Source organism: Capricornis sumatraensis, chromosome 1 (assembly GCF_032405125.1).
Source record: "Capricornis sumatraensis isolate serow.1 chromosome 1, serow.2, whole genome shotgun sequence".
Taxonomy (NCBI): Eukaryota; Metazoa; Chordata; class Mammalia; order Artiodactyla; family Bovidae; genus Capricornis; species Capricornis sumatraensis.
This window is the reverse complement of record NC_091069.1, coordinates 99,285,673-99,429,851: the sequence shown is the minus strand read 5'-3', so window position 1 is coordinate 99,429,851 and position 144,179 is coordinate 99,285,673. Positions and strand designations below refer to the sequence as shown.

Below are 144,179 nucleotides of genomic sequence, written 5' to 3'. Positions count from 1 at the left end.
CAATGTCACTGCTGTTAAATTACTTCCAGTTATCTTAAATTACTTCATGGATAGTATAAGGACCTTATAACACTGTCATTTCTATACCTGCCCACCTTTGTTCAATTAATTTTAGCATCACATGTTTTTTTTTTCCCCTACTTGTTATGAGCCTCACAATATATTATTATTCTGGCTTCAAGCAATTATCTTTTAAAGAGATTTAAATAATAAAAAGCAACCTTGGGTAAATACTCATGGAGTTGCCATTTCTTCTGCTTTGCAGTCCTTCGCATAGTTCCAGGATTTTATGCGGCATAATTTTCCTTTTGCCTGGGGCACTTCTTTTAACATTTCATGTTCTGTAGGTCAGCTGGTAATGAATTCTTTCAGTTCCTTTATGTCTGAAAACAACCATTGCTTCTTCATTTTTGAGGATATCTTTGCTGAGTAAAGAATTTTAGGTTGACAGTTACTTTTTTTTAGTGCTTTAAAGATACTGATTTAATGTCTTTTACCTTGCTTGTCTCTGAAATTCGACACCCTTATATTTGTTTCTCTGTTCTCTACTGGCTTTTGAATTTTCCACTTTATCACAGATTTTAAGCAATTTAATTATGAGATGCCTTGGTTTCATCTTTTTCATATTTCTTGTGCTAGGGGTTTGTTGCAGTTCTGATCTGTGAATTTACTGTTTTTATTATATTTGGGAAATTTGGGGCCATTATTTCTTCAAATATTTTTTCTATCACCACCCTACCACCTCTTCCCCCTGCCCTCCCACTATGGGGACTACAAATACAGGTGTATTTGGTGCTTTAAGTTGTTCCACAATTCATCAGTGCTCTGTTCATTTTGCAAAATTCATTTTTAACTGGAGGATAATCACTTTACAATATTGTGTTGGCTTCTGCCGTACACCAATGAGAATCAGCTACAAGTAGACATCTGTCACCCCCTCTTGAGCCTCCCACCTCCCCCAGCCCGCCCCTCCAGGTCAGCACGGAGCCCCAGGTTGAGCTCCCTGTTATACAGCAACTTCCTGTTAGCTATCTGTTTTACATCTGGTAACGTACATGTTTCAGCACTACTCTCTCTTTAAAAAAAAAATTATTTATTTTAATTAGAGGCTAATTGCTTTACAATATTGTAGTGGTTTTGCCATATACTGACATGAATCAGCCATGGGTGTACATGTGTTCCCTATCCTGACCCTCCCTCCCACCTCCCTCCCTATCCCATCCCTCAGGGTCATCCCAGTGCACTGGCCCTGAGCACCCTGTCTCATGCATCGAACCTGGACTGGTGATCTGTTTCACATATGATAATATACATGTTTCAATGCTATTCTCTCAGATCATCCCACCCTCGCCTTCTCCCACAGAGTCCAAAAGACTGTTCTATACATCTGTGTCTCTTTTGCTGTCTCGCACACAGGGTTATCATTACCATCTTTCTAAATTCCATATATGTGTGTCAGTATACTGTATTGGTGTTCTTCTCTCTGACTTACTTCACTCTGTATAATAGTTCTACTCTCTCAATTCATCCTACTCTTTCCTTCCCAAAAGAAAAGATTAATAAACTTTAAGACACAGCAATAAAAACTATCCAAAATAAAACAGGGACAAAAAGATGGATTAGAATAGCACATGCTCTCATTTTAATCCATCTTTTTGTCCCTGTTTCATTTTGAATAGTTTCTATTGCTGTGTCTTAGAGTTTGTTAGTCTTTTCTTTTGTAATGTTGAATCTGTCCTTAATCGCATCCATTAGAAAAAAATCTAAACAAACAGTAGTTTTAAATCTCATTAAGTATAATTTGAATCTTTTAAAAAATGTTTTTTATGTCTCTGCTCAAGATGTTTGCTCTGTATCATCTTGAACATACCCAGTACTACAGTCATATTAACTTTTAATGTTCTTGGTTTTTAATTCTGTAATTTGTGTTATTTTGTGGTCGGTTTTGATTGATTTTTTTTTTTTCTTATCATGAGTTATATTCTCTGCTTCTTGGCATGTCTGGTCATTTTTCATTGGATGGTAGACATTGTGAGTTTTACATTGGCAATTAGGCCTAATAGACACATACAGAATACTGTACCAAACAACAGCAAAATATACATTCTTCTCAACAGCACATGAAACTTTTTCCAGATTAGACCACATGTTTTGCTTGGTCGCTCACCTGGGTCTGACTCTTTGCAACCCCATGGACTGTAGCCCACCAGGCTCCTCTGTCCATGGGATTTCCCAGGCAAGAATACAAGAGTGGGTTGCCATTTCATTCTCCAGGGGATCTTCCCAACCAAGGGATCAAACCCACATCTCTTGCATTGGCAGGTGTGGTCTTTACTGCTAGTGCCACCTGGGAAGAAAAGTAGTTAATATACCAATCATTTAATGAACTTTTCATAAAAGGAACACTTGACAATTCATTCTGTGAAGCCAATATTACCCTGATACTAAAACTAGAAAAAAGCTTGATAAGAAAAGTAAAATAAAAGCCAGTATCCCTTATAAGAAATACCAGAAAATACCAGAAAGATATAGAAATGGCTAATAAGCACATACAAATATGCTCAACATTATTAGTCATTCAGTTTCAGTTCAGTCGCTCTGTCGTGTCCGACTCTTTGCGACCCCATGAATTGCAGCACGCCAGGCCTCCCTGTCCGTCACCAACTCCCAGAGTTCACTCAAACTCACGTCCATCGAGTCGGTGATGCCATCCAGCCATCTCATCCTCGGTCGTCCCCTTCTTCTCCTGCCCCCAATCCCTCCCAGCATCAGAGTCTTTTCCAATGAGTCAGCTCTTTGCATGAGGTGGCCAAAGTACTGGAGTTTCAGCTTTAGCATCATTCCTTCCAAAGAAATCCCAGGCCTGATCTCCTTCAGAATGGACTGGTTGGATCTCCTTGCAGTCCAAGGGACTCTCAAGAGTCTTCTCCAACACCACAGTTCAAAAGCATCAATTCTTCGGCGCTCAGCTTTCTTCACAGTCCAACTCTCACATCCATACATGACCACTGGAAAAACCAGAGCCTTGACTAGATGGACCTTTGTTGGCAAAGTAATGTCTCTGCTTTTGAATATGCTATCTAGGTTGGTCATAACTTTCCTTCCAAGGAGTAAGCGTCTTTTAATTTCATGGCTGCAGTCACCATCTGCAGTGATTTTGGAGCCCCAAAATATAAAGTCTGACAGTGTTTCCACTGTTTACCCATTACGGAATATAAATAAAAATGTGGTAAGATATCACCTCACATCCTCTAGGATCACTGAAATAAAAAAACACAGGTAATAATAAATGCTGATGAGGATGTGGAGAAACTGGAAAAGTCATTCATTGTTAGCAGAAATCTAAAATGGTGCAGCCACTTTGTAAAATAGGTTTGCAGTTCTTCAAAATGTTCAGCCTACAATTACCATATTACTCAGCAATTCCACTCTCAGATATATACCCAGTAAAATGAACAACACAAAAATCTGTATACCAGTGTTTGAGCAACATTATTCATGATAGAAAAGAAGAGGAAACAACCCAATATCTATGAACTGATGAATGGACAGACAAGGTATATATCCACACTATGGAGTACTGTTTGAGCACTAACAGAAATGGAGTGCCATCAACACATACTATAGTATGGATGAACTTTGAAATCCTTAGGCTAAGTAGAAGAAGTTGGCCACAAAAGGCTGTATATTGCATGAAATTTATGTGGAATTTCTGCATAAGCAAATCCATAAAAACAGAAAGTAGTTTAGTGTTTGCCAGGGCTAGGGGAAGGAGGGAAGCAGTGTGATGATTAATGTGCATTAGGTTTCTTTTTGGGGTGATGAAAATGATCTGAAATTAGCAATGATGGATAGCCAACTATATGCATACACTAAAACTCACCAAATTGTACATTTTTAAAAGGAAAAATTTGATGTTGTGTGAGTTATTTATATCTCATGGCCACTTACCAGCCCTGGAGTGACTGTGAGGAGATACCCCACGTCCAAGAGCAAAGGAGAAGCCCCAGCAAGATGGTAGAAGGGGTGAAGTCATGTTTAGAATCAAAACCCACACCCGCCAGAGATGGTCAGAAGGCTTAAACAAACCTTGTATGCACCAGGATCCAGAGATCCCACAGAGACTGAGATAGAACTGTGTTTGAGTGTTTCCTGTGGAGGTACGGGTCAGCAGTGGACTGCCGCAGGGGTGGGGACTCAGTGCAGCAGACTTGGGTATGGCATAAGCCCTCTTGGGGGAGCTCAACATTAACCTCACCATAGAGCCGCCAGAACTTACACAGGACTTGAATACAGACTCTTAGCGGGCACAAACAGAACCCTGAGTGCAACAGGACCCAGGAGAAAGGAGCAGCGACCCCACAGGAGACAGACCCAGACTTGCCCGGGACTGTCCAGGAGTCTCTGGTGGAGGCATGGGTCAGTGGTGGCCTGCTACGGGGGTGGGGGCACTGAGTGTAGCAGTACATGCATGGGACCTTTTGAAGGAGGTCACCATTATCCTCATTACCTCCACCATTGTTTGGCACCAGGAAAATAGCAGGAAGGGAACAGTTCAGTTCAGTTGCTTAGTTGTGTCCGACTCTTTGCGACCCCATGAATCACAGCATACCAGGCCTCCCTGTCCATCACCAACTCCTGGTGTTCACTCAAACTCACGTCCATCGAGTCGGTGATGCCATCCAGCCATCTCACCCTCGGTCGTCCCCTTCTCCTCCTGCCCCCAATCCCTCCCAGCATCAGAGTCTTTTCCAAGAATCAGATCTTCTCATGAGGTGGCTAAAGTACTGGAGTTTCAGCTTTAGCATCATTCCTTCCAAAGAACATCCAGGGCGGATCTCCTTCAGAAAGGACTGGTTGGATCTCCTTGCAGTCCATGGGACTCTCAAGAATCTTCTCCAACACCACGGTTCAAAAGCATCAATTCATCGGCACTCCGCTTTCTTCACAGTCCAACTCTCACATTCATACATGACTACTGGAAAAACCATAGCCTTGACTAGACAGAACTTTGTTGGCAAAGTAATGTCTCTGCTTTTGAATATGCTATCTAGATTGATCATAACTTTCCTTCCAAGAAATAAGTGTCTTTTAATTTCATGGCTGCAATCACCATTTGCAGTGATTTTGGAGCCCCAAAAAATCAAGTCTGACACTGTTTCCACTGTTTCCCCATCTATTTCCCATGAAGTGATGGAACCAGATGCTATGATCTTCGTTTTCTGAACGTTGAGCTTTAAGCCAAATTTTTCACTCTCCTCTTTCACTTTCATCAGGAGGCTTTTTAGTTCCTCTTCACTTTCTGCCATAAGGGTGGTGTCATCTGCATATCTGAGGTTATTGATATTTCTCCCGGCAATCTTGATTCCAGCTTGTGCTTCTTCCAGCCCAGCATTTCTCATGATGTACTCTGCATAGAAGTTAAATAAGCAGGGTGACAATATACAGCCTTGACGTACTCCTTTTCCTATTTGGAACCAGTCTGTTGTTCCATGTCCAGTTTGAACTGTTGCTTCCTGACCTGCATATAGGTTTCTCAAGAGGCGGGTCAGGTGGTCTGTATTCCTATCTCTTTCAGAATTTTCCACAGTTTATTGTGATCCACACAGTCAAAGGCTTTGGCATAGTCAATAAAGCAGAAATAGATGTTTTTCTGGAACTCTCTTGCTTTTTCCATGATCCAGCAGATGTTGGCAGTTTGATCTCTGGTTCCTCTGCCTTTTCTAAAACCAGCTTGAACATCAGGAAGATCACTGTTCACGTATTGCTAAAGCCTGGCTTGGAGAATTTTGAGCATTACTTTACTAGCGTGTGAGATGAATGCAATTGTGCGGTAGTTTGAGCATTCTTTGGCATTGCCTTTCTTTGGGATTGGAATGAAAACTGACCTTTTCCAGTCCTGTGGCCACTGCTGAGTTTTCCAAATTTGCTGGCATATTGAGTGCAGCACTTTCACAGCATCATCTTTCAGGATTTGAAATTGCTCAACTGGAATTCCGTCACCTCCACTAGCTTTGTTCGTAGAGATGCTTTCTAAGGCACACTTGACTTCACATGCCAGGATGTCTGGCTCTAGATGAGTGATTATGCCATCGTGATTATCTTGGTCGTGAAGATCATTTTTATACGGTTCTTCTGTGTATTCTTGCCACCTCTTAATATCTTCTGCTTCTGTTAAGTCCATACCATTTCTGTCCTTTATTGTGCCCATCTTTGCATGAAATGTTCCCTTGGTATCTCTAATTTTCTGGAAGACATCTTTAGTCTTTCCCATTCTGTTGTTTTCCTCTATTTCTTTGCATTGATTGCTGAGGAAGGCTTTCTTATCTCTTCTTGCTATTCTTTGGAACTCTGCATTCAGATGCTTATATCTTTCCTTTTCTCCTTTGCTTTTCCCTTCTCTTCTTTTCACAGCTGTTTGTAAGGCCTCCTCAGACAGCCATTTTGCTTTTTTGCATGTCTTTTCCATGGGGATGGTCTTGATCCCTGTCTCCTCTACAATGTCACAAACCTCCATCCATAGTTCATCAGGCACTCTATCTATCAGATCTAGTCCCTTAAATCTATTTCTCACTTCCACTGTATAGTCATAAGGGATTTGATTTAGGTCATACCTGAATGGTGTAGTGATTTTCCTTACTTTCTTCAATTTCAGTCTGAATTTGGAAATAAGGAGTTCATAATCCAAGCCATAGTCAGCTCCCAGTCTTGTTTTTGCTGATTGTAGAGAGCTTCTTAATCTTTGGCTGCAAAGAATATAATCAATCTGATTTTGGTGTTGACCATCTGGTGATGTCCATGTGTAGAGTCTTCTCTTGTGTTCTTGGAAGAGGGTGTTTGCTATGACTGGTGCATTCTCTTAGCAGAACTCTATTAGCCTTTGCTCTGCTTCATTCCATATTCCAAGGCCAAATTTGCCTGTTACTCCAGGTGTTTCTTGACTTCCTACTTTTGCATTCCAGTCCCCTATAATGAAAAGGACATCTTTTTTGGGTGTTAGTTCTAAAAGGTCTTGTAGGTCTTAATAGAACCATTCAGCTTCAGCATCTTCAGCCTTACTGGTTGGGGCATAGACTTGGATAACTGTGATATTGAATGTTTTGCCTTGGAAAGGAACAGAGATCATTCTGTCGTTTTTGACATTGCATCCAAGTACTGCATTTCAGACTCTTTTGTTGACCATGATGGCTACTCCATTTCTTCTGAGGGATTCCTGCCCACAGTAGTAGATATAATGGTCATCTGAGTTAAATTCACCCATTCCAGTCCATTTTAATTCGCTGATTCCTAGAATGTTGACATTCATTCTTGCCGTCTCCTGTTTGACCACTTCCAATTTGCCTTGATTCATGGACCTAACATTCCAGGTTCCTGTGCAATAATGCTCTTTAAAACATTGGACCTTGCTTCTATCACCAGTCACATCCACAGCTGGGTATTGTTTTTGTCTTGGCTCCATCCCTTCATTCTTTCTGGAGTTATTTATGCACTGATCTCCAGTAGCATATTGGGCACCTACCGACCTGAGGAGTTCCTCTTTCAGTATCCTCTCATTTTGCCTTTTCATACTGTTCATGATGTTTTCAAGGCAAGAATACTGAAGTGGTTTGCCATTCCCTTCTCCAGTGGACCACATTCTGTCAAACCTCTCCACCATGATCTGCCCATCTTGGGTGTCCCCGCAGGGCATGGCCTAGTTTCATTGAGTTAGACAAGGCTGTGGTACGTGTGACTAGATTGACTAGTTTTCTGTGAGTATGGTTTCAGTGTGTCTGCCCTCTGATGCCCTCTTGCAACACCTACCATCTTACTTGGGTTTCTCTTACCTGGACCAGGGGTATCTCCTCACCGCTGCCCCTCCTGACCTTGAATGTGGAGTAGCTCCTCTCAGCCATCCTATGCCTGTGCAGCCACTGCTCCTTGGACATGGGGTTGCTCCTCTCGGCTGCTGCCCCTGACCTCGGGTGTGGGGTAGCTCCTCTCAGCCTCGCTTCTGTGAGGTCCATCGCAGCCAGTGACTGAAAAGCAAAAGTAGAAATTCAAGAAACACCTGGAGTAACAGGCAAATTTGGCCTTGGAGTACAGAATGAAGCAGAACAAAGGCTAATAGAGTTCTGCTAAGGGAATGCACCAGTCATAGCAAGCACCCTCTTCCAATAACACAAGAGAAAACTCTACACATGGACATCACCAGATGGTCAATACTGAAATCAGGTTGGTTATATTCTTTGCAGCCAAAGATTAAGAAGCTCTCTACAATCAGCATAAACAAGACCAGGAGCTGACTATGGCTCAGATTATGAACTCCTTATTGTCAAATTCAGACTGAAATTGAAGAAAGTGGAGAAAACCACTAGACCATTCAGGTATGACCTAAATCAAATCTCTTATGACTATACAGTGGAAGCGAGAAATTGATTTAAAGGACTAGATCTGATAGACAAAGTGCCTGATGAACTATGGATGAAGGTTCATGACATTGTACAGAAGACAGGGATCAAGACCATCCCCATGGAACAGAAATGCAAAAAAGCAAAATGGCTTTCTGGGGAGGACTTACAAATCGCTGTGAAAAGAAGAGAAGCAAAAAGCAAAGGAGAAAAGGGAAGAATGCAGAGTTCCAAAGAATAGCAAGGAGAGATAAGAAGGCCTTCCTCAGTGATCAATGCAAAGAAAAAGAGGAAAACAATAAAATGGGAAAGACTAGATATCTCTTCAGGAAAATTAGAGATACCAAGGGAACATTTCATGCAAAGAGGGGCTCGATAAAGGACAGAAATGGTATGGGCCTAACAGAAGCAAAAGATATTAAGAAGAGGAGGCAAGAATACACAGAAAAACTGTACAAGAAAGATCTTCATGACCCAGATAATCATGATGGTGTGATCACTCACCTAGAGCCAGACCTCCTGGAATATGAAGTCAAGTGGGCCTTAGAAAGTATCACTACAAACAAGGCTAGTGGAGGTGATAGAATTCCAGTTGAGCTATTTCAAATCCTGGAAGATGATGCTGTGAAATGCTGCACTCAATATGCCAGCAAATTTGGAAAACTCAGCAGTGGCCACAGGACTGGAAAAGGTCAGTTTTCATTCCAATCCCAAAGAAAGGCAAAGAATCCACAAACTACCGCACAATTGCATTCATCTCACACGCTAGTAAAGTAATGCTCAAAGTTCTCCAAGCCAGGCTTCAGCAATATGTGAACCATGAACTTCCAGATGTTCAAGCTGGTTTTAGAAAAGGCAAAGGAACTGGAGATCAAATTGCCAGCATCTATTGGGCCATCGATAAAGCAAGAGAGTTCCAGAAAAGCATCTATTTCCGCTTTATTGACTATGCCAAAGCCTTTGACTGTGTGGATCACAATAAACTGTGGAAAATTCTGAAGGAGATGGGAATACCAAACCACCTGACCTGCCTCTTGAGAAACCTATATGCAGGTCAGGAAGCAACAGTTAGAACTGGACATGGAACAACAGACAGGTTCCACATAGGAAAAGGAGTATGTCAAGGCTGTATATTGTCACCCTATTTATTTAACTTCTATGCAGAGTACGTCATGAGAAACGCTGGGCTGGATGAAACACAAGCTGGAATCAAGATTGATGGAAGAAATATCAATAACCTCAGATATGCAGATGACACCAACTTTATGGCAGAAAGTGAAGAAATAAAGATTCTCTTGATGAGAGTGAAAGAGGAGAGTGAAAATGTTGGCTTAAAGCTCACCATTCAGAAAACTGAGATCATAGCATCTGGTCCCATCACTTCATTGCAAATAGAAGGGGAAACAGTGAAAACAGTGGCTGACTTTATTTTTTTGAGCTCCAAAATCACTGCAGATGGTGATTGCAGCCATGAAATGAAAAGGCGCTTGCTCCTTGTAAGAAAAGTTAGTACCACCTAGACAGCATATTAAAAAGCAGAGACATTACTTTGTCAACAAAGGTCCATCTAGTCAAAGCTATGGTTTTTCCAGTAGTCATGTAGGATGTGAGAGTTAGACCATAAAGAAAACTGAGCACTGAAGAATTGATGCTTTTGAACTATAGTGTTGGGGAAGACTCTTGAGAGTCTCTTGGACAGCAAGGAGATCCAAACAGTTCATCCTAAAGGAAGTCAGTCCTGAATATTCATTGGAAGGACTGATGCTGAAGCTGAAATGCCAATATTTTGGCCACCTGATGGGAAGAACTGACTCATTTGATAAGACCCTGATGCTGGGAAGGATTGAAGGTGGGACAAGAAGCAGATGACAGAGGACGAGATGGTTGGATGGCATATCTGACTCACTGGACGTGAGTTTGTATAAACTCCGGGAGTTGGTGATGGCCAGGGAGGCCTGCATGCTGCAGTCCAAGGGGTTGCAAAGAGCTGGACATGACTAAGGGACTGAATTGAACTGAATTATATCTCAAAGCTTTCTTTTAAAGAAAATCTTTTTTATTGGAATATAGCTGATTTACAATGCTGTGATAGTTTCAGGTGAACAGCAGTGGGACTCAGCCATACATATACATGTATCCATTCTTACCCAGAGCTTCCCTGGTGGCTCAGTGGTAAAGAATCCGCCTGCCAATGCAGGAGACCTGGGTTTGATACCTGGTTCAGGAAGATTCCTTGGAGAAGGAAGTAGCCACTCATCCAAGTATTCTTGCCTGGAGAGTCCTATCGACAAAGGAGCCCAGAGAACTGCAATCCATGGAGTCACAAAAGAGCTGGACATGACTTAGGGACTAGACAAGTTCTTCCCCAGATTCCCGTCCCATCCAGGTTGCCATGTAACCCTGAGCAGAGTTCTATGCGCTCTACAGTAGGTCCTTGTTGGTTTCCCATTTTACGTATAGCAATGCATATAGGCAACTGTAAATTCCTTCTCTAGGTCTGTGAGTCTCTTTCTGTTCTGTAAGTTCATTTGTATCATTTCTTTTTAGATTCGACATCAAAGGGCTGTCATATCATATTTCTTCTCTGACTTACTTCTCTCAGTATGACAAACTCTAGGTCCATCCATTTGACTTTCTTAAGAATATATGAGAGTACCTATTTTTAAAAGCAGAGGTTTAAAACAGTCATATAGAAATATGCTGAATTAGTTGAAATTGACTGAGGCTGGGAAAATTGGAGCCACACCCAGTGGGCTATCTGGCGCTCTGTCAAGAACTGAAGATAACTCCTTTGAACCTGCAACACACCAGAGCATCTATCCGTCTGATTCCACAATGCCTTCAGCCATTTCCCTGCAGATGATCAAGTGATAATAGAATAAAGATGAGGACTGAGTTAGACTAATTGTACCCAGAGACAGGAAATAACAGCTCCTGCCCATTCTTGGATCAGGGGTTTGGGAAGCACCTCTGCTGCCAGTGAGTAACCCAGTTTCCTGCCCAGGAAGAAAGCCAGAGATCCTGTTGCTGCTGATTAGAAGCCAGGGGATAATTAGATGTATGTGATAACCCCGAGGTTGCCGTGGCCTCAAGTGCTCATGCAATTGGCCTCACTGGTCAGGGTGGCCCAGAGGCTCCTTCCTCTCTTGGTGTTCCCAGTGGCTATAACATGTCTGCCCATTATTAATTATTCATTATTGACTATTCATTATAAAGCAGAGACATCACTTTGCTGACAAAGGTCTGTATAGTCAAAGCTATGGTTTTTCCAGTAGATACATACAATGTGAGAATTGGACCACAATGAAAGCTGAGCACTGAAGAATTGATGCTTTTGAATTGTGGTGCTAGAGAAGACTCTTGAGAGTCTCTTGGACTGCAAGGAGATCAAACCACTCAATTCAAAAGGAAATCAGCCATGAATATTCATTGGAAGGACTGAAACTGAAGCTCTGATACTTTGGCCACCTGATGTGAGTCATTGGTAAAGACCTTGATGTTGGGAAAGATTGAGAGAAGGAGGAGAAGAGGGTGGCAGAGGATGAGATGGTTAGATAGCACCACTGTCTCAGTGAACATGAATGTGAGTAAATTCTGGAGATGTTGAAGTGTAAAGGAGTCTGGTGCACTGCAATTCATGGGGTCGCGAAGAGTTGGACATGACTTAGCACCTGAACGACAACAAAGCTGACTGTCCATTATTAATGGCCCATTTTCCTGTGATGCTTGGGTGTCTTCCAAACAGAGAAAATGCAGTACCATCTTTCCAGAAGCTAAGATAAGGGTCACAGGGTGCTCCAATTCTGTGTTTGTCAGACTCAGCCTCAGAGTGACTGACGGGCACAGATTGCTAGGGTGCCACCTCCGGAGTTTGTGAATCAGTGGATGTGGGCCAGACACCCTGCTGCCTTGCCAGCCCCCACACACTTTCTTCTTTCACCTCTCCTTCCTTTTCTTCTTTAAATTTTCTTCCATTTCTTTTTGGCTTTACTATGGCCTTTGTCTCTGTTTCCCCATCCTGCACATTGTCTTCACGACATTTTAAATCTAATTCTTTTATTTAAAAGTGTAAACCAGGACATGGAACCAACCTAGATGTCCATCAGCAGATGAATGGATAAGAAAGCTGTGGTACATATACACAATGGAGTATTACTCAGCCGTTAAAAAGAATACATTTGAATCAGTTCTGATGAGATGGATGAAACTGGAGCCGATTATACAGAGTGAAGTAAGCCAGAAAGAAAAACACCAATACAGTATACTAACACATATATATGGAATTTAGAAAGATGGCAATGATGACCCTGTATGCAAGACAGCAAAAAAGACACAGATGTGTATAGCGGACTTTTGGACTCAGAGGGAGAGGGAGAGGGTGGGATGATTTGGGAGAATGGCATTGAAACATGTATACTATCATGTAAGAATCGAATCGCCAGTCTATGTCTGATGCAGGATGCAGCATGCTTGGGGCTGGTGCACGGGGATGACCCAGAGAGATGTTATGGGGAGGGAGGTGGGAGGGGGGGGTTCACGTTTGGGAATGCATGTACACCCATAGTGGATTCATGTCAATGTATGGCAAAACCAATACAGTATTGTAAAGTAAAATAAAGCAAAAATAAAAATTAAAAAAAAAAAAGACTTGGAGGAAAGAAAAAAATAGAATAAAATAAAATACATCAGGAAAAAAAATTGAATCCTTTCATTTAAATGCCTTCATGACATTTTAAATCTAATCGTTTCATTTAAACATTCTGGAAAATGTTCTTTTATGTGGCACCCTTTGCCCACAAGAGAGGAAGATATTAATCGTGTCTTCTCAAAAATGATGGTCTTGTTTGTCCCGAAGCTAAGGATGTGTCATGCAGCTCGTACATTTTGGATCAAAGGATGTTCTTCCTCCAGATATCATGTATTTACCTGATATGAAAACTTTGGAACGAGAGTAAAGTCAAAGTTATTTCTTGGAAATGACGCCCTGAGTATTCTGCTAACTTAGCTAAAGTTAGGTGATAACAGAGGTGTTGGTTTCCTGCTTTTTCCTGTTGGAACTGCTCTGACAAAAAGAGGCTCTGGGGACTGAGTCCTAGCTTTCCTTGTAAAGTTGTACAGTGCATTTCCTTTAAAAATTTTTTATTTATCTATTTTTTAAAAATTGAGCTATAATTGCTTTACAGTGTCATATTCGCTTCTGCTGTACAATCATTCATAGCATGAATCAGCTGTAGGTACACGTGTATATACCCCCTCCCACCCTTCTAGGTCATTGCAGAGCACTGAGCTGAGCTCCCCATGCTGTAGCGCAGCTGCCCACTAGCTAGCTACTGGATACGCGTTAGTGTGTGTATGTCAGTGTTACGCTTCCAATTCATCCCAGCCTATTTACAACAGCAGGAACAGGGAAGCAGCCTAAATGCCCATCAACAGATGGATGAGTAAAGACGTGGGACATGTATTTGTTTAGTTGTTATTGTTGCTCAGTTGCTCATTCATGTCTGACTCTTTGCGGCCTCACGGACTGCAGCATGCCAGGCTCCTCTGTCTTCTACTACCTTCCGGAGGTTGCTCAAATTCATGTTCAGGTACACGCATATATAATGGAATGTTATTCAGCCATGAAAAGAAACGAAATTGAGTCATTTGTAGTGGTGTGGATAAATCTAGAATTTATAATACAGAGTGTAGTAAGTTAGAAAGTAAAAACAAATATGGTATATTAACGCGTGTATATGGAATCTAGATAATGGTACTGGTGAACCTACTTGCAGGGCAGGAATAGAGATGTAGACAGAGAGAATGAACCTGTGCGTTGCCTTCTCTCTTTCTCTCTCTTTAATTCCTTCAACTCAGTGTGCCATCCATGGGGCTGTCTTTGTAGCGACCTTTAGTGCTGGGGGATATTGAAAATAGCTGCCTGGTCAGTGCAAGTGAGAGCTGAGTCCAGGCTGTGAGGTGGTCTGGGTACCTTCAGAGATGGCGAGAGTTTGTCAGTGTTTTCTGAAAACTCAGCCCATGATGAAAGCGGGGCTTTGCCTGTGAAGACTGACTTCCTCCCAGGAACTGAGGCTGAGGTTGGGGTTTGGGCCTGGGCCAGTTTTGTGACAGCACAGGAGTGCTGGCGGAGCAGCAGAAGGCTGGCTGGGGCCCTCTCCTGGGACTGTGGGCTTCCGCAGGGCCGGCACATGACAGCCCTGGGTGACGATCGCCAGCTGGCTGCTGGGGGCATCTCACCCCGCTCTAGACTCCACGAAGCTCGGCTGCCACACCAGGAGAGCAAGGTTTGTACGCTGAGTTGTTTCCACACTCTCGAGAACACTTTCTTTGGGTGGGCATTCAGAAAGAAAATGCACATAGATGTAAGTTTCCCATCTATCAGGTGCTGTTGACTGGTACTGACTATACCTAGCTTAGAATCTTTATTTTAATGTTTTGGGGAGCCACCTTCCCCTCAGATAGATGCTGTGTTCCCCAAGCACACCTGGGGGCACACCCAGACAGGGTGACATCATCACCTTATGTGTCATCCCACTAGTTCCTTTTTTTTTTTTTTAATAAAATAATTGGAAGGTCTGAATGGTCAAGAGTAACCCCTGAGAGAATCTTGACACCTGTAGACATTGGCTTATCCATCCCACTAGACCACTGCTCTGGTCTAGTGTTTGATGCAGGTATGAGAACAGCTTAGTAGATCTCAGCACTGCCGAAGATTCGTTTAAGGCTTTTCCTCAAGCACCAAATACTATGTGTGTGAGTTGCTCAGTCGTGTCCAACTCTGCGACCCCACGGGCTGTAACTTGCCTAGGCTCCTCTGTCCATGGGATTTCCCAGCCAAGAATAGTGGAGTAGGTAGACATTCCCTTCTCCAGGGTATCTTCCTAACCCTAACTATCAGTTCAGTTCAGTTCAGTCGCTCAGTCATGTCCGACTCTTTGTGACCCCATGAACTGCTGCACGCCAGGCCTCCCTGTCCATCACCAACTCCCGGAGTTCACTCAGATTCACGTCCATCGAGTCAGTGATGTCCTAACTATAGGTACCAGTTATCTAAAAACAGCTACAATATAGGCCAATGATTTGTAAAAATGAGAATATGAACCTATACTTTAGCTAAATATTAGTATATTAAATTAATGTAATTAATCTTAATTACATACAGTTTTATATATATGGTGGTGGTCATGTTTTAGTCACTAAGTCGTGTCCGACTCTTGCGACCCCATGGATTGTAGCCCGCCAGGCTCCTCGGTCCATAGGATTCTCCAGGCAAGAATACTGGGGTGGGCTGCCATTTCCTTCTGACATGTACATGTATATTATCTTCCCTTGTAGCTCAGTCGGTAAAGAGTCTGCCTGCAATGCAGGGGACCCAGGTTCAATCTCTGGGTCAGGAAGATCCCCTGGAGGAGAAAATGGCAACCTGCTCCAGTATTCTTGCTTGGAGAATCCCATGGAGAGAGGAGCCTGGTGGGCTACAGTCCATAGGTTCACAAAGAGTTGGACATGACTGAATTGACTATGCACGCATACATATATATATGAATATTTTGTTTTGACCTTGCTACTTAGCTCTGTGGCCTTGGTTAAGGTCTCCTTGAGACTTTAAATCTCAGTTTTCTTATGGGCAAAACTAAGATTTAGCTGTTGTAACATGACGCTCAAATGAGAAAGGCTGTGTAAAAACTTGAGCTAAAAAGCCCAGTTAAGAGAAGCCCAATTAAATTAAATACATTCCTTTGATGTTATAGAAACGTGAACTTACTACTGACAACTCAGCGGATCTTCACAAAATCAAGTTTTGGAAATATGCTATAATTTATTTATCCTATATACTGCAGATGGACCCAGGTAGTTTCTAGGTTTTGGCTGTTATATATAGAACTGCTATGAATATTTTGTCTTTTGATGGACATTTCTACACTTTTCTGTTGGTTGTAAGCCCAGGAATGAAATTCCTGGGTTGGAGGATATGCCTCTGTTTCTGGGTGGTTGTTGCTGTTGTTTAGTTGCTAAGTCTAAAGTTTAGTTTAGTTGAGTTTAGTTTCCAACTCTTTGTGACCCCAAGGACTGCAGCAAGCCAGGCCTCCCTGCCCCTCATTCTCTCTTGGAGTTTGCCCAGGTTCATGTCCATTGAATCAGTGATGCTAGATAATAGTAAATATTGCCTTACAGTTTCTTAAATCTGTTTTACTCATATGTGCTCCCAACAGGAATGTTGGAGAACTCCATTTGTTGAGATTTTTACAATAATTTTCTCTGTTTCCCTTTATTCTGGTATTTTCTTTCATCATTTTGGTAGGTGTGTCCTGGTATCTCATTCTGGCTTAAACTGAGTTTCCCGGATGACTAATAAAGTTGAGCATTAAAGAAAAATATCTATTTGAATATTCTCTTTTGGTAAATATCTCTTCAGTCTTTTGTTCATATTTCTATTTTTTAAAAAATTACTTATTTCTGGCTGTGCCCATATTTGTTGCTGTATGGCCTTTTCTCTGTTGCGTCAAGTGGGGGCACCACTCTCTACTTGCGGTGCCTGGGCTTTCCATCGCGGTGGCTTCTCTTGTGCAGCACAGACTCCAGGGCGTGTGGGCTTCAGGAGTTGTGGTGCACAGGCTCCTCGGCACATGGGATCTTCCCAGACCAGGGGTGGAACCTGTGTCTACTGCACTGGCAGGTGGACTCTTTACCATTGAGCCACCCAGGAAGCCCTCCTATTTCTATTGAGTCATTCGTATTTTTCTAATTGACCTGCAGGAGTTTTTAGTATGTTCTAGATAAGAATACTTTGTCAGATATGTCAATTGCAAATTTCTTCTTCAACTCTGTGGATTGGATTTTTACTCTCCTAATAGTGTCTTTGGATGAGCAGACTTGATTTATCAATACTGCTTCACTTTTGGTTGGAATTATTTTCTGTTCTGTTGAATAAATCTTTGTCTACTCCCAAGTCATGAGGACTTCCTTCTATGTTTTCCTTAAAATCCTTTGCTGTTTTACCTTTCACATTTAGATCAGCAGTTTATCTACTGTTGATTTTTGCATATCGTGTTAGGTGGTGTTTCGAGGTCGGGCTTTAATTTTTCCATTTGATTGTTGAAATGACTCCTTTGTAGAAAAGAACACTGCTCCCCCCACCCCTTGACTATTGTTCCTCTCGCCTCCTCAGTCAGTTTTTGCTGGTTTCGGCTGCCCTGGGTCTTCATTGGGGTGTGCAGGCTTTCTCTGGGTATGGTGCTCAGGGAGGTTCCTCTAGCTGCGGTGCAAGGATTTCTCTAGCTGCGGCACGTGCACCTAGTTGGCTCTTGGCACATGAGAGCTTCCTGGACCACGGATAGACCCCATATCCCCTGAATTGACAGGCAGATTCTTAAGGAAATCCCAGAAAGTTTTACTTTTGCCAGATAATGTGCAAAAGAGGCTCAGATGATGTTATTACGTGTCAAGCGTGTCCCCTGTTAGTCTTCAGGCACATGAGATGTTTAAACTCAGCCCCATCAGATTGGCAGTTTTGAAGACTAGCTGGACCCTGGTGTACCCCTGTGTCATCACTGAGGCTTTTCTGGGCTTTTTGTAGACAGCCTTGTTACTCTCTTTTTTCTCTAGTTCTGAAAAATTGTGAGAGATCCAGGCATGCCTCCCAGAGACTCACAACCCTGCTCTTCAGTGTCCAGTCCCCAGAGATGAAAAATCTGATCTTGAGGGGAAGAAAAGGTTATGGGCATGAGACAGGCCCTGTCTGCTGGGAGGTTTTGACTTGTGATTGCTTCAAGACTTCAGGAGATCTCTTTCTACATTTGAAAAGCTTTTAAGCCTTCTTCACCAGCTATTTACACTACCCAGGCCTCAGCAAATGTCTTATTTTGCAACCTGTCATGTATATGGGCTTCCCTGCTGGCTCAGATGGTAAAGAATCCACCTGCAATGTGGGAGACCTGGGTTCTATCTCTGGGTTGGGAAGATCCCCCTGGAGAAGGGAACAGCACCCCACTCCAGTATTCTGGCCTGGAGAATTCCAGGGACTGTACACTTATGGGGTCGCGAAGAGTTGGACACGACTGCGCGACTTTCACTTTCATGCATTTGGGAGACCTCAAGTTCCTAAGCTGTCAGAGTTGTCCCACATGACTATGAAAAACTTCACTGGTTTCTCTTTTTCCAGCCACATCCTACATTTGAGCCAAGTTCTGTTCTCGGCTTGTAGTCAGGATTGGTTAATATCAGAGAAAAAAATAGCTGACGATTATAAGTTCATAATGTAACTGTTCTCTCTTTTCTAAAAAATGTCTTCCTGCTCCTTATTGCTTCCACAGGTCTCTGATGTTTTTTAAAAAGTAAGCTTCTTAAAATTATTTATATTTATTCAGCAGTCATGGCAAAGACCTAGCTTGTGTTTTTTCTAGTACATCTTCCCCAGAAGAAGCAGTTCTTGCTGGTCTTATCTTGATCTTCATTTCCCAGCTGGTTATATAAGCCCATGTTTCTCAGGGTTCCTTAAACCAGTTTTTTTTTTTTAATCTTCCTTATTCATTTCCTCATTCATGAGATAAATAACACTGTGGCCCATGCCAAAAATTACACTGAAAATTCTACTTTGGACACAACATATGAACTCAGAGAACAGAGCACAGGGAAGCATGTTTGTAATACTAGTTCCCCTAGAAGCAGAGCTCTTGTTCATCAGATGTGGGGCTTATCTGTGCTTCGGGGTAGATGAGAGGGGAGAAGAGCAAATTGAAGTCCAGGTTTTCTTGCCTGGAGAATCCCATGGACAGAGGAGCCTGGCAGGCTGCAGTCCATGGGGTCACAAAGAGTCAGAGACAGCTGAGCACCTGAGCACAGGACGTAGAGGATGAGACAGTTAGGTAGCATCACTGACTCAATGGACATGAATCTGGACAAACTCCAGGACACAATGAAAAGACAGGGGAGCTTGATGTGATGCAGTCCAAGGGGTCACGAAGAGTCAGACACAACTTAGTGACTGAATAACAATGAAAATATATATGCTATATTAATAACTGGACTCTTTGCTGCACACCTGAAACCAGTACAACACTGTACATCAACTTTCCTTTAACACAAAACATAAAATAATTTTTCAAAAAGTGAAAAAGAGAAAGTTCTGTGTTGTCAGATATTGAATTCAGGAAATGACAGTGTGCGTTACTATTTCAGTGTGTGCATGTGTGTGTGCGTGCGTGTGTGCGTGTGTGTGTGCAGGCACTCAATCATGCTTGATTCTTTGCAAGCCCATGGACTGTAGCCCACCAGGTTCCTCTGTCCATGGGATTTTCCAGGCCAGAATACTGGAGTGAGTTGCTATTTCCTATGTCAGAGCTGAGAATATATGACTTGGCCCCTGAATATGGGTCGTTGTGTCTGTGTGTGAGGGGATGCTACATTTATGCTTAGAATGATAAAGATGACACTTTTATACTTGATTGACTTCCTAAAAAATTAATCTATAAGCCCAGCAGTATGTAGAAGTCTATTTCCTAGGATAAATATTTTATCTTGTGAAGTGACAACAGACAGTTCTCTGATGCACACACAGTAACATATGCACTAATACATATACTTTCATCAAGAGGCTGTTTAGTTTGTCTTCGCTTTCTGCCATAAGGGCAGTGTCATCTGCATATCTGAGGTTATTGATATTTCTCCCAGCAATCTTGATTCCAGCTTGTGCTTCATCCAGTCCAGCATTTCTCATGATGTACTCTGCATAGAAGTTAAATAAGCAGTGTGACAATATACAACCTTAGTTCAGAAAACTAAGATCATGGCATCCAGTCCCATCACTTCATGGAAAATAGATGGGGAAACAATGGAAACAGTGAGAGACTTTATTTTGGGGGGCTCCAAAATCACTGCAGATGGTGACTGCAGCCATGAAATTAAAAGACTCTTATTCCTTGGAAGAAAAGTTATGACCAACCTAGACAGCATATTAAAAAGAAGAGACATTACTTTGCTAATAAAGGTCCATCTAGTCAAAGCTATGGTTTTCCCAGTAGTCATGAATGTGAGAGTTGGACCATAAAGAAACCTGAGTACCAAAAAATTGATGCTTTTGAACTGTGGTGTTGAAAAAGACTCTTTAGAGTCCCTTGGACAGCAAGGAGATCCAACCAGTCCATCCTAAAGGAAATCAGTCCTGAATATTCAATGGAAGGACTGATGCTAAAGCTGAAACTCCAATACTTTGGCCACCTGATGGGAGGAACTGATTCATTGGAAAAGACCCTAATGCTGGGAAAGATTGAAGGCAGAAGGAGAAGGAGATAATAGAGGATGAGATGGTTGGATGGCATCAATGGACATGAGTTTGAGTAAACTCCGGGAGTTGGTGATGGACAGGGAGGCCTGGTGTGCTGCAGTCCGTGGGGTCCCAGAGAGTCAGACATGACTGAGCAACTGAAATGAATGCATACATAAATAGGTTAGTGGAACAGAACAGAATATTAAAAATAAAGGTCCGTATGTACAAACAACGTGGGGCTGAATTACAAACGGGTATGTGCAAGTCTTAGAGGTGATGTATATGTTCATCCTCTTGATTGTGGCGATTATCTTATAGGCTTATACATATATGTCAAAACTTAGAGAATTTTCCACTTCGAATATTCTCAAGAGTTTAACCTTTGAACTTTACACTCTCCGTCCACTGCAGTACCCCTTAGTATTGCTGCCTCATGAACCGAGTACTTTTTCTGATAGTCACCTAGGTATGATTCTTGCACAGTGGTAGTGATGATGCCATTTTTTATAGTGATCATGGAGGAAAAGCACCCAACCTGACCTCTGTTGTAAAAAGAGGTTACAGTGATGGTAATGGAAGAGGGAATTTCCTTGTGGTCCAGTGGTTAAGAATCCACCTTGCGATGCATGGGATGTAGGTTTAATCCCTGGTTAGGAAAATAAGACCCTCCATGCCTCGGAGCAACTGAACTCAGGAGCCACAACTGGAGATTCCTTGGGCGGAAACAAAGATCCTACATGCTGTAACTAAGACCCAACAGCCAAATGAATAAATATTTTAAAAGAAGGTTAAAGGAAAGGAAGCCAACTTCTCCATTAGGGAGAACAATTCCATTTTTTAAAAAATAAATTCTGTTTTATCTGATGATGTTTCACTACAACATAGTTTTCTTTTTCTTTGAAAGCAAGAAAATTCCACTGACAGAGGAGTCTGGAAGGCTACAGTCCATGCGGTTGCAAAGAGTCAGACACGACTTAGTAACTGAGCACAAAAGCAAGAAGAAGAGAGGGACCCTGATGAGTTTTCATTTTGAAATTGCAAAATACTTGAAGTTTATAATGGAATAAAGGTACCGTATAAAGGACTTAAGCTAAAAAACCTGCACTCTTCAACAGGTCAGTTGTGCTCACAGCTACTTGTCCAGAGCTAGTTAGTTGGCCCCCACCATACCACAAGGGAGGTCGTGAAATTGGGGAGCATGTACATGTTTAATGAGCCTGAATTGTCTCTGCCTTGTCATCCCAGTGTGGGCCTCCTTTTGAGCCCTTTATTCTCTTCCTGGTTTGTGTACCCTCATACCAATTCTTTAATTACAGGGGCTTTAGAGTAAGTTTTTTTTTTTTCCCTGGAGAAGGAAATGGCAACCCACTCCAGTATTCTTGCCTGGAGAATCCCATGGACAGAGGAGCCTAGTAGGCTACAGTCCACGGGGTTGCAAAGAGTTGGACACGACTGAGCGACTTCACTTCACTTCACTTAGAATAAGTTTAGGTGTCTGCTTTATTCAAGTGCCCCGATTTGATTTTCTTTTTCAATATTCTTTAAAAGTTATTTTGGGGCTTCCCTGGTGGCTCAGATGGTAAAGAATCTGCCTGCAATGCAGGAGACCCAGGTTCGATCTCTGGGTCAAGAAGATCCCCTGAAGAAGGGAATGGCTACACACTCCAGTATTTTTGCCTGGAGAATTCCATGGACAAAGAAACCTGGCAGCTTGAGTTTACTACTTTCAACCTTTTTTCAAATATATAATCTTAAAGTTAAAAATTGCCCCTTTATACTGTTAGTTTTGATATGTAGTTTTTAAAAAGTATGATTTAATTCTTTTACCATATATAATTTATTAGAAAAATCTAATTTAGAATATTCTGAATATGACATTTTTCCTCATTTCCAATTTATTTATTTTTTATTTTAAATTTATTTATTTTAATTGGAGGCTAATTAGTCTAAAATATTGTATTGGTTTTGCCGTACATCAACATGAATCCACCACGGGTGTACACGTGTTCCCCATCCTGAACCCCCTCCCTCTTCCCTCCCCCTACCATCCCTCTGGGTCATCCCAGTGCACCAGCTCCAAGCATCCTATATCCTGCATTGAACCTGGACTGGCGATTCGTTTCATATATGATATTATACATGTTTCAATGCCATTCTCCCAAATCATCCCACCCTCTCCCTCTCCCACAGAGTGCAAAAGACTGTTCTATACATCTGTGTCTCTTTTGCTGTCTTGCATACAGGGTTATCATTACCATCTCTCTAAATTCCATATATTATAATTTCTATTATTACCATAAGTTAGGTAGATGTGTGTGTTTACATTTCCAAATATGTGTGTCTTTGTTATTCTAACTTTAATTGCATTTTAGTAAGAAAATAGGGTCTGTGTCTGATACCAATAGTTTGAAATTTGTTCTAAACTTACAGTCTCATTTCAGAATCACTTTTATTAAATAGTACATGTGTCTTCTTTTAGTCTGCCTATTTTTTATATTCTTTTGCCCCTTACTATGTTTTGATTCTCTTTCAGTTTTTAAAACACACACACACATATATATGAAAGTGAAAGTGTTAGCTGCTCAGTCATGTCTGACTCTTTGTGACCCCATGGACTGTAGCCCACCAGGCTGCTCTGTCCATGGGACTCTCCAGGCAAGAATACTGGAGTGAGTTGCCATTTCTTCCTCCAGAGGATCTTTTCAACCTGGGGATTGAACCTGCATCTCCTTCATTGCAGGCAAATTCCTTACCATCTGAACCACCAGGAAAGGCCATATATAAATATATTTGTTTTATATTCCATGTCTGATCATTCAGTAGTTGAAGGTTTTTTTTTTTTTTTCTTTTGTCAGCCTGGTTCTTTTTCTTCTGTCAATGCTTAATAGCTTATGTACTTTGATATTTAGATTTTCGGTTGTGAAGTCATGTTTGTTAGACATCTATCAGTGAAAGTTTTTTGAGGCTCGTTTCTAGTGTCTTCCTCCAGAGATTATTTAATTTCCTCAGCCAAGAGACTTAGGACTACCAAAATTACCTTCTGCCTTTTCAAAGCATATAAAAGTGTGTAAAATCAGGCTCTAACTCACTACCAAGGTGTGTCAGAGGGTACGTATTTTCATGGGAGATGCCAATTCTTTGTCAGCCATCACCTAGAGACAAGACTGAGACAACCAGTTTTCTCTGCTCTTTGCCTCTAGGGTTATGTTTCATGAGTTCATACGTTTAGAGAGTTTTAATCCTTTGTGAGTTCTACCTTTTTGTGTGAGATGCTATGCTTTCCATCTTACTCTTCATCCTGTGTGGTTGAAATCTTTGTCCTCAGTCTATTGGCAGAAGGGGTCCTAAGTCAGTGCAGTGGGAATCTCTGGCCATTGGCTTTCCATATAAGCCATGCAATACATCAATATTTGCATGTGTGCCAAGTCACTGCCATTGTGTCTGACGTTATATGTGCATATGAGTTATGTATGATTATATATATATGTGTAGTGTCAACCTTTTGTCATGTAAAATGTTAATGATGACTAATGATGACTTTTCTTCCCACCTCTCTAGAAGAAAGATTTTTAAGGTAAAATCACGCCAATATTTGGGCTTCCCAGGTGGTACTAGTGGTAAAGAACCTGCTTGCCAATGCAGGAGACATAATGAGACGCGGGTTTGATCCCTGGGTTGGGAAGATCCCCTGGAGAAGGAAATGGCAACCCACTCCAGTGTTCTCGCTGGGAAAATCCCATGGACAGAGGAGCCTGGTGGGCTACAGTCCATGGGGTCGCAAAAGAGCCGGATATGACTGAAGAGACTTAGCAGCAAGTCAATATCCACCGGGTATTTAAAGAATCGAACATGAAGAGACAATGACAGTAAAAGAATCATGGTGCCTGTATGGATGGGCCGAGGGCGTGTTGATAACTGCCTCGTGGCGAGAGTTAGGGGGACATGGGTGTGGAGTGAGCCTGCGGGACAGCTGGAAGGGGTGCTCAGATAGCCAAGTTGATTTTGTGCTGATTGCCCCTCACCCCCGCTCACGTTGGATGTGCAGATGACACCACTCTTATGGCAGAAAGTGAAGAAGAACTAAAGAGCCTCTTGATGAAAGTGAAAGAGGAGAGTGAAAAAGTTGGCTTAAAGCTCAACATTCAGAAAACTAAGATCACGGCATCTGGTCCCATCACTTCATGGCAAATAGATGGGGAAACAGTGGCTGACTTTATTTTTCGGGGCTCCAAGATCATTGCAGATGGTGATTCCAGCCATGAAATTAAAAGACGCTTCCTCCTTGGAAGGAAAGTTATGACCAACCTAGACAGCATATTAAAAAGCAGAGACATTACTTTGTCAACAAAGGTCCATCTAGTCAAGGTTATGATTTTCCCAGTAGTCATGTATGGATGTGAGAGTTGGACCATAAAGAAAGCTGAGTGCCGAAGAATTGATGCTTTTGAACTGTGATGTTGGAGAAGACTCTTGAGAGTCCCCTGGACTGCAAGAAGGTCCAACCAGTCCATCCTAAAGGAAATCAGTCCTGAATATTCATTGGAAGGACTGATGCTGAAGCTGAAACTCCAATACTTTGGCCACCTGATGCGAAGAACCGACTCATTTGAAAAGACCCTGATGCTGGGAAAGATTGAGGGCAGGAGGAGAAGGGGATGGTTGGATGGCATCACTGACTCAATGGACGTGAGTTTGGGTAGACTCCGGCAGTTGGTGATGGACAGGGAAGCCTGGTGTGCTGTGGTTCATGGGGTCGCAAAGAGTCATGACTGAGCGACTGAACTGAACATCCTCAGGACAGCCCTCTGGCCCATATTCTACTGTCTTTGACTGTAGGGTTCCTGAAAGTAGAGTTTTCAAATCTGTATTCTCAGGCCAATTCAGCACTTGACACAAGTTTGCGATAGGGAAATGCTGAACAACCACAGGGGAAGTACTCTGTGGGTGGGTAAACTTGTTCAAGCTACGACAGAGCTCAGCTGATCATACAGCCACACTGATCCTCCCAGAGGGGGAGGGTTGAGGCAAAGAGGTGGATGACGAGCCTGACTTGGCTTGGCAGCTGTGATTCCTGGGAGTCTTGGTAGCTAGAAGATAGGAGGAGAATGAGGATGCAGAATACAGAAAGGCTCAGAGAGACAGAAAGAAAACCAGAATAGAGATGGTTCACTGAGTCAGATGCTCCCGAAGGAAAATTTTGTTTTCATTTTATTTCTGTGGCACGTTGTTTTTTAAAGAAAAGAACAAAGAAAGTTACAGATAACTAAATAATTGCATACACCAGCTTACTAGTCTAAGTGCTTTATGTGTATTATCTCACTTTTGGGGATATTTTATTTTTAACACCAAAAACATTTTAATGGGGTATAGCTGATTAACAATATTGTGGTGGTTTCAGGTGAACAGCAAAGGGACTCAGCCATACTTATGCATTTATGAAATTAAAAGATGCTTGCTCCTTGGAACAAAAGCTATGACCAACCTAGACAGCGTATTAAAAAGCAGAGACATCTCTTTGCCAACAAAAGTCTGTCTAGTCAAAGCTATGGTTTTTCCAGTAGTCATGTATGGATGTGAGAGTTGGACCATAAGGAAGGCTGATAATAAAGAAGGATTGATCCTTTTGAACTGTGGTATTGGAGAAGACTCTTGAGATTTCCTTGGACAGCAAGAAGATCAAACCAGTCCACCCTAAAGGAAATCAGTCCTGAAGGACTGATGCTGAAACTGAAACTCCAATACTATGGCCACCTGATGCAAAGAGCTGACTCCTTGGGAAAGACCCTGATGCTGGGAAAAGATTGAAGGCAGGAGGAGAAGGGGATGACAGATGGTTGGATGGTATCACCGACTCGATGGACATGAGTTTGAGCAGGCTCTGGGGATTGGTGACAGACAGGGAAGCCTGGTGTGCTGCAGTCCGTGGGGTCTCAAAGAGTCGGACGTGACTGAGCAACTGAACTGAAGTGATCCTCCCCTAAACCCCCCTCCCATCCAGACTGGTGCATAACATTGAACAGAGTTCCAGGTACGTGTTATGCAGTAGGTCCTTGTTGGCTTTCCATCCTAAATATAGCAGTGTGTACACGGCTTCACTTTAAATGCTCCGTAGTGCAATGAAGAACATACAAATATCATTGCTGTTTTGTAGATGTAAAACCAAGGAACAGAGAGGTTGCAAAACTTGCTCAGGGCCGCACAGCTGGTCAGAGGTAGCGCTGAGCCTCAGCAGTGAGCTCACATCCTAAGCGTGGACTGAGAAGTGAATGAATCATAGTCTCTGAATTTCGCAGAACCTCTTATGGGTCACTTCACCCCGTACTTGCCTTAACACAGGGCAGTAGTTGTGGGGAGAGGAGCCCTGTGGACAGCACATGGCCATTGGTGTCAGACTCAGACCCCAGATTCTTCTCTCCAGTAATGGCTTTCCCCTCCTCTCTTGGTGATACAAAGGGGAGAATACAGTGAGAACAGCTGTGCAGAACCACCCCTGAGACAACAGCACCCGGATTTCTTAGAGGAGCTGATGCAAGGGTGTCCGAAAGAAAAACTGGAAAGGAAGTATCAGTTTCGGGAACATGATTATTAATAGTAAGGATTCCTCAACAGTGAGGGAGCTGGGGATAGTTTGGAGATCGAACTGACTTTCTTTTTCCCAAAAAGGAAAATTTGAATATGCTACATACTGGAAACTATTTATATAGAATTTATATTGTGTTTACAGCTGTTCACATGTCATTCACGTTGTTTAAGGTTTTTTTTTAGTTGTCTTTTTTTAATTGGAGGATAATTGCTTTACAATGTGTTAATTTCTGCTGTACAATAGTAATTATGAATTGATGTAGTAGAACAATATATAACCTTGTTCTGTATTTTCAAAGTCTCCTGTAAATGTTATCATACTTTCATAAAATAAACAATTAAACAAGAAAAAAAGGTAATTATGAACTGACTTCTAAGGAGCACTGCTTCTAGAAGAACAGGGTTTGGCACTGAGTTAAAAACTGAGTAGAATCACAAGCTTTTTGTTAGCTTATAGCTATGTTTAGACCGTTTTACTTTTGTGATTTCTATAATTGAAACCATATTTGCAGTAAGCTGGAAAATTAATGTGTTTTTTGCTCCTGAAATCTTTATCTAGGAGGATACAGGTCTAACAAGCATGGAAAGGGCTTCCCTAGTGGCTCAGTGGTAAAGCATCTGCCTGCAATGCAGGAGACCTGGGTTCTATCCCTGAGTTGGGAAGATCCCTTGGGGTGGGAAATAGCAACCCACTCCAGGATTCTTGCCTGGTGAATTCCACGGACAGAGGAGCCTGGCAGGGTACAGTCCATGGGGTTGCCAAGAGTCAGACACGACTGACAGGCACAGGCAAGCAAGCTTGGGAAGTGATGCTTTCTGGCCTCACACACGCACGCACACCTCCTAATGCATTTGATGAAGATGGCTGTTAACATTTAATGCAGTCCGCATGTTCTGTTGACTTCCTTGCCCTGTATGCAGTGGTGCTTGTGGGCGTTTTCAGGGGCAGCTGCAGAAGCGTTAGGAGTGCGAGAGTGTTCCATTTGTGGTCACTGAGTCTGTAACACCATAGTCTACAGAGTTTTAAAGTTTCTACAAGGAAATATGCAGACTTTTAGTAAAATATCGATAGCACACTGGAAAAACATAAATATGAAATCAAGCCTGTATTATTACAGTTCTTTCCAAACAACCACTGTGAGTGCCATGGAGATGCTACTTGGACTTTTATTTTTGAATTTTCTCTCTTTTTATTGAAGTATAGTTAATTTACAATGTTGGGTTAGTTTCAAATGTATAGCAAAGTGATTCAGTTAATATGTGTATGTATGTATGTGTGTGTGTGTATACATATATACATGTGTATATATATATACTCTTTTTCAGATTATTTTCCCTTATAGACTATTACAAGATATTGAGTCAAGTTCCATGTGATTATACAGTAGGTCCTTGTTTATCTATTTTTTAAATGGATTTTTACTAAACTATAATTTATTTATAATGTTGTGTTAATTTCAAGTGTACAACAAAGTGATGCATTTATACATACATACATATATCTTCCTCTTCAGTCTTTTCCCTTACAGGTTATCATAAAATATTGAGTAGAGCTCCCTTTGTTATATAGTAGGTCCTTTTGATGATGTATTTTATATAGGAGTGTGTATATGTTAATCCCAAATTCCTAATTTATCCCTCCCCCCTTACCCCCTCATCCAGACTTTTAAGACACAATGTGTGGATAAAATCTTCTTTCTTCTTAAATGTAAAATGAAAACCATAGGGACCATCAAGATTGTGGAAAAGGGGCAACATGACATGCAGTATGTGGTACTAAAAATGATAGTTATGAAAGTCAAGTAATAACATAAAAAAACCACTTGTGATATAATATTAAAAGAGATTACAAAGATATATGTGCCTAGAAAAAAAGGGGTAGATGGAAATATTCCAAAATGCTAACTAACAGTGATGAGAATTTGGTAGCAAGATCGGGAAGAATGTTTGAGTCTTCTCTTTTTTCCTTCTTATCTTCTGTATCATGGTTATAGATTTTTTATAACAAAATGTTTTTAAAATGTGTACTAATTGGAATGACTGAACCTTCCTACATACTTATGACACTAGTTAACTTGTGTCAAAGAACAACCAAAGACAGTGTCTTCTCATAAAATTTAATTATACGATTAGCTGGGCACATTTGCTGGGCTGTGACTCATATTTGGAGCTTGACACATGGTAAATATTTCACCTTACCTTGTTAAAAGCAGTGGCTTCCTCATTCACTGGAAGAACTGAAAACTGTGTCCAAAAAACCACAGAAATTATAACCAGGCACTGGGAGAGAGTAACCAGGAAAGGTTTTAGGGTCTCCAGGTGGGAATTCTAGTTTGAGATTTGTCCCTGCTGGCCCTGGTTTCCTATTTCAACATGTGAATGATAAGAAAATGCCCGGCTCAGCACACTGATTTGCCACGAGAGCAAAACAAAACCACAGAGAACAACCCACAAGTGGATGTAAAATCAGACGGCCAAGTAGAGGTGCCAGAGTGGCTCCTGTGAGATGCTCCTGACCACGCAGGTGGCCTCTGCTTGAGCACTTCCGGGATGGGGCAGCACACCCTCTGTGGATTGACTGGTTTCGCTGCGGAGAGTTCCGTTGTTGCAAAGTAGATGGTATGTTGCATCGGGTCTTAGATGGGCCTCCAGAAAGTTCTGTTCCATTGTCTTAGTTCCATCTCTGGGTTGGGGTCTGGGGTACAAAGAGTGACCACCCTTCCTTGTATTAGAAGTTAAGCATCCACCAGGGCAGCTGAGCTGGTTTCTCCCATCACACGAAGGGTTCAAAGAGGTTCTAAGGGTTCAGTCAACCATGGGTTAACTGAGCTTAAAAAAAATAAAGGGTCCACTGAACTAAGGGTTCAGTCAACCAGGACCCCAACACTTGTCTGGTTTTGTCCTGTACTTATGAAATTAGGTTTGGGAAGTAAGAACAGGACTTCAGATTTGTCTCGATTACATTTTATATTGTTAGATCTGGCCTCTGGTTCCATCTTCAAGGGGCTTTTGGGGTCCTGATTCACTCACTCCTGATTCACTCACCCCTGATTCACTCTTAAAATTCAGATTTTAAGCCTGCATCTCCCATCGTGTGGCGAGAGTGCCTTTATGTTGTAAGAACTTGCTCTGCAGCTCCCAGTTCCCTTCCCAACCTCTGGCGTGGGTTTGTGGCTCCCTCTCTCTAATTTTGTTTTCATATGTACTTATTTGGCTGCAGTGGGCCTTAGCTGTGTCATGCGAGATCTTCGTTGTAGAGCACAGACTCTCTAGGTGTGGTACTTGGGCTCAGGAGTTGTGGCACATGGGCTGTAAAGCACGTGGGCTTCCGTAGTTATGACTTGCGGGTTTCGTTGCTGGCAGTCTGTGGGTTCTTAGTTCCCTGACCAGGAATCAAACCCATGTCCCCTACATTGCAAGGCAGGTTCTTAACCACTGAACCACTGGGGAGGTCCCTGCAGCCCTCTCTTGTCTGCATTCAGGACCCCCATGAACGCTATCAGCATCCACTTCCACACTGGTTCTTTTGGCCAATGCTCACTTGGTAATTTTTTTTTCTTTTTTGATTTCAGATTTCAGCTTTGCTTTTTAATCTTGAATTTGCTTTTTGTGTGTGTGTGGAGGAAATGTATTCCTTCCAACCACCTCTGCCTCCTCTGTTCTTGACTTATCACAGCTGGAGGGTGACCACACCCAGCCTGGCAGCCACTTTCATGGGAAGAACAAAACGCAGTGCCTGAGGTTTTCTGTTGGTGACCCCTCTTCCAATTAACCCATATGTCATGGCGTGTGGGTGTTGAGGAAATAATTCAGCTCTGCTAACTGCATTCTTCATCTTGCTTAAAAGAAAGAGGTTTGAAATGCTTTCATGAAGTCCTGCTTCATTAAATTTGCAGTATTCTGCCTAATGGAGCTTCCCTGGTAGCTTAGACATAAAGAATCTGTTTGCAATGCAGGAGACTCAGGTTGGATCCCTGGTTGGGGACCATCCCCTGGTCCAGGAAATTGCAACCCCCTCCACTGTTCTTGCCTGGAGAAACCTATGGACCGAGAAGCCTGGCGGGCTACAGTTCATGGGGTCTCAAAGAGTTGTGCAAGATTGAACGATGAACACACACATTCACACTTTGCCTAATCGCATCATCATAGCCCCATCAAACAGGAGATTTGGTGAGCTTCCCCAGACATGGCTCATTTTTCATCTTAGTGATCATGGCTCCATTAAGTGCTGAAGACAGTCACTGTAATAATCCATCTGGCATTGTTCCTGTTCACTAATCTTTGCTTGCACAATCCCTGAGACCCAGTGATGCCTGTGGGAGCTGTCTCGAGGTAGGAAGTACTAAGGGGTGGCCTTTTCCTAAGAGGCTTGGTAGGAAGCTGGAAGACAGAGTGTGACTTAGTGGTCTGGGACAGTCATGGAGATGACCTGACTTTTTGTGTGTCATTGCCTGGAATAGGAGTGAAGTCAGCCTGCAGGGTTCTGACCAGATCCTCCCAGGGCCTGACCACAAAGGTCATGGGCAGCCATTGGCCTTGGTATGTTAATGCTCTAGCTGAAAGGGACAAAGTTTAAACTAACAAAATGTGGCCCTGGAAGGCACTTCAGAGAATGTTTGGACCAGTGCTGCTCAAACTTTACCGTGCACCCACAAGTCACGTGGGAATCTTATTAAAATGCTAATTCTGAGTCAGTTGTTCTGAGGTGGGGCCTGCGAATCTGCATTTCTAGCATATTTCCTCACAATGCCTGCCCTGGCCGGTGGCAACACTTTGTGTAGCATGGATTTAGATTATGCTGTATTTTTTTCCAGAGGTAGAAACTGAAGTCCAGGGAAGTGAAATTGACTCCTCAAAGCCACCTTCATGAAATTAAAAGTGTCAGTCGCTCAGTTGTGTCTGACTCTTTACATCCCCATGGACTGTAGCTCGCCAGACTCCTCTATCTGTGGAATTCGCCAGGCAAGAATCCTGGAGTGGGTTGCCATTTTCTTCTCCAGGGGATCTTCCCTATCCAGGGACTGAACCTAGGTCTCCTGCACTGTGGGGAGATTCTTTACCATCTGAGTCATCTTAAGTCCCCCATGAAGTTAAAGCAGGCCCTTTTACCCAGGTCTCCTGGGGCCCAGGAAGGTATCTGTTTAATTACCAAATTAACTACAAAATTGCTGAACCTAGTAAAACAGGGTTCCCACCCTTTCTTAAGGGCCTGTAGTACGTGGCAGGAGAGGTGAGGTCAGATTCCAGGTATGGACATGCTTGCACAGGCACACACATGTCTGCACGCACGCACACGCACATTCCCAGGCTTTTTTGCATTCTCCGTTCTCATCCATTTTGATGTGTAGGGAACATGTGGACGACACATGGATTAAGGAAACACAGGAAGCACGTGGATTATAGCCACCTTCAAGGTATTCTTAAATGCAGATTCATTCTGAATGTGTAAACTTTTCCATAAAAGAATTCTGGGGAAAGATATGAGTTATTTCTGACCTATTAAGTAGAAATACAGGCATTCCAGAGTTCTACAAAGGCCATGTTGCTGATAAAATTGTGTCCTAGTGATGTCTTCTGAGAGTTTTCATGGTAAAATTTCCAGGTTTTGCTCAGTGAGTTCTGAGCTTCAGCCTTTATAAAGGACCCTGGAGTTTGAGAATTTTCCATAAACTTCTGGTATTGGATTGTTATTGCCTGGTATGACTATTTTTTCCCTCTGAACTCTGTGGGGTGGGGGGGACTAAGCAACTTACAAAACCCAGTCAGGAGTTTGTATGTGTGTGTGTATGTGTGTGTGCGTGTGTGTGTGTGTGTGTGTGTGTATGTGTGTGTGCATATGTGTGTGTGTCTCCTGGCTGAGAAGTGGGCAGGAAGAAGGGAGATGTTGTCTGGAGTGGAAAAGAGAATCAGAAACATCCTGGAAGCAAAAATCTTTGCTCTCCACTAAGTGTTGAATAAAGACGAACTGATTAGAGAAAAATTGGGAAAACAAACTCCTGTTTTGGGAGGCAAATATCAATACCTACAGTGTGTTAGGCCTGTTAGGGTCTCATCCACGGCCTCCCCATCAGCTGGGTAGTAAGTTTCTTAGGGACGAAAGCTGGGTCTTCCTGATTTTGTTGTTGTTTTACCAAAGAGCATAGGGAGGGTCTTGCCCCTAGTGGGAGCCAGAAACATTTCCTCAATGAAATGTCATTCACCTCCAGCATTTATAGGACCTGGCCAGCAGCTTAGAAGGTACTAGAGCATTTCTGAAGATCTAATGGCTCAGATCAGTGGGGCTGCCTCTGGAGCTGGGGGTGGATTAGGTCCCTGAAACCTCAGCTACTCCACGTTGGAGGAAGGGTGGGGACGTCTCCCTGCCTAGACCTGACTATCACCCTAGACCTTTGAGGGTTGTTGCTGTTCAGTCACTCAGTTGTTTCTGACTCTTTGCCACCCCATAGACTGCAGCACACCAGGCTTGCATTTCCTCCACCGTCTCTCAGAGTTTGCTCAGATTCATGTTCATTGAGTCAATGATGCCATCCAACCATCTCGTCCTCTGCTGTCCGCTTCTCCTCCTGCCCTCAATCTTTCCCAGAGTCAGCTCTTCTCATCAGGGCACCTCAGCTCTTTCAGTGAGGTTATGTCTTAGCAGTCCGTTGATGCACCAGATGTCCAGGGCCTGAATACACACATTAAGATAGGTTAAAAATGTCAGTGAAACTTCTACAGGAGTGGTTCCCAACTTTTTTGGCACCAGGGTAGGGACTGGTTTTGTGGAAGACAATTTTTCCACCAACTGTGGGTTGTAGGGGATGGTTTAGGAAGATTCGAGCATGTTACATTTCTTGTGCACTCTATTTCTATGATTCTTACATCAGCTCCACCTCAGATCATCAGGCATTAGATCCCAGAGGTTAGGGACCCCTGGACTACAATAATGTTGCCGTAACCTCAAGACTATTCTGTTTATTTCCTAATGTTGAAAGCCCAGTCCACAGCAGTTTTCAGGTGGACCATTTGGTCTCTCAATTAAAGCTCATTAGACTACCAATTAATCACAGCTACTTGTAATTACCCAGCCTGGGAAAGCATTCTGGGAAGCCCTTCTGAAACAGCTACCGAGAAGGGTGAGGAAATTGCACCCTCCCTAAGTACATACTCCTTGTTCCCAAATAAACAGCACAGGTGCCTGGAAAGAAAGAGTGAGGCCAGATTGGACTCCACCAGGCTCCACCCTACCTGGCTGAGGGATCTCAGGGAAAGCATTTCCCTTTTCTGTGCCTCAATTGCCTGATCTGTAAAATGGGCTGAAAGAATCAAAAGTTCCTAGAAACGTGCCTGATGAATAGTAAGTGCCCACTCTTGCCGTCTCTGTTATTTTTAGGGAGTGAAGACATGGGTTCAGAGCATGGGGCATCACCCCAAGATGTGGAAGGGGGTACTCCTATATGAGCCTTGGTGAAGACTGGAAATGTGGGGAGAGGGGGTCAAGGAGGAGGGGGAGTGTTGTGTCTGAAAGGGCATCACATTCAAGAGGAGAAGGGGAGTTGAATCAGGAGGGTAGCTGCAGAACCCATGCCATTTGAGTGTTGCCTTTTTTTAAGAGATTTTTTTTTTAATGTGGACGATTTTTACAGTCTTTATTGAATTTGTTACAATATTGCTTCTGTTGTTTACATGTTGGTTTTTTGGCATCAAGGCATGTGGGGTCTTATTTCCCTAACCAGGGATCAAACCCACACTTCTGCATTGGGAGGCAAAGTATTTAACCATTGGACCACCAGGGAAGTCCCTGAGCACTGTCTTCTGGAGTCAGTGGTGGCCCATCCGAGTGGGCACAGAGAATTCTTTTGAAGGGCAGTGGGGACAAGGTGGAGAGGTGTGCAGAGCCTGCTGGGGGTGGGCCTGGGTACCAGGATATAAGCTTTGGCCAGTTTGGTCCTTGTGTTTCAGCCTGTGAGTAGGGCTCTGATAGGTGGGATCTGGGTTGTGTTGAGAACATGAATCCAGGTGTGGGGTGCAGGGGGGCCCCTGAGAGACAGTCAGAAGAGGGGTTCGACAGCCCCCTCTTTCGTGGATGAAATCAGGCTGCTGATAGTGGGAGCCAGAGGCTTGGGCTGGGACCCCATCTTCCCGAATCCCCCTGAGTCCAGGAATGACCAGTGGGTCTCCTCCCCTCTGGGACGCTGCAAGATATCCCTGCAGGGTCCCCCCAGAGCATGTGGCAGGGGCAGTGTGTGCATTAGGAAGAGACCCTGCATCTGAAACATACAAAAGCTTGAAGGAAGGGTCCTTCGGTATCGCTGGGAGCTCACATCTGCAGATGTCATTAGGAGAAGGATCTGGAGGCGGGAGAAGAGGGAGGAGGTGGGGGACACCAGGCCTGGCTTTGACTGGTCCCTGGCTCTGATGACGGGAACTGTGACAGACTGGGTGTCCACGGGCCAGCCCGGCCCGGGTCTATGGCTCTGTCATTTGAGAAGAGAGACAGCCTGTGAACTGTTAGCAGTGAGTGTTCAGTGGAGAGTGTGGTATTTCGAAAGGGCTTGGCACGTTTTCTGAATGTTTCTGGCTGCCTGCCCAGCTCTGAGTTTCCTGTTCATAGCTCCCTCCATGTGTCACAGCTGAGGATTAAAGCCCTAACAGGCATGCTTGGAGCCCACTTTCTCCTTTGGCCCGGCCTCTGCACAGCTGGGTCTTCTGACAAGCTGTGAGGCCTCGCCCTCCTGTGTGCTGAGCAGCCCTGGAGCTCTCTAGAAAAAGAAAACCGCCATCAGCAACCCCATTCAGGGCTGATTTTTGAGATGCACTTTTGGTTTTAATAACCACCGTCAGTTCAGCGGGCTTCACAGGTGGGAAAAGAAACGCCGCGGGCTGAGCCTGAGTTACTGCCTCTGGTGGGGCCAGCCGTTCCCGCAGCCTCCAGTCACGAGGAAAGGAGTGGGTAAGATGATGGGTTTGCACTTTAGCTTTTGTTTCTGCATTTCCCCCCTCCTTTTTCCTTTGTTTACTTATACACTGAAGTATTTAGGAAGGAGGAATGGAGTCTGATAAAACAGACAGTATTGTGCTGTCTTTTAAAACAAGATTTGAAGGATTTCTTAGTGTTATGTGGCTCTGTAGGCATATTTAAAACCCTGAGTGTGCCTGTGAGCCCTGCTAATGGATCACCTGTGATTGTTGCTGTTGTTATAGTCGCTCAGATGTGTCCGACTCTTTGGAACCCCGCAGACTGTAGCCTGCCAGGCTCCTCTGTCCATGGGATTCCCAGGCAAGAATACTGGAGTGGGTTCCTATTTCCTTCTCCAGGCGATCTTGCTGACCTGGGGATCAAGCCTGCGTCTCCTGCATTAGCAGGCAGGTTCTTTACCGCTGAGCCACCTGGGAAGCCCCATCTATGATTACATATGTTTTACTCTATGGAAGATTAACTAAGAAATATGTGGGAGGTATATGACTATATACCTCCTCTTAGCCAGCAAAGGCTTCTCTGGTGGCTCAGATGGTAAAGAGTCTGCTTATAATGCAGGAGACCTGGGTTCCATTCCTGGGTTGGGAAGATCTCCTGGAGAAGGAAATGGCAACCCACTCCAGTATTTTTGCCTGGGGAATTCCACGGACAGAGGAGCCTGGTGGGCTACAGTCCATGGGGTCGCAAAGAGTCGGACATAACTAAGCGACTAACACACAGAGCCATATACATCATCAGGTTTAAGTGAAGGATATTGTAATGTCCTTTTTTTTTTTTAAGTGTTTTTTAAATTTGTTACAATATTGATTCTGTTTAATGCTTTGGTTTGTCACCTGGAAAGCATGCAGGATCCTAGCTCCCTGACCAGGGATCGAACACACACTTCCTGCATGGGAAGGTGAAATCTTAACCACTCAACCTCAAGAGAAGTCCCTGTAAAGTCCTTTTAAAATGCTGTAGCTGATGGCAGAATTAAGACTTACTTTATGACTTTCCTTTATGCTTCTATGATACTAGAGTGGGATCATCTCAGCCTGTGTTTGGCTGAAGGCATTGCATTACTATAAACTGACATCACTGATTGCATTTAAGATTATAATATATTGTATTATCAAACTTGCGCATGCTTCCTTCCATAAAAACTTACAATGGAATCTCAAAAACTTGAATTTGGCTTTTGTTGTTGTTGCTGTTTATTGGTTTTTATTTTTACTGGGCTCTGGAAACTGGATCCCTTTGCGGGGAATCACTCAGATACCAGGACTGGCCATCACCCCCAGAGCAGAGGCCTGTGTAGGTCAGGGAGTCCTGGTCAGACATCACTGTATTGAGTATGTGAGGTGTTGCAAATATTACACCTGAAGTTGTAAGGAGACTGTAGGCTCTCAGGGGATGGTCCGTATTGTCTTACTGAGTGAGTGAGTGAAAGCTGCTCAGTCATGTCCGATTGTTTGCAATCCCATGGACTGTGGATCCATGGAATTCTCTAGGCCAGAATACTGGAGTGGGTAGCCTTTCCCTTCTCCAGATCTTCCCAACCCAGGGATTGAGTCCAGGTTTCCTGCATTACAGGTGGATTCTTTACCAGGTGAGCCACAAGGGAAGTCCAAGAATACTGGAGTGGGTAGCCTATCCTTTCTCCAGGGGATCTTCCCATCCCAGGAATTGAACTGGGGTCTCCTGCATTGCAGGCAGATTATTTGTCAACTGAGCTATGAGGGAAGCCTTCTTGGACACCCTTGACTTCTATATACTCTATAATAGTGTTGTTGGGTCAGTCAGAATTCGAGAAGTTTAAGGAAAGAAGAAAACAAAACAAGGTTAACCATTCAATTCAGTTTGAATCTTGCGCTTGCTCTTACGCCAAATGTGACTTTGCATGGTGGCTGTGAGCACATGAAGGGCTAGATGGTGGAAAGGACAGCTCACTAGGTGCAGCGAGAGACTGGGTGGTCTGCTCAATCACTGTGTCCACCTACGGCCGCCTGGGGGCTGCCCTGTGTGTGCTGGGGGCCGGGGAAGTCTGTGTTCCACTGGAGGTGGGTGGGTCGCTGGGGAAAGGGGAGAAGTGCTGTCTGGAAGGACTGGGGGCATTTCTTGACATTTCTGAATTTGATCTTCCTGATCGCAGTGATGAATTTTCTTTATTTGAAAATGTATTGTTTTAGAGTTTCTGCAATGTTTGTTCTAATTTACTTTATATTATTACACTTTTAATACTTTTCACAGTTTTTTAAACCTAGAAGTTAACTTAGATATTAGTACATTTTCAATTTTTATTAAAAATTTTTTTATTAGTGTATAGCTGATTGACAATGTTGTGTTAATTTCAGGTATACAGTAAAGTGAATCAATTATATATAAAGCCACTCTTTTTCAGATTTTTTTCCCCACATAGGTCATGACAGAGTATTGAGTAGAGTTCTCAGTGCTATACAGTAGGTCCTTGGTGGTTATTTTATTATATTAGTAGTATGTATGTGTTAATCCCAGATTCCCAATTCATCCTTCCCATTTTTCCCTTTGGTTACCATAAGTTTGTTTTCTATGTAAGTGAGTCTGTTTTGTTCCATGAATAAGTTCACTTGTATAATTTTTATATTCCACATCAGCGATATCAAATGGTATTTGTCTTTCTCTGACTTCACTTAGTTTGATCTCTAGATCCAGCCACATTGCTAAAAATGGCATTATTTCATTCTTTTTATGGCTAAGTAGAATTCTAAGTAGAATCTTCTTTATCTGTTCATCTGTTGACAAGCTGTGAGGAATTTTAAAAGAAGCCTATGGACTGTCTCTACTCAACAGTTTTTATTTTTTATTATTCTTTATTATTCAGCTTTTATTCTTTAACATACAAACCTTTTGGGGCACTGTTAAGTTGCTGAAGAATGAAACTCTCAGGCAAGGTCACAGAGTGGCTAAGATCCACTTCTCAAGTATTGTCTTTAAAAACATATACAGACAACACATGCTCATGGTCAAAAAGACAATTGAAAAAGAATATATAGAGATGAATTAAAAAGGTGAAACATAAAAGCCTAACATTGTGAGATAAATACTGTTAGTGTTTGGGTGGGTGTGGTTTTCTCAAAACACATTTACATTTTGGAAAAAGCATGCTTGGACTCTCCATGCTGTTTTATCACCTGCTTTTGCCTTTCAGCAGTATGTTGTGAGGGTCTTGTCCTGCTAAGGAACTTTTTCCTACAAAAGCTTTTTAATCATATGACATAGATGAGTTATTAAATCATGTTGGTATATTTGATTTTTTTCTTTTCTATTATTAACATCCCCCATACTAACATGCTTGTAGGAGAAGGCAATGGCACCCCATTCCAGTACTCTTGCCTGGAAAATCCCCTGGATGGAGGAGCCTGGAAGGCTGCAGTCCATGGGGTCGCTCAGGGTCGGACACGACTGAGCGACTTCACTTTTACTTTTCACTTTCATTCACTGGAGAAGGAAATGACAACCCACTCCAGTGTTCTTGCCTGGAGAATCCCAGGGACTGGGGAGCCTGGTGGGCTGCTGTCTATGGGGTCGCACAGAATTGGACACGACCGAAGTGACTTAGCAGCAGGGGATCCTACGCATCTCTTCCTTAGTCTTTCCTTGGAATAATTGCCAGAGGTCAAGGGCATCAGCGTATTTAAAGTTCTCGATTCTGTTACTCAATTAATCTAGGAAAGTGCTAGTCATGTGCACTCCCTCCAGCACTGTATGAACACCTTTTTCACCTTTTTCTCACACTTTCACCAGCATTGGGTTTTTTTACCTTTTTTTTTTTTTTTTAAGTGTTCTAATCTGATAACTGGAAAGGAGTCTTCTGTTGTCTTAATTTGCTTTAAGGACACTTTTTTTTGTGAAACCTCTGGCTTCCTATTCTGCCCCTTTGGGTTCAGCTTCTTGTCTTCTTTTGGTTAGTCATCATCAAACCAATCCTCTCTCAGAGTAACTTTTGCCAACCTAATTTCTGTGGTCTTTGACCTCATTTGATGTCTCTCAGCAAGCTCACTGAGTGTGTGGGGAGTTGAATGCTTTTGCTGACTTTCTACCATTTGAACAACCCAGAGCAAACTGAATCTTTTTATCTCCTTTTTCTCTATTAAATTTAGAGATAAGGACTGGCTGTCCATCCCACCACGTGATTGAACTGGGGACATAAAGGGAAAGGCTAGAGGAATGTTCTTTAAAAAGAAAAAAAGTAAAAATACCAAATGGTACTATTACTGTTGTTATTAATATGAAGTTCATATATAGCCTCACCTTATAAAGTGTCTAGTTTTCAGAGAGCTGCGTGCTGAAATTTTGATGATGTTGTTGAAATAGTTCTAAACTTGAAAAGAAAACATGGATGTGTTTCAACATATTTCTTTGTTCTTGGATTCAGCGGCACAGGGACATGGTTTGAAGATGGATCTGTCTTATTGCTTGCTTCTCTGCGTGTGGGGTCACATGCTAGCCTTCTCGTATCCCACGGTCACCATCCACTTGCTCTGCTCTGATCCCCAGTCAGAACTTTTCAAAGGCAGAGCCTTGTTTTATGCGTTCCTCTCTGTCCAGGACCTGGTTTGGGGTCTGACACCCTTTGAGGGGGGGCATAAACATTTTTTGAATGAGTCATTGGAAGCGAGCTAGGAACATTTTAACCCAACTCCCCAGGGAAATGAATATCCCAAGAGGAATTATGGAGCATTTTCAAAAATGGAGCTTTTTTCCTGGGGTGCACTGACTGTTTTCTTTGTTAAGTGTGGGTTGGTTTCTGTTTCTACTGAGTACAACTTTAAAGCTCTGAATGGGTGTGAAGCGGATGAATTCCAACCAGGGGTAGATCCAGGAAAATGGAGATGGTGACTTTAGTGAGTGCAAGTCCCATGGACTTGCCAGAAGTATGGAAGGCTTTACAGGGGGTACAGGATTTCACTGACCTCAGTGGTCGGCTGTTCAAATCAGGGTCAAGTACACGTTCAGCAGCAGTTTGAAGCTCATAGTGGATAAGTAATAATGATGGCAAACAACCAGTAGAGCACTTCCTTAATGTGGGACCCCCGGTTCTGAGTGCCTTCTGTATGAGGGAGTCTTTATTACCATCTTACTTTGCAGATTAAGAAATGGAAGCACAGAGATGTGATTTGCCTGAAGTCACATCAGCAGTTAGCGCACGCCTGGGGTTCATGACACAGCCTCACTCTAGAGTTCACGGGCTGCTGGACTCGAGGGATGATGAATGAAAACACGTGGTTCCTGTGCTTTTGAACAGATAGCACACAATTTAAAAGGCTTTAAAAAGGTTATTCAACCAAGTCTTTCCCTCTTTCTCATCAATAGGTGACTGTTACTAGTCTCTTCCACCTCGTTCTCGCTGTATCTGTCAGAGTTCTCTCTTTGGAGAGCCGGTGGGGGATTGATATGTACGTAGATGTATTAATATATAGGTATTGATATAGCTGTTTCAGTCTCCTGTTATATACGTGTCTGTCTATATCTATCTAGGAAGAGTTTTTTTTTTTAACTTTTTATTTTGCATTTGAATATAGGTGATTAATGGGCTTCTCCAGTGGCTCAGTGGTAAGGGATCCTCCTGACAATGCAGGAGATGTGGGTTCCTTCTCTGGGTTGGGAAGATCCCCTGGAGAAGGAAATGGCAACCCATTCCAGTATCTTCGCCTAGGAAAACCCATGGAGCTTGGTGGCATACAGTCCGTGGAGTCGCAAAAGAGTCGGACACGACTTGACTAAACGACTAATAGCTGGCTATTTTGTGATAGTTTCACGTGAACAGCCAAGGGACTCAGCCGTACATATATATGTATCCATTCTCCCCCAAACTTCCCTCCCATCCAGGCTGCCACGTAACACTGAGCAAAGTTCCCTGTGCTGCACAGGAGGTCCATGTTGGTTATCCATTTTAAACAGAGCAGTGTGTACACATCCATCTCATGCTCCCTAACTATCCCTTTCCCCCAGCCAGGAAGATTCTAATAATAAGGTATGGATTGGCTCATGCTATTATGGAGGCTTGAGGAGACCCAGGAAAGCAGATGGTATAGTTAGAAGGCCAGAGAGCAATGGTGTAGACTCCCGTCCAGTCCAAAGGCTTGAGAATCAGAGTTGCCAAGTGCAGAAGATGGACGTCCTTGATCAAGTTTTCAGGCGAAGTTAAATCAGTCTTCCTGTGCCTTTTTGCTCTATTTAGGTCCTCAAGGGATTGGAGGAAGCCCACCCACTCTGGAAAGGGGGCTATTTGCTGTACTCCGTTCACCAATTCAGGTGGTAATCTCTTTCAGAAACACCCTCACAGACACACCAGCTATCTGGAGGTTTCAGTTGACACAGAAAGCTAACCATCACACACTAAGGACATACACTCTTCTGTGCGTTGGTGCACGCTAAGTTGCTTCAGTCATGTCTGACTCTTTTTGATGCTATGGACTATAGCCCACCAGGCTCATTTGTCTATGAGCTTCTCCAGGAAAGAATACCAGAATGGGTTGCCATGCCCTCCTCCAGGGGATCATCCTGACCCAGGTCTCTTGCATTGGCAGGCAGATTCCTTTCCACTGAGCCACCAGGGAGCCCACGCTCTTCTGTACTTGGGTCTATATCTGCATCAAAAAAAGCTTCCTTTTAACCTTTTGCTGACTCAAGTTGTTTGCAGTCTTTTGCTGTTACAACTGATGTTGCAATGAGTAACAAATAGCCATGCCTCTGTCATTTTGCAGAAGTGCTAGCAAGAGTATTCGTTGGCTGCATTTCTAGAAGTGGAACTGCCAGGTCAAAGGCTGAGTGTGTTTGTGATTTGATGTATATGTCAAGATTTCCCACCTGTTACAACAGGTTGTAACAATTAACACCCCTGCCGGGAATGTTTGAGAGAATATTTCCTCATGTGCCTACCAAAATAGGTATGCTAGCAAACTGGTGGGTGTTTTTGTTGTTTTTAAATTTTTCATACCTTATATAACTGAGGATTTTTAGACTTTATTTTTTTAAAGATTTATCTTTCCTTTTTTTTTTTTTTAATGTGGGCCATTTTTTAAGTCTTTATTGAATTTGTTACAATGTTGCTTCTATTTTACCTTTTGGGTTTTTGGCCACAAAGCATATGGGATCTTAACTCCCTGGCCAGGGATCAAACCCATATACCCTGCATTAGAAGGTGAAGTCTTAACCACTAGACTGCCAGGGAAGTCCCTAGACTATTTTTGAAAGCACTTTTAAGTTCACAGCAAAATTGAGGGGAAGGTAAAGAGATTTCCCATATAACCCTTGCCCCACGTGTGTATAACCTGCTTCCTCCCTTCCCAGGGTGGTTCATTCCTTACAACTGATGAACCTACACTAACACACTGTCATCACTGAAAGTCCATAGTCTGCCTTAAGACTCACCCTTGGCATTGTATATTCTATGTGTTTAGACAAACGTAGGATGACACGTACCCGTCATTACAGTGTCACACAGGGCATTTCACTGTGCTTTACCTGTTCATCTCTCCTTCCAGCCCCTGGCAACCACTTAACTTTTTACTGCCTCCATAGGTTTGGGCTTCCATGGTTGCTCAGAAGGTAAAAAACCTGCCTGCAATGCAGGAGCCCCAGGTTTGATTCCTGAGTTGGGCAGATCTCCTGGAGAAGGCCGTGGCAACCCTCTCCAGTTTTCCTGTCTGGTGACTTTCAAGGAGAGAAGAGACTGATGAGTCAAAGCTCACGGGTTGCAAAAAGTCAGACACGACGGAGTGGCCAACAGTGGTTTCACTCTTTTGCCTCTTCAGAATGTAAATGTGATGTAGTCTTTTCAGCCTGACTTCTTCCACTTAGGATTTTGCACTGCAGATTTCTTCATGTCTCTTCATAGCTTGAGAGCTCATTTCTCTTCAGCACTGAATAACATTCCATCGTCTAAATGGACCACACTTAAATTATCCATTCACGCCCTGAATGGTATCTGGGCTGCTAGCAAGTTTTGACAATTATTAATAAAGCATCTATTAACCGTCCACCTGCAGGCGTTTGTGTGGATGTAAGTTTTCAGCCCCTTTGGATAAACATCAAGGAGAGTGACTGTAGGATCCTACAGTAAGAGTGTTTAGTTTTATAAGAAACTGTCAGACTGTCTTCCACAGTGGTGGCACTTTGTGCCTTCTCACCAGCTGTGACTGAGAATTTCTGTTGCTGCATGTCCCTGATGGGATCTGCTGTCAGTGTTGTGGATTTTGGTCGCTTTGCTGTTTAGCTGATAGGTTGCGTCCGACCCTTTTGGGACTCCATGGACTGTAGCCCACCAAGCTCCTCTGTCCATGGGATTTCCCAGGCAAGAGTGCTGGAGCAAGTTGCCACTGGTCATTCTAATATGTGTGCAGTGTCATTGAGGTCGTTTCAAAACCAGCTGTGATCACAGCAGTTGGTTTTTATGCCTTGTGGGTGTCTACCCATGGGGCAGCACGGTAGGGCAGAGCAATCTGGTAGCAGCCTTCGAGGATCACATGGAGGGGCCAGGCAGTAGCCTGAGTTGAGGGTGTGATAAACATGAAAGACACAGACGGCTGCTGAGACAGTGGCGAAGGGCTGGGTGTGAGTCACCTGGTGAGGGGGTGTCCTTGTGAGGAGGGGTGAGGTCTGAGGCAGAGGGGCAGCAGGATTTGAGCCCCTTGGAAGGAAGAGGAAGCTCAGTATGTGGGGGCTGAGTGAGTGGGAGGGAGCTTAGAGACGGAGGCAGGGGCCAGATCACGGTGGTGCAGACAGTGGTGGGGCCATGATGAGGAGCTTGGATTTCATTCTGAACTTGCCAGTCACAGGCTGGGGAGATGGTGCCCGCGTGTGCACAGCCTTACCTCCCAGACCACAAGTGTTCACTTGTGTGGCATTAGGCAGACCCAGTCCCTCTGTGTGAGCGCTGGGGGATGTTGTTTTATTTATGAGACAGTGGCAGGCTGGCACCCAGGATATGGCACTCTCTTGCCCAGCCCTGAATTCCTGGGTGTGTGACAAGCGACAGGTGCTCTGCCTGAACCTGGAGGCACAGACATTCCACAGAAGCACCCTCTACCCTCCCAGGAACGAAACTCGTGCACCAGGGACTTGCTTGGCATCTCAGCTTTTACTAAATTAACCAAGGGTTTTAAGAAATGGTTCTTGAGTGTTCAATCCAGGCTGAGCCTTGTGCTCAGTGCTTCTAGGGATGAGAGGAGGAGGAGGAAGGGGAAACCGAGAGAGGAAGACGGTGAGAAGTGGCTTCCAGTGCAGCTTCAAGACAGAATCGTGTGTCAATGCCAGAAGGCAGGCAGGAGTGGGCGGGGAAGGGGCCCAGCTGCTCTGGCTCCAGATGAGACGGGAGGCCTTGCAGAGCACCGTGGGAGCTGCCTGCAGCAGCTCGAGCTTCTCTTCTGTCCTTCTGTGGAGGAGCAGGTAACGTGTTCCTTCTGTCTTTAGGGGTGAAGAAAGGCCTCTTTCCTCAAGGCCACGGGGTAGGCCAAGGATGGAACTGGGACTGGCCCCTAACACTGAGCTCCCTGGGTGCCCAAACAGATCAAAATCCCTCAGCCTCATCACTGGAGGAGGGCTCTCTTTCTGTAGCCTGCATGCTCTTTCACTCTGGCCTCTTTGGTTCCATTATTATGGAGTTGCTCTGTTTCTGAGTCTGGAGTGTTGGCAGGACCCTGCAGAAGGGCTGGACCACACCCTCAAATGCCTGATGGCAGGGCTCGAAGCTCAGAGATGCTTCCATCTTGTGAAGAAACACAAGGAACTGAGGTCAGGTGTTTTCGGGTGGGCTCTTGGGATCGTCCCTAGGGCACACTGGTCATTTCCAAGTGGGAATTAGTGTGTGTGTGTGTGTGTGTATGTGTGTGTGTAGGTGATGAGTCTGGAATGAAGGCTTTAGGAACTGCTGATCAAGAAGATGTGTTCAGGGATGTGGGTTTCCATGGAGATAGGACCACCTGGGTGGGAAGTCAGACAGCTGGGAGATCAGTTAACATCTCAGGGAGCTTTGCCTCCTGGTCCAGGGAGGGGAGGGCAGGGTTTGTTACTGAGGAGAAGGGACTCTGCAGGTGAATTCCACGTGCTTGACCCAAACAGAGTGGCCTAAATGAACACAATATGGGGCAGAGACTGGGACTGTCTAGTAATAAAGTGTTAAATAGTCACTCAATTTTATCTGACTCTTTGTAACCCATGGACTGTAGCCTGTCAGGTTCCTCTGTCCATGGAATTCGCCAGGCTAGAAGACTGGAGTGGGTTGCCATTTCCTTCTCCAGGGGATCTTTCTGACCCAGGGAGAGAACTCAGGTCTCCCACACTGTAGGCAGATTCTTTACCATCTGAGCCACCAGGTAAAAGATGGTGGCAGTGAAAGGAATGCGTACAAAGGGCAAGTCCAGAAACATGTTTATAAATCTAGAACTGCATCTGTACTAACTGTAATTGAGCTCTCTATTTTAGGGTTCATAGACTTTTAGGCTTTTCTGATATCTGTGTTCAATCTGTCTATGACAATGATATGACCAGCTTTAAAGACTAAAATTTCAGTGAGAATATTAGCAAGCTTGACGTCTGAAGGCTTCAGGCATTTCCAGTATCAGAGAACAAATGAATGATGATACTGCTAGAGAACTAGGTGATGGTGTGATTATGTCTTTTGTGGAAGTTTGCCTTTTTTTTTTTTTAATCATTTGAGGGAAAATGATTGGAAATGGACACACACAGTTGCACATCATCCTCTTTTATCCAGAGATGCTGGATCTCTTGACAACGGTTGAGGTTGGCAGCATTGCTTTCATGACGGTATCCACTCCGTCAGTTATGCCAACAACATATTCCAACGTGGTCACAGAGCCAGCACATTCCACAACCATGAATATGACCCCGAAGATTGTTGTGGTTTCCCTCGTTTCATTCCTGGACTTAGTGAGAGGGCAGACTTGACCGGAAATCTGGGACAACTTTTCTCAGACCTTTTATTACCTGGCTCTCACTCGCTGGCCCTTTGATCTCTTTGCTCTGGGCTGATTTTTCATTGTCCTGTCCTGGAGGGGCCTAAAGAGCCTCCAACTCCTGAATGAGCCAGGATCAGCCACCATCCTGCCCTTCCTGGCAACATCTGGGTGCTTTACAGACCTCTCCTGTGCTCTGTACACAGGCTTTACTATTTTCAATGTGTCCAAAGGGAGATGGGGCTCAGGACTGGCAGGGACAGGCGGCTGCCCCCTCCCGACGATGGCTGCCATCTCCCGACGATGGCGGATGAATGGGAGCATCATCAGTCGGGCTCCCAGTTGAGCTTCACGCTTCATTGTGCTGACATGATAATGAGACTCCAGGAGGCAGAGTGCTAGTCAGTGAGTGGCTCTTTCTGCAATGTATTTGTACTTCTATTTGTAGAAGTGCTGAATCTGTCAGAGTTTGTTCACATGAGAAATATAATTAAGGCTCCTGTCTACCGTTTCTGATGAGAGTTTTAAAAAGGCATTATGTGCAGGGTTTTTTTCTAGCCTCTGAAATGACCTGTTGATAATTTTTAAGCTGAAATCAATACCATATATGCAATAAAGTAAAAATTCAACCATAGTAGGAACTCCATAGATATTTCTCTGGAAGGTTTTAAACATCCCCTGCCTGAAATAGGTGAGAGAAACCTGGTTTCACAGATCGTACCATCTATCTGTTAATGAATAATCTGTACATCGATAAGATAATAGAGGACAAATGTTAATGAATATGTAGAGAAAAGGAAACACTTGGACACTGTTGGCTGGAAGGTAAATGGGTGCAGCCACTTTGGAAAACAATATGGAGCTTTCTCAAAAAGTTAAAAGTTGAACTAGCACATGATCCAGCAATTCCACTTCTGGGTGTATATCCAAAGGAAATGAAATTGGCATCTCAAAGAGAAACCTATGTCCCCATGCCCCTGCAGCATTATTCACGATAGCCGTGACATGGAAGCTATCTGTTTGTCCGTAGATGAATGGATAAAGAAGGTGCGGTATATACTGGACATACAATATTATTCAGCCATGAGAAAGGGAATCCTGTCTTTGGCAAGAACATAGCTTGAGGACATTAAGCTAAATGAGATAAGCCAGACAGAAAGACAAATACTGTATGATATCACATACAGTCCAAAAATGTGAAACTCAGAGAGACAGAGAGTTAGAGTGGTACTGCCAGGGGCTAGGGAGTAAGCGAATTGTGGAGATGTTGGTCAAAAGGTACAAACTTCCAGTTATAAGATGAAGAAGTCTGGGGAATGTCCCTGGTGGCCCAGTGGTTAAGATTCTGCCTTCCAATGCAGGGGGTGTGGGTTTGATCTCCAGTTGGGAAGCTAAGCTCCCACATGCCTTGGGGCCAAAATACCGAAACATGAAACAGAAGTAATATTGTAACAAATGCAGCAAAGACTCTTAAAAAGGGATCCACATTAAAAAAAAAAAAATCTTTAAAAAAGAAACAAATTTGGGGATCCATTATGCAGCATTGGAAAAGACCCTGATGCTGGGAAAGATTGCAGGCAGGAGGGGAAGGGGGCAACAAAGGATAAGATGAGCAAACTCTGGAAAACAGTGCAGTCCATGGGGTTTCAGAGAGTTAGAAACGACTTAGCCACTGACCACCAGCAAATGGACAGCATGCTGATTGTCGCTAATGTATTACATACTTAAAAGTTGCTAAGAGAGTAAACTTTGAAGGTTCCCACCACAGAAAAAAGAAGTGGTAATTATGTGATGAGGTGGAGATATTAGCTGACAGTATGGTGGTTATATTTGTCAGTATTAAAACGTACCGACACACTGTACAGCCGTAAACTTACACCAATGTAATATGTAAATTGTATTTTGATTAAGCTGGAAAACAAGCAACATAATAAACTGTAAAATTATGTTCAAAAAATTACAGCGTTTCTTTCCTGGAGAGAAAATATATGATTCTTGTCAGAGGTGATGGAATGGGTATCTATTTGACTTGTTGATTTAAAAAAATCTTATGTGATACTTGCCATGACAACCTCTTTCGAACACATTTCCCTCAAGGTTTAAGCACTTCTCTAGAGGAACACAGAGGGTTACTGAGCTGACTCATAGGGAGGAGAGGTTACATTTTTGCTATTATTGTGATGATGTGGGAAATCGCACTCCACCTCACTCACCAGGCTTAAATATTTCTCATCAACCTCAAATTCTGAGATTTACTTAACTGCGAGATCAGAGTTCTAAGATTTCCCGCCCCCTCCCCCCCCCCCCCCAACCAGTTATAATACTGAAGAAATTTAGGTAATGGGGACATGGTGGATAGAAACTAGGTTCATAGGAAAGTGAAAAATGCTGGGGTGGGGTGGAGGAGGGGTGGTGGAGACAGAGACTTCCTTTAGTCTGGAACTGATATCTGGATCATAAACTGTTGTTCCAGGGAAAACTTTTGGGTGTGAACAAGCCCCTGGAGCTGGACTCTCTCCCTCTGCCTGGCCCCTGTCTGTCCCGTCAGTGTAGAAATTGGTGTGGCTGCATTAGGGACCCACTCAGCTACAAATAGAGAGAACAAACATCACCCTCTATGACGTAGGTCAGTGATTGTCCCTCTTGATTGCCTGTTGGAATCACCTGGGAGCCTTAAGAAATATCGGTGCCTCAGCCCCAGCCCCGGAGAAGGCAATGGCACCCCACTCCAGTGCTCTTGCCTGGAAAATCCCATGGACGGAGGAGCCTGGTGGGCTGCAGTCCATGGGGTCCCTAAGAGTCGGACACAACTAAGCGACTTCACTTTCACTTTCACGCACTGGAGAAGGAAATGACAACCCACTCCAGTGTTCTTGCCTGGAGAATCCCAGGGACAGCAAAGCCTGGTGGGCTGCCGTCTGTGGGGTTGCATAGAGTCGGACACGACCGAAGCGACTTAGCAGCAGCAGCAGCAGCCCCATCCCGAGAGGTTCTGATGGAATAAGACTGAGACACAGCCTGGGGAGAGTGATTAAAAGAAAAAAAAAACTCTCTGGGAGTAGCTGGTCTAATGCGGGCTGAGAACCACTGACCCGGGAAATAGACAGCTGTAATTTCTGTAAATTGCCCAAGTCAACAAGAAGCTGGCTAGCACAAGAGTTGTCCTGAGTGATTGCTAAATCCCTCTGCTGGGGGAATTTAGGTCCATTTCCCAGAAAGCTTATCCCTGGACATGATTGCGGGCTCTCTGTCCTAACCGTGTGATTTGAATTTTCTAAGGGACTGTGGATATAAGCAGTGTGAATGGGGGTGCTTTCATTCATCGGGCAAAGATGTAAACATCGGCTCTGCTCCAGCTATGGCCCGTCAGGGGATGAGATTACCTTTAGGCATCTGATGAGTATCAGGGAGAGAAGAAGTCAGCCATACAGAATCTGGGGTGTGGTGCTACAAGGAGGCAGAGGGGAAGCCAAGGGCTCAGAGGAGGTGGAGATGGTCACCCTGGCTTCCTCTGGTTGGGGGGCATACCCTAGAATGCCCTCTGAAAGGGGCACACAATGTAGACGATGGATGTGGGAAGAGGAGGAAAAGGAGGAGGAGGAGGGAGTCTTGAGCTGGAGGAGGAAGAAGGATGACATTCTGGGTAGAAAGAATGAGGGAGAAATGGGAAAACTGGCAAGGAGACTGGTATGCGATTTGACCTCAGCCTGGAAGCATCCAGGCAACAGGGCACTTTGTCAGAAAGATGGAGTCGAGGGAGACAGGGCAGGTCTGGAACAAGAGCAAGGGCTCTGGGCTTTATCCAGAGGAGTAGGGCATCCTGCGAGGGTGGGGTTTGACTGCCAAGACCGAGCAACAGGCAAGTCGGGGCTTGCCTAGCATTATTTATCCAGCTAATCTGGATGCTCTAGAAGAGAAGTCTTGGTATAAACATCTCATTTGACAAAATGAGAAAAAAGCCCGTTTAGGTTGTGCACGTCCGTTCTGCAGCCACAAGGTGGGTTTTGCATCAGGGTGGGTCAGACTTCTCCTTGTCACTACCTTATCCATCTCTCCTTTGCTCTACTTTTTTCTTCCCCAGTCCTCCTTCTGAGGGAGAATTTGAAGAGCTTCCCATACAGGTAATCTTGTCTCAAATAGTAACAGTGAAACTGAGAATAAAAAGATTCTCCGGTCATTAAGAGGTTTGATGGTTTGCACAGTATTTATTTCATTTTTGGTCACGTTGACTCTTATGTAAATATGGTAACTGCTTGTTTAAAAGTTCTTTTCACAATACAATAATCACATTGAAAGGTCAGTCAGGTTTTGGCACAAATGGCCAACGTGCTTCTGCCAATGATGGTTCTGGATTAATTTTATTGCCTCTAAAAGCTCATCAATATACTTTGAGAATTTTATTCCTAAGAAAGTGTTCCTAGTGATTCTGTCTAAAAGGGAAGAAAGAGAGGGAGTGATTTCTCTATAATTGAGATAACTTTGTCTAAGTCTGATTTTAAGTCATCTCAGAGGTAGAACGGATTGGTCGTTAGCAGAGGCAGGGGGTGGGGAGGATAAAAATGGGTGAAGGGGTCAAAACGTAGAGTTCCAGTTATAAAATAAACAAGTTCTGGGATGTCACATACAGCATAATGACCGTAGTTAAGAATATTGCATGTTTGAAAATTGCTAAGAGGTTAGATCTTATCACAGGAAAAGAAATTTGTAGCTGTGGGTAGTAATGGTTATCACTAGGCTTGTGATCATTTTGTAATATATACAAATATTCAGTCATTTTGTTGTACATCTGAAACTAACATAGGATGTCAATCATATTTCAGTAAGAATATTAATTTGCATCATGTTCGAGACATTGGAGAATTCCTCCCTTCTTCGCCCCCCCGCCCCCGCCCCACACACAATCATCCTGAAAACTCTTGGGTCCACTTTTTCTCTTAGCAGAAGAAAGGGATGAAATCACATTAGCCGACTTTCTATGCTTGTTCCTAGTGTTTTCTATATTACAAGGCTGACATATTTCTAGATAAATTTGCATATCTATAGTTGATCAGTTTTGCTTCTTACTGTTCTCATGTGTAATCCATATACATATATGTATATAGCATAATTCATAGTCCCATGGCAATAGGTATTTGACCTAGTTTGAAAGAATCTGATCACAAAGGAGGAAAGAAAAAAATTACTTTATAAAGGGAAGGCTTATTTGCATATGAATGATAGCTGTGTAACAAAGTCAGGAGATAAAATATTGTAACGTCTTAGTTTTAAATATTTGGGCAATATTTCCAATATCTTCCTGTTTTCTTATCAAACCACATGTCCAGTTTTGGACTGGAAAGACATCTTTACTCTATGCTTGAAATCATAACACCTTCCCCACTTGTCTTTTGGGACCAAAAATAACTGCACAAAGCACCTACTATGCGCCAGCTGCAGCAGTAAGCACTTTACTTATATGTCCACCATCCGGGCCAGGTGGGCTCTGTTATCCCCATGTGACTGTTGGGAAACTGAGGCTGACATAGCCCTGTTGGAAAGGGCAGAGGTGGAGGCACCTTGAGCCTCCAGTGTGAAGTGTTTATGAATTCACACTGCTCACGGCATCCCCACCACACACATCTGTGGCTTCATTCTCCTGTTGACATTACAACAGGATGCTTGCGTATGTTACTGTTGGTTACCTCCGACATCTCAGATCTCTAAACAGTTGCCACTCTCTTACTTCAGTCACTTCTGCACTCATAGAGCCATCTTCCAGTCTCCATCCTAATCTTCTCGTGTGTTCCTGCTTCCTTACTTCTTTAGGTGAACCTTGCTGTGTTCCACAAAGGACTCGAAGCAGCTTGTTGCTTGTGGAAATATTTGTCCAAGTCTGTATGGCCCCTTGGGGATGTGTGATGTGGGTTTCTCAGAAATACCGCTGTGTGTCGGGGCAGGTGGGCACAGCTGAGCAGGAAACATCCTGAGCACTCAAGTTTCAAGAATTACTCTCATTTAATGAGACCTTGAAAAGGGGCTAAAACTGTTACCTCTTGGGAGTTTTTCATCACAGTCATGGTAAAGGATGTGTTTGGGAAGTATTAATATCATGAAAAGAAATACAGACACAATTCTCTTAAAATTGCTCCAAGTAAGCATACAGCTCAGTACCAAGGAAATGTTTATAAGAAGGTAATGGTAAAAGCTGTAATTTGGTGCTGCAGTTAGAACTTTCTTTCAATAATTCAAGCGTATCTAGTTAAAACATAAGCTCCTTATGGCACTTCAAAGTTATGCCTTTAACCACAGAGGCCTCTCAATCACTTTGTGATGTCATGCCAAGCTGGGATATTCACTGTGGAAACCAAATTGCACTTTCTTTCTTTGTGTGGTGAGTACTTTAAAAAAAAAAAAATTGGGGTATAGTTGCTTTACAATGTTGTGTTGGTTTCTGCCATACAGTGAAATGAGTCAGCTGTATACATATATGCCTTCCCTCTTGGACCTCCCTCCCAAGTGCCCCCACCACCATCCCACCCCTCCAGGTCATCACAGAGCACCAAGCTAAGCTCCCTGTGAAGCACAGCAGCTTCCCACTAGCCATCTACTTTACACATGGTGGTGTGTACTCGTCAGTGCTCCCCTCCCAGTTCATCCCTAGCTGTGGCCATATGTCTGTCCTCTCTGTCTCCATTTCCGCCCTGCAGATAGGTTCATCTGAATTGTTTTTCTAGATTCCACATATATGCATTGATATATGTCATCGAGGTTTCTTTCCAGAAGCTAGTCTGATGTAGAGAAATTTAAAACAATAACCTGGCAATAGCAGAAAAAACATATTTTCTAAGTCTCAGCAGATTAAAGAATAGGCAACATAAGAGAAAGACAAATATCGCGCTTCCTTTGATCTGCTGAAAATCGGAAGATAAATTTCGTGCAGCCGGCGGGTTAATGTTTTAAATCACTGCGTCAGACTAACTTCTGGAAAGGAGGCCCAGTGACACAGTTGCACGATGTGACTGTAACTTTCCCGAAGTGCCAGGCGTTGAGAGCACCCTCTCGGCCTTGGCGTGGACAGAATCTGGGACATCTTGGCAGAAGTCCCATGACGAGAGCAGACCCAGAAATCTTGGCCGTAAACCACTCTCACGGTCATAAACCATTCATAAGCCCTCTGTGGGGGCTCCTGTGGGAACTTGGGACCAGAAGTGTAGTCCTGCGGTGGCTCAGTTGGGACACCCCTGCCCCCAGGTCTCCGGGTTTTCGTTTCATTCACCTTCGCCTGCTTGGTTGGCCTTGTCCGCCTGCATCTCTGGAGGATTTAACGTGAAAACATTTTAGCATGGAGACTTGGATGTATGTGTTGTGTGAGTGTGTATGTTGTGTGTGGGTGGGGGGGAGGGGATGTGTTTGCTGTGTGTATGTTTTGCGTATGCTGTATGAGTGTGTGACTGTGTTGTGTGTGTATTGTAGGTTGTGACTATTTTGTATATGTTGTATAAGTGTGTGTTTTATGTGTGTGTGGTATGTTGTGTGGCTGTTTTCTATGTGTTTTGTGTGAGGGTGTATTGAGTGTGTGTTGTGTTGTATCTTTTGTGTGTGTTATACCTGTGTATACTGTGTGAGTATGTAGGTATTTGTTGCATGATGTTTGGTGTATGTGTTATGAATGTGTGTGTTTGTGTGTGTAATTGCATGTTGTGTGACTGTGTGCTGTGTGACTGTTCTGTATGTTGTGTGCATGTGTATATTTTCTGTGGCTTGTGTGCACTTTGTGAGTGTTTCACATGTGCGTGTGAGCGTGCTGTGTGCATGCCCAGTGCCTGGCTCCGCTTGCCTGAGTGCCAGGTAAACAACTGTGAGATGGAGGAAAAGCCCAGTTCCTGCCCTGTGGAGCCGGTGGTGCCAGTTCCCAGCTGAGCCAGCAGGCTGCCGAGGACGGGGCCTGCGTTGTGCTGACTCTTCTGCCCTCAGTGTCCTTCACAGGGAGGCGGCGCTGGGGGAGACCAGCGCAGGGGTGCAGTGGGGGTGTGTGCTGTGTAACTGGGCGCGGCTTCGCTCTCGGGCCCAGACTCCTCGAGGCAGACACTTGTTTCCCAGCTTCACGTCTCCCAGTCTGTGCAAGTCCCTTCCTTATCGCCTTCGCAGTTCACTGGCTGTCCACACCCTGCAGGATGTGGGCTCCACGGTGGGGGGGTTCTGATTTGTTCCCGGATCCATCCTAGATCCTAGCACACTGCCCGGCAGGGAGCGTGAGCCCCATAAATGTTTACTGAATGGGCACAGGTCAGGATCAGTAAGTTCCAGCATGTGTGTCCAAGGTCAAGGTTTTCAGTTTGGTGCCGGCGGCATTACTATATTTGCCACTGAGCCTATTTTTATTCTCAGTAACTCCTGGGAAATGGCCTTTCAGAGCATCCCCTCAGGCTTCCTCTGGTCCTCTCGGGGGGTGCGCGTCTGCAGGGGTGGTGGAGGAAGGACCTCCGCTCACACACCCCGCAGGGATGTCTCATTCTTCTGGGTCAGGTGGCAGCCTGTCCTTGGCTCCTTGTGGTCTCTGGTGCCCCGTGCGTCTGCTGTGGTGTGACAGGTCTTATCAGGTGCGGGGCAAGAAGCTGCTGGGTGCCAACAGCCATGGGCCTTCCTATTGCCCCCCAGATATGAGGCCCCTGGACTCCAGCCTCCTGGTTCCGGAAATCCTTGGTGGCTTCTCCCTCTCTGCTGGTCATGGCTCCCTGGCTCTGTGACTGCCCGCCCCCCCCCCCCCCCCCAAGTGCCCGGCTAGAAGCCAGGTCTCACTCTGAGCCCACCTCTCTGGGGAACTTCTACCTCCCAGACCACCCCAGGGGAAGAGACCACAGCCCAGTGACCACAGGTTTCTAGCCCCACTTTCAGACTTAACCGTCAGAGCTAAGCTCTTGCTTCCTCCTCTTCCGCTTTCTGCAGGCTCTTCCCATAACCACTGGCCGTGTCCACCCCACCCTAGCCCAGTCCTGCTCACTCTCTGGTGTGTAAGTCCACTCTTCTTCCCTGATTTTTGAGAAGTAAAGACCAGTTTGAAGAGTTGCAAATAATTCCTTTTTGCCTCTTGACAAAGTCTGGAGTCTTTCCCACCACATTTGAAGATACATCTTGCAATAGATGATGTCATAGTTACTTGTCAGCATTTTTTTTTCTTTCCTATTGCACATATCACAGTTAAGGACCTTTTAGCCTAGGCTATAGCCTGGCCATGACCTTAAACTCTACTGTGGAGTTCAAAGACGAGCAATGCCTTCTTTATTCCAGCCTTTGTCTTCCTTTCCTTAAGGTAATGGGTGCCTCTCATTCAAAGGTAGGAAGCTGCCAGGCAACCAGAAACAATGAGAGAGTGACCTAGAAAGAATATAGTTGTTTAATACAACCCTACCTCAGATACGGCCCCCACTACTGAGGCAGGGGAAGGTTAGCTGAGGACGCAGAGGAACATGGCGGAGTGGCCATCCTCATAGCTTTGGAGGATGACGACTGGGAGCATCCCCTGGAGGCTTGCTCTTAGCTCCTCCCCAACTATCTGGAAGGATCAGTGCATGTTATTTAGCAGGTGCTATCTTCTGTCTGCCAAACAACTTGGTAGGAAAACCATACTAGAGCATTTTCTCTTACAACTTCTGTATCATCTCCGCATGAAGGATAATTCTTTTTTTTTTTGATGTGGACCATTTTAAAAATCTTAAAAAATTTTTTTTATTTTTATCTTTTTTTAACACTAAAAGCATTTTGTATTGGATATAGCTGATTAACAATATTGTTGTAGTTTCAGGTGAACAGTGAAGGGACTCAGCCATGCATATACATGTGTCCATTCTCCCCCAAGCCCTCCTCCTATCCAGGCTGGAGCATAACATTGAGCAGAGTTCCATGTGCTATACAACAGGTTTTTGTTGGTTATCCATTTTAAATATAGCAGTGTGTACATGCCCTTCCCAAAGTCCTGAATTATCCCTTCTCCCTGGCAACCATGAGTTCATTTTCTATCTGTGAGTCTCTTTGTTTTGTAAGTAAGTTCATTTATATCATTTCGTTTTAGATTCCACATATAAGGGATGTCATATATTTCTCCTTCTCTGGCTTACTTCACTCAGTAGGACCCTCTTTAGGGCCATCCATGTGGCTGCAAATGGCCTTATTTCATTGTTTTAAATGGGTGAGTAATATTTCATGGTATATATGTACCAGGATGTGAACCATTTTAAAAAAGTCTTCTTTGACTTTGTAATGATTTCCCCTCTGTTTTATGTTTTGGCTTTTCAGCCTCGAGGCATGTGGGATCTTAGTGTCCCAAACAGGGCTCTTTGCCTGCACTGGAAGGCAAAGTTTCAACGCCTCGACCACCAGGGAGGTCCCCACTGAAGAATAATTCTTAGGTGGGGTTTTGTCTGGCACAAACAGTATCTCCATCCTCCTTGCTCATAGATCTTGGTAACCTTATTTTTGTTTCTTGGAGTGAGAATTTCCCCAGGAAGTAAAGGGAAGGATTTCTGATGTGTGTTGAGAGCAGTCACAAAGATAGGCTCAGAATTAATAAGACATTTCACAGCCAGAGTGTACATTGGTATACAGGTGAGGGGCAGGAGTCAGGAAGATGTTTACAAAGGAGAAGCCCTAAATGTGAAGTGCTTCCAGCCCCACTGCGGTACATATTGCTCAGCCAGGTCAGCCAGTGTGGTTGTGTCAAGCCCTTCTTGTGGTCTTGACTGTAAAATATCAAGGCAGAGTTCACATGCATAAAGACAAGGTCTAAAAAGAATGCTCACTTTCTCTGTGCTTTTAAAGGAAAGCTGAGCAAAGCCAAGAGGGTCTCCTGGGGGCCCATCCATGATAAAAAAGAAAACAAATCTGTGATGCTTGAGATGCTGCAAGACTTGGCATTTGAAGTAGTTCTGCTGGAAGATTTATTACTGGATAAGTCACAAATTTTGAATGAGAAATGGAATCAAGTCAAGGGTTGAACAAGCAGACCACAAGGACAAACCAAAGAAAACAGTGCTTTCTTCTCCAACTAGTAGGTTAGTTATAAGGGACGAGTTAAGAGGTTTATAACCATTTTTTAAAATTGAAGTATAGTTAATTTACCATGTGTGAGTTTCTGCTGTACAGCACAGTGATTCATTTATACATGTTGTTGTTCAGTCACTAAGTCCTGTCTGACTCTTTGCAAGCCCATGGACTGCAGCACACCAGGCTTCCCTGGCCCTCACTGTCTCCAGGTGTCTGCCCAAGTTCATGTCCACTGAATAGGTGATGCCACTTTAGAAGAAAAAAGAAAAAGATCCTGCAGGATGCAATGAAGTTCCGCTGTGCTGCAACTAAGGCCCAACACAGCCACATAAACAAAAACAAGCCCCCCAAAAGCCCTTATAAAAAAAATCCAAATTCGCAGGCACTCCCTATAGAGTCTGCTCAGGAGACAGGACCATAGAAGTCCAGGAGACTCTGGCGCATAGCCAGGCATGGGCCCTCTGGGTCTGCTCTGGGTTTGAAGGCACTATGCTTCAGTAAATAGCGTCAACAGTGTCATTCTCTTCTCAGCCCACTTGTGAGCCCAGGAGGCAAAGCCAGGGTTGGGAGCGGTGGTCTGAGCTCCTGCACACATTCTTCCTTTGGGCCTTTGCCTGCAGCAGCCCTGGAAATGGCTGAGTGCTGATTCAAACATCAGGTTTCTCTCCTCTTCTCACTTCCCCACAGGGTTAAGGCCGAGAAACACTGTGCTCCATCCTGTGAGTCCCATTGGCTGAGTCAGATCTCCATCTTCCTTCAGAAGGATCCAGTATAGGAAAGTGTTAGTCGCTCAGTCATGTCTGACTCTTTGCAACCCCAAGAACTCTAGTATCCATGGAATTCTCCAGGCAAGAATACTGAAGTAGGTTGCCATTTCCTTCTCTAGGGGATCTTCCCAACCCAGGGATCGAACCCAGTTCTCCCACATTGCAGGCAGATTCTTTACCATCTGAGACACCAGGGAAGCCCTCCCAGTATAGGAAAATTATTCTCAAACTCAAGGTCTGCATGTTCATGAACAGTGTGTGGTGAGATAAAACAAAGACAGCTAAAGATTCCTCTCAAGGGCTGTGACAAAGAGTTGGGTAAGAAGAAAAAGTATTATTCAGCAAAGACTTACTGTACAGCACAAGAAACTGCTGAGTGTTATGTGGCAGCCTTGCTGGGAGGAGAGTTTGGGGGAGAATGGATGCATGTATATGTATGGCTGAGGCCCTTTGCTGCTGTCCACCTGAAACCATCACAACATTGTTAATCGGCTATACTCCAATATGAAATAAAAAGTTAGATAAAAAGATGTTAGTTGCTCAGTCATGTCCAGCTCTTCATGACTCCATGGACTGTAGCCAGCCAGGTTCCTCTGTCCATGGGGTTCTCCAGGCAAGAGTACTGGAGTGGGCTGCCATTCCCGTCTCCAGGGGATCTTCCTGACCCCAGCATCAAACCCGAATCTCCCGCAGTTGCAGGTATATTCTTTGACATCTGAGCCACCGGGAAAGCCCCTGAAAGAAAATAAAGTATTATTAAATGGAAGGGACAAAAAACAAACAAACATACAACCCTGAAATCAAGTAAAAGAGCTTTCAATGTGCAGAGTTCAGTGATATTCATTTTCCATGATGCACGTCTACCACATGTAGGCTTTCTTCCAGATAATGATAATGCGATGGTAAATAAACCGCATTCCCATCCTCCTGGAGGCACACAGGCTAGTGGAAACAGACGGTGAGTAGACAAGATCACGAAGGATCGTGTGCAGTAAGTGCGATGCCGATGCGCTCTGACGCGCCAGGAGAGGCTTCAGCAGAGCAGGAACGTGTGTGTGCGCGTGCGCGCCTGACATCGCGCTGCTTGAGATGCTTACTTGGCAACGAGGAGGGAATTTCTCTGGCAGAGGCGATTGGGAGTTTAGTTGTGTAGGAAGGACGGGAAAGACAGATTGCAGTTGTTTAGACAGGAAATGATTCAAATTTGGGCAAAGCTTTTTAACAATGGAAAATGAAACAGAACCACTTCAGCGCGGCAGTACTTGCATTTCAGAGTTTGCGTGAGGAAGGTTGAGAAACTTCTGGTTGCCAACCACCGTTTTGTTTCCTTGAAGCCCTTCACGGTCTTTGAGTACTGTTTAGATTTCGGTCCCTGAGAGTCCTTTGTGATGTTGACTATATTTAGTGTCCTATCACCTGAGACCGAGCTGTTTGTACCTTTCACCCCTGATTACTTTAGACTGGAGTATTTGTGCAGATAATCCCCGCTTTTTAGCTGCGGCTTTGGCTGGTGTTTTGGAATGAGAAACTTATTGGCTGGTGTATTTACTAGCGTATCTACCCTTTTAGTTGGAAATATTGATCCACTCATTACCAGAAATATCCCTATTTCAAAATGAGATCACATTAGGAGTTTACGGCTCCTAAGGCTTCAGCAATATTTGCTTCTTTGTATAGTATTATTCGGAGAAGGCAATGGCAACCCACTCCAGTACTATTCACTTAAAAATGTTCTCAGGTACATTCATTACCTGTAAGTTTCTCAGTTACCCTGAGAAGTTTGGGAAGTTTCTCTGTTAACAGGCCAGGAATGTTACACCCTTCCATAGATTCACAGAGCCTGAGTGGGTTGTGGTTTCATCACTAAGTCATGTCTGACTCCTTCTGACCCCATGGACTGTAGTCTGCCAGGCTCCTCTGTCCAAGGGACTCTCCAGGCAAGAATAGTGGAGTAGGTAGCCATTCCCTTCCCAGGGGATCTTCCCAATCCAGGGACTGAATCCGGGTCTCTGGCATTGCAGGAAGATTCTTTACTGGCTGAGCCACCAGGGAAACATCTTTATTCCTGCCCCACAAATTGGCTCATCTGTACCATTTTTCTAGATTCTCCATACATGTGCTAATATGTGATATTTGTTTTTCTTTTTCTTCCTTCCCTCTGTATGACCGGCTCTGAATGGATGTTCTGTGAAAGCATCTAACTCATTCTCAGACACGTGTATGTCCTGATGTTTGCGTGTCCTTCCTGTATAAGCAGTTACTAGGTTTGGGTCAGATGAACAGTTAGGGACCCAGTGGTGAGGTAAGCTGTAAATGACACTGACTGTCTTGCACACCCTTTGAGAAACTCAGGCTGGGACTTGTGTAACCCAAGAGAGCAGTTTAGATCACACTGGTGAACTAGGGCACGGTTTCTTATGAGGGAGGCTCAGAGGGGCTGCTGTTTAGTGCAGTTCCGTTTCCAAGCCTGGGTAACAGGTGAAGCAGCCATTGTTGGGGTGGTTCTCCCTTCTCAGCCCTTGATCTTCCCTTGACCCTTGCTTCTGGGAAGATGCCTCCTTGAACTTCCTGGTGGTCTCCATAGAGCTGCCCATGCTTTTTTAAATTGAGTTTTGGCTGTGTTGGGCCTTCATTGCTGTTCAGGCCTTTCTGAAGTTGCGGGTGTGCAGGCTTCTCATTGTGGTGGCTTCTCTTGTTGAGGCTCCTGGGTTCTAGAACACAGACTTAGTAGTTGTGGCACACGGGCTTAGTTGCTGCACAGTATGTGGGATCTTCCTGGACTAGTGATTCAACCCATGTCTCCTGCATTGGCAGGTGGATTCTTTACCACTGAGCCTCCAGAGAAGCCCTGCCCAAGCTTTTTGCAGAAGTTCTCAAACTTGTGATTTAAAGACCTCCTTTCACTCTTAAAAATTATTGCGAACTTTAAACGTAAAAAGATCTGTTTACATGGGTTAACTATTGATATTGATCTAGAAATGAAACTAAATATTAAAATGAATTTTTATTAATCATTGAAAATGGAACTTCATTACCTGTTACCATAAGTCACATCTCCTTTATAAAAATTGTTAGATTCTTAAAACAAAGTTTAAAACTAGAATTTTTTTCTGGCATTGTTTTGTACTGTTTCCATTGCTGTGGAAATCTCACTAATATTTGGCTCAGCAGAAGACAAGTTCTTGTATCTGCAACCTAGTCTTTGAGTTATTATAGATCATGTGGTTTCTTGTGATATTCAACCCTTGAGTATTCATTGGAAGAACTGTTCTGAAGCTGAAGCTCCAATACTTTGGCCACTGGATGTGAAGAGCTGACTCACTGGGAAAAAAACCCTGGGATGCTGGGAAAGATTGAGGGCAGGAAGAGAAGGGGAGGGGGTGCGGCAGAGGATAAGATGGTTAGATAGCATCACCGACTCAATGGACATGAATTTGAGCAAACTCCAGGAGATAGTGAAGGACAGGGAAGCCTATAGTGCTGCAGTCCACGTGGCCCCAAAGAGTCAGACATGACTGGGTGACTGAACAACAATAATGGAAGCTTCTTGTGAGAAGACATGTGTAGAAAGAGAACAGGCTATCTTTGAATTCGTATCAAAGTAGCTTTGACTTTGTACACCTCCTGGGTGGGTCTCAGGGACCTTTGAGAACCACTGCGTGCTTCCCCGTAGCCCACCAGGCTCATCTGTCCATGGGGATTCTGCAGGCAAAAATACTGGAGTAGGTGTGGGTTCCCATTTCCTCCTGCAGGGGATCTTCCCAACCCAGGGATGGAACCTGGGTCTCTCGCATTGCAGGTGGATTCTTTACCATCGGAGCCACCAGGGAAGCCCCTTGAGAACCACTAACGTAGAATATCTTTTACTCTTTAACAATCTTTTGTCAACATTCGTACAGTTTCCTCTAAACATCTTCTTCCTGCTGCTTGTGTTCAAGCGACCGTGATGGCTGATAAGTCTTTCTTCAGTATTCTTGGGCTTGGCAAGACTGGAGACAGTGGATTCATAGCCTGCCCCCTCTCTCTCCCCTTTCACTTTCCTTCCTCCCTTCACAACCTGGGGAGCTTTTCTTGTTAGAACCCGGCAATCGCCAGGCTGTTTTTCACTTACATCAATCACAATCTACTTGTTTCCTCAAAAGTCTTGATCCTGGCTAATATTCATTATTTCTGGTCTATGTTTTATAAATATTCTCAAAGCATTTCCAACCAAAATTGAGAGAAAGTGAGGCATGTTCATGGCTGACTGTCATATCTGTGACCTTCCAGAAACTGTAGCAGAATTCTGCTGCCAGCCAAGAATGAGTCAATGGGCCTGGATTGCAGGCAGATTCTTTACCATCTCAGCCACCAGAGAAGCCCTTCCTTAGCTGATACGTTGACTAATGCTGATATCCAGGGTAGTGATATGGTTGATATGAGTGTTTTGGGACAGACAGCAGAGAGATTCCCCATCCTCCCCCCAAAATACATGGTTCTAATCCCTGAAGATATTATATTTACCAGAGAAATAAAAAATATAGATATGAAATAGTTATGGACAAAGCATTATATTTATGAATGTAAAGTAATTATGTTGTTGTCCAGTTGTTCAGTCATGTCATACTCTTTGTGACCCCATGGGCTGCGGCATGCCAAGGCTCCTCTCTCCTCCGCTATCTCCCGGAGTTTGCTCAAACTCATGTCAATTACTAATGTTTAAAATAGCTTCATGCTTCTAGAGGCTACACATATTGGGTAGCACAGATCTAGAGGAATACAAGAAGGCATCTTTGGTGCCCATACTGAAGTCACACTCAGGGAATCTTCTGTGTCTCCTGCCCAAAACTGGTCCCGAGTCTGGATCCTGAATATTTTATGCAGTTATTGAGGAATTACGATCACAGGCTTCTACTAGGATCACTCTTGGGATGACTCAGGGCCCCATGGCATTGGCCTTCTCTGAGGTCAATACCAGCTGTATTCTTGACCACAGGCTGAGCTCATCAGTAGGTCTAACCATCCCAGAGTTGGGACGGCTCAGTATCGTCCATCAAAGCTCTTAACTCTGAGACTTGCTAATAAGAATGCAAGAGGCCAAGAAGGCACCTGTGGTCCTATGGCCTCATCTCCCAACCCTTGCACCCAGCTCCATTCTCCCTGGGCGAAAAGTGAACAGGGGTGACTGTTGGAGAGCAGTTCATCAGCTGCCAGGTTTTTGCCAAATTGTTCGGTTTGAGAAAAGACAAGAGAAAGGAATGCTGCTGCTGCTGCTGCTGAGTCGCTTCAGTCGTGTCCGACTCTGTGCGACCCCATAGACGGCAGCCCACCAGGCACCCCCGTCCCTGGGATTCTCCAGGCAAGAACACTGGAGTGGGTTGCCATTTCCTTCTCCAATGCCGGAAAGTGAAATTTGAAAGTGAAGTTGCTCAGTCTTGTCTGACTCTTAGTGACCCCATGGACTGCAGCCTAGCAGGCTCCTCCATCCATGGGATTTTCCAGGCAAGAGTACTGGAGTGGGGTGCCATTATAGGTGAGTGTTAATATAACCTTTGGAAATTAGGGAAATGATTAAGCAACTAGGCATTCTTGAGTCTGCCCAGGTTTTCCTTCTGCTTCTGATGTCAAAAGTCATGACCTCGTCTTACTCTTCCAAGTATCTTCACTGACAGAGGCTTACTTCTCACAGGTTGTACTATTTCTTGGAAAATCATGGAATAACAACACTAGAAACTTTTTCATTCTTGCAGTTAGCATTTGCTGAAAAGTACAAGATTATCAGCTACTTCCCTTACTCTAAATAGTGTATTTAAAGCTAACCCTATTTGACCATCTCATACCTCCCATTTTTCCTTTATTTGCTGGTGAGATAGATATTAAGGAGCTCTGTGACTAGGAAGTGTTCAGAGGTGATGATGGAGAAAAGAGATCAGTGTCATTTTAATTCTGGGAGATGTCGCAGCCTGGGCTGACTCGCCATGGTTCAGGATGGGCCTTGGAGAATCATGGCACATTCCTGAGTGTGGCCATTGCTTTGCTGGTCTGTTATTGTGCTACAAACTCAGTGACTTAAAACAACAGTGTATTATCATCACTCATGCTTCTGTGGGTTGAGGGGACTCAGCTGGGAGGTTTTCCTTTGGTGCCCCTCCTGGGTATGTAGTCAGATAGAAGCTGACTAGAGTTGACTGGCTTAATATCCAAGATGGCTCTCCCATGGCTGGGGTAGGTCCTGGCTGTCAGCTGGGGCTGTGGACTGGGGTACATCCATGTGGTCTTTATGGGGTTTAGGGTTTCTAATAGTGTGACAGTCTCTGGAGAGTAATACTTCTTACTAGGTAGCTTTGGGCACCAAGAGAGTCCTCCAAGAGACTCAGGAAGAAGCTGAAAGGTTTCTGATGATCTTGCCTCAGAAGTCCCAGAAATTCCATTCTACCTCATTTGATTGGTTGGAATTGGTTGAGTAAGTCACTGATTTAAGGGGATGCCAGATTCAAGGGAAGGGAAATCTGACTTTGCCTCTAAATTAAAGGAGGAGTAGAGAATTTTCATCCACCTTTAATATATTTGTTTAGTCACTCAGTCATGTCTGACTCTTTGGGACTCCATGGACTGTAGCCTGCCAGGATCCTCTGTCCATGGGATTCTCCAGGCAAGAATATTGGAGTGGGTTGCCATGCCCTCCTTCAGGGGATCTTCCCAAGCCAAGGATCGAATTCGCATCTCCTGTGTTGATAAGTGGATTCTTTACTGCTGAGCCCCTGGGATATCCCTTTAATAAGTACTACAGTGATCATGTTGAAAGGAAGGAAACCACTTAAAGAAATTAAATTGGCAGTTATATTCCAAAAGGATCAAAGGGTTGAGCGGTTGCAACATCTGGATCTTGGAAGGTGCTTGGGGTGCTCGGGGAAAAGGGAAAGTGACCAATTCTAGAATCTTGTAGAAAACCAATGATGCTGGGACCATGTAGAGCTACAAGGAAAGAACATTAGATTGAGAACTGTGTTTAAGGAAAGCAGTACTCTTGTAATGTACTTTGTGTATGACTAAGCACAAAAGGTTCGCTCAGCCCTTTTTTTTAACGACGCAGGGAAGTTGGTAACGGCTGCCTTTTGGATGGTGATAGATGATGTGGTCATACGTGCTCTTGTGTTACGTGTTGAAGCAGTCACCAAATCAGAGACAGCCTGATATAAAAGAGAAGGCCCGCCAGGCCAGTTCTGCTAGGTTACTAACAATTCGTGGAAGTTACTAAGGCAGTCGGCCATTGGAACTTGCTGTATTCTTTCTGTGTAACATGGCAAAAACCAGATACTGGGAGCCTCTGTGGCCATTTACCTTCATTGAACAAGATGAAAACTGCAATTAGAACCAATTGTTGGCAGCACTGCCTGCTGTGTGTGTCTTTTCTTCTTCACGAAGGAGGTTATGTGCACATGTGTGCGTGCTCAGCAGTGTCTGACTCTTTGCAACCCTATGGACTAAAGCCCAGCAGGCTCCTCTGTCCGTAGGATTTTCCAGGCAAGAATATTGGGGTGCATGTCCATTTCCTCCTGCAGGGGATCTTCCCAGCCCAGGGACTGAACCTGTGTCTCTTGCATCTCCTGCATTGGCAGTGGATTCTTTTACCACTGTGCCACCTGGGAAGCACACAAAGGAGGTTAAGAAGTAGTTTATTTTCCATGAAGTTTTCTGATATTTTATACTTTCTCCCCAGCTTTCCTCTTCTAGTTCACATGTAGCTGTCTGACTGGTAAAATTCTTAACAATCAGAGGAACTTGAATAGAAAGATGATCACAGAAATTTCCACATCAGGAGGAAGTTTTTCATGCTAATAATTTTTAAATTAAAAAAGTAAAGGAAAAACTGACCTAAAGAAATGAATACACGTTCATTCCTTGGGCACTTAACAGTGAGTCCAGCATGATGAATGTCCACATGCTGGCATGTGATTGACACTGTGCTGTGCTCGTGATTGATGTCAGAGCCATTGGTCTCCACTGGCTTCTTGTCCAGTTTCACGAGGGCGCTGAGATATCCATCGTCCACCTGAACTTGTGGAACTTGTGCTCACTGTGGAGTGATGGGGCTGAGATGCATCATTGATATGCAGCTTCTTCCCTGAAGAGTTGGAACTGGAGGGCATGCCATCACTGCTCAGGCCCACAGGACTCCTCAGAACAGTGGGTGGTAGCTCTTCGGCGCTGTGCTTACTGACACCACGGCTGCTGCCACTATGTGAGTGGGAATGCCTGTCACTGCTGGGGTGGTAGCAGTTGGAAGAAAGTTCCTCGTGCTTCTCCTTAGGGTCCCTGCTAATATTGTGGGCCCGAATACTTGCCCGTCCCACGACCTTCATCAGAAGAGCTGTGTCCTTCTGAAGAAGAAACTTTTACAGCTACGTGTAAACTTTACATGTAAACTACTTATGCAGAGAAAGGGAGCCTCCAGCCCGTTAAAGCTATGAAGCTGCAGTGACAGGATGTAGAAAGAGACATAGATTTAAAAAGTCATTATTTGGAGGCCAGTGGATGGAAAATGTGTGAACGGAGCAAAAAAACTAGACCGTAGAAGGAAGTCCATCTAGGACAGTGGTTTTTAACCTCTCTCAGGGAACACTGTGGTTCTGTGAGCACTTACCGGCAGTTCCATAAATAACAATAAAAAGAAAACAGGCGTAGCCAGAGTCACAGAGGCCCCTTGTGCGCACATGTAATTTTTGAAAAACTTTTCCACGACTGAAGTCAGCTTAGCGCATGAAGCCTCATTTCCATCTGATGCCAGAAAAAAAAAAAAGAAAAAAATCTTGGCAATGCAGAGCTGTTTAGTTTGCCCTGGGTTACGGCTCGGTCTCTTTGCGTAACCCAAGCGAATCTGTTCAGAACTCTTCCTTCTTCAAGCAGCTTGTTTTCCTCTGCACGGTAACTGGGACTCTTCGGACGTGATGGAGGTGGAGGTAGGGAAAGCTTTCAGCTTGTCCTGGGGTTCGGATAAGGGTTCTGCCTGAAGGTCATTCTCTGGATTTACATCCCCCAGTGGAGACTGAGCTTGCCCTGCTGGTCCCCACCCGTGCCAGCTCATCTCAGCCCCGCTGATGCCCCCTTGGAGGGTCTGGGATTCTGAACACTGGACCTAGCGAGGCAGCCTGGCCCAGGCCCAGCATTTCTGTTGTCCAGCTGCCCCTGGCCTGGGCCATGCTGGACCCCAGACTTTGCTACGACATGGGTGGTGTCCAGGGCTAACACCTCGGGGAGCCCAGGAATTCTGGTCTCTTCCAGGGTCCCCTCAAGCCTCCTCTCTCGGGAAGAGGCCAGGGTCTCTCTTTTGTTTGGTGGCAGAGGAGAATGGGGTGCTGAGTCTCCTCTCAGTGACTGTCCAGGGTCAGCAAACACCAGGCATCTCTTCTCTGCTTTCCTTCTCGCCTCCTGCTGAACGCTGCTCCTCTGGGTGGGAAAAATACCTTGCGCTCTTTACATGAATGTACATCCTTCTGAACTCAATGGTTTATGATATAAATGAGAGGCTCAGAGTTTACCAACATTTTAGCTTTGGGGAGTCAAGGAAACAAGCACATAAACTCTCCCTCTTTAGAGCTGTCGTGTCTGGCGTCAATGTTGACAATGGACAATCCTTCAAAGTGTCATGCCTCGCTGGCCATGGGCAGTGTCTTGTGTTTCAGACCACGAGAGCATGCTGTACCAGTTGACCAGGTGCTGTTCCTTTCATGCATTGTAAGATGTTCCTCCTGAAGAGGGTCACGTGATCTGAGGAGCTTGACGGGTAGGAGAGAGACTGAAAATTCTCAGGGAATACAGTCTCTCTTAGACTTCCCTGTAGCTCAAAGGGTAAAGAATCTACCTGCGATGCCGGAGACCAGGGTTTGATCCCTGGGTTAGGAAGTACCTCCGGAGAAGGGAAGGGCAATTCACTCCAGTATTCTTGCCTGGAGAATTCCATGGACAGAGAAGCCTGCCAGGCTACAGTCCATGGGGTCGCAGAGTTGGACACAACTGAGCGATTAACACACACAGCCTCTCTTAAGGAAGTTGGTTCGGGGGTAGCAGACTCTCCCCAGTGAGTCTCAGAGATGGGAGGGGAGTGAGGGACACACACTCCAGCAGTGTTCTGTTGTTTCTGTTGCTCACACTTGTCACACTACATGTGTCGTTATTTTCATGAAAGGTCTCTGACCTAAAGTATACCCTGCCTCTACAACATCTGTGTGATGCCGAGACCAGAGCAGACAGTGACTTAGGTGACAGTCTCCACCTTCTGAAGCCTCCAACCCAGGGTGGACCAGGGCAGGCGGACACACCTGTTACCTAGGACACAGAGAGAGGAGGAGCCAGGGAAGGCATTCAGCACAGCTGAGTGAGGGAGATGATGAATTCAGGATCCCAGCAGAACAGTGGTCACAGGAGAGAAGGGCAGGCTTCCAGGTCTCATCCCCACAATGGGGGGCTGTTTGAGGGTCCCGCATGGGTCGAGGGGCCCAGGCATCTAGCAGAACAGCTGGGGTAGGGGTTTGTGGGAGGCATCAGAACATAAAGAAAAATGAAAATGTAATTATTATTTCTACATGATCGCACAAGTCAATTTTACTTTCTACTTGTCAATGACTTTAAAAACTTCCATTGCATAAACAGTAAGACAGTTGTGCCACTTCTGGGCTAGTTCTGCAGTGCTGAGCTGGTCCCCCTGGGTCAGGTTCATTGACTGCCACCTGGACACATGCAATGAGGCAGTTTCAAGTGGAAGATGCAGAGACTCGGCAGCACTTGGACACACACTTGTTTGCAATCCTGCACACATATTCCAATCACCTGGGTCTATGGTGACACATGTTGTTCAGTCTCTAAGTAGTTCTGACTCTTTGCAACCCCATGGACTGAAGCATGCCAGGCTTTGACTTTGCTCAGACTCGTGTCCATCGAGTTGGTGATGCCATCCAACCATCTCATCCTCTGTCGTCCCCATCTCCTCCTGCCTTCAATCTTTCCCAGCATCAGGGTCTTTTCCACTGAGTCAGCTCTTTGCATCAGGTGGCCAAATTGTTGGGAGCTTCAGCATCAGTCCTTCCAGTGAATATTCAGGGTTGATTTCCTTTAGGATTGACTGGTTTTATCTCCTTGCCATCCAAGGGACTACAGTGGTACTAGTGGTAAAGAAATCGCCTGCCAGTGCAGGAGACCTAAGAGACAAGGGTTTGATCAGGAAGATCCCTTGGAGGAGGACATGGCAACCCACTCCAGTATTCTTGCTTGGAAAATTCCATAGACAGAGGAGCCTGGCGGGCTACAGTCCATGGGGTTGCAAAGAGTTGGACATGACTGAAGTGACTTAGCACACATGCACGGGAGCTTTCAAAACTCTGATATTTGGGTCTCAGCCACAGAGATTCTGAGGACACTGATCTGAGCATCAGCAGTCCAGATCCTCTCGGTGATTCCAATATGCAAGTTGGGTTTTGAGAACTATCACCTAAATAGGAATTCACTATGAGATGGGACTTGTGATGAGTTCTCATAATGCTTTATCACCTGAAGCCTGTTCCTCCGAGAAAGAGGAACCATACGAACTCTGGAACCAGATAAAAGAAAAAAGAGAGAGAGAGAGAAAAATATCATTTGTGGTCTCAAGGCAGGCATTAGAGCAGAAGAGCTACGGCTGCTGGACGATTTATGCTTTCTTCCATTTCAGAATTGTCTGGGGCAGCTGAAGTTATCTCAGTTCCTGAGTTTCTGATGTGGATATTAGAGATGGGTGAGGGACGCCAGCGTCTGCCCAGGCGGGAAGGGATACAGGAAGGGTGGTGTGTTCTATTAGGAAGGAAACAATCATCCTTGACTCCGTGTCTCCTGGGAGGTTGGCCAATGAAGTCCTCAAAACAAGCTAGGGGCCAGTCACTCGCTGGAGGCACAGATTGGAAAGGGAAGGGTTGCTTGGAACCAAGGGGGTGCACTGGGACCTCAGCCTTCTCCCTGCGTCCACCCTCCCGACGGAGGTGTAGGTGTGACCCATTCATTGCATTCCTCTGAGTTTAAAACGAACTTGAGTTTTAAGCTTAAAAGCCCACGAGGTCTGGCCACGAAGTCTGATATCAAGATTGGACCACATGCCCTGCTGTTCTCTTGTCCGGGCCCATAAGAATAACAATGAAAGCAGCAGGTGATTTGTGGAGCATCAACTCTGAGCCTGGCCCCAGGTTTACAGCATTAGCGCCTTGAAACTGCTCCACGAGGTGGGCGCCATTACGATCCCTTTTCGCAGAAGAGGAAACAGCGGTTCAGAGAAGTTCAACAAAGTGCCTGAGGCTGGCTGAAGGTCAGGCTTGGGGACAGGAGTGTGAGCGTCCCTGGGGTGGAGAGCTCCGCTGGAAATCGTGCCCAGGGGCCCCGCCGTGGGGGTGGGGGACATCCACGGGGCCGAGGTCACAGTGAGTCGTCCCCTCTCTGTCCCGAGGGGCGCGCGGCCGCCGTCCAGGGTCCTGCGCGGGGATGCCAAGGGGAGGGTGGCGCCGGAAGGGGCCGGCGGTCCCCCGGCTCCCCGGTGGGGCGGAGTGAGAGCCGTCCCCGCCCCAGCGGAGCCGCGCCCGTACTTACCCGGGCTCGAGGCGGAGCCGGCAGGGAGCGCGGGTCCCGGTCCCGACCCGGGGATGTGATGTGCCGGCTCCTAGGGCGCCTCCGCCCGCCCGGCCTCCCCGCACGCGACCGCCGGGCGCCAGGTAGGAGGGCTGGGGGCGAGGTTGGGGTGGGGGAACGACTGTCGCTTTGGCACCTTCGCGCGGGGCGTCCCCTTTCCCTGCACAGCGCGCAGAAAGCAAGCGTCCTTTCTCCTGCTCTTGGTTGTCAGTTTGTCTTGTAAGAAGATTGATGGCGGTTTAATCTGTGTTTTGTTGGTGTTCTTTTTGCGCGGAGGGTGGTTGTTTTTATTCCTGTGTGAACCAGGGGTAAAAGCTGTTCAAATCTGTCTTTGGGGAATTTGGCAGTCTTTCTGGAGGTTTATTCTAGGGTGTGTCTGTAAATTGCTTGCAGGCGTTTTAATCCGGCCAAGTTGAACTGGTTTGGGAGTGGCCCTCCTAGGGATTTGGGCTGGAAAGGGTTGTCTCCTGGAGGAGATAGTTATGATGCCCTAACCACCGTGGGGCAGGGTAACTTGTGGCTCCTCCAGATGAAGGTTGACACTGAGTGGTGCAGCTACAGACACTAGGGTGACGCTCATTCCTAACAGGCGTGCACCGCACTTTACAGTTTAGAAGACCCTTTATACCTACTGCTGTTTTACCCTCCCAGCAGTCTCCCGAGAGACACGCCATCATCACCCTCCTGTTACAGCGGAGGAAACCGAAGCTTAGATCGGGTGATTAGCTTGGTGGAGGGCTGGCACCCGGAAGGAGACAGAGACCTCTGGACTCCACATGGTATGTGCTAAGGCGCTCAGGCGTGTCTGACTCTCTGCAACCCCATGGGCTGTAGCCGGCCGGGCTCCTCTGTCCATGGGATTCTCCAAGCAAGAATACTGGAGTGGGTTGTCATCCCCTTCCCGACCCAGGGATCAAACCCCCGACTCTTGTGTCTCCTGCATTGGCAGGTGGGTTCTTTGTTACCTATTTTATATCCTATTCAGTACTTCATTTAGTATTTTGTAGTCATACCCCCTGGTGCTCAGATGGTAAAGAATCTCCCCACGATGCAGGAGACCTGGGTTTGATCTCTGGGTTGGGAAGATCCGCTGGAGAAGGGAATGGCAACCCACTCCAGTATTCTGCCTAGAGAGTTCCATGGACAGGGAGCCTGGCAGGCTACAGTCCATGGGTTCACAAAGAGTCAGACATGACTGAATGACTAAACAAGTTTACTTAACAAATGTTAATCGAGTGTCTACTGTGTGCCGGGTACTCTTCTGTGATAAGTACTGAGGACAGAGTAGTGAACAAGATGGGTGCTAATCGCTGCCCTTGATTGGACAGGAGTCTGCTTGGTGAAGGAGAGGACATTGGAGGTCTCTCTGCCTGATGGGATTCTTGGAGATTTGTCCCAGTGGACAAAGCGTGGTTGTCCTGGGCGTCACTCGATACACTCTCAGCCGTGCTCCTGGACGGGGACAGATGGAGAGCCTGTGACGGGGCTGCATCCCTGGCAGACGTGTCCATCTGGAAGTAGGCAGAGAGGTTGTGGAGAGCATCTCACTGATCAAAGTGGCAAAGCTGGCAACCGCCGTGAAGCTCCCAAAGTGCTGGGGTTAGGGAAGCACAGGGGTTATTCTTATGCTATTAGCTCGTGACAAACTCAGTGTGAACACACCGCTTTGAAGGACCGGAGTCGTCAGGGACTCTGCCTCCTGTTGCTCCCCGTCTGCTGCTGTCCGCTGGCAGTTGCCTGTGTTTTCCTGTCTTCCAGGGTGTCAGGTTGGCTGACAGGACCTGCACTGTGAGCAGCTTTGCCCCTCCTTGAACCCCATTACGTGCTGGGCCCCAGGCAGTGCTGTTGCAGCCTCCTGGCTGTGGCACGCGGGAACCTGCAGAGTGATCTCACCGAGTGCGGGAAGGGGTGGCTTCCCCAGGGCTGTGGGTCACCAGCATACTTTGGAGTTCAGCACCATGAATTAAACATAGGAAGAAAGCAAAACAGCAGTGGAGACAAGGACGTCCCTGGTGGTCCCATGGTTAAGACGTCACCTTCCAAGGCAGGAGGAGCGGGTTCATTCCCTGGTCAGGGGAGCTAACATCCCACATGCCGCAGGGCCAAAAAACCAAAACATAAAACTGAAGCAATGTTGTAATAAAGATGGTACACATCAAAAAATTTTTATTTTAAAGTGGAGACAAAGTGAAATCTAGAAATGTATAAAAGGTAAAGCTTGATGAACTATGTACTTTTAAAAATTGAAGTATAGTTGATTCACAGTAATTCAGGTATACAGCAAAGTGATTCAGTTATTCAAAAATCTGCAAAATTCAGTTTGCAGATTCTTTCCCATTATGTCTTTTTTTAATTTATTTTTAATTGGAGGATAATTGCTTTACAGGGCTGTGTTGTCTTCTGTGATACAACAGCATGAATCAGCCGTAAATATTTATATGTCCTGTCCCTCCTGAATCTTCCCCCCGCCCTGCACCCATTATGGTTTATCACAGGATATTGAATAAAGTTTGCTGTGGTATACAGTAGGTCATTGCTGTTTATTTTATAGGGACTAGTGTGTACCTTAGGGGCTTCCCTGGTAGCTCAGATGGTAAAGAATTGGCCTGCAATGCAGGAGATCTGGGTTCAGTCCCTGGGTTGGGCAGATCCCCTGGAGAAAGGAATGGGGACCCACTCCAGTATTCTCACCTGGGAAATCCCATGGACAGAGGAGCATGGTGGACTGCAGTCCATGGGGTCACAAAGAGTTGGGCACAACTGAGTGACTAACACTTTCACTCTCTTTCAGTGTGTACCTTATTGGGTGACCCCAGTGGGGCTGCAGGAACAAAAGAAAGCACAGTGCTCCGTCCTGCTGGCTTCTCAGCGCCACCCAGGGCACTCTCAGCACTGCTGAATGGGACTGCAGAGCAAACTAACAGGCATCTCGGAGTGTGCCCAGGGTACTGGGTGTTCCTAGAGTCCCCAGGGTGGTTCTAACGAGTAGCTGAGGCCGACAACAACAGCACGTTTTCCTGCAGGCCCTGGAAAAGAGGACACCTGGCATAGCACAGCCTCCCGTGTCTTCAAGATGAGAAAGACGCGCTCAGGAGATGCAAAAGCATTCCTGGTAGAGAGAAGCAGGCACTCGCTTCTGAGTCCCCATTTAAGAGGTACAAAGAGCAAGTTTCGGGCCATCTCGCAAGTGACCCCCACTAAAGTGCAGTTTGATAGCTGCGTTTCAGGGGGACTCAGGGTGCTGTCGATGGAGGAGCAGCTTGGCATTCCAGGCTCCGCACAGCTGGCTTCCCAAACCAGAGACCTCACGACGTGGAAGTGTCAGTCTATGGTGTCTGGCTCTTTGCAACCCCATGCACTGTAGCCCACCAGGCTCTTCTGTCCATGGGATTCTCCAGGCAAGAATACTAGAATGTGTTGCCATGCCCTAGTCCAAGGGATCTTCCCAACCCAGGGATCGAACCCAGGTCTCCTGCATTGCAGGCAGATTCTTTACCATCTGAGCCCCTAGGGAACTCATGGACCACTGAAAATACAGCCAATGGCTCCTGAATAAGAGTCAAATTGAATCAGATGCTATCACTTTAGACTGGTGCTTCTCACCTCACTCAAAACCGAATATCTGCCCCCCCCATTTTTCTTTCTTTTTTATTTTTTAAATTATGAAAGTATGATAACACAGTTACAGGACACTTGGAAAATACAGAACAAAACTACATATAGTTGCACTATAAATTACAATTATTTTTTAAGTAAATAATAGTTTTAGTTGGAGTTTCAATATCAAATTCTCAAAAATGAATAGAATGAATAGAAAATTAGAAGGAAAAGTAGGCTTGGAAAGCACTATGAACCAGTTCAACATAATTAAGATTTATACAGTTTTTGCACAACAGCGGCATACAAATTCTATTCAAGTCTCCCATCAGGAGACACTAGAATATGTCCAGGGACATAAAACAAGGTGCAAAAATTTCATGGTCTAAATGAATACTCCCTTTTCATGAAAATATTTTAACCCCTCCTTTACAATTCTGAGTTGGTATAATACTTAGCTACAACATAATTTCCAAATAATATAGTAGTATATGTAAGGAATGAGTAAAGTAATTTGGGTTAAAATGATGTATTTTGGTGTGTGGATGCTTGGGTAGGGTCAGACTGGTCTGATGAAGTCAATGGTGTTTTATGCAGACTGAGTGCAGGGGTATAGGACGCCTGCCCATGTAGCCTGGAGCAGACACATTGTCCTCACCCCTAGATGAGGACTGACCCGTGATCAAGGTCTGAGTGGTGATGGGAGGCCAGTCTTCCCTCTGTTTTCCCAGTGATTGCATCCCAGGAAAATTCAGTATCTATGAAACTATGCCAGCAAAATATATTTTATCCCAGTGGAGGATGGAGTAGGGGTGCCAGGCTCCCAAAGCAGTAAATGGTGCTTCTGTCAGCGTGAAGGTCTGTGGGAGCCTGGAATTCAAGCAGGATGAGGGCCAGGTCTTCACTGTTGGGTGGGAGGGTGCTATTCCAGACGTGTGGCATCCATGGTCTCTGCCACTAAATGACCACCCAGAGAGTCCCCTTCCCCACAGTTTTCAAAATGCTCCCTTGAGGGGCGTACTGGCCCCCTTGAGAACCACTGCTTTTGCTGCATCGGTTGGTAGTAAGTAATAAAGCAGGTGTGCGTCCTGAAACAGCAAGGCACCGATGGTAGCAGGAGCTTCCCAGGTGACTCAGTGGTAAAGAACCTGCCTGCCAATGCAGGAGACCAGGGTTTGATCCCTGGGTCAGGAAGATCCCCTGGAGAAGGCCTTGGCACCCCACTCCAGTGTTCTTGCCTGGAGAATCCCATGGACAGAGGAGCCTGGTGGGCTACTCTACCTGGGGTTGCAGAAGAGTTGGACACAACCTAGTGACTAAACAAGAATAGCAGCAGGTGTGAGCTGGCCGTCGGGGGTGCACACACACTAACTGTCAGACGGTTGTAGAGTAGATGATCGAAATCAGCCTGGGGGGCTGCATGCATTACCGGGAGGTGACTGCTCAGAGGCTCACAGGAACTTCAGAGGAGATGGAAATGGAAATGTCTGTATCCTGATGGGGTGTTTCTGGTGTCTGCAGTTGTCCTGGTTTATGGGATTGTAGACTTAAGATTTGCTATGTGTTTCACTGTGTGCATGTTTTACTTCAGTAAGGAAAAAAACCCAGGAGTGAAAACACTGAAAGATTCTTGCAGAGACTGTCCGGTGCTCTGAGACTCGTCTGTGGACCCCACGCTGGGAAGCGGGACTGTTCACCTGAGCAGGAGCCAGTGCTCCAGGCATCTTCTCTCTCTCTGTCGACTCTGCAAGTCTTGTGTGGCCGCTCTCGGTCTCAGAGCCTTTGGCAAGAGTCTGGCTTGGGGCTGTGCTGGAGGACAAGATGCTGGAAGAGGCAAGGCAGTGTGCTTAACACATTGTTGACCAGAGACATAGCGTTTGCCTTTTGTTACCCAGATGTTATAGACTGGAGACCTTTCAATATCCACTTACATAATGATCTGCAGGCCACAGGCATTAGTTTCTGCAGAAGTCCTGGGTCAATAGATTAAAAAGGGATGGAGACCGGGGTCACTTCCATCACTCAGTCTGGTTTCTCTCATCCAGGAGCCCAAGGAAGGCAGAGTTTGCCAAACTCCAGCCTGGTGGTCAAGGGCGTTCCTGTCTGTAGCCCGCTTGTGACAGTAATCACTTCCCTCCGTGCCTCATTTTCACCTCTTCCCTGGAAACCCATGTGACACCACCAATATGGTGCTGTGTAAGAAAGAGCTGAATAGTTTAGGATTCCTAGCAGCACCGGAAACCTCTGTGGCTATTTTTACTTTTCCTTCATGTCCTGTTTGCGATATCCTTATGATAAAACCCCAAAACTTTCCTTTCCCCATTTGTTTGGGAAACTAAGTCAGTTCTGTGAGCTACACTTTTGGATCTGTCTGCGGATAGGAAGATTGCCAATATCTCAGAGGTTTTTGGACTTTGGAGTTTTGGGGGAGGATGTATATTCCTGCCACCTCTGGTGGGATGGTTCCGTTTGGTCAGAGTCGTGGAAGGCTCTTTCTCAGGGGAGGATTGGTGACAGCCGTGCCGGTCATGTGGTCGAGGTTTAGCACGTGTCGTTCATCTCTGCAGAACGGGGCCAGTCATGTCACTCGGGAGCACGCTGTGGGGACCCCGGGCGGACACGTCCACACTCTCCTTCCTGGTGCAGAGCCCGTCTGGGGTCCTCTCCGTCCTTGGAGTTAGCGTCCAGCCTTGTGGGTGTGTCAGGGGGGCTGAGGAGAGGGAATTGTGGTGCTTACCCAGGACAGTGCGTCTCAGATTTTACCTCCAAAACGTTCCTCTTGGAAAATCAGAGTGGATGCTCGGCTGAGCATGCCATGATGTCACCTTAAGGGACGGTTTTTTGTCTCGTGTTTTATCTCTTGGAGACTTTTCTTTCTGCTTCATGACATAGTCCTGTATCCTCTAGTATAAAAATTACTAATATAACATAATTTGTAATTAATTTTATATTAATATAAATGTTTATGTTAATATGTTATGGATACATATTAATGTTTATAGTATATTTAAATATATATTTAAATTACATGTAATTTATTTTATATTAATATAAAATTTCATGTTAATGTATATATTATATAAATATAACATAACATTTTGTATTAATATAAAATAATAAATGTAATTCATTGTATATTAATATAAAAACTCCCCCCAGAAAATCCTCATGGAGAATCATTGCTGCAGGAAGATAGACACTGAGCTCCCTGGCCATTGGCAGCCTGTCTCTGGGACTTTGCTCTTAAGAAACAAAGACTGGTGTAAACACAGAATTCTAAAGTATTTTCCACCATCATGTAGTTCTCTGGCTTTATAAGTTCTTTTACTGCCTTGTCTTTAAAACTGACATGTTTAGTTTTAATACCGACTGTTTAGTAGCTGGCTGAATGCTTGTCAGAGGTGAAGGTCCTCGTCATGGGCTTCATTTTAATACCATGATCCATTTCCCACGCATGTTTCCACTAATTTTCCATAGAGCATGTGGGTGGTGATATTTCATAAGCTGAAGAATCTGCTTTACAGTCTTTGCTTTCCCTGGGGTCTCATACACCGTCTCTTTTTGTTATAGGTGAATTAGAGCATCATTCTCTGAATATTTCTCCGTTATGTCAGGCATACATGTAGGCTGTGTCTGTTAATGTTTGGGATGAGAAGTCATATTAAATGATTCCGTCTGTGTCTGTACAGGGAGACACAGAGTTTACAGGGAGACGCTCAGTGTGGAGAGTGAGTTGGCAGGAAGTGGAAACATGGAAAGTACCATTAGGATTTCCTTCTTATGGCTCAGCTGGTAAAGAATCCATCTGCAATGTGGGAGATCTGGGTTCGATCCCTAGGTTGGGAAGATCCCCTAGAGAAAGGAATGACAACCCACTCCAGTATTCTGGCCTGGGGAATGTCATGGACTCAGTAGTCCATGGGGTCACAACGAGTTGGACATGACTGAGTGACTTTCACTTCACTTCCCTTCTGTATTGAGAGGCGGGGCTCTGCTACTTCAAGTCCCTGGAAGAGGGAAGGGCTCCTTAGGGCTACAATATGCCTCCTTGGGTTTGTGCAGAAACTTCCCTTAAACTCGGATAGGATAGATCCCACCCAGGCCCTAATGTTTTTTGTTTGTTTGGTTTTGGTTGTGTGGCATGTGGGATCTTAGTTTCCCTGACCAGGAATTGAACCTGTGCCCCCGTCCCCCCCAACACACAGAGTCGTAACCATTGGTGTGGTGTGTGTGCTTGGGCATGTCTGACTCTGTGATTTCAAGGACTGTAGCCCACCAGGCCGCTCTGTCCATGGGATTCTCCAGGCAAGTATACTGGAGTGGGTTGCCACTTCCTTCTCCAGGAGATCTTCCCATCTAGGGATTAAGCCTGTGTCTCCAGCATCTTCTGCATTAGCTGGCATATTCTTTGCTGCTGAGCCACATGGGAAGCCCCTTAACCACTGGACCACCAGGGTAGTCCCCCAGACTGCATACTTTGGGGGCTTCTGCCCGCTTATCAGCTGGCCATAGGCCTCTGCGTGGCCAGGAGTCTTAGAGCTTAGAGGATGGTCCAGAACCCAGGACCCCTGGAATTCCCTGCCCAGATAGCCTGCCCTCGGATTCCAGGGTGGACGCAGGCCTCTTTCCTGATAGTCCTCTGTGGACTCCACTGCCTGAGGGCCTCCCTGGTCTGCAGAGTGGCCAGGGCTGTATGCAGGGTGGGAGAGGGGAGGGTGGGGATGTCTGCCTGCGGGCACGCTAAGGGCCCCCACAGTATGGGATGGAGCTGGGGGCAGGCCAGGGAGTCGGGCTTGGAGCTTACTGTGGATAGAAACCCCCTGAACCCCACGTAGCAATGCCCCCTGTAGGCCCTGTGTGGACAGTGCAGCCCAGACACACGTGTGTCTCCCTGCATCTTCTGTGTGTCTGGTGTGTGTGTGTCTGCCGTGTGTGTGTCTGCGGTATGCCACCTCAGCCCCTGCACGCCTGGCTTCTCTCCTGGAAGACAAGATTCCCGATGAGGAGGAATTCCTCAGAAACAAGAAGGGAATGCCTCAAGAATAAGAAGGCCTTGATAGTAATAGATTCTTTATGGCCACCAGGTGGGAGCAACTGTCCCCTCCCCCTGAGTTGGGACCCTGGGCCTTGAGGAAACCCCTTCGGGTCTTATGACAGCATGTCTCTTTTCCTTTGTCTGCACTGGATGTGCAATTTCCTACAGTGTCAGGAAGGCGCCGTGGATGAAGTCTGTCGTTCCCAGAAGCAGGGCTTTCCATGGGGCCAGTATGTTCACTGTAAATTCTGATACTTAGTCTCTGTTCTTAGCTCACCTTGAAGTTTGTCTTTCTGGATCTAGCAGGGAATTGCTTTATGCCTCAGATTTTCATTTTCACCTTGTCTTTTATAAACCTGTAGCTGTGTATGTATGTTCCGTGGACCACCTAGTTATGCTGTGATGTGCTGGTTTCCAGATGTTATCCCCAAGAAGCAATGGCAGCTCTGCTTGGGGAATTCAGGATGGCTCGCTGTTTCAGGGAGCGTTGTAGAAAGCTATGCCCTGTTTTCACTCCTGGTGCACCTAGTCAGCAGACCAGACCGGTGGAGGTGGGGTGACTGGCCAAGGCTTCTGGTCACCCCACCCCTCCATGACTGCCCGGGTCAGACAGTGCCCTGGGTCAGACAGTACCCTGGGTACCTCAATGCACTGCTGCGGCTCTGCACATCGGCTGGAAGCTGCTATGGAGACGATGTCGGCAAGTCTGGGAAATTTCATACATAATAAAGGCAGGGGGCGGGGGGCGCTTGTTCATTTACTGGGGGAGTTAATCATCTCATTTTATGTGGAAAATTCACCTGAGAAATAACGTGGCGGAATAAATCGGTGACTGTAGATATTTTCTAAAAGGATAATGTTTATTTATTTTTCTTTATCGGTGTTTTGTTGCTTTACAGTGTTGTTAGTTTCTGCTGTACAGCAAAGTGAGTCAGCTATACGGAGTCTCTCTTGGATTTCCTTCCCATTCAGGTCACCGCAGAGAACTGAGTAGAGTTCCTTGTGCTCTGGCAGGTTCTCATTAGTCATCTGTTTTATACACAGTGTCGATAGTGTGTGTATGTCAATCCCAATCTCCCAATTCTTCCCACCCCATTTCTTCCCTTGGTATCCATACATTTGTTCTCTATGTCTGCGTCTGTATTTCTGGTTTGCAAATAAGTTCATCTTGTATCATTTTTCCAGGTTCCACATATATGTGTCAATATATTAAAAGCAGCAAGGAAAAAGCAACAAATAATAAATAAAAGGACATATTGAATTTTATTACAAATCGATTTCAAAACACCGTTTTTGACATCTTTGCTGAGTTTCCTCTGGATAAGGGGGGTGATGCTGACCCAGAATTCCCTGTGGCATTGCAGTGCTCCAGTCCAGCTCCTGCTCCCCAGTCCCTCGAGCCTCCTGCCCCCTCCAGCTGGGAGCCTTTGTCCCACTCCTAAAGCACTGGTCCACCTTCTCCCGGGCAAGTCTCAGCTGTCTCCAGCCCCCAGGGATGGCTCCCCTCTGTCTGTTCTCTGACTCACGGGCAGCGCATGCTTCTCCTGCATCATTCCAGGTGGGTGTTGGTCCCTTTTTGGTCTAGTGCAAAGACAGTGGGTGGCTTCCTTCTTCCCTGCCTCCCTCTCTCTCCCCTTCCTTCCACCCTGACATCTACAAGTGTTACTGAACTCTTGGCATATGCAGGATGTGTAAGGGTGGGTCCTCCTCCTCCGAGTGCAGGCGACTCGGTGGGTCTGCCCTGCACCCTTCTTCCTTGGCTGGGTAGGGAGTTCCAGTGACTGGGGCAGCCGGCCAGTGTGGCCAGAGCTCTGCATCCCTGAGGCACCCCGTGCAGGGTGTCAGGGAGAGCCTGTGTAACTTGGCACTGCTAACTGTGGAGGAAGGGGCTGTGCAGGAGCCCGTGGGAGAGGCTGTGGATCACAGAACCCACTCAGAGCTGATCAGAAGCCACAGGAGAAGCTGGCCGACTAGGAAGGATCGGATTGAATGACAGTCGTGGGAAGCACTGTAGAGGTAGCATGGAGGCAGAAGGACACAGGGCTTACAGATGAGCCAGGAGCGGAGACGGCCCGGAGCTGACGGAGGAGGAGGGCTGGGCCCTCATTCCAGGGAGTTGGCCCCGAGCAGGGGTGGGTGGGGGCCGTGTGCTCTAGAGCCGTCCAGTAAATGGGGACTTGGAGGCGGGGGTCCCTTCATGTGGAGCGACTAAGAGACTGTGGTGGCCTAGCTGACACATTTCACAAGGTCTGTGAGACTGGGGAGCAGAGGGCAGGCCATTCAGAGTGGATATGAAAATCCTTTTAGGAAGTTTCTGGGGCAAAGAGGAAGAGGAAAAATGAAGTGGTTAGGAGGGTGTGGTGTCCACTTCTCTGCAGAAGATTTTCTGGGCTTCCCAAATAAATCCATTCTGCTCATCCATCTTCCCCCTTCCCCACTCTGTTAATTTCTTCCTGAGATTGTCCACAGGGCTCCAATCAGTTCAGTTCAGTTGCTCAGTTGTGTCCGACTCTTTGTGACCCCATGAATCACAGCACGCCAGGCCTCCCTGTCCATCACCAACACCGGGAGTTCACTCAGACTCACGTCCATCAAGTCAGTGATGCCATCCAGCCATCTCATCCTCTGTTGTCCCCTTCTCCTCCTGCCCCCAATCCCTCCCAGCATCAGGGTCTTCTCCAATGAGTCAACTCTTTGCATGAGGTGGCCAAAGTACTGGAGTTTCAGCTTCAGCATCATTCCCTCCAAAGAAATCCCAGGGCTGATCTGCTTCAGAATGGACTGGTTGGATCTCCTTGCAGTCCAAGGGACTCTCAAGAGTCTTCTCCAACACCACAGTTCAAAAGCATCAATTCTTCGGCGCTCAGCTTTCTTCACAGTCCAACTCTCACATCCATACATGATTACTGGAAAAACCATAGCCTTGACTAGACGGACCTTTGTTGGCCAAATAATATCTCTGCTTTTGAATATACTATCTAGGTTGGTTTTCTTCCAAGGAGTAGGCATCTTTTAATTTCATGGGTGCAATCACCATCTGCAGTGATTTTGGAGCCCCCCAAAATAAAGTCTGACACTGTTTCCACTGTTTCCCCATCCATTTCCCATGAAGTGATGGGACCGGATGCCATGATCTTCGTTTTCTGAATGTTGAGGTTTAAGCCGACTTTTTCACTCTCCTCTTTCACTTTCATCAAGAGGCTTTTTAGTTCCTTTTCACTTTCTGCCATAAGGGTGGTGTCATCTGCATATCTGAGGTGATTGATATTTCTCCTGGCAATCTTGATTCCACCTTGTGCTTCTTCCAGCCCAGCATTTCTCATGATGTACTCTGCATAGAAGTTCAATAAACAGGGTGACAGTATACAGCCTTGACGGACTCCTTTTCCTATTTGGAACCAGTCTGTTGTTCCATGTCCAGTTCTAACTGTTGCTTCCTGACCTGCATACAGATTTCTCAAGAGGCAGGTCAGGTGGTCTGGTATTCCCATCTCTTTCAGAATTTTCCACAGTTTATTGTGATCCACACAGTCAAAGGCTTTGGCATAGTCAATAAGGCAGAAGTAGATGTTTTTCTGGAACTCTCTTGCTTTTTTGATGATCCAGCGGGCTCCCATCAGCTGTGGTCATTCTGAGCCCCTCAGTGGGAGGGGCTTGGGGGTGGGCAGATCCTGGAGGCATGTCTTTGATCTGGTGTCTTATGCTTCACGGTGACGAGCTCTGACACCCTGATGCGATGCCCTGTGCTTTCTCACAGTAAATCCAAAGGGAACAACACGGGTGGCGTTGAGCACGTTGGGTCCATGCAGAAGGTTTGGCATTGACTTAGGCTGTTTTACCCACTGGGCATGGAAAGCCCTTATGCTGAGGCTCTCCCAGCTTCTCAGAGGCCCAAGGAAATGATACAGACCTGAGAAAAGATAAAATATCAGACTCCAGAATACTAAAAGTAAACCGCAGCCCCGGGAGTGGATGATGAACTGGCTGCAGGACGTCTCAGAAGGGCAACCCCATCTCCGCCTTCTGAAGTTTTCTCAAATCATGTGCCCCTTCATGGATCACAGCCTTGTCGCTGCCAAGGGGCTTACATAACTCAATGACACTGTAAACCATGCAGTTGCAGGGCCACCCAGACACAGAGTCCCCTGGACTGTAAGGGGACCCAACTAGTCAGTCTTAAAGGAAATCAGCCCTGAATGTTCACTGGAAGGACGGATGACGCTGAAGCTGAAGTTCCCGTACTCTGACTGCCTGATGCAAAGAGCCAATTCACTGGGAAAGACTGAGGGCAGGAGGAGAAGGGGGCAACAGAAGATGAGATGGTTAGACAGCATCACTGACTCAGTGGACAAAAGAACCTGGGATGCTATAGACCATGGGGTCCAAAAGAGTTGGACATGACTGAGCAACTGAACAACACAACCTCAGCAGCAAATGATGTAATTTGGAATGCAGGTGTTAAAGAAGAGTGGAAAGGAAGAGTGATGATTCATAGAGGAAGCCTGTTTTTAAACAGGGCCTGGAAGTTTCTCCTGGTACCTGGAGAGTTTTTCGGAGCGTTACTCTCAAGGTGCCTTACGGTGTGGGCTCCTTGAGGTGGTTTAACTCATTCCTGCACCATGGTGTACAGCGAAGTGCCAGGTGTGTGTGTTTAGTTAAACAAAACAGAGGTTGTCAACCTCTGTACTCCTCACCCCGACCTGATTACCTGAATCTGTTTTCTCAAAGGACGTGCTCTTTAAACGTGTGACTCATCTTTGCAAGCTTGTTTTGTTATTTCGGATGCCTTGAGACCTGTGCAGCGGTGGATGACTTCCCCGTCTCCATTCCAGTTCACGCTCAGGCGTGTGCTCTTCCTTCCCCAGGCAGCTGCGGCCACTGACGATGTCGACTCCCTCCTAAGAAGTGTTCCCGCCTCCTACAGGAAAAGACCTTCCCCACAGTGACCAGGCTGGTTCACCCCAGGGCTTCACCTGCTTTCTCTCATCAACAGTGGGAAGCCTCCTACCGTGTTTAAGGTAGTTCTGGACTATCTCCCACTGTATATAAAATATTGTGTTTTTGTCGGTGTGTTTTCCTTTGGGACAGCTCCATGGTTTTATCTGACTTCTGAAGGGGTCTGTGACCCTAGGAAGAATCACTGCCCACCCACTTTCCCAGGGTCACCCCGCTTTAGCCCCAGCTGTGATCTTGTGATGCTGTTCACAGTGCAGGCCTGAGCTGTCTCAGCTCCAGGTCGGCCGGCTCCCTTGTGGATTTCACTTAACTTTCACCTAACTCTCCTGGTCGCAGGATCTGTCATGTGGTTCCAGGAGACCCAGGCTGGTGGTGCAGTGAGTGACACCCCCGTGGGCATCTCCTCGGCTCTGTGGGTACTGGACCCCACCCTCCTCACCCTGCCCTGCCCCTTGCTGGCACCACATGCGTGACTCAGGGCCGGTGGGTCCCAGACCCACTCAGTCACTGCTTCTCTGGCTCGCCTCCAAGTGAGTCTCACATATCAGATATGCCTGCCTTTGTCCGTCTGTCTCTGCTGGCTGCTCATGCCTGCATCCCTACTCAACCTGGATGGCCCCTCCTTGGCTGCCTGCTCTTCCTGCCTCCTCACTCACTTCCCGTTTATATTCCACGTGGGTGTCAATATTTCCATTAAAAAAAAGAAAATCTGATCATACGCTACTCTGTGGCTTAAAACCTTTCAATGGTTGTTTTGCCACCTACAGATTCCAGTCCCCAGTCCTCAGCAAGGATTTGCATGTTCTGGGCACTTTCCGCCTCTCTAAGCTTTGCCGCTTTGCACCTCAACTCTGACTTATGGACAGGAATGTGATGAATCTCCCCTGTGCTCTCCCCCCATGAGGCTCACCTCATGCCCTGGGCAGCTGTCCATATCATGGTGTGACTCTGTGGACATGCCCACTCTCCCTGCTGGCTGGTGAGCTCCTTGAGCCCCTGGGTCAGTATTTCTAGTCTTGTTCTCAGGACCAAGTGTAGACATAGGTATGCAGTTGTTCAATTGTGTCTGACTTTTTGAGACCTGATGAACTGCAGCATGCCAGGCTCCCCTGTCCTCCACTGTCCTCTGGAGTTTGCTCAAACTCATGTCCATTGAGTCAGTGATGCTATCTAACCATCTCATCTTCTGCTGTCCCCTTTTCCTCCTGCCCTCCGTCTTTCCCAGCTTCAGGATCTTTTCTAATGAGTCAGCTCTTCACATCAGGTGGCCAAAGTGTTGGAGCTTCAACTTCAGCATCAGTTCAGTTCAGTCACTCAGTCGTGTTCAACTCTCTGCAACCCCATGAACCGTAGCACACCAGGCCTCCCTGTTTATCACCAACTCCTGGAGTCCACCCAAACCCATGTCCATTGAGTCAGTGATGCGATCCAACCATCTCATCCTCTGTCATCCCCTTCTCATTCTGACCTCAATCTTTCCCAGCATCAGGGTCTTTTCAAATGAGTCAGCTCTTCACATCAGGTGGCCAAGGTACTGGAATTTCAGCTTTAGCATCATTCCTTCCAGAGAAATCCCAGGGCTGATCTCCTGCAGAATGGACTGGTTGGATCTCCTTGCAGTCCAAGGGACTCTCAAGAGTCTTCTCCAACACCACAGTTCAAAAGCATCAATTCTTTGGCACTCAGCTTTCTTTATAGTCCAACTGTCCTTCCAATGAATATTCGGGGTTGATTTCCTTCATGATTGACTAGTTTGATCCCCTTGCTGTCCAAGGGACTCTCAAGAGTCTTTTCCAGCACCACAGTTCAAAAGTATCAATTCTTTGGCACTCAGCCTTCTTTATGGTCCAACTCTCACATTTGTACATGACTACTGGAAAAATCATAGCTTTGACTATACAAACATTTGTTGGCAAAGTGATGTCTCTGCTTTTTAATAGGCTGTCTAGGTTGGTCATAGCTTTCCTTCCAAGGCATGTGGTAGGTCTTCAATATACAGTCATTGATTCAGCAGTGAATGAATAAAGAAGTGAATGGATACCTCAAAACCATTTTACCAGAACTTATATCTGTCATCAGAACATGAGATGACTGATAACAGTTATCTCAGAGTGACCATTTGCGAGACAGTGTCCTAAGCCCTTCACATGTGGTAGCTCATTTAATCCCCACAACAGTCCTTTAAGGACAAATACTGTTATCATGGTTCCAATTTTATCCAAAGAGGGAACTGAGACACAGAGGCTGAGCTTCTATCCAGTGTGGGTATGTGGGATGTATCTTGTGATCACATGTGAAAGTGAAGTGAAAGTGTTAGTCACTCAGTCATGTCTGACTCTGTGCGACCCCATGGACTGTAGCGTACCAGGCTCCTCTGTCCATGGGGTTCTCCAGGCAAGAATACTGGAATGGGCTGCCATTTCCTTCTCCGGGGGATCTTCCTGCACATATGGCTATGGCTGATGCCTAAATTGTTAGCGTCTTGAAGAGCAGGTTCTCATTTTATATTTCACTTGATTTATTTTGAATTTTTAAATTATATTTCATTTATTTGTGGCCACACTGAGTGGCATGTGGGGTCCTTGTTTCCCCGACCAGGGATCGAACCTGTGCTCCTTATGTTGGAAGCACAGTCTTCACCACTGGAAAACCAGGGAAGTCTCTATTTTGAATTTTTAAAATCATCTTTGTCTCTGGAACTCCCATTTTGCCTGGCATACAACAGAACATGAATGTTGCTGAGGGATTTTCTGACTTGGCCAACCTTTCAGGGACTCTCAGGGTGAAAGCTAGTCTGGTTTGGCTTTGCTCTTGGAATTTTGTGTCACTTTGGGGCATAAGGGGGATTTTGTTAATTTCGGTTGGGAGCATGTTTAGTGTGGCCTTGGGTGGTGGATCTTTACCTGCTTCTTCTCCCCTGTCCTTGCTCCCTGGGTTGTGTGACTCTTAGCCCCCATCCCATGGTTTGGAGCTGATCCCTGGTCCTAGGGTCCTGGGGATGACAGGGATTCATCAGGGGATAGAAAGTCCCCTGTGGAGGGGAAGGGGGCATCTCCCACCTCCTCGTTTTTCCCAGAAAAGTTCCAGGACAGGTGAAGTAAAACCTGGACCCCGGGGCTGGTCTCCTGTGGTTTATGGATCTGCACATGTGCATTCTCAGTTGCTAAGTCTTGTCTGTCTGACTCTTCTGCCATCCCAGGGACTGTCTACGCCCTCCAGGTTCCTCTGTCTATGGAATTTCCCAGGCAAGAATACAGGAATGAGTTGCCATTCCCTTCTCCAGGGATCTTCCTGACTCAGGGATAGAACCCATGTCTCTTGCGTCTCCTGAACTGGCAGGCAGATTCCTTACCTCTGAGCCACCTGGCAAGTGTTTTATATATTCAGTAGGATACAAAGGGCTCTGAAGTCATCATCACCTGTATAGATGAGGAAACTGCATGAGGAGGAGTTATGTCCAAGATCACACTGGTCTTGGACTTGTCGTTATTAAGCGTTGCTTGCCCACAGTTAATCTGGAGATATGTCTTCAGACACACACACTGAGAATTCAGCTTGGCACCTTCCTTGTCTTCTCTGCCTACTCATCGAGCAAGCCAGAGCGTGTAACTAACAGCTGGCAGAATTCAGTTGATTTTGTGATGTCTTTATCTCATTTTTAATAAACAAATGTGGGTTATGGGTTGACCTGGAACAGGTAATTGGGAAATGCATTAACCCTTTATTTTCTTCCTCTGTATTGTAGAGATTTAAAACACACTTCCTCGGGGTGACAGAGTTAATAAGCCAGACGGCAGGACGTCAAAGCCTCCTATCTTATTTGATAATCTGAGTCCCATTTAAAGGTAAATATGATGAAAATATTGTTTATCTCGATTATTTTGGGAGAAGGCTAATTTATGTGAATAAAATGTCAGAATTACAGGATATTTAAGGACTGTGGCCTTACAGCTCTGAGGTAGGTTTCAAGGCTTGAACCAGGTATAGAAAGCATTTTCCTCATGCTGAGGGTCAGCAGAGGAGAATGGGAACGGAGGTGTTTCTCAGGCTTGCGTCTGTATACGTGTGTGTTCAGTCACTTGGTCGTGCCTGACTCTTAGCGACCCCGAGCACTGTAGCCCGCCAGGCTCCTCTGTACATGGGATTTTCCAGGCAAGAATACTGGAGTGGGTTGCCGTTTCTTACTCCAAGCGATCTTCCCAACCCAGGGATTAAACCCAGATCCTGCATTGGCCGGCAGATCCTTCACCACTGCGCCACTGGAGACAAGGCTGGTCTCTCATGCTTAAAATGTCTTTTATTCCCTACGTTTGCAGGCACACCTCAGAGATACTGCAGTTGGGCTCTCGATCACCACAGTAAAGCAGGTCACACATTTTTTGTTTCACAGCACATATAAAAGTTTACACATAGTGCAGTCTATTAAATGAGCAATAAAAAAGCAATGTATGTACCTTAACTAAAAAATACTTTATTGCTAAAAAAGTGCTGACCATCATCTGAGTGATGATGAGTTACAATCACTTGATGGTGTAACTTGTGATGGCTTCAGTGAGTTACAGCCTTTTTGCTGGTGGAGGGTCTGATCTGCTCTCAATATTGATGGCTGCTGACTGATCACAGGAGTGGTTGCCGAAGATTGGGATGGCCATGGCAATTTTTTAAACTAAGACAACAGTGAAGTTTGCCACATTGATTCTTCCTCTCACTGGAGCACTTAGCGGCCACTGTAGGGTTATTCAGTTCAGTTCAGCCGCTCAGTCGTGTCCGACTCTTTGCCACCCCATGAGTCGCAGCATGCCAGGCCTCCCTGTCCATCACCAACTCCTGGAGTTCACTAAGACTCACGTCCATCGAGTCCGTGATGCCATCCAGCCATCTCATCCTCTGTTGTCCCCTTCTCCTCCTGCCCCCAAACCCTCCCAGCATCAGGGTCTTCTCCAATGAGTCAATTCTTCACATGGGGTGGCCAAAGTACTGGAGTTTCAGCTTCAGCATCATTCCTTCCAATGAACACCCAGGACGTATCTCCTTTAGGATAGACTGGCTGGATCTCCTTGCAGTCCAAGGGACTCTCAAGAGTCTTCTCCAACACCACAGTTCAAAAGCATCAATTCTTTGGCGCTCAGCCTTCTTCACAGTCCAACTCTCACATCCATACATGATCACAGGAAAAACCATAGCCTTGACTAGACGGACCTTAGTTGGTCTAATTTCAATATTGTTGTGTCTCAGGGAACAGGGAGGCCCAAGGAGAGCACTGAGGGACTGCCAGTTGATGGGGACGTCAGAACATACAGAATATTTGTCAGTTAAGTTTGCTGTCTTTTATGGACATGGTTCGTGATAACCCCAAAACAAATCACAGTAGTAACATCAAAGATCACTGATGAACATAAACATAATAGAAATGAAAAGGGTTGAAATGCTGTGAGAATTACCAAAGTGTGACACAGATGTGAAAGGAGCAAATGGTGTTGGAAAAGTGGGGTCACTTTTCCAATAGATGGGGTCAACAAGGGGTTGCCACAAACCTTGAATTTGTTTAAAAAGAACAAAACACAACATTTGTGAAGTGCAGTAAAGCAAAGTGCAATAAAATAAGGTGTGCCTGTATTTTTAAAGCACATTGTAACATTTTTATACATTTTAATACCACTTTTTAAAATTCATTTTTAATTGGAGGATAATTGCTTTTTAATGTTGTGTTGGTTTCTGCCATACATCACCATGAATCAGTCATAAGCACACATATGTCCCCTCCCTATGGAACCTCCTTCCCACCTCTCACCCCATCCCAACCCTCTAGATTGTCACAGAGCCCCAGTTTGAGTTCCCTGTGTCATACACCAAATTCCCACTAGCTATCTGTTTTACATACAATAATATGTATGTTTTCCTGCTGCTGCTAAGTCGCTTCAGTCGTGTCCAACTCTGTGCGACCTCAGAGACGGCAGCCCACCAGGCTCCCCCGTCCCTGGGGTTCTCCAGACAAGAACACTGGAGTGGGTTGCCATTTCCTTCTCCAATGCATGAGAGTGAAAAGTGAAAGTGAAGTCGCTCAGTTGTGTCTGACTCCTAGTGACCTCATGGACTGCAGCCTACCAGGCTCCTCCTATTCTCTTAATTTGTCTCACCCTCCCTTCCCCATTAAATAGAATATTTTCCAGCTAATATTCTAATGATTTCATGTTATTAGAATCTGAGTTTGTGATGTCTTAGTTAAAATATTTTGTGTTTGCAAGTAACATACGGCTAGAGACGTAGAAAATCAGGCAAGTCTCATCTGTAAAACTAGAAGGACAGGGTTTTTTCCAAAGCATGAGATTATATGGTCTGCCCTGGACACTGCCCCCAAGATTGGGTATAGAGGACAGCTGTTTTTTAGTTCATTTTCTCATTCATTCTATGAGCACTTACCATGGGCTTCTGAATTCCCAGCTCAGCACAGTGCTGGATGCAGTAATAGGGAAGCTGTGGTTCCTGTCCCCGTGGGGCTTCCTGTCCTGGGGTAGCAGCAGTGACATGTGTTATTACATTCATGCTGGTTGCTGTGGAGGCCCAGAGGAGAAAGGAATAGCCAGGCAAGTGTTCTGGGGGCTCCCTGGGGTGGTGGGAGGAGGGTGACCCTGGCTGAGACCGGATGGATTGGGAGGTACCTTGGGAGGTAAAGGGCAGAGTCAAGCCAAGGGCTCTGAGGTTGGAGCACAGGGCAAGGTGAAGGCTGACAGTGGAGGGGCAGGGGGACAGGGAGGCGGAGGCTTGAGTCTGAAGGGAGCAGTCAGAGCCTCAGCACCAAGGAACTGTGCTCAGGGCTGCGGACTGACTGGGGGGCACTGGGGAGCCAGTGCAGGTGTTTTGACCTGATCTTTTGGTAATCTCTGGTTCAACCAGTTTGGTAATCCCTGGAGATGGACCGGTTAGTGCTGGCGAGAGCAGCTCTGGGGTGGCAGGCACCAGGGTCACTGAGCCAGCATCTCGCATTGGGGGTGTGTGTGTGTGCTTGTGCACGCAGTGTGTGCGCATGAGCACACATGGCAGAGTTGTCCCTATCACTGAGGTGGGGAGCAAGGTGGGTGGGGAGAATACATCTGGCTTGAGGCCTGTGGAATATGAGGAATTCATAGGTTGTTGGATAAATTTGTACATCAGGGGCTTCCCTAGTGACTCAGATGGTAAAGAGTCTGCCTGCAATGCAGGAGATCCAGGTTCAGTCCCTGGGTCAGGAAGATCCCCTGGAGAAGGATATGGCAACCCACTCCAGGATTCTTGCCTGGGAAATCCCATGGACAGAGGGGCCTGGTGGGCTACAGTCCATGGGGTCGCAGAGTCAGATATGACTGAGTGAATTAACATTTTTCTCACTTTCATAAATTCATTGGAAGCAGGAGATTGGAGTTTGGTGCACATAATTGCAACTCCGCCCCCACCCCTTGCCACTGCCTCAGGAGTACCGAACAGGAACATTCCAAAAGGAAAAGGGGCCATACTGAACATTTCTTGTGGGCTTGAGTAGTTTAGAAAGGTAGGCAAAAGGAGCATTTGTTTTTTACTTTTTCAATTCCAACTGATATTATTTTAGTGATGTTTAATGGATAAAACCCTGGGCATGCTTTCCTTCTGGCATCAGTCAAATGCTTGACCTGATTATGCCCCCTGCCATGGATATGGACAAAATGTTATGAAATTAAAATCACAGCTTACCAGGGGCTTCCCTGGTGGCTCATTCTGTAAAGAATCTGCCTGCAATGCAGGAAACCTGGGTTCTGTCCCTGGGTGGTTGCCCCAGAAATTCCATGGACAGAGGAGCCTAGTGGGCTACAGTCCACAGGGTCGCAAGAGCTGGACACGACAGTGACTAAAGCACCACCAGGACCTCAGTTTAATACATAGCCCAGTGGCTGGTCAATGCCTGTTGTAGCCACAGGACCTCAGTTTAATACATAGCCCAGTAGTGGCCGGTCAGTGCCTGTTGTAGCCACAGGACCTCAGTTTAATACATAGCCCAGTAGTGGCCGGTCAGTGCCTGTTGTAGCCACAGGACCTCAGTTTAATACACAGCCCAGTAGTGGCCGGTCAGTGCCTGTTGTAGCCACAGGACCTCAGTTTAATACATAGCCCAGTAGTGGCCGGTCAGTGCCTGTTGTAGCCACAGGACCTCAGTTTAATACATAGCCCAGTAGTGGCCGGTCAGTGCCTGTTGTAGCCACAGGACCTCAGTTTAATACATAGCCCAGAGGCTGGTCAATGCCTGGCCACTGCTCTGTTGGTGTGGCTTCTCAACTGTGCAGAGGGGCTGTGGAGGTTTTATTTTTTTGTGGTAAGATTAATACATGTTTCTTGTAGGAATTTTAAATTGAAAGCTCTAGCAAGCCCCAGAAAAGGGAAAGAGAACCAATCATAAGAACCAACCCAATTGTAATATATTATTGTTATTTCTTGCAGTCTTTCTGGTTCATTTCTATGCAGCTGTGCCATTTTCCAAAGGGTTTAGTGTCATACATTATAAAGGGAAGGTGTGACCTTTAGCAGGATCTGGAAGTTTGGGGCATTGCACATGGGTCCTGACAGTGGCTATGTTCTAGGTGGGGAACAGATCCATATAAGTAGAGGCAAGATGCTTTAATGGTCTAGTGAGTAGTCTACTTGGGGTGTAGCATAGGTTGGATTTGGGGGAAATTTAAACGGAAATGAATGATGGCACAGATGATGGAAGTTTTGTTCATCTTAAATTATGTGAGCTTGTCCCCAGTTTTGTTAAAAATCTTCATCCTCCTTTTACCCATTTTGCATCACAAAGCATGATCGCATAAACGATGTTGGGAGACTAGCCTATCAGTGTGACTTGGGGGTGAGGGTGAAGCTGGGAGGGAGTCAATGTATGTAGCTTTAGAGATTTGGGGGGAATAGTTACTTTTTAAATTTTTATTTGTTTGTTCCTCCAGGAGAATATGAAAGTATTACTCAGGCTTCTTTGTTTCATCACTTTACTGATTCCTTCTCTGGAGGCTGGTGAGTAAAGCATTTCCTTGTGTTCCTGTCCTCTAAGAAAATCTGTTACAAAGAATACCTGTGGTACCTTCCTGAACAGCATCATTTTTCTTAGCTGTGTCTTTGGGTTTCCAGGTCACAGAACTGTATTGCTGGATGCTCTGTCAACATCTTTACTTTTCATTCTCTCATTTGTCCACTGGGAAGCTGAAGCCCAGGGAGGTTAGGAGCCACGGTCACGAGGCTATTTCAGAGCAAGAGCTGTAATCCATACCACCAGCGTCTAGTCCACGTCTCTCCCCACTTTGTTGCTGCTTAAAGAGTATACTCTGGGGCTTCCTGGCTTTCATTTGGAAGAGGTATAAAATGCAGTCTTTATGAACCCACAGCTGACAATTCTTTATTGTCTCCATTTATTCATCTTCACTCTTCCCCTCTCCCTCTCTTACTGCAAATGCATTTAGCCCTACTATGTGCCGGGCTCTGCTACTGGGGCTACAACCATCAATAATCCAAACAGAAATATCTATCTGCATGGGGTTTACATTCCAGTAATGAACAGAGACAATACCTTAGATAACTAAATATATATTATGTCCTATGTTGGTAAGTGTAGAGAGGAAAAAAAAAAAGGTAGGAAAAGGAAGGTATAAAGTTTTGGCATTGGGGTGGGCAGAAGGTTACATTTTTTTTTGATAGTGTGGCCAGGAAAGATCTCATCAAGAAGTTGACCTTTGACTTGACCCTGAAGGAGGGGGTGGAGGGAGCTATATAGACCAGGTTGAGGATGGAGAAATATTCTAGGCAGCCTGTGCCAAGGCCCTAGGCCAGGAGTACTGGCATGCTCCAGGAACTAAAATCTGCTGTGGCTAGAACAGAGTGAAAGGTGAGGGGTACGATTTGAGTGATAGAGATTAGGGGAGGGTTGATCGTGTAGAGAACTCAGCAACCTTTATAAGGATCTTGGCTTGTACTCTGTTTTTTTTTTTTTTTTTTTTTTTGAGTATGATTGTGATCTTTATTCATTACTTGGTCTCCAGTGCATTGCATATAGAAGGCTCTGCATATGTCGGTTGAGTTTGTTTTATAAGCTGCAAAGTTTTACTTTGAAACATCACATCCAAATGCTTATAGGGAAATTATTTATATTTACTTGGAGTTTGTCATGCCATTCTTTGTCTCATTTCCCTTTATCAACTGTCTAGAAAAACCATATTGTAGAGACAGTGTGATTTAGTATAACACTTCTGTTATTTCTTATATTATCAAAAAAATCTGAAAGTGAATCAATATTTTAAAAATATATAACAGTTGTATTTTTCATTCTTTTTATTTTTTTATTTTTTTAATTTTAAAATCTTTAATTCTTACATGTGTTCCCAAACATGAAACCCCCTTCCACCTCCCTCCCCATAACATCTCTGTGGGTGATCCCCATGCACCAGCCCCAAGCATGCTGTATCCTGCGTCAGACATAGACTGGCGATTCAATTCTTACATGATAGTATACATGATAGAATGACATTCTCCCAAATCATCCCGCCCTCTCCCTCTCTCTCTGAGTCCAAAAGTCCGTTATACACAGCTGTGTCTTTTTTCCTGTCTTGCATACAGGGTCGTCATTGCCATCTTTCTAAATTCCATATATATGTGTTAGTATACTGTATTGGTGTTTTTCTTTCTGGCTTACTTCACTCTGTATAATCGGCTCCAGTTTCATCCATCTCATCAGAACTGATTCAAATGAATTCTTTTTAACGGCTGAGTAATACTCCATCGTGTATATGTACCAAAGCTTCCTTATCCATTCATCTGCTGATGGACATCTAGGTTGTTTCCATGTCCTGGCTATTATAAACAGTGCTGCGATGAACATTGGGGTACACGTGTCTCTTTCAATTCTGGTTTCCTCGGTGTGTATACCCAGCAGTGGGATTGCTGGGTCATAAGGTAGTTCTATTTGCAATTTTTTAAGGAATCTCCACACTGTTCTCCATAGTGGCTGTACTAGTTTGCATTCCCACCAACAGTGTAGGAGGGTTCCCTTTTCTCCACACCCTCTCCAGCATTTGTTGCTTGCAGATTTTTGGATCGCAGCCATTCTGACTGGTGTGAAGTGGTACCTCATTGTGGTTTTGATTTGCATTTCTCTGATAATGAGTGATGTTGAGCATCTTTTCATGTGTTTGTTAGCCATCCGTATGTCTTCTTTGGAGAAATGTCTATTTAGTTCTTTGGCCCATTTTTTGATTGGGTCGTTTATTTTTCTGGAATTGAGCTGCATAAGTTGCTTGTATATTTTTGAGATTAGTTGTTTGTCAGTTGCTTCATTTGCTATTATTTTCTCCCATTCAGAAGGCTGTCTTTTCACCTTGCTTATAGTTTCCTTTGTTGTGCAGAAGCTTTTAATTTTAATTAGATCCCATTTGTTTATTTTTGCTTTTATTTCCAGAATTCTGGGAGGTGGATCATAGAGGATCCTGCTGTGATTTATGTCTGAGAGTGTTTTGCCTATATTCTCCTCTAGGAGTTTTATAGTTTCTGGTCTTACATTTAGATCTTTAATCCATTTTGAGTTTATTTTTGTGTGCGGTGTTAGAAAGTGATCTAGTTTCATTCTTTTACAAGTGGTTGACCAGTTTTCCCAGCACCACTTGTTAAAGAGATTGTCTTTACTCCATTGTATATTCTTGCCTCCTTTGTCAAAGATAAGGTGTCCATATGTGTGTGGATTTATCTCTGGGCTTTCTATTTTGTTCCATTGATCTATATGTCTGTCTTTGTGCCAGTACCATACTGTTTTGATGACTGTGGCTTTGTAGTAGAGCCTGAAGTCAGGCAAGTTGATTCCTCCAGTTCCATACTTCTTTCTCAAGATTGCTTTGGCTATTCAAGGTTTTTTGTATTTCCATACAAATCTTGAAATTATTTGTTCTAGTTCTGTGAAAAATATGGCTGGTAGCTTGATAGGGATTGCGTTGAATTTGTAAATTGCTTTGGGTAGTATACTCATTTTCACTATATTGATTCTTCCAATCCATGAACATGGTATATTTCTCCATCTATTAGTGTCCTCTTTGATTTCTTTCATCAGTGTTTTATAGTTTTCTATATATAGGTCTTTAGTTTCTTTGGGTAGATATATTCCTAAGTATTTTATTCTTTTTGTTGCAATGGTGAATGGAATTGTTTCCTTAATTTCTTTTTCTACTTTCTCATTATTAGTGTATAGGAATGCAAGGGATTTCTGTGTGTTGATTTTATATCCTGCAACTTTACTATATTCATTGATGAGCTCTAGTAATTTTCTGGTGGAGTCTTTAGGGTTTTCCATGTAGAGGATCATGTCATCTGCAAACAGTGAGAGTTTTACTTCTTCTTTTCCAATTTGGATTCCTTTTATTTCTTTTTCTGCTCTGATTGCTGTGGCCAAAACTTCCAGAACTATGTTGAATAGTAGCGGTGAAAGTGGACACCCTTGTCTTGTTCCTGACTTTAGGGGAAATGCTTTCAATTTTTCACCATTAAGGATAATGTTTGCTGTGGGTTTGTCATATATAGCTTTTATTATGTTGAGGTATGTTCCTTCTATTCCTGCTTTCTGGAGAGTTTTTATCATAAATGGATGTTGAATTTTGTCAAAGGCCTTCTCTGCATCTATTGAGATAATCATATGGTTTTTATTTTTCAATTTGTTAATGTGGTGAATTACATTGATTGATTTGCAGATATTGAAGAATCCTTGCATCCCTGGGATAAAGCCCACTTGGTCATGGTGTATGATCTTTTTAATATGTTGTTGGATTCTGATTGCTAGAATTTTGTTGAGGATTTTTGCATCTATGTTCATCAGTGATATTGGCCTGTAGTTTTCTTTTTTTGTGACATCTTTGTCAGGTTTTGGTATTAGGGTGATGGTGGCCTCAGAAAATTAACAAAGAAATGCAAACTTTAAATGATACATTAGATCAATTAGACCTAATTGATATCTATAGGACATTTCACCCCAAAACAATGAATTTCACCTTTTTTTCAAGTGCTCATGGAACCTTCTCCAGGATAGATCACATCCTGGGCCATAAATCTAAACTTGATAAATTCAAAAAAATCGAAATCATTCCAAGCATCTTTTCTGACCATAATGCATTAAGATTAGATCTCAATTACAGGAGAAAAACTACTAAAAATTCCAACATATGGAGGTTGAACAACACACTTCTGAATAACCAACAAATCACAGAAGAAATCAAAAAAGAAATCAAAATATGCATAGAAACTAATGAAAATGAAAACACAACAACCCAAAACCTGTGGGACACTATAAAAGCAGTGCTAAGAGGAAAGTTCATAGCAATACAGGCATACCTCAAGAAACAAGAAAAAAGTCAAATAAATAACCTAACTCTACAACTAAAGCAACTAGAAAAGGAAGAATTGGAGAACCCCAGAGTTAGTAGAAGGAAAGAAATCTTAAAAATTAGGGCAGAAATAAATGCTAAAGAAACAAAAGAGACCATAGCAAAAATCAACAAGGCCAAAAGCTGGTTCTTTGAAAGGATAAATAAAATTGACAAACCACTAGCCAGACTCATCAAGAAGCAAAGAGAGAAAAATCAAATCAATAAAATTAGAAATGAAAATGGAGAGATCACAACAGACGACACAGAAATACAAAAGATCATAAGAGACTACTATCAGCAGTTGTATGCCAATAAAATGGACAATGTGGAAGAAATGGACAAATTCTTAGAAAAGTACAATTTTCCAAAACTGAACCAGGAAGAAATAGAAAATCTTAACAGACCCATCACCAGCACGGAAATTGAAACTGTAATCAGAAATCTTCCAGCAAACAAAAGCCCAGGTCCAGACGGCTTCACAGCTGAATTCTACCAAAAATTTCGAGAAGAGCTAACACCTATCCTACTCAAACTCTTCCAGAAAATTGCAGAGGAAGGTAAACTTCCAAACTCATTCTATGAGGCTTGTACTCTGAAATGGGAAGACTGTGTAGGTTTCCAGTTTAAACCTAGAGAGGTGATTTTTTTGTTGTTGTTGTTGTACTCTGTGGCTTGTGGGAACTTAGTTCCCCAACCAAGGATTGAACCCAGGCCCTCTACCGTGAAAGTGTGGAGTCCTAACCACTGGACTGCCAGAAAATTTCTATATTTTACAGGCTCATTCTGGTTCTTATACTGTGAATAGACCATTGGGGGGCAAAGGGAGAAATAGGCTAGTTAGGACATGGTTACAGTGGTTCAGGCAAGCTATGAAAGTAAGCTATTCAAGGGTGACAAGGAGAACTGAGTTGTCAGAGTCTGGATATACTTTGATGACAGAGCCAAGAGGATTTTCAGATAGAGCAGATGTGAGTGTGAGGGACAGAGGGTTTTAGTCTGAGCACATGAAAAGTGGAGTTGCCATTATGAGAGGGGGAAGGTCATGTGTTCAGACTGGACATGTTAAGGTTGTTGTTGTTGTTCAGTTGCTAAGTTGTGTCCAACTCTTTGTGACCCCACGGACTGCAGCACGCCAGGCTTCCCTGTTCCTTTACCATCTCCCAGAATTTGCCCAAACTTATGTGCATCGAGTCGGTGATGCCATCCAACCATTTCATTCTCTGCCACCCTCTTCTCTTGCCCTCAGTCTTTCCCAGCATCAGGGTCTTTTCCAGTGAGTTGGTTCTTCACATCATGTGGCCAAAGTATTGATCTTCAGCATCAGCATCAGCCCTTCCAGTGAATTTTCAGGGTTGGTTTCCTTTAGGACTGACTGTGTTTTATCTCCTTGCTGTCCAAGGGCCTCTTAAGAGTCTTCTCACCACAATAGCTGTCTGTTAGATGTCTACATAGTGATCTGATTAAGCAGTCTGGAGCTAGAGCCTGGAGGAATAAAGTTGAAGACCTTGGCAAGCAGCTGGTATTCGAACTCTGAGACTTGATGGGGAGTGAGAAAAGAACAGGGCGTCGGGGAGTGAACTCCGCAGCTCTCCAAGAATGAGTGGGCAGGCTCCCACTCACCAAGAGCCAGTGATAGACTGGCCAGAAATGTAGGAGGAGAGCCAGTCTCCCGGAAGCCAAGTGAAGAGCCTGTTTCAAGGATGAGGATAACGCGTGACCAGTACAATGGATGGCGTCACTGACTCAACGGACGTGAATTTGAGCAAACTCCGGGAGACAGAAGGACAGAGAGGCCTGGTGTGCTGCAGACCATGGGGTTGCAAAGAGTCAGACAGGACTGAGTGACTGAACAATATAGCAGCAATGCAGATGTGTTGAGTAGGATGATGTTTCAAACTCGTTGATTTAGCAACTTAAAAGTCATAGGTGACTTGGTCAGAAGAGTTTTGGTGGAGCGGTGGGGCAAACCCCAGATAAACAGGAGAGTGTGTTGAGCTGAGTTCTTAAGGCTTATTCTTTTATCACTGTTAATTGTTATTGCTACTGCTATTCCTAGGAGTCCAGTCCTGGCTCAGTGCAGGTACCATGCTGAGCGCCTAGCCACTTTTGTTTCAATACTGTTTTTAAGCAGCTTTAAAGGAGGTTCTAATAGACTCACGTTTAAGGTATTCAGTTTGATGTGCTGGCATACATATTCACCCATGAAACCATCACAATCCCAGATAATACTGAAATGAGTGTAAATTGGTTTAGAGAGACTGGACTACTTAACAATATTGAGTCTTCTGATCAAAGAATGAAGTATAGATGTCTTCACTGTCTTTGATCTCTTAACATTTATTTAAATAAATTTAATCTTTATAAATTTATTTTGCAGTTTTCATTGGATTGGTCTGATGCATCTTTGTCAGATTTATCCTTAAGTATTCATATCTATTGAGGCTTTTATAAAGGGTATTTTCAAAAACCCAGTTTCTAATTGTTTTTGATAATATAAACTCATTCCTATTTGCATATTCATATTATATCCCACAACTGAGGAACCCCTCTAGATCTTTTGTAGATTTCTTTGCATATTAAAGATTTCATAGCATATTCTACATAGATAATCACGTCCTGTGCAAATAGACATTTTATTTTCTCCTTCAATCTTAATGCCATTTCTTTTTCTTGCCCTAATACACGAATTAGGTCTTCCAATACAATGTTGAATAAAAGTGGTTAGCGTGGGCATGCTTACCTTCTTGCTAATCTTATATATGATAGCTGTAAGTTTTTTATAGCTGTCCTCTATTAGGTTTAGGAAGTTCCCACCTATTTCTAGTTTTGTTTGTTGCTGTTTTTCTTGGATAAGGATCCAACTTTGCATTCCTAGCATGTTATGTACCTCACAATGCACTGTTGGTTTTTAATATACTGTAGGATTCGATTTGCGAAGATGTTTAAAAAATTTTTGCATCTGTATTCTATGATGAAGAATGGTTTGTGGTTTTCCTGTAATGCCTTTGGTTTGGGAATTAGAATAATACTTAGTTGACAGAGTGAATTGGGAAGTATTTCTGACTCTTCAATTTTCTGAAAGAGTTTGTGTAAAATTGGTGTTTTCCTTCTATGAATATACCAGTGAAGCCATCTAGGCTTGAAATTTTGTTGTTCTTGTTGTTGGGTTTTTTCCTTAAAAAATTTTTTTATAGTTGATTTGCAATATTCTGAAAGAACTAGCTTTTGATATCTTTGATTTTTCTCTGTTGTTTTTGTTTTTTATTTCATTGATTTTTCTCTTGGAGCCATATCATTTACTATCTTATGCTTACTTAGGTTTTAATTTTTTCTTACTTATTAAGTGGAAACTGAAGTTATTAATTTGAGATCTTGTTTCTTACAGAGGTATTTAATGCTATTGACTTTCCTCCAGGTATTTTTTTCCTTTGCATGACACAAGTGTTGATATGTTATATTTTATCATTCAGATCAAAATGCTTTCTAATTTCCTCTTATTTCTTCTTTGATGCATGGGTTATTTAGAATATTTTTTTAAGGTTTTAAACCCATCCGTGAATCCCTAGATATTTTTCTGTTATTGATTTCTAATTTAATTCAGAGGGCATACTTTGAACCCTTTGAAGTTTGTTAACTGTTGGGTTATGAACAAGAATATGGTTTATCTTGATAAGTTTTCTTGTGTGCAATTAAAAAGAATGTGTATTTGGTTGTTGGGTAAGATTTTCTGTAAATACTAATTATGCCAGATTGGTTGATAGTGTGGTTCAAATCTTCTTCTACATCCTTGCTGATTTTCTGTCTAATTGTTCTACTTGTTCTGTCAGTTACTGTGAGTGGTGCTGAAATCTCTTGACTCTAATTGTAGGTTTCTCTATTTCTTTCTGCAGTTCTATCAGATTTTGCTTTATGAATTTTGAAACACTGTCAATAGGTGAATAAATGTCTAAGATTACCACGTACCTCTTGACAAATGACTCCTTTGTCGTAATTAAATGACTTTCTACCCCTGGAAGTATGCTTTAGTGTAAAATCTACTTTGATAATAATGTAGTAACCATTCAAATCTTCTTTTAATTAACATAATATTTCTCTCCCCTCTCCGCTTTTACTTTTAAGGTGTTTTTACACTTAAAGTGTGTACATGTGTGGGTTTGTGTGTATGTTAGCAAATAGTAGGATCCTTTTTTTTAAATCACATCTGACTATCTCTGCCTTTCAATTGGGTTACTTATACCATGAAAAAATATAATATGATTATTAGTATATTTGGGTTTTATTTTAGGAGCTTGTGATTTTATTTTCTCCTTGTATTATTATTACTTTGTTATCTTTTCTCTCTCTCTCTTTTTTTTGTTTTTTGCTGCCTTTTGGATAAATTGAGAATTTTCATGATTTATTTTATCTTCTGTGTTGGCTTATAATAACTTAAAAAAAATAGCTGCCCTAGTACTTATGGTATCTGTCTTTAACTTATCAGAAATGGCAACCCACTCCAGTTGCCTGGAAAATCCCATGGACGGAGGAGCCTGGTTGGCTACTGTCCATGGGGTTGCAAAGAGTCGGACACAACTGAGCGACTTCACTTAAGCGACTTTTATATACCTTCAAGTGACTGTACCAGTTCACAAATAGTATAAAAAACCTAGAATACATCCACTTCTCCCTTCTCAAACTTTGCCCCATTGTTTCCATGCATGTTACGTCTTCAGATGTTATATGTCTCACAATCATTGTTTTTGCTTTAAACATTTAATTATCTTTCAGTACAGTTCAGTTACTCAGTCGTTTCCAACTCTGCGATCCCATGGACTGACTGCAGCACGCCAGGCTTCCCTGTCCATCACCAACTCCTGGAGCCTGCTCAAAGTCATGTCCATCGAGTCGGTGATGCCATCCAACCATCTCATCTTCTGTTGTCCCCTTCTCTTCCTGCCTTCAATCTTTCCCAGCATCAGAGGCTTTTCCAATGAGTCAGTTCTTTGTATCAGGTAACCAAAGTATTGGAGCTTTGGCTTCAGCATCAGTCCTTCCAATGAATATTCAGGACTGATTTCCTTTTGGATTGAAAAGTTTGGTTTCCTTGCAGTCCCAGGGACTCTCAAGGGTCTTCTCCAACAGCACAGTTTAAAAGCATCAGTTTTTCACTGCTCAACTTTCTTTATGGTCCATCTCTCCTCACACCCATACGTGACTATTGGAAAAACCATAGCTTTTACTATATGGACCTTTGTTGGTATAATGTCTCTGCTTTTTAATATGCTGTCTAGGTTTGTTCTAGCTTTTCTTCCAAGGAGCAAGCATCTTTTAATTTCATGGCTGCAGTGACCATCTGCAGTGATTTTGGAGCCCAAGAAAATAAAGTCTGTCACTGTTTCCATTGTTTCCCCGTCTATTTGCCATGAAGTGATCTTTAGTTATCTTTAAAGAGATTTAAATAAAATGAAAAGCTCTTAATGACTACCCATGTAGTAAATGTTTCTGGGGCTATTTATTCCTTTATGTAGATTAATTTTTTTTCATCTGATACTATTTTTTCTTTCTTTCTAAAGGACCTCCTTACATTTTTTGTCAGTACAAGTGTGCTGGTGATAGTTTATATATATATGTGAAAATAAATATAAAATAGTAATATTTTAAAAGTATGAAAAAGTATTTTGCCTCTATTTCTTTATTTTGCCTCTATTTCTGCCTCTATAATTTATTCAAGCAAGATAATCAGTGAATACAAAAATAATTGAGTGGAAAGTATTTATAGACTATGCACATAATCTCAAAATACCACCTTTCAAGTTGCTTATTAATTGAAAAGAGACACTGTATAGTTGAAAGACCTGGAGGATAAAATTTAGCTGGATGATCCAATTTTGCATCACTGAAAATGGAGCATACTGATAATTATGTGTTTTCTGTGATGACAGAATAGGGATGAATATTATTAACCAGGTATTACCAATTGTCTGACTTGAATTTTGCAGTATTGCCTCTATTTCTGAAAGATACTTTCCCTGGATGTAGAGTTCTAGGTAGATGATTTTTTTTTTCCTTTTAGTACTTACCTTTATTCTTTTCTCTTTGGCTTGTATTGTTTCTGGTAAGAAGGCTGCATCGTTTTTGTCTTACGTGGTGTGGTTTTCTTCATGTTTCTTTTGCTTGGAGATCATTGTGGCTTTGGGGTCTGTGGGTACGTCATTTTCATAAAATTCTGAAAATTTTCAAGTTTTATTTCTTCAAAGAGTTTTCCTGTTCCAGGGAGACAGGCCCTCTCCTGCCCTTCAGGGATGCATGTTACATGAATTGAGGAATGCTCAGTCCTGTAGCCCTCCAGAACTCGCTCCTCCTCTGGGTGCAGCTGTAATCTCTTTGGTATCCTGCCCTCCGGCCTCCTGGTTTACCTGGATTCCCAGGTCCACCTCCTCAGCTCAAGAAGGAACACTGGGTTTTGCCTCCTTTCTTCCCTACAGTGCCACAGTTTAGAATCCCCCTCTACATGGTACTTTGGGGAAACTTTAGGGTTCCCCTCCTTTTGTGTCCTGACTTGGTGGTATTTCTGTCCTTTGTTCCCTGACATTCAATGTCTTGAACATTGTTGTTTCTTATACTTTGTCCAATATTTTTTAGCTGTTCAGGTGGGAGGGCAAATTATGGTTATTCCATCTTTTTACTGAAACAGCTCTACAGAGGGGATGAGAGAGGTTAAATAACTTGCTCAAGGACACAGGTAGTAAGTGACTAGAAATCTTTCAGACTTCCAGGATAATTCTCCTAATTGTCAGGTTCTTAACTTCTCCTGTATAACACAAAGAAAGGCAATGCCAAAGAATGCTCGAACTGTCACACAATTGCACTCATCTCACATGCTAGTAAAGTAATGCTCAAAATTCTCCAAGCCAGGCTTCAGCAATACGTGAACCATGAAATTCCAGATGTTCAAGCTGGTTTTAGAAAACACAGAGGACCCAGAGATCAAATTGCCAACATCCGCTGAATCATCGAAAAAGCACTCATCTCACATGCTAGTAAAGTAATGCTCAAAATTCTCCAAACCAGGCTTCAGCAATATGTGAACCATGAACTTCCAGATGTTCAAGCTGGTTTGAGAAAAGGCAGAGGGACCAGAGAGCAAATTGCCAACATCTGCTGGATCATCAAAAAAGCAAGAGAGTTCCAGAAAAACATCTACTTCTGCTTTATTGACTATGCCAAAGCCTTTGACTGTGTGGATCACAATAAACTGGAAAATTCTGAAAGAGATGGGAATACCAGACCATCTGACCTGCTTCTTGAGAAACCTGTATGCAGGTCAGGAAGCACCAGTTAGAACTGGACATGGAACAACAGACTGGTTCCAAATAGGAAAAGGAGTCCGTCAAGGCTGTATATTGTCATTCTGCTTATTTAACTTCTATGCAGAGTACGTCATGAGAAACGCCGGGCTGGAGGAAGCACAAGCTGGAATCAAGATTGCCAGGAGAAATATCAATAACCTAAGATATGCAGACGACACCACCTTTATGGCAGAAAATGAAGAGGAACTAAAAAGCCTCTTGATGAAGGTGAAAGAGGAGAGTGAAAAGGTTGGCTTAAAGCTCAACATTCAGAAAACGAAGATCATGGCATCTGGTCCCATCACTTCATGGGAAATAGACGGGGAAACAGTGGAAACAGTGTCAGACTTTATTTTGGGGGGCTCCAAAATCACTGCAGATGGTGGTTGTAGCCATGTAATTAAAAGACGCTTACTCCTTGGAAGAAAAGTTATGACCAACCTAGATAGCATATTGAAAAGCAGAGACATTACTTTGCCGACTAAGGTCCGTCTAGTCAAGGCTATGGTTTTTCCAGTGGTCATGTATGGATGTGAGAGTTGGACTCTAAAGAAAGCTGAGTGCCGAAGAATTGATGCTTTTGGACTGTGGTGTTGGAGAAGACTCTTGAGAGTCCCTTGGACTGCAAGGAGATCCAGCCAGTCTATCCTAAAGGAGATACGTCCTGGGTGTTCATTGCAAGGAATGATGCTGAAGCTGAAACTCCAGTAGTTTGGCCACCTCATGCAAAAAGTTGACTCATTGGAGAAGACCCTGATGCTGGGAAGGATTGGGGGCAGGAGGAGAAGGGGACGACCGAGGATGAGATGGCTGGATGGCATCACGGACTTGGTGGACGTGAGTCTGAGTGAACTCCGGGAGTTGGTAAGGGACAGGGAGGCCTGGCGTGCTGCGATTCATGGGGTGGCAAAGAGTCGGACATGACTGAGCGACTGAACTGAACTAACACTCTCCTGTATAACACGAATTAATCTGTTTAATAACTGGTGTTTTCATTTAGGTAGTCCATGAAGAAACGTTGACAAATCTCTTACAGAAATGACTTTCCCTTTCTGCTTTTTAAAGATAAGTGTGAGGAGCATGAAGAGAAAGTTACATTAGTCTCCCCCGCACGTGAAGTTGATGCCCGTTCGTGTCCTCTCATCACAAGTGTGCACAAAGAGCCTATAACTTGGTATAAAAATGACAGCGCAACAGCTGTATCTACAGAAAGAGGATCCAGGATTCATCAGCACAAAGACAAGCTCTGGTTTGTTCCTGCTGAAGTGGAGGATTCAGGAGCTTACTACTGCTCGGTGAGGTAAGCACGCGATAAGTACATTACAAACATGTGATGTCTGTTCCTGCAATACTTCAGGACAGAAAAAAGAAGTTTTTTTAATGAATCTATTTTGATTTATTTTAGAAATTCAACTTACTGCCTCAAAATTAAAATAGTGGTAGAGTTTGTGCAGCATGAGCCTAACTTGTGTTACAGTGAACGAACTGTGTTTACCCAGAAACTACTGACCGCGGGAGACGGACAGCTTGTATGTCCTTACTTGGATTTTTTAAAAGATGAAAACAATGAGTTACCCCAAGTACAGTGGTATAAGGTAATTTTCTATTACATATGGCCTTTTACTTCTCTAGCAAATAAAACAGTTTGCTCTCATAGACAATAGGATGAATCCGTAAAGTACTTTTGGCAGATAATTTGCTTTTGGATGGTGAAACTTCATAGAACATTTTAAAAGTTTTATGATTGTATGTGTTTAATTTGCAGCCTAACTAAAAATCTACTGTCATTTTTGTTTAATAGGGTACAGCTGAGAAAAGTACAGTGGGCACATAAGATGTTTAAAGATGATTATAAATTTAGGGTTTTTTAAAGTGACTCTTTGTTACAAAGTATATTATTTCATGTTTTATTATAACTATTAAGTGGTCCTTAGATAACTTTAGTGGTTTTTATAACTGGAAAGTGATCAGCTAGCACTGCATGGCATACATCATATTCTGGTATCTTTGATGTACCTGGCTTGTTGGAGCTTACATGGATAATCATTTTTTAGAGGTTTAAAAATATAAAATAATATCAGTGAAGAGTGGAAGTATATCATTACTAAGAAACTGTAGTTAGCATCCTTTCCTCAAACTTTTTTTTTCCTACAAAGTAGATTTGTCTCCAGTTGTCTTCAAAGTGCAAGACTCATAGGCATAAAAATGTAATATCCTGGGAATATAATTATGACTTTGCCAAAAAAAAAAAAAAGCAAAATTAAAACTTCCGTGCAAGGACCTTTCTTTTCACATATACATGAATGTGCGTTCTAGTCCGTTAGTCGTATCTGATTCTTTGCGACCCCACGGACTGTAGCCCACCAGGCTCCTCTGTCCATGGTGTTTCCCAGGCAAGAACATTGGAGTGGGTTGCCCTTACATGAATGTAACTATGACTAATTGATTTTCAATACTTCTTTCCCCCTGTCTAGGATTGCAAACCTCTACTTCTTGACAATGTAAACTTTGCTGGAGTAACAAATAAGCTGATCATCACAAATGTGAACACAACACACAGTGGGCACTATATGTGTCTTGCATCGTACACACACTTTGGAAAGCAGTATCGTGTCACCCGGGCGATAAAGCTGATTACTCTGGGTGAGTCATAGCTGCAGTCCTGGGAGTTTAAATCCGGGAAGGTTCAGAGACCGTGAGTAATATCACCTTCACTGTCTACAGAGGGACCAAGTCCAAGAGAAGCTTGATGACTTGCTAGAGGTCACCTGGCTTTAGGGTTTGTTGCTATATGCTATTTAAGTGTTTTCATTCCTGTTTCAGATGCAGTGCTGATTAAACAGACGGGATGAGCTGAGTTTTCCAGCTGAACTAGGAGGCTTGTTTTTGGGCGTGGCTAAAGATGGTTCTCTAGAGGCTTCAGGGACTCCTCTGGCTAGTACTGGGGAAAGGACAGTTCTGACACCTCTCACCTGGGGAGTCTGGGTGTCTAGCAGTTGTTGATGGACCCTAACGGACCTTGAAATAAGTTACACTTTTTCAAAAATATCTTTTTATTTTGTACTGGAGTATAGCTAATTAACAACATTGAGATAGTCTCAGGTGCACAGCCAAGGGGCTAAGCCACACATATACATGGATCCATTCTTCCCCAAACTCCCCTCCAGGCAGCCACATGACATTGAGCAGTGGTCCCTGTGCTATACAGTAGGCCCTGTCAGTTATCCACTTTAAATACAGCAGTATGTACACGTCCATCCCAAACTCCCTAACTATCCCTTCCCTGCACCCTTCCCCCCTGGTAACCATAAGCTGAAGTCCGCACAGGGCTTCTTTGATTTCCTCAATCTGCATAAGCCACTCTTAAAATCAGTAAATGACTCTTCATAGTTAAAAATTAATCAATCCTAGCATGGTGAGTACTCTGCCAGGGTCAGTGAGGGAAGACCACAGTGGTGACAGCAAGTATCTATTTTATATATATTGTTGGTTGTCCATTTTAAATAGATCCGTTCCCCCACCCTCCCCCTTGGTGACCATAAGTTCGTTCTCTAAGTCTATGAGTCTCTTTCTGTTTTGTAAGTTCCTTGGTATCATTTCTTTTAGCTTGATGGGGGGATGTCATACGATATTTCCTCTTTACCATCGGACTGAGTTCACTCAGTAGGACAGTCTCTAGGTCCATCCGTGTTGCTGAAAATGGCATTATTTCATTCTTTCTAGTGGTGTGTAATATTCCGACTACTTGTATCACAGCTTCTTTATCCATGGAATAAGCTCCACTCTTGTCAGGTCTTTGTTAACCCCGTCACATAACTTCTCTAAGCCAGTTTCCTTCTCTGTAAGCAGATTCAAGCTTCCAAGGTTGTTGTGAACTGTGTTGCTGATCAGGCGTGCTCAGCTTATAGTCATGTGCCTGGTGCCCGACAGCTGAGAAATGAATAGGTGCATGCCAGTTTTTCTTGTTAGTTATCCTGAGGCTGCTATCCACCATATTTCATATTAAAAACTATTTTAAAACAAAATAGAACAAATGCACCTTTATAAGTTACCCGGAGATGGGCAGCATGCTCAACCTGTCTCTCAATACTAGGATTTCCTAAGCTTTCAGTAATGTATGAAGAGGGTTATTCCCATGAACTATGGTTACCAGAGGGAAAGAATGGGGGGTAGGGATAGTTAGGGAGTTTGGGAAGGACATGTACCCACTGCTATATTTTAAATGGATAACCAGCAAGAACCTACTGCATAGCACAGGAACTCTGCTCAATGTTACGTGGCAGCCTGGATGGGAGGAGAGTTTGGAGGAGAATGGATACACGTGTATGTATGGCTGAATCCCTTTGCTGTCCACCTGAAGCAATCAACATTGTTAATCAGCTTTACTCTGATATGAAATAGAAAGTTAAATTTATCAAGCTGTTTACAAAAAAAAAAAAAAAAGAGTAAAGTTACCCTAACCAGGACTTTGAAAAGTTAAAGCAGTCTCCACTAGTAATTATTCTGGGACAACAGGCCTAATAGGGACTATCCCAGGTAAACCCAGATGATCACTTGTCAGATAGCTGTGTTTTCTCAATTCTACAATTATTTATTTTTTCCATAGGTTAATTGTGTTGTCTCAAAACTGATTCCTTGCCTACATCCTACAAGTATCAGTGACTCCTAAATTTCAGGAGTCCTGAGTCACAACCATCCTTAGCAGCACTTCCCCGGGCATTGTGTATTCCAGTGTGTGTTTCTTGGGGTACTGCAGCCAGACCAGCAGACCAGATTTGAGGGAAAACAGAATTTTAAGAATTCAAATGGGTTTTAACTACTTTCGGACATCTTTTCTGATCCCTTATGTAGAAATAATATAATCAGGGGTGGGGTTCTATTTTGTTTCTCTTCTAACGGTGGATTTATAAATATTTATTGGGCATTTCCTATCTTCCAGGCACTTTCTAGGTATACATTAGGGAACAAGAGAGATAATATCCTGCGCTGATGGAGCTAACAATTTTTTTAAGTAGCAGAATGAATACTAGGCATTCAAATTTGGAATTTCTAAGGTTTGGTCCCAGATCAACTCTTTAAGCCTATCTTCTTGAGAATAAGTGAAGTTGCTCAGTCGTGTCCGACTCTTTGTGACCCCGTGGACGGTAACCTATCAGGCTCCGTGGTCCATGGGATTTTCCAGGCAAGAATACTGGAGTGGGCTGCCATTTCCTTTTCCAGGGGATCTTCCCAACCCAGGGATCGAACCTGGGTCTCCTACATTACAGACAGACGCTTTATTGTCTGAGCCACTAAAGGACAGATTAATTTCTGGAGATTCTTAGTATTTTTCTGCCTACTTTAATACAGTATGCCGAAATGTGTGGCATTCTTTGATAACTGTGGCTTTCACTCTTGGGTGACTTTCTGGTTAATAAAGCTCCATCCAGGGAAGCCACTTTGTTTTCCCTGATTTGCATGAAGAGATGCACTTGTCCAGAGACCCAGGGCCTGGTGATATTTGTGGTCTTTTCTTTTTGTAGCACCAAACTCTGGGTTCAGAAGGGCCAAGGTGTTATGGTTTTGCTGTGGCCTCTGAGTCAGCCTCCTGCCTTCACAAAAGTCCTGGCCCTCTGTCTCCTGCCATGTATACTTTGGCCCCTAGAGGCAGATGCTGTGTTGTATATATTAGTATTTGGTATATTTTGCTAAGTGTTGTCATCTTTGGAGATTCGAATCTACAAGAGACCTTGTGGGTGTTTTTCTTTCAGAGAAATCCAGAAACACAATACCTGAGATTGTGAGTCCAGCTAATGAGACAATGGAAGTGGTCTTGGGTAAGTGGGCTACAATTAGAATATGCTGAAATCAGTATTTTTTTGAACTAGAGAGTAAGATAAACTGTACCTTTACTGCGTACAACCCAAGCTGTTTACTCCATGTATCTAAAGTTAGAAAGTGCCACAGGTTGTGTCTTGTTTCTTTGGATTTTTTGCCTCTTATGGCAAACATCTAGCCACATCTCATTGACTCAGTGTTACTTTTCTACGGACAGTTACTATTCATGAAGACATCAGCCGAAAAACAAGTTCAGGGACTTCCTTGGTGGTGCAGTGGTTAAGACTTCGCCTTACGATATAAGGGGTGTGGGTTCGATCCCAGGGAGGGGAGCTAAGATCTCACCTGCCTTGTGGCCAAAGAACCAGAACATGATACAGAAGCAATATTATAACAAATTCAATAAAGACTTTAAAAATGCTCCACACACACAAAAATCTTAAAAAACAAAGACCAAGTTCACTAGGCCTAGGAATAAGAAATGGAATATATTTGGTGTAGGAAGGATTTCTTTTCCTGAGAGAGTTAAACTTTTAGGTAGAAGACTAAGACTATAGGCCCAGAAGATAAATTACTCTAGAGGATTATTTTTCCAAGTTAGTGATAGTGTTTTATTTCAAGAATAAAGACGTAATACTATAGACATTCACATCTAAGCTGTGCAATACAGTAGCAGCTAGGCATGTGTGGTTATGTACATAGCTACACTAAATTTAATTAAATATTAGTGCCTCAGTAAAGGGCTGACTGGCTTAGATGTGACTATGTATTAGACTGCACAACTATAGAACATTTTTGCCAACACTTAAAGTTCTTGGAAACCGCTGGTCTCAGCATAAAAAAACAGACTTTTCTTTTGTATCAGAGGATCAAAATTCAGGCTGGCATATAGAATTCTCTTCTGTAATAGTAACTGCATGAAGACAGAGAACACTTGTACAGAGATTAAAAGCTAAAATGTGTGAGCTCTGAATTCTATACTTGGCCAAGTTGTTCTTCATGTTGGAAGGTAATATACAGACATTCATAGATATAAACAAAGATATGAAAACTTTAAATATTGGCCAGTAGAATTCAGAGCAGTGTTTTCAACCTTTTATTTCCCCCTTTTTTCTTCCCCTGTAGCACCTGACAGGACATTTTTCTCCAATCCTCTTTACTTTCTCAGATATTTAATGCCCAGATATGTACTCTGGCACTTTAGAGGACTGCAGACCATTGCAATAGATAGGCTTTTCTTGTGCTCCTCACTAAGAAGCACATTTTTCCCTGTTGAGAAGGCATGCTCTCGGAATGTGTACTTAAGAGCTCTCTCTAAAACCTAGATTTGATCTACAGATCTAAAAATAATAACTGCATTCAGTTCAGTCTCTCCTTTGTGTCTGACTCTTTGCGACCCTGTGGACTGCAGCATGCCAGGCTTCCCTGTCCATCACCAACTCCTAGAGGTCACTCAAACTCATGTCCATCGAGTTGGTGATGCCATCCAACCATCCCATCCTCTGTCGTACCCTTCTCCTCCTTCCTATATTACATTAGAAATAATTATTTTAATATATCACACTGATCAGAGGCCTGGTCACCATAGCACAAGGTTATGCTATAGTCAGGCTTTTATCTGATAAGATTTCACATTAATTACCAATAAAATGACTTAGAAAAATAGGAACTGAGGGATACTTTCTGCACTTGATTTGCGACCCCATGGATTGTAGCCTGCCAATCTCCTCTGTCCATGGGATTTCCCAGTCAAGAACACTTGAGTGGGTTGCCATTTCCTTCTCCAGAGGATCTTCCCAACCCAGGGATCAAACCTGTGTGTCCTACTTGGCAGGCAGCTTCTTTACCACTGAGCCACCTAGGAAGCCCTTTACACTTGATAAATAACATTAATTCAAACCAGTCATCCCCAGCATTTTTAATTGTGAAACACTATAGTGTTAAGCCTTATATAGGTCTTGACTTTCTTATTGAAGTCAAGTGAGACTAAGCTGACCACATGAACAGTTAACTGTTACTTGTAACAGTTACTGTAACAATTAACAATTACTTAACTTGTTCCAGAAGTGCCCACTAATGCAAAGATTAAAGAACCAACGCTTGCTGACTGTAGGGGAGAAAAGAACTTTGTTTTCTGATTGTATAATTACATACCTATAAATTTCAAGAGAACTGGGGAAAGTTAGAATAATTACTGTAATAACTGGCCAGATATAAAATTAATATACTATAGTATTAGACTTTAGCAAAAACCAGTAAGTAAACACAACAAGAAAAGAGATCCTATTGCAACAGAGCTGTCTATAAAGTATCTTCGCAAAATCTTTAGAAAATATATTGGATTTATAAGAGAGAAAAAAGCCATCCAAAAAAAAAAGTCCCCCCAATCTCTGACTTATAAACCTCAAAAAATTGAGGATAACATTTCATAATGAACATGTACAGGCATGTTCATCGGTATATCAATCATAATTAAAAATTAGGAAATTATGTCAGAAGATATTAAGAAGAGGTGGCAAGAATACGCAGAAGAACTGTACAAAAAAGATCTTCATGACCTGGATAATCACAATGGTGTGATCACTCATCTAGAGCCAGACATCCTGGAATGTGAAGTCAAGTGGGCCTTAGAAAGCATCACTACGAACAAAGCTAGTGGAGGTGATAGAATTCCAGTTGAGCTATTTCAAATCCTGAAAGATGCTGCTGTGAAAGTGCTGCACTCAATATGCCAGCAAATTTGGAAAACTCAGCAGTGGCCACAGGATTGGAAAAGGTCAGTTTTCATTCCAATCCCAAAGAAAGGCAATGCCAAAGAATCCTCAAACTACTGCACAGTTGCACTCATCTCACACGCTAGTAAAGTAATGCTCAAAATTCTCCAAGCCAGGCTTCAGCAATACACGAACCAAGAACTTCCTGATGTTCAAGCTGGTTTTAGAAAAGGCAGAGGGACCAGAGATCAAATGGTCAACATCTGCTGGATCATGGAAAAAGCAAGAGAGTTCCAGAAAAACATCTATTTCTGCTTTATTGACTATGCCGAAGCCTTTGACTGTGTGGATCACAATAAACTGTGGAAAATTCTGAAAGAGATGGGAATACCAGACCATCTGACCTGCCTCTTGAGAAATCTGTATGCAGGTCAGGAAGCAACAGTTAGAACTGGACATGGAACAACAGACTGGTTTCAAATAGGAAAAGGAGTACGTCAAGGCTGTATATTGTCATTCTGCTTATTTAACTTCTATGCAGAGTACATCATGAGAAATGCTGAACTGGAAGAAACACAAGCTGGAATCAAGATTGCTGGGAGAAATATCAATATCCTCAGATATGCAGATGACACCACCCTTATGGCAGAAAGTGAAGAGGAACTAAAAAGCCTCTTGGTGAAAGTGAAAGAGGAGAGTGAAAAAGTTGGCTTAAAGCTCACCATTCAGAAAACGAAGATCATGGCATCTGGTCCCATCACTTCATGGGAAATAGATGGGGGAACAGTGGAAACAGTGTCAGACTTTATTTTGGGGGGCTACAAAATCACTGCAGATGGTGATTGCAGCCATGAAATTAAAAGACGCTTACTCCTTGGAAGAAAAGTTATGACCAACCTAGATAGCATATTCAAAAACGGAGACATTGCCAACTAAGGTCTGTCTAGTCAAGGGTATGGTTTTTCCAGTGGTCACGTATGGATGTGAGAGTTGGACTGTGAAGAAAGCTGAGCGCCAAAGAATTGATGCTTTTGAACTGTGGTATTGGAGAAGACTCTCGAGAGTCCCTTGGACTGCAAGGAGATCCAACCAGTCCATTCTGAAGGAGATCAGCCCTGGGATTTCTTTGGAAGGAGTGATGCTAAAGCTGAAACTTCAGTACTTTGGCCACCTCATGCGAAGAGCTGACTCATTGGAAAAGACTTTGATGCTGGGAGGGATTAGGGGCAGGAGGAGAGGGGGACGACAGAGGATGAGATGGCTAGATGGCATCACTGATTCGATGGACGTGAGTCTGAGTGAACTCTGGGAGATGGTGATGGACAGGGAGGCCTGGCGTGCTGCAATTCATGGGGTCGCAAAGAGTCGAACATGACTGAGCGACTGAACTGAACTGAACTGAATAGGAAAGGAGCTTGTCATAATATGTCTGTATGATGGAATACTAAACTGCTTTGAAATAGCCTGTTTTGGAAGGCTGATCATGTGAGCCAAAATTCTCAATAGTCAGAGTAGATGATAATGCCCCATTTTAAAAGCTGCACAGTGCACAGAAAGGTAAGCAATAAGATTCATGAAGTTACTAATCGTGGTGTGAGTCTGAGTGAACTCTGGGAGTTGGTGATGGACAGGGAGGCCTGGCGTGCTGCGATTCATGGGGTCGCAAAGAGTCAGACACGACTGAGCGACTGAACTGAACTGAATCATGGTCATCTCTCAGTGGTAGATGTAAGAGCAATTTCTTTTCCTTTCTTATACTTTAAAATTTTTACTCAACAGTCATTTGTTAATCTAGATAGACCAGAGTCCATTAATGTTATGATTTAAAAATACATTGCTTTGCAGGATCCTGGCTTCAATTGATCTGCAATGTTACTGGCCGGCTAAGTAACTATGTCTACTGGAAGTGGAATGGGTCAATGATTAGTACATATACTCCTGTGCTGGAGGAAGACTTTATCACGTAAGTATGCCAAGAGTCAGTTGTGCCCTAGACAAACTGTGGTATTCAATTCCAAGGGTAGCAAGGCTTGGCTTCTCTGGTGGCTCACTTGTAAAGAATCCGCCTACAATGGAGAAGATGCAGGTTCAATCCTTGGGTTGAGAAGATTCCCTGAAGGAGGAAGTAGCAACTCACTCCAGTGTTCTTGCAGGGAAATCCCATGGACGGGGCGCCCGGGGGGCTACAGTCCATGGGGTTGTAAAGAGTTGGACATGACTGAGTGCTGGGAGCCAGCGTGAGGAATCCCGCCCATGGCAAAGGTCATGAGGAAGGAAGCCCAACAAAACGCAAAGGCGTGATCTGGCTTCAGGGGTTCCCCCTGAGTTCTCCTGAACATCTACCCCCCAAAACCAGAGTCTGCCTGCTTTATTACTGTGCTTTTTCACTCTTCTGACATTCTCTGAAAAAAAGTTAATTCAGGGCTTCAGTCTCCTGCATCAGCTCAAACCCCTTTGATGGCTCTCTAACTTGCCTGACAGGTTCCCCAGGACCTTTTGCAGCTTGTGAATTGCTTACAGCCCCCCAACCACGAGAGGCACAAAGCTTAAAGCATTTTAAAGATACGGAGCCTTTTCTAAAGAGCTAAAAATTATATTGGTGACAGGTTTTCACTGTTGACTCAATGACTGCTGCCAGGCCTCCATATTCTGTATCTTTTAGGCACCTGGGAGGATATTAATCAATGTAATTGGGATGCAGAAATAAGAATATAGTAGTTTTGATGTTAGCAACACTAGACTTTTGAGTTAATTACTTTTCTCTTTATAAATCACTGTACTCCTTTTACTTGTTATAAACTGTTGTATCTTTGCTATGTAAGAATGTAACTTTATTTAGTGCTTTCTGAGAGTGGCACCAGACTTCGGGAAGAAAAACATTTGTAAGACAAATAAGTCTTCTGGATGACAAACCCTTATCAGAAAAGGGCCATAAAATGTTAATTGGCCTTATGCCCAGAAGATGATGTAAAAACCCAAGACTTATGTATACAACTAGGTATGCAGAGAGGAAGCCTGGTCTCGATAAGAGTCAGGGCTGCTGATGCTGCATAATTTTGTATTATCCATTGATCTCTATGTAAAATCAAGAGTATATAAGGCCTTTCTGGACAATAGAGGTGGGGCCAGTCGCTGGACTGGTTTCCCCCATGTCTCCTCTTTACTCTGTTTTCTGGCTGAATTCCCATCTGGGGCATGGAGGCTCGCCATGTCTACTTACTTGCCCCGGCTTCTAAGATCCACGTGAGAGGGAGCCCAAGGTGGGGCACCCCCCGCTATTCAAGAGGACACTGGTGGCCTAACGTAGATGGTGCAAGTTTCTTGTCTGGAACTTTATTGGCTTTCCACGTGAACCAAGTTATTCAGCCTCTTTTCTCAACTAAATTTTCCTACTATACTAATTCTTCTTAATTTCTTTTATATTTCTAAATAAATAAGTTTTTCCCTCACCTATGCCGTCTCCCCTTCAAATTCCCTGGATCCACCAGGGCAGGACCCTGGCAACTGAGTAGCTAAATAACAAACCAAGGGTTAGTACCAAGGATGAGTGGTCATTTTGCTTAGTTGCTGTGACCCTGTGGACTGTACCCCACCAGGCTCCTCTGTTCATGGGATTTTCCAGGCAAGAATACTGGAGTGGTTTGCCATTTCCTTCTCCAAGTGGGTCTTTGATTGACCCTTGAGTTTTGCTAAGCTAAGTAGGATTCATAAGATCTTGTACAATACAGGTGAACTACATGTTATTATGGTACCAATTCCAGACCACTTGGAAGGCTTTCTCTTAAATTCAGTCAAAAATTGCAACATTCCAATGATACAATCGTCCTGAATTTCACTTCATGTCATTTCATTTTTAAAGTAGTTTAGAGAAGACTCATGAAATGTAACCAAGAATTAAAGCATGCCCCTGCTCAAGTCTCTGATGTCTTCCTGTCACTTCTCCAGGAAGAAACTCCCAGCCCTTAGCATCACCTGGGAACCTTGCCCACCTGTCTCGATCTACTCTTATTTCATATATTCCCTGTGTCCCATGGAGCCCAGAATGCCTGTATCCCCATTTTTCTTTTTGGAAGCTGGTCATTTTGATTTGATTTCTCTCTGCTAGTAAGTGGTCCTAGAGCTATCAAATATCAGATCAGTGTGCTGCTTACAGCCTTCTTCTTACACCTGTGCTTTAGGCTGGTGATTCTTACTGCTGCAGTTTATGCAACAAAGAGATAAACCAGGTAATTGTATTGTTTCTATAGTTGATGCTATCTTTATAATTTTACTTACTCTTTTGAACAGAGTGGAGAATCCTGTAAACAGAAGAAGGAGTACAGTCCTTGCACGGCTTAATATTTCGGCAGTGGAAAGTAAATTTTTCCTGCATCCATTTACCTGTTTAGCCAAGAATACAGAAGGAATAAGCACAGCATATATACAACTGATACATCCAGGTAAACAAGAGAGTCGTTTATTTGAAATGCAGTTTTGTTTTCCCATGGTAAGATACCATGACCTTGAGGTTTGCCATGCCATTTCCTCTGCCCACGATGCTCTTAGATTCCTTTTAACCTGGGGACTTCCATCCACTTTACTTCTCAGGTGAACTGTATCTTCTGTGAAGTTTTTTTGTCCTACTTTCCATCTCTTAACGCATCTCTCTGCCCCAGAAGATAAGGTGTTAGGGCCTCAGCTATGTATTTCCATATCTATCTTACTTAGTTTTCTTTACGTGATTGTAAGTTCTACGATAATGCAGACAATTGCTAATCATTCTATTTCCAGAGCTAGTTAGCAACTTAAGTCTGATCATCAGTTTAGTTCAGTCGCTCAGTCGTGTCGGACTCTTTGCGACCCCATGGACTGCAGCACGCCAGGCTTCCCTGTCCATCACCAACTCCTGGAGCTTACTCAAACTCATGTCCATAAAGTCAGTGATGCTGTCCAACCATCTCATCTTCTGTTGTCCCCTTCTCCTCCTGCGTTCAATCTTTCCCAGCATCAAGGTCTTTTCCAGTGAGTCAGTTCTTCATATCAGGTGGCCAAAGTATCAGTTTCAGCTTTAGCATCAGTCCTTCCAATGAGTGCTCAGGACTTATTTCCTCTGGGATGGATTGGTTGGATCTCCTTGTAGTCCAAGGGACTCTCAAGAGTCTTCTCCAACACCACAGTTCAAAAGCATCAATTCTTTGGTGCTCAGCTTTCTTTATGGTCCAACTCTCACATCCATACATGACTACTGGAAAAACCATAGCTTTGATTAGATGGACCTTTGTTGGCAAAGAAATGTCTCTGTGTTTCAATATGCTGTCTAGGTTGGCCATAACTTTCCTTCCAATGAGTGTCTTTTAATTTCATGCCTCCAGTCACCATCTGTAGTGATTTTGGAGCCCCCCAAAAATAAAGTCTCTCACTGTTTCCATTTTTTCCCCATCTATTTGCCAGGAAGTAATGGGATGGATGCCATGATCTTGATTTTATGAACGTTGGGTTTTAAGCCAACCTTTTCACTCTCCTCTTTCACTTTCATCAAGTGGCTCTTTAGTTCTTCACTTTCTGCCATAAGGGTGGTGTCATCTGCATATCTGAGCTTATTGCTATTTCTCCCGGCAATCTTGATTCCAGCTTGTGATTCATCCAGCCCAGCATTTAACATGATGTACTCTGCATATCAGTTAAATAAGCAGGGTGACAACATACAGCCTTGACGTACTCCTTTCCTGATTTGGAACCAGTCTGTTGTTCCATGTCCAGTTCTAACTGTTGCTTCTTGACCTGCATCTTGATCATCCTAGGTGCCTAATGAATATATTTTTAGGTAAACAATTCCGTGATGGATGCACAGGGGAAGCCAAAATATCTACTTTCCAGAGAGGATGTCAGACATTACTGGTTTTCATACGTTGTATAATCAAACACAATATTGACAGTATTTGTGTTCCAGCTCATGGATTCATTTTTCTGTCTAATTTATTCTGCCATTGACTCCTTCTAGTGTATTTTTCATTGCAGTTATGGTATCCTTCTGCTCTGCTGGGTTGCTAAGCCTTTTTGTAGCTTCTCACTCTGTGCAGCCACCCTTTTCCTGAGTAGAACTTTAAGGCCTTTACGATCAGTATACTGAACTCTTTCTTGGGTGGACTGCCTATCCTAAAACTGCTTTTCTAGGTGAAGGGTTTTATCTTGCTCCTTTGTCCGGAATGTATTCCTTTGCCGTCTCATTTTGCATAGATTTCTATTTGAATTCTTGTGTATATGGAAGGTTAGTTATGTTTCTTGACCTTGGAGAAGTGGCCTCTATAGGGAACCTTCTATTGTCCCATCAGTACACCTCCCTCTCATCACCCAAGGGCCAGGGGCCGTGGTCCCAGGGTAGGTTCTGACCTGTTTGCGTACTGTGAGATGACAGTTTTCTTGTGTCTGCCCTCTGGTGGGCGAGGCTGGTTTAGAGGCTTGTTCACGCCTTCTGGTGGGTGGAGCTATGTCTTGCCCTCCTGCAGGAAAACAGAGGCAGAACACGCTTTGACATACATCACGGCAATATTGGACTTCCTTGTGGCTCAGTACTAAAGAATATGCCTGCAGTGCAGGAGAAGTGAATTTGATCCCTGGGTGGGGAAGATCCCCTGGAGAAGGCAGTGGCAACCCACTGCAGTATTCTTGCCTGGAGAATCCCATGGATAGAGGAGCTTGGCAGACTACATACAGTCCATGGGGTCACAGGAGTCGGACATGACTGAGAAATATTATTTCCACCACCACAGCAATATTATTTCTGATCCATTTTCTAGATAAAGTAAATAAAAACAACGTCAAATGGGACCTAATTAAACTGAAAAGCTTTTGTACAACAAATGAAACTATAAACAAAATGAAAAGACAACTTATAGAAATTAGACAAAATATTTGTAAACAATGTGACTGGAAAGGGATTAATCTCCAGTTATACAACTCAATAACAACAAAAACCCAGTCAAAAAATGGACAGAAGACCTAAATAGACATTTTTTTCAAAGAAGACATATAGATGGCCAACAGGCATATGGAAAAATGTTCAACATCAATAATTAATAGAGAAATGCAGATCAGAACTACAATAAACTATCACTTCCCTCTGGTCAGAATGAAAGTGAAAGTCCCTCAGTCGTGTCCAACTCTTTACAACCCCATGGACTGTACATTCCGTGAAATTCTCTAGGCCAGAATACTGGAATGGGTAGCCATTCCCTTCTCCAGAGGATCTCTTCTCCAGGGGATCTTCCCAACCTAGGGATCGAACCTAGGTTTCCCACATTGCAGGCAGATTCTTTACCAGCTGAGCTATCAGGGAAGCCCTACCAAAGGAGAGGGAGAAGGATAAATTAGCAGGTTGAGATTAACATGTACACACTAATATATATAAAATAGATAGCCAACAAGAACCTACTGTGTATAGCAAATACTATGTACTCAGTATTTTGTAATAAGCTATAAGGGAAAGAAAATCTGAAAAAAGTGTATATGTTGTTTAGTTTGTAAATCGTGTCCAGATCTTTTGTGATCTCATGGACTGTAGCCAGCCAGCAGCCTCTGGCTGTGGGGTCTTCCAAACTCAGGGATCAAACCTGTGTCTCCTACAGTGGCAGGCAAATTCTTTACCTCTGAGCCACCAGGGAAGCCTGGAAAAGTGTATACACACACACACACACACACACACACACACACACACATATATATATGTATAACTTAATTGCTTTGCTATATGCCTGAAACAACATTATAAATAAACTATACTTCAATAAATAAAAATTTTAAAGTGTGCGAAACATTTTAAGATAATTTATAGTTGAATTAAAATATTTATGAATGTATACATGGAAAAAAATGAAAAGAACCTATGGACAAACTATTAGGCTTAGTAAATGAATTTAGAAATATCACTAGTGAAAGTTAGTCACTCAGTCATGTCTGACTCTTTGTGACCCCGTGGACTGCAGCCAGCCAGGCTCCTCTACTACTCCTGGAATTCTCCAGGCAAGAATACTGGAGTGGGTCGCTATATATGTGTATATATAGTATTTCTATGTAATCTTTAAATAGCAACAATGAAGAAATAGAACTTAAGTTTAAAAAAATAGCATTTATAATAGCATCAAAACTATTAAATACTTAGGAATAAATGCAGCAACAATTGTTCAAAATCTGATACAAACTAAAAATAATTACTGAGACAAAGACCTAATAGATGGAGGGATAAATAATCATAGATTGAAAGACTCAGTATTATAAATACTCTGCTGCTGCTGCTGCTGCTGCCAAGTCGCTTCAGTCGTGTCCGACTCTGTGCGACCCTGTAGACAGCAGCCCACCAGGCTCTGCCGTCCCTGGGATTCTCCAGGCAAGAACACTGGAGTGGGTTGCCATTTCCTTCTCCAATGCATGAAAGTGAAAAGTGAAAGTGAATTCGCTCAGTCATGTCCGACTCTTAGCGACCCCATGGACTACAGCCCACCAGGCTCCTCTGTCCATGGGATTTTTCAGGCAAGAGTACTGGAGTGGGGTGCCATTGCCTTCTAGTTCCCCTCAAATTAATCTGTACATTGAAAGCAGTTCCAGTCAAAATCTCAGCAGTATTTGTGCAGGTGTGGGTGTGTGTTTGTGTGGGCATGTTGTTGTGGGTGTGTTTATTCTAAAAGTCATATTGGAAATGTCAAGGGCCCAGAATAGTTAAGGTGGTCTTGCATAAAAACAGTCTGGAAGATTTACCCATCAGATAAGATGATCTTGCACAGCGCTACAGCTGGGGACTTCCCTGGTGGTCCAGTGGTTAAGAATCTGCCTTGCAATGCAGGGGACATGGGTTGGACCATGGTTGGGGAACCAAGATCCCACATGCTGTGGAGCAACCGACCCCAAGCACCGCAACCAGAGAGCCTGGGTGCTGCACCCGAGACCTGACACAGCCCAATGAATAAATAAATATTTTAAAAGCTGCAATAATTGAGTATAAATGTGAACTATCAATTAGGCCAATCGGACATCAGTCTACCTTGATTTCCACTTCATACCCAGTTTAACTACAGGTGGGTCAGTGACCTACATTGGAAAAACAAAATAACGGAGCTTTTAGATTCTCTTTCCTGGTTGTCTCCTTGGCCCCTGATGTTTAGAAGGCTCTTTCTTCTTTCTCTGCCCTCCTCCCCTGTACCTCTCCACCAGACTCCTCTGCGGTCATCAGCTGAATAACTAGCCTGTGGAGCTGGGAGAATGTGAAGTGTGAAACACTCTCTGGCAGTCCTAAACTCTTCTTTCCTTTCCTCCAGTCTACCACTTTTTCCACCCGACTCTCCTACTTTTGTAGAACGTCTGTAGGCGTCTGAGTGACTTTGACTTTACTCATTTTCTTATGGAGCACTCTATCTTATGGTCTTTGGTGTTTTTCTATGTTATTGCATACTATGTAAGTGGAAATTAAATGCAGCACACCTTAGTTTTATACAGTATCCATCCTCAATGCCTTTGTAGATTAGTATCCATTAATAGGGGCTTCCCTGGTGGCTCAGTGGTAAAGAATCTGCCTGTAAATGCAAGAGGTGCAGATTCCATCCCTGGGTTGGGAAGATCCCCTGGAGAAGGAAATGGTAACCCACTCCAGTATTTTTACCTGGGAAATCCCATGGACAGAGGAGCCTGGCAGGCTATATAGTCCATGGGGTTGCAAAGGAGTCAGTCATGACTCAGCAACTAAATAACAACAACAACAATCATCCAGTAATAAGATACGGCAATGAATGAGTTAATACTATCTGGAATTTGGACTTACAGGCCGATCCCAAATACGGCTTCTCTGGGATGGTGATGTTTCGTTTGCTGTGCTCAGGTTTTAAGTCCTTTGGGTTCTGATGTGCTCTTCCCTCTTCCCTCCTACAGTCCCTGATTTCCAGAAGCCCACAGTTGGCATATTCGTCATGTTAACACTGGTAATTACATGCTCTGTTTGCATCTACAAAGTCTTCAAGGTTGACATTGTGCTTTGGTACAGAGATTCCTTCTATGATTTCCTCCCAAAAAAAGGTACGGTTTTGTACTCTATGTAGTATTTTCCTGAGAAAGTGGGGATAGTTAAGAGGGTTTTAATTCAAATTTTAAAATGAAATGTGGTCCATACAAAATAACGTAATTATACATAATTATAGTTTCATAACTGAATAGACTGAATAGTGTTGATATTTTCTAAGTTACTGCTCTGGTGTTCATAACGGTGGGATAGCCTGGCATTTAGAGCATCTGCTTATAAATCCAGTTATTCAGAAGCCACGGTTGAGGACTTGCTCTGTGCTAGGTAGCACAGAGATCACCCCATTATCTGCCATAAAATGAAAGAAATGACTCAGTTTTCATGCACCAGGGAAGCATTTTCTATTTTGTTTAAACCTCAGAAAAAACTACTACTCCACTAATATATGGGCTTCCCTGGTGGCTGAGTGGTATAGAATCTGCCTGCCAATGCAGGAGAAACAGGTTCAATACCTGGGTTGGGAAGATCCCCTGGAGTAGAAAATGGCAACCCACTCCTGTGCTCTTGCCTGGAGAATCCCACGGACAAAGGAGTCTGGTGGGCTACAGTCCATGGGGTCATGAAAAGAGTCAGACACAACCTAGTGCCTAAACAACAACACTGATACATAAAAGGAAGAGTGGAGAGAATGCAGGCCTGAGACATTTGAGTAAGATGAGAACAAGGAAATGGAGAGAGTCTCATTCTAGGCAGGTGAAGAATCTTTCCTTATGGGGACCTTTGACTAATATAAGAACTTTGCAGTGAAACACAATAAAAAGAAACTTGTCAGAGATGAACACTTTAAAAAGACATTATACTTTTTGGTATTGTTGCTGCGTACCATTGTACACAAAATTAGTAATTCACTATGAAATGATGTTTGTGATATTGACTTTACCAAATCTCATTTTTTCTTTTGTTCTAAAGCTATTGCATTTTCTCTTTTAGTTTCAGATGGAAAGACATATGATGCATACATACTATGTCCAAAGACCCCTGGGGAAGGGTCCACCTGTAACTCAGATATTTTTGTGTTTAAAGTCATGCCTGAGGTCTTGGAAAAACAGTGTGGCTATAAGTTGTTCATCTGTGGCCGAGATGACTACGTTGGGGAAAGTATGTATGCAGTAGAAAGAAGTGACATCTTGTATAACTAATTACTGAAGTTGGGTTTCCTGTCTCTGGAAGACTGCAGCCTGGGTGTATATACTTGACAACTTGAAGAGCCTCTTAAGTGGGACTTCCCTGGTGGCTCAGCGGTAAAGAATCTGCCTGCCAATGCAGGAGATGCGAGTTCAATCCCTGGGTCAGGAAGATCCCCTGGAGGAGAGGATGGCAACCCTTTCTAGTATTCTTACCCGGGGAATCCCACGGACAGAGGAGCCTGGTGGGCTTCAGTCCAAAGGGTCAAAGAGAGTCAGACACGACCGAGAGACCAAACAAGAACAGCGTGGTGGCACATGATGGTTTTCATACCAAATGCAAAGTGTTTACTTTTCTCATTCTCTATCGGGGCAACAAGTAACTAAATTTTATTTCGTTTTGCAGAACTTAACTAGTTAGAGCTAGTAGTTACTTTACAACTGATGGTAAAATAGGAGTGACGTAGATCCAGTGGTTTAGCAGCAAAGTTTATAAAATTTATCCTTACAGTACTCCTACTCCGACAAGAAATACTCACCTTTTGTGGGTCAGTGTTTGAGCTCGTCTGTAAAATGAGAAACTCCTTCAATTTTAAGGCAAGAAGAAAAAGTATCGGGAGACATAGGTGGTGGGGTGGGAAGAACCTTGAGGGGCCGCGGTTCTGGAGGGAAGGATTATAGATTGAAAGTGTACTTACTGTGGTGCGTCTCCTGTTTTTCAGGCATTGTTGAGGTTGTTAATGAAAATGTAAAGAAAAGCAGGAGACTGATTATCATTTTGGTCTCAGAAACGTCAGGATTCAGCTGGCCGGGCAATTCATCTGAAGAGCAGGTGGCCATGTACAATGCTCTCATTCAGGAAGGAATTAAAGTCGTCCTGCTGGAGCTGGAGGAGATTCCAGACTATGAGAAAATGCCAGAATCCATTAAATTCATTAAGCAGAAGCAGGGGGTCATACGCTGGTCAGGGGACTTTAGAGAGGGGTCGCAGTCTATGAACTCGAGATTCTGGAAGAAGGTCAGGTACCACATGCCAGTCCAGCGGCAGCGGCGTTTATCCAAGCACCAGCTGCTGTCCCCGGCCACTCTGCTGGAATCTAAGGAGAAACGACCCATGGAGGTCCACGTGCCTCTCGGGTAGTGGAGAAGCTTGGCCAAGAGTTCCTCGGTGACTCCTGTCTTCGGGCACTGCAGGCTGGGCCTCACTGACTTGCACAGTCATCCTACATACCTGTTTAGTCCCTTATCCCTGAGGTCACCTGGGACCGGATTAAGGGAGCAGGATGTGGCGACAGTTGCTCTGTGGCCAGGGCAACTCCAGGCAGAGGGCTTGGGAAGTCCTTTAACAGGCGCTGGATGCCCTGTCTGAATGTTTGAACTGCTGAGAAAAGGCGCTGGGCAGCAAACCAGAGGAATGAACATGCAGGTAATATTCACCATCTATAGACAGATTTAGGAAGTCTCCCAGGGTCTGAGGGCAGGGCTGTGGCCCAGTTTGGGGACAGCAGGCCCTCGAGTGGTTCTCCTGGGCATTGCTACAGGCAGACTGAGACCTGTACTTCCCAGAGGACGTAGAAGCATTCTTGGAGAACTCTCCATCTGCCTTGCATTTCCCATACCTCTCGACAGACAGCTGGCAGTCACTTTCCAAAGATGGAATTTCATTTCATGGAACCTTTAAAACTGTCATTTCAACTGAGCAAAGGAATTCCCCCGACTCTTAAGGGTTTGAGATAACCTTAGCTTTCTGCAGGAGAGAGAGAATTTTGAGACAATAGCAGAGAATGGACCCATCTCTTACTGCCTTCCCCCTGCAGTGACCACTTGGTTCCACCTTATTCTTCTGCCTATTCCTGGACTCGTCACTTCTCTGGAAGGTCCACTTCCAAAGTCACCTCCTCTCACTCTGTCACACACACGGCCTATAGATGAAACATCTTTCTACGATGCTCCGATCTTAAAATGCCCTTACTAGACCGCCTCCACGGGCTCCTCCTGGGTCAGGAGCGAAAGCCCACTTCCGCCCACGAGCATCTCCCCACCGCCCTACACAGCCAGACACCTCTCAGTCCTGCTCTGCGCACGCCCAGATCGTTCACCTTCACACCTGTCCCCAGCTTCCCTCCACCTCTGCCTCTCCTTCCCGTCTCCTCTGACCAGAAATCCTCTTCACATTTTCTCTAGCTGACCCAAATTTTACTAAAACTCAAAATTTACTCCAAGTCCCTTTCCCCAAGAAACTGCCCTCAGGCACTTGTTCTTTTTCTTTCAATCTGATTGTACCCGCTCTCTCTGCGGGAACTTGCTTCTGTCTCCAGCTCCAAGCCCTGTTCTCTGCAGAAAAGGCAGGGGTGTCTCTTTGTTGGCAGTGCTTTCAGAAGAAATTTGCACAGATAACGTAGACTGGTGTAGTGCTTTACTGTTTAAAAATGTCCACGGCTTATTTTTTGAAAACCTCTGTTCAGTTTCCCTTTAACCTTTTCCTTTCAGGCCTTCCCCATTAATTAGATTTTACTGCATAATCTGATGGGAATTTTTTTTCTTGGTCAGTGTGAGTGTTTAGGAAAAGTTTGCAAGTATAGTGAAGTATTCCATTTCCAGTTGTTAAAACTGGCTTAGCAGAATTTTTATTTTCCCCCTTCTGCCTCTATTTGCAGTAAAAGAGGGTATTGAGCCATATTTTAATGAATTTTTTGATAAATTATATTTGTACTGGTTTATGATTTAAAAAAAACCTTGTTTGTATAATTCTGCAGCAGATACCAAATATTTTTATATAGAAAGACACCAGATTCATGTACAGCACGTATCATTGATCAATGGACTGTACTTATTTTCCAATAAAATTGTCAAAACCCGGTATTGATTGTTCTCCTTCAAGTCTGTTTCTTTGCCAGCTCTCTCCTGAGTTTACCTGCGTGCTCCCAGGTCAGGTGGAGAGTGAGGACACCTTTTTCCTGGGGAGGTCAGAGGTCATTAGCTGAGGGCTGACTCCCCTCTGTAGACTCAGCTGTATTCCATCTATTTGCTTGCTCCTAAAATAGATTAAATATGAGTCTTATTAACATATTACCAGTCCAAAACTCATAGGGGCAACATTTGTAGACTTTTACATCTTTTTTTTTTTGCTTTTTACAAAAAGCTATATTGGAGTATAACCAATTAACAATGTTGTGATAGTTTAAGGTGGACAGTAAAGGGACTCAGCCGTACATACACATGTATCCATTTTCCCCCAAACTCCCCTCCCCTCCAGGCTGATATGACATTGAGCAGAGTCCCCTGTGCTATATAGTAGGTCCCTGTTGGTTATCAATTTTAAATATAGAAGTGTGTACCTGTCCATCCCAAACTCCTTAACTTCCCCCACCATAAGTTTGTTCTGTAAGTCTGAGTCTGTTTCTGTTCTGTAATTAAGTTCATTTGTATCATTTCTTTTTAGGTTCCACATATAAGGTATGTTATAACATATTTGTCTCTCTCTGCCTGACTTACTTCACACAGTATGACAATCTCTAGGTCCATCCATGTTACTACAAGTGACATCATTTTGTTCTTTTTAATGGCTGAGTACTATTCCATTGTATATATGTACCATATTGGTTTTTTATCCATGCCTCTTAGACTTACATCTCACAAAAAGTTTTTATTTATTTTTCTCCTTTGACTCAGGAGCCTAACAAAATCAATAGATTTCATATCCAAACGCGAGCTCTAATGTTCACAAGCTCTAAGGATCGGGGTGCCTTTCGCACTGGCCAGTGCGTCTTTCCTCTTACCCTGTAGCTGGTAACAGGCAGATGGTGCTGTGAGCACCCGAGGAGAAGGGCAGAGGTGGCGGGTCACCTTAAAGTCCACAGGGCCAAGCAGATGGCCTGTCCTCAGGGAATGGCAGTGTTGTCTCTAGTAATTCTGCAAATAAACTTGGTTTCTCCAGTCATAGGGAAATCTGCAAATAGAGTGGATAAAACATACAATTGGTGAGCAACGTAAAAGGAACGAGAGAGTAGAGAGCAGTCAGGCAGAGCCGAGACGTCTGGAGACCAAAGCCTGGCCCACCCCCCACCCCAGGGGTTTCTGAGTTGCTCAGGGCCAATGACTGTGTCCCTACGACCCTCTGCCAGCCCCAAACTTTATAGGATGTTTAGTGCTCTAAAGAAAGAAGGGGATTACTTTAACACATTCCTGAGGGGTTTTTCAACAAAAATTAAAAATACAAGAACTTAGGAAAATTGGGGAGTCAGCTATCCAGAAAATTTGCCTAAACAGACCATCTCAGTGGAAGGATTCAGAGAGATTTCACCATATTTTGGTGATTTTTTTTTTTACCAGTTAATATACTTTTAGCAAACAGAATAAAACAATCAGTACTAAGAGCAATTGTCTTTTTTTTTTTAAATGAGAATTTTTATTCTTTTCTTTACCAGATAAACTTTACTCAGAATAGCCTTTTTTTTTTTTTTTTGGTCTCTGGAATTATTTCTCACTAGCGGTGCTACCTAGTTGGAAAGAGACGTGAGTATAAGTTTCTGCACTGTCACAGTTTTGAAACTCATACATAGCACAAGGTTGTTTTGACCTTTCATGCCAAGAAGAAAGTGACATGATGTATTTAAAGTGTGCAGGGCAGTGCACGCACACTCAGTTGTGTCCAGCTCTTTGTGACCCCATGGACTGTACCACCAGGTTGATCTGTCCACGGGATTTTCCCAGCAAGACTACTGGAGTGGGTTGCCATTTCCTCCTCCAGGGGATCTTCCCAACCCAGGGATCGAACCCTTGTCTCCTGCTTCGGCTAGCAGATTCTTTACCACTGAGCTACCTGGGAAGCCCATATTTAAAGTAATAAAAGGGAAAAACCTATAACCAAGAATACGCAACCCAGTCAGGCTCTCCTGACTTGAAGGAGAAATCAAAAGCTTTACAGAGAACCAAAAGCTAAAAGGATTCAGCACCACAAGACCAGCTTTACAACAAATGCTTAAGGAATTTCTGTAGGAGGAATAGAAAAGGCACAACTAGAAATAAGACAGGAAAAGGGAAAGCTCATAGGTCAAGACAAATAAACAGTAAAGGTAGAAAATCACCCACACCACATATGATGTCAAAGCTAGCAATCCTGGGAAGAGGAAATCACAAATGCAGGATAGTGGAAACGCATTTAAAATTAAGAGACTGGCAACTTAAAAAATCTTATATATATAGACTGCTATATAAAAACCACAAGTAAACCAAAACCCCCAAATCTACAGTAAATAAAAAGGAATCCAACGAAACATAAAAGAAAGGCATCCAATTACAAGAGAACAGAGGAGGAAGGGGAGTTCTACCAAATGTGTGTGCGCACGCTCGGTTGTGTCTGACTCTTTTGCAACCCCGTGCACTGTGGCCTCTGTTCATGGAATTCTCCAGGTAAGACTACTGGAGTGGGTTGCCATTTCCTCCTCCAGGGGATCTCCCTGACCCAGGGATCAAACCCATATGTCTCTCTCAGCTCCTGCATTGGCAGGTGGATTCTTTACCACTAGCGCCACCTGGGAAGCCCCCTATCCTTCTGAAACTTTTCCAAAATATTGCAGAGGAAGAACGCATTCAAACACAATCTATGAGGTCACCATCACCCAGATACCAAAACAAGACATGGATACCAAACGGAAAGAAAATTACAGGCCGATACCACAAAATTACAGGCAATATCACTAACGAATGTAGAGAGGAACATCGTCAACAAAATACAAGCAAAATGAATCCAACAGAACATTAAAAGGATCAGCCACCATGATTCAGTGGCGTTTATCACAGGAATGTGAGGATTTTTTAATATCTGCAAATCAACCAGTGATACACCACATTAACAAACTGCAGAGTAAAAAAATAGATAATCTCATAGATGTAGAAGAAGTTTTTGACAAAACTCAACTTCTATTTTTGATAAAAACTGTCCAGAGAGTGAGCACAAAGGAAACCTACCTCAACATAATAAAGGCCATATATGACAAATCCACAGCAAACGTCATTCTCAATGATGAAAAGCCGAAAGCATTTCTTCCAAGGTCAGGAACAAGACAAGGATGCCCATTCTCTCCACTTCCTTTCAACAAACTTTAGGAAGCCCTAGTCATGGCAAGCAGCAGAAAATGAAATAAAAGGAATCCAAACTGGAAAAGAGGCAGCAAAAATCTCAGTTTTCATGACATGATACTATGTATAGAAAATCTTAACGATGCTACCAGAAAACTACTAGAGCTCATTAATGAATTTTTTATAGCTGAAGAAGACAAAACAAAACAGAGAAAATGTGTTACATTTCTACACACTAACACTGAAAGATCAGAAATAGAAAGTAAGGAAATAATCCCATTTAGCATCACATCAAAAAGAATAAAATGCTTAGGAACAGCATACCTAACAAGGCAAAAGACACGTACTACAAAAACTAAAACATGCAAATAAAAGAAATGGAAGATGATACAAATAGTTGTGTTTAGTCGCTCAGTTGTGTCCGACTCTTTGAGACCCCGTGGACTGTAGCCCATCAGGCTCCTCTGTCCCTGAGGATTCTCCAGGCAAGAATACTGGAGTCAGTTGCCATGCCCTCCTCATGGAAAGGTAAATCATGTTATTGGATAGGAAGAATAAAAGCTGTCAAAATGACTACATTAGCTAAGGCAGTCAAAGGACTCAATGCAATCTTTATCAAATCACCAAGGCTTTTTTTTTTTTTTTCTTTTCAGATCAAGGACAAAAAACTTTAAAATTTGTACAGGTACCTAAAAGAACATAAATAGCTACAGCAATCTTGAAGAAAAAACTGTAGAGCTGAAGGAATCAAGCTCTCTGATTTCAGACTACACTATAAAGTTAATCAAAACAGTATGGTACTGGCACAAAACAGAATTAGAGATCAGTGGAGTGGAACAGAAAGTCAGGAAATTAATGCGTGAAACATTGGTTAGTAAATCTACTCAAAGGAGGCAAGAATGAACAATGGAGAAAATGAAGTCTCTTCAATAAGTTGTGCTGGGACTGCTGCTGCTGCTAAGTCGCTTCAGTCGTGTCCAACTCCGTGCAACCCCATAGGCAGCAGCCCATCAGGCTCCCCTGTCCCTGGGATTCTCCAGGCAAGAACACTGGAGTGGGTTGCCATTTCCTTCTCCAATGCATGAAAGTGAAAAATGAAAGCGTAGTTGCTCAGTCATGTCTGACTCCCAGCGACACCATGGACTGCAGCCTACCAGGCTCCACTGTCCATGGGATTTTCCAGGCAAGAGTATGGGGACAACTACATACAAAAAAATGAAATGAGAACATTCTTTACCCTAAAAATAAGTAAACACAAAATGTATTGAAAAACTACATATGACCAAGTACAATAAAAATTTCTAGAGGAAAATATAGGCAGGATATTCTCTAACATAAATTGTACTAATACCATTGTTTTCTTAGTTCAGTCTCTCAGGCAATAGAAAAAAAAAGCAAAAATAAATACGACCAAGCTTATGAAATTTTGCACAGCAAAGCATAAAAAAATGAAAAGTTAAAGATTGAGAGAAGATATTAATATTTGAAAATGATGTGACCAAAAAGCAGTTAATCTGCAAAATATGAAATTCTGCAGCCATGAAATTAAAAGACAATTGCTCCTTGAAATAAAAGCTATGACCGACCTAGGCAGCACATTAAAAAACAGAGACATTTCTTTGCCAACAAAGGTCTGTCTAGTCAAAGCTATGGTTTTTTCCAGTAGTCATGTATGGATGTGAGAGTTGGACCATAAAGAAAGCTGAGCACCAAAGAATTGATGCTTTTGAACTGTGGTGTTGGAGAAGACTCTTGAGAGTCCTTTGAACAGCTAGGAGATCAAACCAGTCAATCCTAAAGGAAATCAGCCCTGAACATTCACTGGAAGGACTGATGCTGAAGCTCCAATACTTTGGCCATCTGATACAAAGAACTGATTAATTGGAAAAGACCTGGATGTTGGGAAAGATTGAAGAAAAGAGAAGGGGACAACAGAGGGTAAGATGGTTGGATGACATCACTGACTCGATGGAGATGAGTTTGAGCAGGCTCTGGGAGTTGGTGATGGACAGGGAAGCCTGGCCTGCTGCAGTCCGTGGGGTTGCAGAGTTAGACACGACTGAGCGACTGAACTAAACTGCAAAATATATCAACTTCTCATTCACTTCAATATCAAAAACACGAAATCAAAAAATGAGCAGAAGATCTAAACAGACATTGCTAAAGAGACAGAGACAGCCAAAGAGTACATGAAAACATGTTTAGTGGAGATAATTATTAGAGAAACGGAGGTCATAACTACAATGAAGTGTCACCTCTCACTGATAAATGTTTCCATAATTAAATTATCTACAAACAACAAACCCTGGGGAGAAAAAAAAAAAATCCCTCCAACACTGTCATGGGGAATGTAATTGGAAAAAGCTAATATGGACAACACTATGGAGACTCCACAGTGTTAAACTTTATTGTTAAAAATTATGTTAAACTTTATTGTTAAAACAAGAAACATACTCACAGACTCACAAACTAGGAAAAATTAGCTTTACCACTTGAGAAAGGTGGCAGCATAATTTAAAAAGATTAATATACATACACTATTGTATACACAAAAGATAATTCATAAGCACATGCTGTATAACACTGTACTAAATACTCTATTAACTTATGTGTAAAAAGAACATGAAAAAGAATAGATATCTGAATAAGGAAATAATTTTGCTGTACAACTGAAAATAAAATAACACAGCATATCAATACTCCACCAATATACAAAAAAAATTTTTAAAGGGGAAAATGTTATGCATATTTTACAAGAATACAGAAATCTGATAGGGAAAAATTAAATAAATAAAATATTTTAAAACAAATATTATGTAGGAGAAAGTCACATCAAATAAAATATTTTAAAATAAACAAACATGTAGGTAAAAGACCTACACTGAGATCTATGAAATAAAAATAAAGGAAACCGAAGAAATGGAAACATACCATACTCTATGATTAAATGCATTAATATTTTTACAAAGGCCATAGTTCATAAAGCAATATAAAGATTGAAGGGAATCCGTGTCAAATTACCCATGATATTTTTCACAGAATTAGAACCAGTAATTCTAAATTTATAGGGAAACATAAATAACCCCCAAACTGCCAAAGCAATTCTGAGGACCAGGAACAAAGCAGGAGGCATAATCCTCCCAGACTCCACACAACTCTATAGAGCTACATATTCAAAACAAGGGGGTCCTGGCAGAGAAACAGACCTATGGGGCAATGGGAAAGAATGGAAACCCCAGGCACAAATCCACAGACCTACGGTCAATCTTTGACGGAGGAAGTAAGAATATACAACGGGGAAAAGACAGTCTCTATAGCAAGTGGAGGTGGGGAAGCTGAAGAGCCACAGATAATCACTGAAATCAGAAGACACCCACACAGCTACCCCCGCCCCCAAAAAAGAAGGAAGTCAAAATGGCTAGAGGACTTAAACAGGAAGACATCACACCACAAACTCCTAGAGAAAAACAAAGGGAAACCACACTGTCAGAAATCATCCCATTGTTTTCTCACTTCTAGCTCCCAAGGTAAAACAAAAATAAAAAGAGACGTAGTCAAATTAAAGGCTTTTGAACAATAAAAAAGTAAGAGAGAATGGGAGAAAATAGTTGTTGCGAACAATATGATCCACAAGATATCAGTTTCAAAATATACAAAAAGCTCACTCACCTCAATGTCAAAACACTAGCAACTATACAAAAAACCAGACAGAAGATCTACACAGATATCTCTCCAAAAAAGACCTTCAGATGGCCAGGAAGCATAGAAAAAGATGCTTAACATTGATAATTTTTAACAAAATGCAAATCAAACCAAATGGAGGTATCATAATAACATTCAAAATTTCCATGACTAAAACATCTACAAATAAGAAATGTTTGAATTGGTGTGAAGAAAAAAAAAAAAACACCTCTCCTACACTGTTGCTGGGAATATAAAAGTGGTACCACCATTACAGAGAAGAGTAAGGAAGTTCTTTAAAAACTAAATGAATTTACTTTAGTCAGTCATTCGGTTTAGTCACTCTGTCATGTCTGACTCTTTGTGACCCCAAGAAGTACAGCACGCCAGGCTTCCCTTGTCCATCACCAACTCCCGGAGCCTGCTCAAACTCATGTCCATCAAGTTGGTGATGCCATCCAATCATCTCACCCTCTGTCATCCGCTTCTCCTCCTGCCTTCAATCTTTCCCAGCATGAGTCTTTTCCAATGAGTCAGTTCTTTGTATCAGGTGGCCAAAGTATTGGAGCTTCAGCATCAGTCCTTCCAATGAATATTCAGGGTTGATCTCCTTTAGGATGGACTGGTTTGATCTCCTTGCAGTCCAAGGGACTCTCAAGAGTCTTCTCCAACACCACAGTTCAAAAGCATCAGTTCTTCGGTGCTCAGCTTTCTTTATGGTCCAACTTTCACATCCACACCTGACTATTGGGAAAAAATAGCTTTAACTAGATGGACCTTCATTGGCAATGTCTCTGCTTTTTAATATGCTGTCTAGGTTGGGTCATAGCTTTTCTTCCAAGGAGCAAGCATCTTTCAATTTCATGGCTGCATGCTAAGAAGCATAAAACACTAAAAATAAAGTTGAAGATGACTCATAGAAATGAAAAGATATCCCATGCTTTTGGTTTGATACCAGTAATATTTTTAAAATGCCCATATGACCCAAAACAATCTACAGATTTAGGGCTATCCCTATCATACTCCTTGTGATATTTCACAGAACTAGAACCAATGATTCTAAATTTTACTTGGAACTATACATGACCCAGAATTGCCAAAGCAATCCTGAGTACCAAGGACACAGCAGGAAGCGTAACCATCCTAGTAGCCACATATAAATAATCACTGAAATTAGAACCCACGTGCACAACATTCAACAAATAGGAACTCAAAAAAGCTTGCTGCTGCTGCTAAGTTGCTTCAGTCGTGTCCGACTCTGTGCGACCCCATAGACGGCAGCCCACCAGGCTCCCCTGTCCCTGGGATTCTCCAGGCTAGAGCACTGGAGTGGGTTGCCATTTCCCTCTCCAATGTATGAAAGTGAAAAGTGAAAGTGAAGTCGCTTAGTCGTGTCTGACTCTTAGCGACCCCATGGACTGCAGCCCACCAGGTTCAGGAGTTAATAATAGACATCACTCCATAAACTCCCAGAGAAAAAGGTAAGCAAAATGTTCTCTCACAAATGGTACCATTATATTTTTGTCTCCCAAGGCAATAGAAAATGAATGAAAAATAAAAAAATGGGACCTAATCAAAGTTGTGATCATTAGCACAACAAAGGAAATCCATTTTAAAAATGAAAAAAAAAAAAAACCCAACCCATCCAACGGGAAAAAATTAGTTTCAAACTTTGAGATCAAGACTGATCTCCAAAATACAGAAACAGCTCATTCAGCTCAGCAACAAAAACATTAATAAGCCAATCAAAAAACAGGCAGAATATCTACATATACACTTCCCCAGAGAAGACATCCAGATGGCCGAAAAGCACAGAATAGATGCTCAACATCATTTATTGTTAATGAAATGCAAATTAAAGCCACAGTGAGGTACCACAATGATGAGAATTTCCGTAATTGAAATGTCTACAGATAAGAAACATTGCACTGAGGGTGGAGGACTGTGGCACTGCTGTTGTCTTGTGTGGCACTGCTGTTGTGTTGTGTGGCACTGTTGTTGTCTTGTGTGGCACTGCTGTTGTGTTGTGTGGCACTGCTGTTGTGTTGTGTGGCACTGCTGTTGTGTTGTGTGGCACTGCTGTTGTGTTGTGTGGCACTCCTGTTGTGTTGTGTGGCACTGTTGTTGTCTTGTGTGGCACTGCTGTTGTGTTGTGTGGCACTGCTGTTGTCTTGTGTGGCACTGGTGTTGTGTTGTGTGGCACTGCTGTTGTGTTGTGTGGCACTGTTGTCTTGTGTGGCACTGCTGTTGTGTTGTGTGGCACTGTTGTCTTGTGTGGCACTGCTGTTGTGTTGTGTGGCACTGTTGTTGAGAACAGAAAGGGGTACTGCCACTGTGGAGAAGAGTAAGGAGGTCCTTAAAAATTCAGTGAACTTACTTGAAAAGAGAAACAGATACACAGACTCACAGAGCGACTAAAGAGACTTACAGACACCAAAGGCAAAAGAGAGGGGTAGGTATGATTTAGGAGTTTTGGTATAATTTAGATACATCACTCTTTACAAAATTAAAAATATATCGTCAACAACAACCACAGGGAACTTTACTCTCTATGTCACATTTGAAAAAAGAAAAATAATATATATATGTATAAATAAATCAATAGGCTCTATAAGCGAAAGCACAGCATTGTAATGTAACGCTACTTTATCATGAATACAAATCTTAATTAAGAAGGTAAAATGTTATGTTATGCATATTATACCATAATAAAAATATGAATAAAGCTGAAATGAAATAAAATGGTAGCAAAGTATTAAGTAAAATACTTAAAAATTCTATTTTGGATTGATAGCAGTAGTAGTTTTAAATGGCCATACTACCTGAAGCAGTCTACAGATTGAATGCAATCCATGTCAAATTCTCTAAGACATTTTTCACAGAAGTAGAACCCAAGATCCTAAAATTTACTCAGAATCATATATGATGCAGAATTGCCAAAGCAATCCTGAGGACCAAGAACAAAGCAGGAAGCATAACCCTCCCAGACTCCACACAACACTACAGAGTTACAGTATTCAAAACAAGGAGGTCCTGACACAGAAACAGACCTATGGGATAATGGAAAAGAACAGAGACCCTAGGATCAAACCCACACACTATGGTCAATTTATCTTCCACAATGGAAGCAAGAATATATTAGGTTGGCCACAAATTGCATTCAGATTTTTCTGTAGATGTTATGAAAAAACTTTTAAGGAAACTTTTGGCCAGCCCAATAAAAGGAGAGGGCTTCCAAGGTGACTCAGTGGTAAAGAATCTGCCTGCCAATGGAGGAGACCTAGGTTTGATTCCCCAGGTTGGGAAGATTCCCCAGAGAAGGCAAGAGCAACCCACTCCAGTATTCCTGCCTGGGGAATCCCATGGACAGAGGAGCCTTGTGGGCTACAGGGTCACAAAGAGTCAGACATAACTGAGTGACCAAATAACAACAACAGTACAAAGGTAAGAAGACAGTCTCATGGCAAGTGGTCCTGGGAAAGTCAGAGCCACATGCCAATCACTGCAATTAGAACCCACATGCACACCATTAGGCAAAAAGTAACTCAGAATGACTTGAAGACTTAAGAAACACCACACCATGAACTCTTAGAGAAAAATTAGGCAAAGTGTTCTCTAACAGAAATCATACTGTTTTTTTTCCTAAGGTAAGTCTCCCAAGATGATAGAAAATGAGCCACAGATACACACACAGGACCTAATCGAGTTTATGACCATTGGCACAGCCAAGGAAACCATATACAAAATAAGACAACCCACGGGATGGGAGGAAGTAGGGCAAATGTCGTGATCCACAAGACACTGATCTCAGAAAGGTACTAACGACTCACTCACTTCAGTGTCACAGCCCCAGCAACCCAATCAAAAAATGGGCAGAAGCTCTGCATAGATATTTCTCCAGACTAGACGTACCTACAGATGACCGAACAGAGCAGGAAGAGATGCTCAACATCGATAATTTGTTAACAAAATGCAAATGAAAACCACAATGAGGTATTACCACAACGATCAGAATTTCCATAATTAAAATGTCTACTAATAAGAAATGCTGGACAGGGTGGGAGAAAAAGGCACATGCCTGCACTCTTGGGTGTGAATATAAGTGGTACCGCTACTGTGGAGAATGGTAAGGAGGTTCCTTAAAAATTAAATGATCTTATTTACAAAACAAAAAGAGACTTACAGACTTAGAGAAAACAGACTTATGCGTAAGAAGGGAAACTAGTGATGGGCAGGTTAAAATAGGAGTTGAGATTAACATACACACATTACTTATACCCAATGCACATTCAACAAATAACTAATGTGTACAACAGGGAGCACAAGTATCCTAGACAGACTATATGGAGAAGAATCTGAAAAATGATAGATATAAGTAAATTATATGCATTAAAACTGAATCTAACACAGCATTGTATATCAACACTTTTCCAATACAAAATAAGAGTTTGTAAAAATTAAGATCATAAAGGTAATGTTATGCATATTTATCCACAATATGGAAATTTTAAAAAGTACAGTATAGTAAAAACAAAAATGTCCCATCAGAATGAATATAGTACTGAGGAGTTAGCTGGACTGTTGCTGCCGCTGCTAAGTCACTTCAGTCGTATCCGACTCTGTGCGACCCCATAGATGGCAGCCCACCAGGCTCCCCCGTCCCTGGGATTCTCCAGGCAAGAACACTGGAGTGGGTTGCCATTTCCTTCTCCAATGCATGAAAGTGAAAAGTGAAAGTGAAGTTGCTCAGTCGTGTCCGACCCTCAGCGACCCCATGGACTGTAGCCTACCAGGCTCTTCTGTCCATGGCATTTTCCAGGCAAGAGTACTGGAGTGGGGTGCCATTGACTAAAGAGGTCAAAGATTTATATGCTGAGAACCATAAAATACTACAAATAAAATGGAAGATGACCAAATAAATGGAAAGATTTCACATGCTTTTGGATTGAGAGCAGTAATATTTTTAAATGGTCATACTACCCAAAGCAATTGATAGATTACATGCAATCTCCGTCAAATTCCTTGTGACATTTTTCACAGAGCTAGAACCTGACCCTTAAATTTATGTGGATGCATACACGACACACAATTCCCTAACCAATCCTGAGGACCAAAAACAAAGCAGGAGGCAGAACCCTCCCAGACTTGACCCATCACTACAGAGCTACAGAACTCAAAACAAGGGGGTCCTGGCACAAAACAGACCTATGGGACAATGGACAAGGAGAGAGACCCCAGGCACAAATCCATACACCTAAGGTCAGTTAATATTCCACAGTGGAATCAAGAATATATGGGGCTGGCCAAAAATTTCACTTGGCTTTTTCTGTACAATGCTATGGAAAAACTTGAAGGAAACTTTTGTCCAACCCAGTACAAGCAGAAGGCGGCAATCTCCTCAGCAAGTAGTGTTGGGAAAATTATAGAGTTGCGTCCCAATCACTGAAATTAAAACCCACATGCACACCATTCAACAAAAGCTAATTCAATATGGCTTAAAGATTCAAATAAGAGACATCACACCATAAACTCCTAAAGAAAAACGTAGGCAAAGATTCTCAGAAATCGCACAGTTCTTGCCTTAGGGTTAGTCTCCCAAGGCAATAGAAAATGAACCAAAGATATAAAAATGGGACCTTATCAAGCTAATATTATTTTGCACAGCAAAGGAACCATAAACAAAAGGAAAAGACAACCCACTAGATGGGAGAAAATAATTGCAAATGATGTGAGCCACAAGACACTGATCTGGAAATTATAGAACAGTTTGTTTACATCAGTATCTAAACTCTAGCAATGCAATTAGAAAGTCACCAGCCAGAAGATCTACATAGACATTTCTCCAGAGTAGACCTACAGGTGGCCAAAAATCACAGGAATGATGATTTGTGATACTGAATCAACATCAATAATGCTTAACAAAATGCAAATGAAAACCACAATGAAGCATCACTTCTATGATCAGAATTTCCAGAATTAAAATGTCTACTAATAAAAATATTGGACAGGGTGTGGAGAAAAAGGAACTCTCCTACATTTCTGGTGGGAATGCAAATTGGTACAGCAGTATAGAGAATAGTAAGGAGGCTCCTTAAAAATTAAATGATCTTATTTACAAAACAAAAAGAGATTTAACAAACACAGAGACTGAGAAAACAAACTTATGCTTAAGAAGGGAACTGGTAGTGGGCAGGGATAAATTAGGAGCTTGAAATTAACATATACACAATACAAAATATACAATACATATTCGACTAGTACCTAATGTACGGAAGAAGAAACAACTAAATATACTGTATGGCCTCTATGGGAAAAGAATCTGAAAAAAGGATAGATATAAGAAAATTACTACAGCATGCTTGGGGCTGGTGCATGGGGATGACCCACAGAGATGTTATGGGGAGGGAGGTGGGAGGGGGTTTCATGTTTGGGAACACATGTAAGAATTAAAGATTTTGAAATTAAAAAAATAAAAAATTAAAATAAAAAAAAAAAAAAAGAAAATTACTGGGCTGTTACAACTGAATCTAACACAGCACGTGTAAATAACTTGATTCCAATATAAAGTAAAAATTCATAAAAATTAAGATCATAAAATTGTTATGAATACTATATCACAATATAGAAATTTAAAAAGTAAATACAATAAAAAACAAAAAAGTCCCATCAATATGAATACAGTACTGAGGAATTAATCTGACTAAGGGGGTCAAACACTTACATGCTGAGAACCATAAAACAATAAAAATAAAATTGAAGATGACTCAAAGAAATGGAAAAATGACCCAGGCTTTTACATTGATGACAGTAGTTTTTAAAAAACAGGCATACTGCCCAAAACAATCTATAGATTTAATGCAATCACTAATAAATCCCCTGTGACATTTTCACAAAACTAGAACCACTGTTCCTAAAATTTACTTGGAACCATTCCTGACGCAGAATTGCCAAAGCAATCCTGAGGACCAAGAACAAAGCAGGAGGCAGAACCCTCCCAGACTCCACAGAGCACTGCAGAGCTACAGGGCTCAAAACAAGGAGGTCCTGGCACAGAGACAGGCCTGCGGGGCAATGGCACAGAACACAGACTCCAGGCACAAACCCACTCATCTACGGTCAGTTAATCTTTGATGGAGGAACAAGAATACACAGTGGGGAAAAGTCTCCACCGCAACCAGCGATGAGGAAGTTGGACAGCCACAAACATCACAGAAATCAGAATCCACTCACACACCTACCAAAAAGAGGAACTGAGAATGGCTAGTGGACTTAAATAGGAGACATCACACCACAAACTCATAGAGGAAAATGAACGGAAACATACTCTGTCAGAAGTTCTCCCACTGTTTTCTTACATCAGGCTCCCAAGGCAGTAGAAAAATAAACAAACTGGACCTAATCAAATCAATGGCTTTTTGCACAACAAAAAGGAAATCAATAATAGAGAATGGGAGAAAATAATTGTAAACAATGTGATCCACAAAACACCGATCTCCAAAATATACAAAAAGCCCCCTCACCTTAATATCAAAACACTAGCAACCCAACAAAAAACCAGATGGAAGACGTACATAGACATTCTCTGGAGAGGACCTTCAGATGGACAGGAAGCACCAGAAAAGATGATCAACACTGATGACTTTTAATCAAAATCAAACTGAGATGCCACAACAATCAGTTCAGTCCAGTTCAGTCGCTCAGTCGTGTCCGACTCTTTGCGACCCCGTGAATCGCAGCACGCCAGGCCTCCCTGTCCATCATCAACTCCCGGAGTTCACTCAGACTCATGTCCATCGAATCCGTGATGCCATCCAGCCATCTCATCCTCTGTCGTCCCCTTCTCTTCCTGCCCCCAATCCCTCCCAGTATCACAGTCTTTTCCAATGAGTCAGCTCTTCGCAGGAGGTGGCCAAAGTACTGGAGTTTCAGCTTTAGCATCCTTCCTTCCAAAGAAATCCCAGGCCTGATCTCCTTCAGAATGGACTGGCTGGATCTCCTTGCAGTCCAAGAGACTCTCAAGAGTCTTCTCCAACACCACAGTTCAACAGCATCAACTCTTCTGTGCTCAGCCTTCTTCACAGTCCAACTCTCACATCCACACATGACCACAGGAAAAACAATAGCCTTGACTAGACAGACCTTAGTCGGCAAAGTAATGTCTCTGCTTTTGAATATGCTATCTAGGTTGGTCATAACTTTTCTTCCAAGGAGTAAGCGTCTTTTAATTTCATGGCTGCAGACACAATCTGCAGTGATTTTTGGAACCCCAAAAATAAAGTCTGACACTGTTTCCACTGTTTCCCCATCTATTTCCCATGAAGTGATGGGACCGGATGCCAATCAGAATTTCCCTAATTAAATCATCTACAAATAAGATATGTTTGAGTGGTTGTGAAGAAAAAGAAGACAAAGTGGAGAAGAATAAGGAATTTCTTAAACATTAAATGAATTTACTTCCAGAACCAAGAGACTCACAGACTCAGAGACTGAGAAAACAAACTCAAGCTTAAGAAAGGAGGCAGATGGCAGGTAGGCATGAATTAGGACTTGGGTTTAAAATATACACACTACTATATGCATAATATATGCTCAACAAATACCTAATGTATAGAATAGGGAACTCACTAAATATACTGTGTAACCTATATGGGAAAAGAATCTCATATAGGACAAACAAAAGAATATGTAAATTACTGTGCTGTTACAACTTAATCTAACACAACATTGTAAATCAACTCAACTCTAAAACAAAGCTAAACTTGTAAAAATTAAGATCATACAAGTTATGTTGTGCATATTAGATCACAATAAAGAAATTTGAAAAAGTACAGTACAATAAAAAGCAAAAAAAAAGTTGCATCAAAATGTATACA

General features: G+C 43.6%; 1 protein-coding gene and 1 non-coding gene across 5 annotated transcripts; one reads left to right on the top strand and one right to left on the bottom strand.

Moving 5' to 3' along the window:
* Positions 1 to 29,842: 29,842 nt before the first annotated feature.
* IL1R1 (interleukin 1 receptor type 1) lies at positions 29,843 to 128,391 on the top strand. Of its 4 annotated transcripts, XM_068987928.1 has the most exons (14): positions 35,742 to 36,169; positions 85,038 to 85,190; positions 88,874 to 88,973; positions 91,570 to 91,712; positions 94,074 to 94,140; positions 106,913 to 107,147; positions 107,253 to 107,442; positions 108,322 to 108,490; positions 111,598 to 111,663; positions 116,224 to 116,341; positions 118,666 to 118,817; positions 124,273 to 124,416; positions 125,351 to 125,518; positions 126,267 to 128,391. In XM_068987928.1, exons 5-14 carry the CDS (start codon positions 94,080 to 94,082, stop codon positions 126,683 to 126,685), a joined length of 1,722 nt encoding a protein of 573 aa, XP_068844029.1. In that variant the 5' UTR covers positions 35,742 to 36,169; positions 85,038 to 85,190; positions 88,874 to 88,973; positions 91,570 to 91,712; positions 94,074 to 94,079; the 3' UTR covers positions 126,686 to 128,391. The 4 variants fall into 4 exon arrangements, with proteins under 4 accessions (XP_068837117.1, XP_068844029.1, XP_068822898.1 ...); XM_068981016.1 differs by lacking the exons at positions 35,742 to 36,169; positions 91,570 to 91,712 and adding an exon at positions 29,843 to 29,856; XM_068966797.1 differs by lacking the exon at positions 91,570 to 91,712.
* Positions 37,441 to 37,525, bottom strand: LOC138094009 (small nucleolar RNA SNORD86). The gene has a single exon (XR_011146189.1). It is a non-coding gene; the product is annotated as a small nucleolar RNA SNORD86 (small nucleolar RNA).
* Positions 128,392 to 144,179: the final 15,788 nt, after the last annotated feature.

What these genes read in the sequence shown, in the direction of transcription:
- IL1R1 (XM_068981016.1), top strand. Translation starts at nt 94,080, where the DNA reads ATGAAAGTATTACTCAGGCTTCTTTGTTTCATCACTTTACTGATTCCT. An exon ending in GATAAAGCTGATTACTCTGG is followed by an intron (nt 108,491 to 111,597) that starts GTGAGTCATAGC and finishes TTTTTCTTTCAG; the next exon opens with AGAAATCCAGAAACACAATA. An exon ending in TATACAACTGATACATCCAG is followed by an intron (nt 118,818 to 124,272) that starts GTAAACAAGAGA and finishes TCCCTCCTACAG; the next exon opens with TCCCTGATTTCCAGAAGCCC.